This window comes from Plecotus auritus, assembly GCF_963455305.1.
Source record: "Plecotus auritus genome assembly, chromosome: 9".
Lineage (NCBI taxonomy): Eukaryota > Metazoa > Chordata > Mammalia > Chiroptera > Vespertilionidae > Plecotus > Plecotus auritus.
In genome coordinates, this window is record NC_137783.1 from 51,208,223 (window position 1) to 51,351,674 (window position 143,452).

General features: G+C 45.7%; 2 protein-coding genes across 8 annotated transcripts; one reads left to right on the forward strand and one right to left on the reverse strand.

Moving 5' to 3' along the window:
- Nucleotides 1–1,285: 1,285 nt before the first annotated feature.
- On the reverse strand, nucleotides 1,286–54,035 carry POLR3A (RNA polymerase III subunit A). Of its 2 annotated transcripts, XM_080643159.1 has the most exons (31): nucleotides 53,868–54,035; nucleotides 50,760–50,895; nucleotides 50,355–50,492; nucleotides 49,591–49,762; nucleotides 48,484–48,638; nucleotides 42,633–42,872; nucleotides 42,349–42,511; nucleotides 42,025–42,161; nucleotides 39,372–39,475; nucleotides 38,816–38,957; nucleotides 36,591–36,731; nucleotides 32,446–32,515; nucleotides 31,813–31,940; nucleotides 31,445–31,583; nucleotides 29,402–29,566; nucleotides 26,565–26,737; nucleotides 25,152–25,263; nucleotides 24,034–24,152; nucleotides 22,268–22,405; nucleotides 20,330–20,500; nucleotides 19,372–19,485; nucleotides 15,372–15,458; nucleotides 15,202–15,284; nucleotides 14,511–14,681; nucleotides 12,728–12,821; nucleotides 11,745–11,837; nucleotides 10,284–10,448; nucleotides 9,641–9,805; nucleotides 9,294–9,425; nucleotides 8,096–8,228; nucleotides 1,286–5,852 (listed from the first exon to the last, which is right to left on the reverse strand). In XM_080643159.1, exons 1-31 carry the CDS (start codon nucleotides 53,909–53,911, stop codon nucleotides 5,704–5,706), a joined length of 4,173 nt encoding a protein of 1,390 aa, XP_080499285.1. In that variant the 5' UTR covers nucleotides 53,912–54,035; the 3' UTR covers nucleotides 1,286–5,703. The 2 variants fall into 2 exon arrangements, with proteins under 2 accessions (XP_080499285.1, XP_080499286.1); XM_080643160.1 differs by lacking the exon at nucleotides 11,745–11,837 and having other exon boundaries at nucleotides 5,264–5,852.
- A 4,366-nt stretch (nucleotides 54,036–58,401) lies between these two features.
- RPS24 (ribosomal protein S24) lies at nucleotides 58,402–66,189 on the forward strand. 6 transcript variants are annotated; one of them, XM_080642777.1, is made up of 7 exons: nucleotides 58,402–58,555; nucleotides 60,030–60,095; nucleotides 60,192–60,401; nucleotides 61,930–62,040; nucleotides 62,665–62,682; nucleotides 65,707–65,728; nucleotides 66,107–66,189. In XM_080642777.1, the coding sequence occupies exons 1-5, from the start codon at nucleotides 58,553–58,555 to the stop codon at nucleotides 62,668–62,670; spliced, it is 396 nt and encodes a 131-aa protein (XP_080498903.1). In that variant the 5' UTR covers nucleotides 58,402–58,552; the 3' UTR covers nucleotides 62,671–62,682; nucleotides 65,707–65,728; nucleotides 66,107–66,189. The 6 variants fall into 6 exon arrangements, with proteins under 6 accessions (XP_080498903.1, XP_080498901.1, XP_080498905.1 ...); XM_080642775.1 differs by lacking the exon at nucleotides 62,665–62,682 and having other exon boundaries at nucleotides 64,334–65,728; XM_080642779.1 differs by lacking the exon at nucleotides 62,665–62,682 and having other exon boundaries at nucleotides 65,707–65,984.
- Nucleotides 66,190–143,452: the final 77,263 nt, after the last annotated feature.

A 143,452-nucleotide genomic window follows, 5' to 3' on the forward strand; every position in this document is an offset into this window, starting at 1 on the left:
TCAAGTCTTTCTACACCAGGCTCTCTCTGCCTTAAAAAATAATGTTTTTAAAAATCCTCGTCTGAGGATATTTTTTCCTTTGCTTTTCAGAGGGAGTAGAAGGGGGAGGAGGGGGAGAGAGAGAAACATCAATGTGAGAGAGAGACAGCAACTGGTTGCCTCAAACATGTGCCCTGACTGGGGTGTGGGGAGCAAACCTGCAACCCAGGTACATACCCTTGACCGGGAATTGAACCCTTGACCTTTCGGTGCATGGGCCAACATTCTAACCACTGAGCAACACTGGCCAGGACTCTTGTCTTTTTTGTGTGAATTATCTACTGTCAAATAGGCCTTGGGTTTTGGGCCAGGTTAACAGGCAATAGAAAATGACTGCTGGACAGTTTAAGCCCCCAGAGGTGCTCACTGGAAAGTTCCTTGGACAGTGCGCGATTTGTTCAACCTAGTATCAACCTCAGGTGGCTAGGAGTGTCCAGCTTCAGGAGGCGCAGGAGGCCATGGACACTCTGGGGCCTGGGCTCAGCTCAGACTTCAGTTCAGCTTCTCAGGAGGATGGGAATGGTCCCCTTCTGGTGGCTCTTGGCCCTTGGAGGGTCCAGGCTCCCTCCACAGGGGCTCCCTGCACACTAATCCTTCTGCCTGGAGCACACCCTTTCCCTTGTCCTTCTCAGCCTTCAGGTATCAGCTTCAATGTCACCTCCTCATAGCGGCCTTCTCGGACTTCCCAACCCAAGCAGGCCTCCGCGTCTCCTAGCGCTGAGCTCTTCCTGGGCCCAGAGCAGCCTGTAACTAGGTATTTGTTTGCTCTCTTGCATTAACCTGCTTTCCAACCTGAACACAATGCCACTGGCCACATGCAGCAACTGAGCGCTTGAAACTTGAGATGTGCAGTTAAGTGTGCAACGTACACTGGATTTTGAAAATTTAGCATGTAGATTGTAAGATAGCTCATTCATAATCTTTCTACTGATTTTTGGATATGATGAGTTAAAGAAAACATGTTAAAATCAAGTTCACCATCACCAGTTCTTTTTACATGAAGATACTAGAAAATTTAAAATTCCATCAGTGGCTTGTATTGTATTTCTGTTGGGCAGTGTAGTGACTGGATTAATTCTAAAGAAAAGGGACAAAGGAACTGTTCAGTCACTCTATACCCAGAACCTGGTATTGGGCCAGGCTACAGTAGGTGAGCAATAAATAGTGTAATTTATTGAATAGTCTGACAGGTATATTTTCCATCAGCCCAGATAGTTTGAACAGTCTGCTCAGTGAATGTGACCTAATTTAATAGTCAGTTTATTAAAAAGAACTCAGGCATAAAAGTTGCAAGAAACAGAGACAAAGGGAGAGGGAAGGGGTCAGGGTCTCAGTCTCTCTTCTGAAGAGGAAGACACCTTGGTCCCACCCACCACAGCACATTCTAGTTCTGAGGAGCTTAGGGGGATATGTCAACCTCTGTCAAAAAATAAATTAAAACCCAATACACCAAAGGCGGAGGCAATTGTTTCCTCACTTCCAGCTTCTTTTTCTTTGCTAACAGAAGCCCCTACTTTTAGGTAAGCACATAGCCACCCAGAACCCAAACATTTTCCAGCCTCCCTTGGAGCTGGGCTTCGCTACTGCTGGCTGAGGGGATGTTAACAGGGATGCCAAGTAACATTTGGGAAAGCACTAAAAAATTATGGCTTTCTTTCCCTCCTCCTCTTGGCTGGAATGCCTGGGGCTCCACCAGCTCCCTTGGGCCATGAAGAATGAGGCTGGGGTCATACCCTGGGATGTGAAAGGTGAGGCTGAGAGGGACCTGAGTCCCCCACAGCTTTGGAAAACTGTCTGCCCTGGAATGCCCCCTGTTGGCTTTCCGTCAGAAGAAAATCTTAGGTATTTAAGACTGTTAGGTTTTTTTGTCACCTGATCCTGATAACAATACCCTTCTCCCTGAATATCTGTTGTCTACCTGCTACCACTCAGCTCCTTTCAGAACAGAACACTCAGAACCAAGTCAGTTCCAAGGTGACTGGATTTCTTTAGCATCAGATATTGATTTAAAAAGAACTGGAAATACCCTCATAAGGTACAATAGAGCATAGAGTGAAAATTAAGTCACCTCCACCTGTACCCTTTAGTCATCTGTTTCTATCCCCGAGGCAACCATTATTACCAATGTCTTTACATAGACTTTGCTGACGACTTTTAAATAGCAGCTTTTCCTTTAAGAGACAGAGAAAAGTTAAGTCCCCCCTCATGGGACAGACACCCTGTTATGTAATAATCTTATATAAATATCAATATCCATCTCTCTCAATAAAAAAACCAAAAACCCTGTTATGTTGGTCTTACTATCCATAAACCTTCATTTGAGATCACTTTTGCTCTAGGGCTAAACTTAAGTGCTCAGGCCCTTGGCTACATGACTGCGGATGTCAGCCCCTTCCCCGGCTCTCCTGTGTGGTGTGAACACTGAAACCTACTGATGAGCTGAAGTGGGCAAGGGTAAGTCAGGAGGCCTCATCCCCAAGGCCATCTGGAGGAATTTAAAAGGGTTAGAAGATAGGGTTTTAGTTGTGATTTTTAGACTCTTTTTTAGTAAAAATAGTGATAGTCACATAAAAAAATGGAAGCATACTTAATGAGTATATTCTGTGCCAGGTGCTGCAATAATACCTTATATGCACAATCACATTGAAACTTCACAATGACCCTGAGTTAGGTACCATTCAAAAGCATTCAAGAGAGGTTCAAGGTCACCAGACAGAAAAGGGAAATTGGGATTTGAGTTCCAATAGTCTGATCATAGAACTCAGGCTTTTAACACGATGACTGCAGCTGGACGGGTAAGTCCCAAGTATGCAGGGACCGTCCCTAAGGGCCCAGCACACTGCGGGGTACAGAGCAGGAGCTTAACCAATACGCGTGGTCTTAAACATCCATTCACTAACACTGCAAGTATACTGGGGCTGGGGAGAGGACGGTAGCACGCTTTCCCAGGGTCTGCAGGCTGTGTCCTCTGCTCAAGACACACCCTCTGGCATCCACACCCAAGGGAAAGAGACCAAACTGGGGGCTTAAAGGGTTCTGAAGGGAAGGTTGGAACCTGGGGCGGGGGTGCTCTGGTTCAGAGGGACCCCAGTGAGGCCTGGAGTGCTGAGCCTGCCCACAGGAACCAGGCCCTAGATTATGCTAGATGCACTTCTTGCCAAGTTTGATGCAGAACCTCTTTTCTCTACCCACTTTGTGAACTATTTTAAGATGCATCTGTATCTAATGGACCTGTTTTACTGCTGTATTTCTAGTTCTTAGAACAGTGCCTTCAACATAGGAGGCCCTTATTTGTTGAATGAACAGTTGAGCTGGCACCTGGTCCTGGCCAGATGGCACTTCCAGTACTTAGGGGGCACTACTGCCTCCCTGGGTTTGAATCATCTCCATCACAGGGTGGGGCTGGTGCTTACTGCTGACCCCAGCACCTGACAGTGGGCCTGCTGCAGGGACATGGGTTATTTTGAGTCAGAGCCTGCATATATCCCAATCATCTGCTTCACAACCCACAGCAGCTATGTCCAATCTTCTCATCAGGGCACACATAAACTACTAAAATGTTGCGGCACACCGATATATATATATATATTTTGCCGATCAGAAAAAAAAAAAAAAGGTATAGTTTTAACTCATTCACACTGAATGGCTACTGTTGTGTTGACTGCTGTCTTTTTTTAATTTGTCACTCTAAGGGAAAAGATGTCAGTGCTCCTGACTAAACGGCCAGGCATTGCAAGCTTTAAAAATTCTTGCAGCACACCAGTTGAAATTCGCTGACCTACAGGATGAATCGCTACAGTTTTATGTATATCATTTTTTCCTCTTTTGAGCTTTGGTAGAAAAATAGAATTCTGCCAAGAGAGAGCAAAAATTTACGAAAAATCATTATACAGTGTCAGGTTCAATCAGACATGAATCAATGTGAATGCACACAGATAAACCCTGAAATGGAAACACACCATAATTTAACTGACACACACTGAAACTCTGGGATGTTCCTCCTACTCAAAGTGCTGAACACAGCAGGGGTTGTAACGGAGTCAATAGCTATTTTAATCCTTTGTAAAAGATAAAAAAGGGCAAACTGCTAGACAGATGACTAGGCAGGAATATGTATCTGTGAATGGCTGAGACAGAATATAAGTGTTTTTCTTATTTCTTCCAAACAGGCCCAGAGTAAACCCTAACTATGGAGCTCACTCTGGAGAACACATTGCTATCTGGTCTTCATGCTCTGTGCTCACTATAAAGTCCAGTGCCCAGGGCAGGGAGATGATTCCATTAGGGACAATTTCACCACCTCCCATGGCACACACAGCAGGAAGCACACAGTTCCCAGCCAACATTGCTGGGCCTGTGGTCCCAGCAGGCGGCAGGACCCGAGAACCAGTGCCTACAGGACCCCTCACTTCTCACTGGGTGGTGAGCTCCCTCGCAGAACCCTTCTGTTCTGAGACACATGCTGATCTACACCTAACCCATCTGCAGCCATTGCAATCCCGTCCCATGGACTTGTCAGCCCCCAGACCGATCCCAGGCGGCCGGGGCTCCTGGCAATGCGTCTTTGTTACTCACAGAAACACACTACTGCCACCATTTCTCCTCCCCCATTTCAAGCATGTGCCACACAGAGGAAAGTGGGTGCTGCTGGTGTTCCCTCCCACCATCCTATACTCCAGAGGCCATGAAACCCACCCCAGGGAGGGTGCAGTCACCAGCAGAAGATGGTCTGGCATGTGCATCCTATTGACCCTTTCACCCCTTACAGCTGGCACCTGCTGCCACTGCCCTGGGGCACTTCAGGCCACCAGTTCTGCACCTGTCCCCTGCACACACAGGCGATTACTTCAGGAGGGTAGGGAGGCCACCCAGGTAGTGCCAGCAGCTGGACCAGCTTCACTCATCACCTCCAAGAACATGGACAATCCCACCCCAGCAGGCCCCAAATGCCGGCAAGGCTTCCGTGGGCCACGAAGAATGGGCCCCCAACTCTGTCACAGGTAGAGTGACAAGGCAGTGCCACAACCTGAAGGAGCTGGAGGCAGACGAAGCAACATGGTAGCCAGGGCATGAGAGAGCGTTTCAGAGCAGCTGGGGCCTCACGGCAGCTCAGCTCACTTTCCAATCCCAGACAGTCTCCTTGGCTCAGCCAGGTTTTCCAGTGATGCTGCAGTGCTGGCTTTCTTGGTTTCTAAGCTTCTGGGTTTCAAAAGTAAAACCAAATAACAAAAACTCCAACTTTTTCAAACTGAACAAATAAATAACAGTAACAATATTTACACAAATACATCACACGGAGAGTCGGACAGGACCGAGGGGCGGAAAACCTGGGACGGTGCCCTGGCCCTGGGGCTCAGGCCCCTCGTTCCTGGGAGCCACTGGACAGACAGGTGAGGTGGGGATGAGTGAGGACTCCTAGCTGGGGCCTCCTGGTGTCAGAGAGGCAGAGTGGGCAGCAGGTGTGGAAAAACCTCAGCTGTCCTGGCCAAGCACTATGGGGTGGTCAGGGTCACTGGGTGAGCTGCTCCTGGGATGCTGGGGGCCTGCCCTGGCTGCTGGCATGGTGGGGACATCAGGGCCTCTGTCCCAAGAAGCACAAAGCCGAGGCAGCTGCTGGTCTTGAGGACAGGAGCCGGGAGCAGGAGTGGTCCCCTCTTCCCGGGACTATGTGACAAGGGGGATGTGGAATTCGTTTGTGTCGAAGATCAGGGGCCTCCTGGGAGGGCTTGGGTCCCTGTTGGCCTTGTGGAGCAGCTTGAAGAGCCCGGTTCCAATGTTCATGGGGATCCCCATGATGATGCATTCGGACACCCCTGAAACCAACCAGAAGAAGATTAGAGAGCTGCTGACACACAGTGGGTTGTCAGGACAGAAACATGGCTGACGTAGGAGCCAGAAACTGGGATTCAAGTCCCAGCTCCAAGACACATCAACTGGTAGAACCTGGGCTGGTCACTTTACTCCTCATCTATGACAGGGGAAGCTGCGAAGTGCAGGCTGGCACCGTGCTCCTAGCTGGTGGAGAGATTCTTACACTTGGGGGAAGGGCAGTGCCCACCCACAGCCGGCTCCCGGCTGGAGACTGATGGCTCAGTGGTTCTCTCCCCAGAGCCAAAGATACTCTGCAGCGCTAACGTAGACAGCAAGGCTGGTAAAGGATGCACAGGGACTCCTGAGTTTGCCATCCAGTGTTTGCTTAACTTAGGCCCAGAAGAAAAGCAAACTGGATGACATGGTCAGGTGATGATCCCTAGAAACAACAACAGCAAGCTGTTCACTGTGCTCAGCGCTCAGGCCTGGGCCAGGATTGAAGGCGGCCCCAGCCTTGGGAGAGGCACAGCTCTAGCCGGAAACACTCAGAAGGCGGGGCTCCCTGGAGAGCCACAGAGAAGGGAGGTGGTGCAGATTCTTTCTCTGAGCTCCAGTTTGGCTTTACAAAATCCAATGTTGGGCTTTGCAGCCGGCTTCTGGCTCTAAAACAAGTGTGTGCCTACTACATTCTGGGCTTGGTGCTATCGGGAAACCAGAGAGGCAAAGGCAAACAACCAAACTAAAACCAGCATGCGGTGAGGACGACATTACGTTACAACGTGTGCAGGACCAGGAGGAGAAGGAAGATTTCACAGTGGGGGTGGGGTGGCTATGCCAGGCCCCAAAGGTAACAGCAATGGAGAGAGGGGCAGTGGGCAGGGCCATAGGCAGGCAGCAGGGCTGCAGTACAGGTGGCAAGGCTGGGGTGCTGGGTCTTAGCGCCCTTGTCAAGCACACTTGTTCTTACCTTTACCTTGGCTTTGGCCTTCTCTGCCCCAATCTCTGCTTCCTTTTCTTTCCTTTCACCCTTTATTATCTTAAAGAATTATGTAATTCCTCTTTCCCTTTATCTGAAGCTGATGCTCTTTGAAAGGAGGAAGAGTTCATCTTAGGCATACACTGACTGGGGCTCCACCTGCCCATCACCTGTGTGGCAAATCCACTCAAGAGCAGGAGGTGTTGCCGAAACCGGTTTGGCTCAGTGGATAGAGCGTCGGCCTGCGGACTGAAAGGTCCCAGGTTCGGTTCCGGTCAATGGCATGTACCTTGGTTGCAGGCACAACCCCAGTAGGAGGTGTGCAGGAGGCAGCTGATCGATGTTTCTCTCTCATCGATGTTTCTAACTCTCTATCCCTCTCCTTTCCTCTCTGTAAAAAATCAATAAAATATATTAAAAAAAAAAAAAGAGCAGGAGGTGTTGGGAATGGCCACTAGGAAGCAGAGCTCTGGAGGTGCGGAGGCGGCCAGGCCTGGAATCCCTGTGGCTTGGGGAGGCTTCTGAGCCTCCTGCGCCCCAGCTCCTCATGAGTTCCCACCTCAGGCCTGCAGGATCTTGGCACGAGAAAGGCTAGAGTAAAGCGGGCACTTTGTAAAGGACCCAGGAAGAGCCATGTGGGCAGCAGGGACTTTGTGTCAGTTCCCCTTCCTTCCTCTCCCAGGCTTCCGGCGGAGATGCACTCCGTGATTAGGGGACAAGGCCAGTGCAGGGCAAGACTCTGCAGTTGGCCGGGATGGCAGGCAAGTTAGTTTCTTCCGTCTTCTTACTTGCAAACAGGTTTGATACCTACACCTCACAGAGGTGCTGAGATACGGGCACTTAAGGTGCCCAGCACAGGGGCTCCACAAATGTAAAAGGCAGGCTGGATGCCTCTGCCGGGGAGTCAAGACAACAGGGAGCCCTGGCACTGGCCCCTCCTGCCAGCCTTGGCATCACAGAGGGTGCAGGAGTGGTGCGGCGACTTCAGGGGCTGGAAAGGTTCCTGCACGCGCAGGGTCAATCTTTTCTTCTTGGACCAAAAACTGACTGTCTTGACAGAGCAGCCTCCTAACAGATGTGGGGGGACGTGGGGTGCTCCAGTCAAGCTTGGGAGATAAAAGATCTACTGGTTCCAGCACCATGATCTGTGACTTTACTGTTAAAAAATAGAAGCTCTGCCTATTCAGTGTGGTCACCTCTCAGAAAGCCCCAGCCAGGGTCTAAGTTGCAAACACCCCAGGCATCTGGTGATGCTCTTAGCAAACCTACCACACACGGAGTCCTTCTGCCCAAAGTAGGCGGCGTCGAAGAGGTGGTCAGCCGTCTTCTCGAAGGAGGCCAGCATCAGCACACTCTCCTTCATCTTGGCCAGGCCAAACCTAGTGATGCCCAGGACTTCACCCTGTGTCAAGGGAGAAACCTGTCAGAATGGCACCCACGACACTAATGAAAGCTCAAACCAAACCGCACCCACGGCACCTCCTCAACAGAACAAGCAAAAATCAGCCAAATACAGTAGTTGTTCAAGTCACAACCTCAGGTGTGCACAGGATCCTAACAGCTACTGTCCCACCCACCTCAGCAAGGCTGCCAGCCACTGACAACATGGATCCTTACACTCACAAGCAGGGGCCGTGGAACAAAGAGGTAAGTAAGAATCTAGAGAAAAGAGAGTACTTCCTGAAGATGCTCATTACGTATCGAAGAACTTAAAACTCAACTTAAAAAGCACAAAGCAGGGATAGAGTTAAGTCCATTTAGGTGTTTTCACCCAAAGGAATATTCTGCCACCATTAAAAAGTATACTTAAAAACTATGTAACAACATGGAAAATAATAATGTTAAGTTAAAGAAGGCAGCATAAAAATGGCAGGCCCAATGTTTACTGCAACCGCAGTAACGTAATATATGCCTGCAGAGTAAGACTGAAAGGGGGACCTTAAAGCACAGCCTATACTCCAGGTGGGAGAGGCCTTTCCTCCCACGGAGTATCTGGCCCTTCCGAGTGCAGCATAGGTCTGAATGGGAAGGGTCATAAAAACCTGTTGTCCTACAGTGCTGTTAGAGGGGAGACATTTCTTGGGAAAAGAAAAAATACATAGCAACCATCCAACCTCAGTCCCCCACGACCATGTTAACTTAGTCTTTTTCTGGAAATGGCTACAGAAGTGTGATAAGTGGGTTTAATTGGGAATGAACACCTCAGTTTGCCAAGACATCCCGGCCTTTGGCAATAGCTGGCTTTGCTTTAGGATACATTTCTACTAAGAACAAAACCATTCTCCCCCTCATACCAGGAGGTTGCAATGTTTGTACTGGCGTTTTACCAGAACACCCAGCCTGCCCACCAGGCCTTGGTTTTGGGGGGATGGTGACATCTTATTTTCTCGCAGTGGCCACCACAGCAAGTACTCTGCGTCTTATAAGCACGCCAACTTCATTCTCCTGAGACTGGGCCCCCACGCACCTTGTAGGTCATGAGGTCGGAGAGCAGCATCACGTGCCTCCGGTCGATGCTCATGCCATGGTTGACCATCGTGTACTGGATCTCGTTGATGATCGTTGTCCGGGCAGCTTCAATGCCCAGAGTTTTCTCCACCTATGGAGAGCCAGGGTGAGCAGAAGCAGCCACTTCCGGGTGCCACCCCCCTCTCTTTATGCCCTCCTCTGCCCTGAAGGTTCACGGCAAGCCCCGCGCCCTTTCCAGAATCAGATCTTTAGCGGCAGACCCAGAGCAAACAGCTGTCCCAGGAGCACCAGGAACCAGCTGAGGGAGACAGGACGCGCGTAAGGGGACCCAGATGTGAGCAGTACCTCATATGTGTTATTGGAGGTGGTTCGGGTGCCCTTCACACCGTGAGTGGCCATGACTGCCCGCAGGTTATCACCCTCCACCAGGAGCTTGTACTTCTCCTTCCCACTCTGCTCGTCGATGTGGATGACAGCTCTGGACACCTCTGGGATACCCTGCACCACCACCTGGACTCAGACACAGATGTTGAGGCCCTTGCAGTGCCCATGGCCCCCACCACCCAGGCAGCCTCAGAAAACACAGCAGCAGAGAAGATGTGGACGTCGGGCCCTGGTGTGTTCCCGGGAGCATCCCGTTCTCAGTGGGGAGTATCAGTGACGTCCACGCCTAAAAGTCCTGCCCACTGTTCTGAGGTCCAGGGAGAAGGCAGCAGTTCAGGGAACCGTGTCCTTTCCCAGCGTCAGTTTTATGAGAACAGAGGAGTCTAACAGACAGAGCTGGTGTGACAGTACTAAGAAGAAAACACCGACTGATTCCTTAAGAGGGTGGCACAGAAGAATAAGAAATGGGTGCCACCCTCAGTCTCAGTAGTGACAGGACTTAGGGTGCACTGGGGCCTATATACTGATGTTGGAGGTAAATGCGTCACTTTACAAACCTCCCGGCACTTGGCTGGGCAGGGCCTGAGGGTGACTGTCGCCTCACCTTGGGGAGGTCCTCCTTCAGGAACTGCAGCACATAGTACATGGAGCTCTTGCTGTTCTCGCGGGGGGTGACACACACCACGGCCTCGCCATGAACAGCCACATCGCCCGGCTTCACTCGGAGCTTGGACATGCAGATGGAGTATCGCACCGTCTCCGCGTTCACCTGCAGGGGTCAGGGGTGCCGCACGCCCAGGGCATTACTGACGGTTTGGAGCCTTTGATTCCAGTATTTCTCAGCCTTTTGTCATCGTGCCCCTCTAAGAAGTCTTTTCAGGCATTTTTTCCCTAAATCTCTCTCCCCACCATGAAATTCTAATACTAGAGATACACTGTATTTGTTTATGTACTGTATGTCTATGTGCTTATTTATAAAATAGTTTCTTTTTATAGTCCCTCCACACCCCCACTGGAAATGCATGCTCAATTCATGGCAGCATGCTCGGGCTCCAGGGGAGTCTGGAATGCAAGGTTGGTGGCCAAGACAATTTAAAAGCATCAGTGCCACTTCTCCTGTACCGACCTCACAGCTACTCGTATCTACACTCCCAGATGTGGCCCTGCTCTTGTGCTAAAAGGACAGAGGCAGCCCTAGCCGGTTTGGCTCAGTGGATAGAGCGGCGGCCTGCGGACTGAAGGGTCCCAGGTTCGATTCCGGTCAAGGGCATGTACCTTTGTTGCGGGCACATCCCCGGTAGGGGGTGTGCAGGAGGCAGCTGATCGATGTTTCTCTCTCATCGATGTTTCTAACTCTCTATCCCTCTCCCTTCCTCTCTGTAAAAAAATCAGTAAAATATATTTAAAAAAAAAAAAAAAGGACAGAGGCAGGTGGCCACAGCCAGCCTGGAGAAACCCCGACCTGGAGAACTCGCTGCTCAATTTGGGTCATCTTTCCCATGAACAAACACATGAACTTGGTACTTGAGAGAAGGGACACAAAATGTGTGAAGACTAGTATAGATTTTAACTACCTAGAGAGGGAGGAAGGTGCCAAGAAGTTACTCAGTTTGCATCCCACCTCAGTCTGTCCCTGAGAAGGGCTGATAATCTTTCAACCATAAATGCCAATATGGTAAGTAAGGGTAACCTGCCCACCCAAAAACATTCACTGAGCTAGCCAGGTGCAGTGCTGGTGCTGGGACCACAGGTGTGGAAGACACAGACAGCCCTATGGCCCTTCTAGACACTGGGAAGATGGACAAGGAGACCAATATTGCAATACTTTGTCACAGTGAATGGGTACGGTGGCCTGCACAAAATTTCAACTAATTTCCTGTGTGTTGTTCGATGGCAACATCTGTGTCAGGTCAGGTTTAGAAAGAGACTGTGAAGGTGCAACAGACTCACACAGAAGCACCAAAGGCAAGCCTCTGCAGCGTGCCCCATGCCTGGCCTTGCTCACCAGCACCAGCCTGGGACTGACAGAGGGCGACTGCCTCTACACATTTAGTTAATGACTCACTTCCAGCCTTAGAAGTCTAATCCGTTCCAGGGAGAGCTTGACAAGGATAAAGCAGTCGTCGGGAAGGAACACTTCTTCGATATACTCTGAAATCTGTAGTATCAGAAGACCAGCACGTTAATCAGTCACTTTCCCTTTTTCTAAAAACATTCACTGCTTGTTTCTTTCTTAAAAAAATATACATGTTTCTATTCATTGAGAGAGAGAAGAAAGAAGAGGGAGATAGAAAAAATGATGAGAGAGAAACATCATCCATTGACTGCCTCCTGCACTCCCCCTTCTGGGGATTGAGCCCGCAACCCAGGCATGCACCCTGACGGGGAATAGAACCTCCATCTCTTGGTTCCTGGGTTGACACTCAACCACTGATCCACACCAGCTGAGACACTGGCTCTTTCTTGTATGTGTCCTGATTGGGGATTGCTCTAATCCAGGGGTCCTCAAACTACAGCCCGCGGGCCACATGCGGCCCGTCGAGGACATTTATCCGGCCCACCGGGTGCCGCTGCCTGTCCTGTTTAGCAGCCGACTTGTCCCGGGCACGCAGTGCGCATAGGAATTTGTTCATAGTTTTTTTTTTAAACTATAGTCCGGCCCTCCAACGGTCTGAGGGACAGTGAACTGGCCCCCTGTTTAAAAAGTTTGAGGACCCCTGCTGAGTTACCTGGCCAGGGCCTGCTTACTCTTTTTTTAAAGTTGATTTTAGAGGGATAGGACAAGGGAGGGGAGAAACTTCGATTTTGTTGTTCCACTTATTTATGCATTCACTGGTTGCTTCTTGCACGTGTCCTGACCAGGGATGGAACCTGCAACCTTGGTGTATCTGGATGATGCTCTAACCAACTGAGTACCTGGCCAGGGCCTGCTCTCTCTTTTCTTTTAAGGACATAGAATAGTGTGCACACACACTGCACCTGGCTTTTATATTTCCTTCCAATATGACTGATCTAGTTTTCTCATTATTAAGAGGGATTTCTCCTTACCTCTCCCAAGAGAGTTTTCTCAATTCTCCCTTTCACGAGGCGAGCATAATCTGCATCGTCATCCTTGTCTAGCTGAGCCGTGATGATTGGAGTGCTGTGAAAAGTAAAGCAAAAACCATGTCAGCACGAGGAGTAAGCCTGCTCGAAGACAGCTGCTTTGTTAAATCCGCACACAAAAGCAACTGCAACTTACTGAGCATTTGCTGTGTCAAGCTGCTTCCTCAGACATTCTCATTTATTATTTTAAAATATATTTTTATTGATTTCAGAGAGGAAGGGAAAGAAATAGAAACAACAATGATGAGAGAAAATCATTGACTGGCTGCCTCCTGCACACCCCCTACTGGGGATCAAGCCCAAAACCTGGGCATGTGACCTTGACCAGAATCGAACCGGGACCCTTCAGTCTGCAGGCCGACACTCTATCCACGGAGCCAAACCAGCTAGGGCCAGACATTCTCATTTACATTTACTATTTTTGGAGTACATGAGGCAAACCACTCTACCAGTGAATGAAATGCCTTTCATGAAATTCTTTCTGACCAAGTGCACCTACCTCTTCCTCTATGGTCCTAATAAGTAATTAATTTAGTTCTGTTCCCTGAGTAAAATGGTTCTTTGTGTATTACAGCTTCCGCCATCCCTTTCCCCTGCCCCATAACCTGCTCTCCAGGACACCTCCAGCTCCTCCAACACCCACTGTCCTGGTAGTGTCCCCTGAACACACACTCCTGGACGAGACTGACCAGCCGGAGAAGGCAGGCAGAGCCCCTGCCACCGTGGACATCTATAGTTGCCATTCCACAGTGCAGCTTTTCTTCACTTAATGCTGTGTTTACTCAGATCACAGATGAATCGTCAAATGCACTGTAACATATTTCTCTATTTTCTAGTCTCAGATCACCTACAAACCCTATCATGAAATCACGTGGGAGTCACAGAACATGACCACAGCCCAAATGGTAGACACATCAGTCAGGTCTGGTTAGGCTGGAAATATAACATCAAAAATTTGAAACCTGCCCGGTTGTGTGGTTCAGTGGTTGAGCGGCAACCAATGCACCAGGAGATTGCCAGTTCGATTCCTGGTCAGGGCACATGCCCAGGTCGTGGGCTCAACCCCCAGCAGGGAGTGTGTCAGAAGGCAGCCAATCAACGATTCTCTCTCATCATTGATGTTTCTATCTTTCTCTTCCCCTCTCTAAAATCAGTAAAAACATATTTAAAAAGAAAAGGGAAACCTAGCCCTGGTTGGGTGTGCAATGGTTAGTGTGCTGGCTTGTGCACTGAAGGATCTCAGATTTGATTCCTGATCAAGAGCATGTACCTGGGTTGCAAGTTCAATCCCTGGCCTTAGCCAGAGCATGTACAGGAGGCAACCAATCGATGTGTCTCTCTCATATCAATGTTTCTCTCTCTCCTCATCCCCCTCCCACTTTCTAAAAAAAGGGGGAAAAAGATCCTTGGGTGAGGATTAACAAAAACAAAAAAAGTCTGAAATCTACATTGCCAAATTGCTGTCATTTTTCCAGTAGTTTTTTAGGTTTCTATCTTTCATGTGACCATTGGCCATAAAGTACCACTTTTCAATTTTGACTTTACGTATCTAGTTTCAACTACTTTTTCCCAGAGGGTTTTTTAAAAACTAAAATATGATTAACACAGGCATGCCACTGAAGTTTGAGATACTGCCCATTTAAATAGCACATATGCCAAGAGAATCACTGCTTCTGAGAAAACGAGACAGGCAGTATGGGAACAGAAGGGAAACGGAGGCGGGCACCTGATGGCCTTGGAAGCATTGATGATCTCTTTGATGCGGGGCACACCCAGGGTGATGTTCATGGAGGCCACACCTGCAAAGTGGAAAGTCTTCAGGGTCATCTGGGTGCCCGGCTCGCCGATGCTCTGGGCACAGAGTGCACCTACCGCAGAACCAGGCTCCATCTGTGCCCTAGAAGGAAGATATGGATGGAAAGTCCAGTAAAACTGCCAGGGAGAAGCTTCTGGTTATTTCTTTTCAGCAGAAAAAATGCCTTCAGGGTCAGGAAGGAATTGGCAACGAGCCAAGCTGTGCTGGTGGCAGAGGAGGAACCTGGCATAGATCACAGTAATAAATGCATACAGGAGACACAATGCCCAGAAGGGTCAGATAATGAAACTGAATACTGTGGGGCTACTTGTGGTCAACGTGCAATGACTGGGCCCCAATGTCTATTGCCTGAAGAAGATATGAGAGCCTGCTAACAAATGGAACTGAAGGTAGAGACGGGTGCACCTGCCAAATATATATTGGTAGTTTCTCTGTGGGGAGAAAACACTTGGAAATTTCTTTGCAATTCCACACCTTGGAGCATCTGTTTATACAGGCAATCATTAAGTGGTGCTGGTGCAGAATTTTGTTTCCATGGACCAATAGGAAGGATCTGAGACCCTTGTGACTACCCAGTAGTCTAAGACGGTGAGCATCCTACCTCATGTATTTGTCCCTACAGGTCTCCAGAAACTTTTCTATTTGGGTGGGGGTGATCCGGTCCAACTGGTACAGCACCCGGGGCTGGAAGAACAAAACCAAGTGTAGAGTTAGGGCTGGTACCTGAAAATACCTGAGTGTCCGCCCTTCCAGCCAGGGAAGGCCATTTACCTCTGTTGTGCCGTTATCGTTGATGCCGTATTTATCTCTGGTTTTCTTGATCTTCTCAGAAACCCCCTTAATGAATTTCTTTATTTCCTGAATGATTACATAGCAAATATCAGTAATTCAGATGTTATGAAGTGTTTTATAAACTTCAGTAATAGGCAAGCCCATCGTATCACTAAAATAGTGACAGCTAAATGTATACTTTAAGGGATACAACACGGATAAAGTTCCTACTACAAAATGTTTCCCCAAGGGATACACCCAATCATCCACACCCTGGACACAGCGCTCACTGGTTCAGATGTTTCTAGGGCCTTTTTCTACAATGATGCTTCAGCAATGGCCCACCAGCCACTTTCCTGGCCCTGCCATGTCGCCCTTACACTAGGTAAGCCTTCTTACCTTCCGCTCTCCCTTTGCTCTCCTGGCATACACACTGCCTCCATTTACACAGCTCAGAGCAGGTAGAAATGCACTGTTATACCAGCCGTGGGCAAACTACGGCCCGTGGGCCGGATCCGGCCCGTTCGGCTGTTCTATCCAGCCCGCGGAGCCGAAAGAGCGGAGGGGTTCTCTTGCTCTCCCCTCTGCTCCTTTACTTTGAATTTATATTAGTTCACACAAACACTCCATCCAGGCTTTTGTTCCGGCCCTCCGGTCCAGTTTAAGAACCCATTGTGGCCCTCGAGTCAAAAAGTTTGCCCACCCCTGCGTCTAGACTGATTAACTTTAGATTTTCTCCTGAAGTTGTTATGATCAATTTAAAAACTAACAAGCTAAAGCATAGCTTTTCAGACATTATGTACATTTCAAAGGAAACACTCCCACAATCAGCTCCCTTACTCTCACCTCAGCCTCACCCCTTCAGTCTCCCGCTCCTTTCCCACACAATTAGAAATTTGGAAGGGTTCCTGGAAACCGCTCTCAGCTAGAATTGAAACATCAGTATATTTGCTATTCCTGCTGTATTTAAGAACAGTACTCTCAAAGGACAAAAAACAAAAAAGGACGGAAGAAGAGAACTTTAAGCCGCAGGATGGCGACAAAATGGAGCAAGGAAGGTGAGAAGTGCATCATGAGGACGGCAGCATTGGAGACTACAGTCCTGCGGCAAAGTTTTCTGACAACCCTCAAAGGGGAAAAAAACCATCTGTTTTACAGCTGACAGTGTGTCTGTGAAATAAACCCAGCCTCATGGTCACTGCCAGAACCAGGAGCAGCCGTCACCCTCCTCCCACGAGTGCTTACGGAGGGGTGTGCTGCGCTATAATGAACTGCCCCCTTCAGAGTGCTGCTCCCAGGGGGTCACACTTGATAGGACTGACTCAGCACTTCTCAAATGAGCTGACAGCACACACCACATAGCAGAGCAATCTCCCCGGGCATGACTCTGCCTAACTGGGAATATTCAAAGGCAGCATGCCCTGTGCCACCTCACTTTTTCTCTATGTTATCCATGGAAAGAGCCTCTTCCACATTGCTGATTTCCTCCCCAGCTTCTTGTCTAGCCGCTGCAGTATCCTTTAGGGCAAGCTCCTGAGAGCCTTCTTGGCTCAGATGCTGCCATTTGTCGCCAGGTGTTAAAGGTGCCCCACCTGTCGGTGCAGGGAAACTGGAAAGAGAGCCTGCGGCCGGGCGGACCGGGCACTTTCATCTGGAGGAACTCTGCACACACAGTAGAAAGGACACACCTAAAACCACTCCCCAGCTCAGGCACTGGATACGAACCTTTAGCGGCCACCCACAGGGACCCGCTTCCAGCGGCTTTGCTGAAATGACTTACACAAAAGTTAGATATTCTGGAGGTTAAAAAAAAAAGGGCTCATTTTGCAGAAATGAAAACTGGAATAAGCTACTAAGAATTCAGCTGAATCAACCCATGCATACTACAGGGAACTCGCAACATGGCAAATGACAGGCGATTAATCACACGATTAACTAGCAGTTAGGTTCTCACACTCACACCACAGTAATCTGTGAGTAGGGGCACCAGCCTCTGGCAGGGCCAGGGCTCAACGCCACTCAGCAGCCGCCTCCACTCTGGCAAGGCGAGGGCCAGGACACATCTCAGAGGCGCAGACAAATCTGTCTGGCCAGCGGATTTTGAACCCTCTTGGCAAAACTGAGTTCACCAGACTGTGAGCCACTGAAGGGCAAGGACATGTTTAGTCATCTTTGTGTTCCCAGTACCTGCACAATGTATGACACAGTGCTGCTCACTGGCTAAATAAACACCGAGGTCAGAGGTCACCCATTAACCCTTGTCAAAGACAAGCAAGGGGCCCGTCCAAAGTGACGCACACGGAGGCCTGCTTGTCAGCCCTAGGATGAAGGGCTGTCATCTCCAGTGCTGGCAAGCAGCTGAGTGCTGCTCGGGTTCACCCCTTTATGCTCAGCAGTCGCAGCATGCGAAGTGCATTACCTCGTTATATTTCTCATAGCCTGTCTCAGTTAAGGTCTTCAAGGATAAACAGAGAAATATGTAAGTAAATATAATGATGTAGAAAAAACAAAATCATAACTCTAACTTGTTAGTTAAAAAATCTATGGAAAAAAATTAAAGGCACCCAGCCTAGCCATACTCTTGATTTAAACATATTACATTCTATAAGATTCTTTTTCACCTTTCACTCCTCAACACATGAAAGAAGTGAAGCTTTCTTAACTGAAAGCATCCTTGCACTTTCACTCTGTGGCTTTTTAAAATGTTTTAAATATATTTTTACTGATTTAAGAGAGAGGAAGGGAGAAGGAGAGTTAGAAACATCAATGATGAGAATCATTGATTGGCTGCCTCCTGCACGCCCCCTCCTGGGGATTGAGTGCGCAACCTGGGCATGTGCCCTGACCTGGAAATGAACCATGACCTCCTGGTTCATAGGGTGATGCTCAACTACTGAGCCACACCAGCTGGGCATGGCTTTTATTTCTGATATACGGAAAGGGATACATTCCTGCTGATTTTTTGCTGCATTTGAATAACCAATCAGTACAAACAAGAAACGATTGGTTCCTGCATCCCTGTTTTTTATCATAACCACATAAAGAGAAAGGATCTGCTTAAACGGGTCAGTGACATTAAAAAAACAAAAACAAACAAACAAAAAACCTTAAGGGTGTCCCCAGGTACTAGCTCCCCTGAAGAAAAAGGAGGGCAGACTCCATGGATTTCTGATTCATACCGCAGTAGGAGAAAGAGTGATTTAAAAGGGTACCGAGGAGAAACCAAGATGGTGGCATAGGTAAGCACCTAAACTGCTGCCTTGCACAACAATTTCAAAACTACAACTAAAAGACGGAACGGACACCATCCAGAACCACAGGAAACCTGTGGGGGGGTTCAGGAAGAGACTGGACAAAAATCATACACCCATGGATGAGGACAGTCGGGGGGAGGTAAGGGCAGAAGGTGGGGTGGGAACCGGGTGGAGGGGAGCTATGCTGGGAAAAAGGAGAAACAATTCTAATAATCTGAATAAAGATTTATTAAAAAAATAATAAAATAAAAATATTTGAAATTTATAAAATAACAGAATAAAAGATGTTAGGAAAGGGCAAAAAATAAATAAATAAATAAAATAAAATAAAATAAAATAAAATAAAATAAAATAAAATAAAATAAAATAAAAGGGTACCGAGACAGCCCCACTACCAATACAAATTACTGGAATTCAGAATGAACAAAGAAGAGCTGGTCCACAGGAGGTGATTGCAGGGTGTTGACAGGGGTAGGGTTACGCACAAATCAGTTCTCTAGCTAAAGCATTTTTCTTCTAATAGGAAAACGCTTGTGTAAAAGCCACTAACTAAAAAAGACATGAGATAAATTCTTCACATTGGCCACAGAGATTTTGCCTCAGCCATTCTTTAATTTTTTAAGCAAAGAAAGACTCTTACACCCACCCCCCCCCCCCCCCCCCCCCATTTCATGAACATCCCTTGCTGGCCCTTGGCCACCACTTTCTGGTGACAGCCAGGTGGGGCGATCAGCATCGGAGCTTACCTGCAGGAAGCTGTCCTGGCAGCAGAGGAACTCGTGCTTCTTCATGATCGACTCGGTGCTCAGGACCAGTTCGTTTTTACTGAGCGCAGGCTCGCTCTGACACGGGAAGACTGCCTCAAGTGTTCAAAGGACACAGTATGATGTGGCGGGGGCAATGGAGAAGGGGGCAATATTAAATGAAAGACGCTACAAGAGACTGGATACTTAGGGGGATCTTCTAGCAACCTGTGATGTTTTTCTCCTTCAAAACAAGTTTTAGATTCTACCTTTAATATGAAGGTGGAAATGGTAAACTGGTACTCCACTTATACAAAGACTTCTGGGTATTATCACATTGCTCCCAAACTTCGCCCCAACCCAGATTTGCATTAAAAATACAAATTGTTGTTTTAAAAAATTCCAAATATTTTAAGAGTGAAAATATTCCTCCACCCTCAAGCTCATAGCATTTCCCCAAAGATGTAAGGGCTACATATCATCCTAATGCACAGGCAGACCACTATGTATCTGAATTCTCCTCCATGATGGTCTGCCTCTACCAAACAGTGCTGGAAAACACTCTTGGCACTCTTAGATCATTTCTGCAGGTCTGGTTCCTCTAAGAGGAACTATGGGAGCAAAAGGCACCCACATTTTAATTCAGATCAGTACTGTCAAACTACCTTCCAAAAAGGCTGTTCTAAATTATGTGAAATGTAACTGCTTTTCACACCCATGACTTATAACACTGGCCTGTTACATAGAAACAAAAACCCTCTTCTATTGGCATTCGATGACTAACACTAGACTTTGAAATTGAGAAAATATTTTCCTTTAATATCGGAAAACTTATACAGAGTAACACAAAATGAAAACACTAAGCCAGTAATATGATTGAGCATTAAACTGTGTGTGATTTTCCAAAGGGCACCTCCATTCTGAAGAACACTCCAACCCCAGATATAATACTAAATCTTACTTTAATGTTGTCCAGAACCCTTTTAAACTCCAAGGGCTCATCTTTTCCCTCCATAGCTGCAGGATCTAAGCCATCTCCCCCGTAAATGAACTGTATAATATCTCCCGTAGAGCTTCGGACTGTCAAATCATACTGTGAACAAAGATCTTCAAGGGACTTCACAAGCCTTCTCTAAAGGGAAGGAAACAGAAAACAAAGAGTAGTCACATGTGCAGAGGATGAGATTTCCAACTCTAAGTTTCAAGGTTACTAGCCCTTTAATCACATAAAAACTATTAGAAATCCCTTAAAAAGATTCCCCTAACCCAAAGAACGAGGCCAAGAGTGCCTCACTAACCTGTCCAGTGGGATTTAGAATATGCCCAACCTCCAACTCTTTAGTGTGTTTTAGAATACCTGCAATTTAAACCCCATCTACCCTGAAGGAATATGCAAACACTGTTTTCCTAGCCTGCTGTGCCTCCTCTCTCTTTCTCCCTAAGGTATAAATTAATGCAACAGCTTTGCATTTCTAAACACAACTTAATCTTGGACCCCCGTGGACTTCAATATGAATTACAGAGGATCAGGTACAGACCCTCTTCTGGGACAGGGGGAAAGAGAACAGGGCCAGCATTGTGTCTGAACCAGCAGGCAGCGGCCATTTCTCAAATCTGCTTAGGCAACACCTTCCCCCAGCAGAACCCACTGCAGCAGCAATGTGATGGTGGCTCAGTGAATTAGGGAGAAAGAACTCTTCCTCCAGGCAACTTCAAAACAAAAATCCCTCCTGCCAGAACCAATTTGTTCAGGTTAACAACACTGCTCTGGGAAATCCATATTCTACTCCAAAAGGTAAAGACAAAAAATAAAGTCAAAAGACATTCTGGCAAGAGTGGTAAAAGCATTTCAGTCCTTGGGCTTTTGACAAAAGCAGCACAATCCAAAACTGCAGGGCAATTTCCCATTAAAAGATGATTAAAAGGGAAGTATCAGTAATGACACACCACACGAGGCACAGAAGAGGGTATAGAAGTAGGTGTCTACTGGCTGTAGCCGATTTCACCCTCTGTGGCCTTGTTTGTCTGGCCCACTCGTTCACATCTCTGGATTAGCAGCCCTGGTTCCCAGTTTGCAAAGGGCCACGCTTCTCAGACTGGCATCCACAGTGGGGAGACAGAGGACACAAAGCTACAGCGAGTTCATGGTCCAGCAACTTGAAGTGTTAACTTTACTTGGTGTTGTAAGTAGGTAAAACATTAAAATTAAACAAACATATATTACAGAGTACAGAGAAGAAATGAAAATTAGACTAAAAAAAAAAAAAAAAACACAAAACAAAACGAAACAAAACAAAATCCCTTGCTAAGGATTTTTTTTTTTTTCAGTCTATGGAAGAACAAAGCAGGAATGTGTTTCCACTCCTCTGCAGCAGGGGCACAGGACACCCTCTAGTTTAAATTAACCCCCTGGACCTGTTATCCTAGACTATACACACAGTGGGGAGCCTTCCCTCCCAGCTCCCCTGCGGGCACCAAAATGCCAAGACAGATTCTTGGAGTCCATTGGAATGATGCTAATAATGAGTTACACACATAGCTGCAAAGTGAAGCAGAGTCCTCTCAATAGACAGGATGTATGCATTGCCACGCCCATTTGTGTGCATTAGGAAACAGAGGCTCAGTGAGGGTCAATCTTTATGTCCCAGGATGCACATTCTCCTCCCATAGAGCCTTGCAAAGTGTGGCTCTGGCCTGGTCTTGATCGTTCAAGGTACACAGAATTTGGAACATTAACATTACCCTTTTTTGTTAATTTCTTCTGTTTCTTAATTTTTCCTTTTTATTACCAAGACTGGGTATATTTTAGCTCATATACAAATTATGTAAACACTCAGCAGTCAAAATCCACAGAACTCTGTCCTACTCTGTTGTTAATGGCCTACATTTCTTCAATTACCTGCATGTATCCCGTTTCAGCTGTCTTTACGGCTGTGTCGACTAGACCTTCCCGGCCAGCCATTGTGTGGAAGAAAAACTCAGTTGGTGTCAAACCAGAATAAAAGCTATTAGCCACAAAGCCTTTGGCAGCTGGGAGCTAAAGAGAGGTAGAAAAAAAGAAAAATCAAACAACAAAAAGTTCAGGGTCCACCATTCCAAAACCCATTCACATCAGAAAATGCCATAACTTCCAGCTAGAAACCCCTGGCCACTACACTCTCCTGAAGTGGCGGGCTTTGTATACTCTTCCCTAAATGAGAAATAATTTGGCACAACCCATTCTTACCAGAGACAAGGAGGGTGAGGTCCCCGCCAGGGCTGGTGCTGGTGCCAGAGGCAAGCAAGTGGCTCAGGAGAGAAAACCAAAGCCTGGGCTGCCATCCAAAGCGCAGGCGGGCAGCCAAGGACCTCGGAGGGCACTCACTGACTGCAGCAGCCCGCCTCTTCCCTGGGAAGTAATGACTCCCTTAAAGACAGCCTTCCTGGGCCAGGCCTGTCCACCTCCAGAACATAACCATGGGCTGCTAATGTATATGGGGTTCACTTGGGGTGCTGGAAATGTCCTAAAATTAGATGATGGGGATGATCACACCATCATGTGAATATACTTACTAAGTCACTGAACTGTACACTTTGAATGGGTGACTATGATATATACAATGTATTTCAGTGACACTGTTAACAATACACACATGTGTAAAGTACCATGTTAAATGACCAAACAGCCTTTCGTCTGGATAGGTCTATGCTCCTTAGAGGACAATTGAGATGAACAGATCAACCTCCTGCTTCCTTACTGTGTTTAAGGGGCAGCTGGTGGACTCAGAGACATTTCTAGGCAAGCAGACTTCCCGAAGTCTAATCTAGCACTGGCTCAGGGACCAAGAAGTATGGATGTCCCTGGCCTCTCCTCCAAATTAGTCAGCTGCCCTACAACTCTGAGCCTGACACGCACAGGCAGGTACCATTCCAGCGATCACTTATCTGCCTGACCTCTGGTGAATTCTGACCTGCATTGTTCCTGGTTGCTACCTGATACAAAGACTCCATACATCTCAAGACAGCAGTGCTGTCTGCCTAGGAGGGGCTGAACAGAAATACCGCAGTTCCAAGTGGCAGGAGCTGTTGGGCTCCACACCCAGAATTTACTGAGGGACCAAATCTACTTTAAGGTCTGTACTACAGGTTTAACAGTTGTCTGCCCCTGAATCCCAGAACAACCTCAGCACAGGTTTGCCTCTCTCTGCTTACATTAGCACCCAAACCACAAGGCTAATAGAATTCAGAAGACATTTAAAAGCTGAGTTTGAGAATTCCAGAGGGAGTACCTGAAATTTCTTGGTTGGTTTAAGTGTGGTTTATACTATTTAAAAATCCTTATACTTTTATGTAAATCTCCCCAAAATAAGCAAACAGGCTGGATATATATATATATATATATATATATATATATATATATGTAAATATTCATTTTGATTACTTAAGTTGGATGGGAACATAAAATCCTCCTTCTTGGAGAGGAACTTCAAAGGGGGCATTGTCCAAGTGTTACAGCTCTGAGTTTAATAAGGCTCCTTCTACGCGACCTGGTTGGGTTGAAGAGGCAATAACGACCCTGACCAGAGCCCGCCCTTGTATGTTGGTTGGCATCTGCAGAGCTTCAGTTACTCTCTTCTGCACTAGAGATGGTTGTCCTTAAGTTCTGCCTGACCCTCCACTGCTTACCTTTGAGTGTTTTTCAAAGTGAGGCAAGGACCTGTTTTCAAAGCCATCTGGCACTCGGGAGCCACTGATGGCCTGCTGTCCCACACAGGCAATCATCTGTGATATGTTAATGAAGGAACCTGGAGAAGCAGGTCAGGAATGTAACATCATTTACTGAAATAACACTAACTTAAGTGCAAGCAGATCCATGGAATAAAATAGCTCGTAGCGCAGCCCAGCCCTTTCCCCGCAGAAAGGTCACAGCCTAGGGGAGAGCTCAGTAACAGGGAAGGCAGGGCGAGGGCTAGAGGTGCTCGGGAGCAGCGGGCACGTCAGGGTTGGAGGCAAGACTTCAGGTGCCTCTTCAAGAGCAACCAGGTTAGACTTCTGGAGGACATTATGACTTAGACATAAAACGGGGTGGGGGGAGGAATTCCAAAGTGGGTGGGGGAGTGGGAAGCAAAGACACAGAAATGGGAAAGGGTGAGGCATGTACAAGGAGCAAAAAGTAGAATATTGGGGTTAAAGGCAGCAAAGTTAAAGAATTTGAGCTTTATCTGTAAAAAATTTCCAGAAATAGGGGAAGCAAGGAGGTTCTGAATTTGAGCACAGTAGCATGAAACCTAATGTTTTAAGATCCTGGGTAGGTGTGAAATTAAAAGCATTTTGCTTCATCACTAAATACTATATATTATTTTTTAAATCCCTAGCTTTTTAGAAGTTGTTTTAAAGTTGCTCAAAATACCCTCAAACTTAGAAACCCACACACATTACCAAGAAGTTCCTCTAGAATAATAAACTCCCCAAAATGTAAATAGTTCTTTTTCTATATACAGCTGACCCTTGAATAACGTTGAAGGGGAGGGTTATCAACTACCTGCAGTCAAAAATCCATATGTAACGGAAGTCAGCCCTCACATACGTGGATTCCCAACCGTGGATCGAAAACACAGTTGATTTTTTTGTTTTGTTTTAAAAACATATGAGTGAACCTGATTTAAAAAGATATGCCTTTATAAACAAAAGGTCTATTTGAAGTTATTATTCCTACATTTTCCATAACAGAACCAGCCAGTCCATATGGAGAATACGGCCAGTCCCTATGGACAATACAATGATAAGGCAGTCAGAGCACTCACCTTTGGAGCCGCACAGAGCCATGGTGAGGGGACTGTTGCTCTTGTCCAGCTCCCGGAGGCAGGCGCTGCCCGCGTGGTCTCGGATCACCGACAGCTCCTTCAGGATCAGAGCCTGGTGGGAGAAAGGGAGGTGTGGGAGTCACCCTCACTGGCTCTGCTGATCACAAATGTACAATTTAAGGAAATGTGAAAAAATTTAAGATATAAGATTTCCAAAAGATAGAGGTTTCAGAGCCTTGGAAGACCAGGATGCCCTTTATGTACAGACCAACATCTTCCACAAGGTTCCAAATCAGTGTGTGAGGTAAAGAGGATTAGTAACAAAACCCGGAGCAACCCTTTCAATGGCAGTAAGGAGAATGCGCGTGGCTGTGTTTTGCTCTCTGAGCAAAACAAAGAACCGTACGACACACGTCAGCAAGTCTATGGCTGTGCATACACATGCCTGAGTAAATGTGCACAGTGGAAGACAATGCCTGTACTATTTATAAAATGTGTCTAGTTTTTCTTGCTAAGAACACATTTGAACTCCCACAGTGAAGCATGTGATGAGGTGACTCCCCTGGAATGCTCTAGTCCTCCAGCTCATCCACACTGTCCTTCCTCAACTCCCAACTCAGGAGGCTTAGTCACTCAGGGTCACGGTTCCAGTAAAAGTGAGTGCTGCTGCGGCCTCAAGTAATTTTTTAGATGAGAACCTCCCATCCCCCACACCCCCCGACCCCCGCTCCCTCTTTAAGACTTAAGTGAGATTAAGACTGAGCTAGTAAGGGTGACAACCTCACACAACGCTGCTTTAAAAATTCACTTCATCAGAAAACTTCTTACTGCTTAAAGAGCCCTTCCTCTGGAGAACCAGGCAAACCCTGGTGTAGACAGACTGCTGACCGGGCTGCTTCAGAGAACATGCAAGGCTCTCAAAGGATGGTTGCGATTCTGACTCTGACATGTGCTGGTCCTGCTCTCAGCTAACCTAGTTTCAAAGGGGGGCAGAGGGGCAGCACTCTGGTACATGACTCTTGACATGAATTTTCCATCTTCTGTACCCAAGTCTCTTTCAAAGACCATCCATTTAAACAGTGGTAGTGCCAGCCTCTAGGCGAAGGTTGTGGGAAACAGGGCAGAAGCACTTTACCAGCTCCAGAAGGGCCAAGTGTGATGTCTGAACACAAGCAGCCCCATGTGGCCAAATGAACAGATAGGGCTGTGTCTTCACCACCTACAATGTGACAGCTGAGAGGGATGTAAGGGGCCTGACCGAAGGCCCTCCCCTCATTAAACACACACAAGCAGCACAGGGCCAAGACGAGGCTGAAGCCACTGTCCCTCTCCCCGCTGCTACCTTCTCTCTATGGCTGACAGCACCTCCCAGGAGCGCATAGCGGAACTGACCGCCGGAAGAGCCAGACTCACCTCCAGCGTCTCCTCCGCAGTGCAGCCAGGCTGCTGCTGCAGCTTGCCTGTGTTTAAGGCTTCGATGTACTCATCACATTTTTTGTAGCCAGCGTTCAGCAACTCATACTTGGCCTTTAGCAGCCCTTGACCAGGTGTGACGTCACCAATCCCAATTGAGAATCCACGGTTTGCTGTGCAATAGTTGATAGGTAAAGCAAGAAGAGAGAGTCATGGATGTCAGTCAAATTACTATGTGCAAACAAGTTTATACCTTCAGAGAATCTGTCATAATTAAATTACATTAAAAATTACTGTATCAAACAAACAAAAAACTTAGTGTATCAGTCCCTAGGGAGTGACACAATCCAGATTAAGACTCACTTCTCTCAGAGACCTTATAATTTAGTGGGAGCACGGTATGTCCCACCTACCTATGGAACATCTGACTTCTGGTTCTCGAATAGCATCATAGGGACTTAGATTCTGCCACACGCACCCAAATTCTGGTTTCTCTTTTCAGAAATCATCCCAAAACACAGATAGCAAGAAACAAATGTAAACTCCACCTTGCTGGAACTATGTGCCATCAATAATCCTAGCCCCAATATATACAGGAAGTGAGCAGATGGGAGGTCGGGAGTAAGATGCCTAGAAGTGGCTATGGAAATGAGGACCAATGGAAAGGCTCAGAAGCTGGATCACCAGGCTCTGCAGATGCTAGAGCTGGTGTATGTGTTGGAAACAGAGAAACCCAGTGTAAAGTCTGCACAAAACACAGGCCCAGGGCCTTTCCCCTGTGGGAGATGGGAGTTTACTACCCAAACAAATGGAAGTAGAGAGAGTCTAGATTGGGGGATACTGGGTGCAGACAGATAGGGATGGCTGACAATCAGGCACTGAGGGAAGGTCTTCATAGTCCATGGCGAAGGTTTCTTAGCCCCTTTCCCTGTCCAGCTCCCAGAATCCCAGCAGCCAGGTCTCCATCCTAGGGAAGGAGGTTGAGATTGAAAGACATCTCTGGAGAAACCAAGTCTCTCTGGAGAAAAGCATTACTAATAGGGATACTGGGTAGTTCCTTAATCAAAAAGCTGGTTTCCAGCTCAATTAATAAACTGAGAGATCTATCAGCCAATCAGCTCCATTTCCAATCAGTGTTTTTGTGCTTCACTCATAAAATATGACTGACAGCCAGAGAACCAGATATTTGAGGAAACTCATTACCATGGAAGACAGAAGACAGTAAACACACAGAAAAAAAGGAACTAAAAGAATATTCAGGGAGTAAATAAAATAAAACTGAGTAATATTCTCTCACAGTGATAAAGAGGATATATCTGGGGAGCAAGAATAGGAAGCTTTGCCCTAGCCTTTTTGGCTCAATGGATAGAACATCGGCCTGCGGATTGAAGGGTCCTGGGTTCGAGTCTGATCAAGGGCCCGTACCTTGGTTGCAGGCTCCTGGCCCTGGTTGGGGACATGCCAGAGGCAACCAATTGATGAGTCTCTCTCACATCAGTGTTTCTCTCTGTCTCTTCCTTTCCCTTTCCCTTTCTCTAAAAAGCATTGGAACAAATATCGAGTGAGGGTTTAAAAAAAAAGAACAGGAAGCCTTAAGAAAAAAGGAGCCCGGCCAGTGTAGCTCAGTGGTTGAGCATCAATCCAGGAATCAAGAGGCCACCGGTTCGATTCCTGGTCAGGGTACATGCCAGGATTGTGGGCTTGATTCCCATAGGAGGCAGCTGATCAATAATGTTTCTCTCTCGTTAATATTCCTATCTCTCTATCCCTCTCCCTTCTTCTCTATCTAAAAAAAACAATAAAAACATATTTAAAAAAAAGAAAAGAACTACCTGAGGATAAAAACAGTGGTTGGAAATTAAATATATGATAGTGAAAAGTATGTTTAAATCAATAGAAGTGTTAAAAGATAATATAAAATCAGAAATAAAAAAGTAAACAAGGAAAAGAAGATTAAGTCAGAGAGAGAGAGTCAATCCAGGAGCTCTAGTAGGTAATTAATAGAAGTGCCAAAAAGAAAGAACAAAAGGAAGCAAAGGAGAAGATATTATTGGAAAAATAATAGAAGAAAATTTCCAGAACTGAAGGACAAATAATTGTAGATTAAGAGAGTTTACAGAGTGCTCAGCACAATGAATGGTAAAATACCCATACCAAAGATGTACCACTGTCAACTTTCAGAATGCCAAAATCAAAGAGAGGATTCTTAACGTTTCCAGAATAAAAAGACAATTCAATACAAATATTTGGGTATAAGAATGGAAATACACTTTAATAGCAACTCTGGCAGCTAGAATAGAATAGAGCAAAATCCTCAGAATTCTGAGGTTAAATAATTTTCAATTGACAATTCTATACCCAGCCAAAGAATCAATCAAGTGTAAGAGTAGACTAAAGATGTTTGGGGGCAGTAAAGATCTCTTGACTCATGGTATGCTCAAAACATGAGCAAACATAGGAAATAGAACAGTGCCAGGGGTAGTAGGGAAATACTGAGAAATATGGTAGGGCTGAATCATGGAAGGCCCAGAGGGTACAGTGAGTGCATAGGAACCTTGGAAGCAGCCCACACAAGGGCCTTTATGTAACACAACCCTATCTGGTAGGCAACGGGGAGCCCTTATAGATTTGAGAAGAGACTGAAAAGCAATGGAAATGTGCAGCCCAATTAGTCAGTATCACATTCATTTCATCGAGGAAAGCATAATGTTTAGCTTGGAATAGATATGCTTTTCTCTGTGTATGTGTGTGGGGTGAGAAGGGAGATGAAACAATAGCGAAGAAACACCTAAAACTCAGCAAATACAGCATTAAAACAAGGATGCTGAGATACTCACAGAGGTAGACAGGAGCCAGCCTGGCAAGCCTTGACATGGCATCGGCAGCTTCATTCTGTCCCCAGTCTCGCAGCAAAATATAAAAAATATTATTCTTGGATCCTGATCCCAGTGTTCCTTTGTCCATGCTGCCACTCATCAGCTCACTGTTCTGGATAGTGACGTCTGCAAGGGTAACAGTGACTATGCATGTAACAGACAATTAATATACCTTTCTTCATTCCAAAAAGCATTGGAGGTAGTTGAGAAAACTTGTTCCCATATTTAAAGCTAAAGCAGAGCAAATAGAAATTCTCCTCAAAAAGAGAAATCGTGTCTTTTAAAAAGCATTAAAGGCCCAATTAGTTACCTTACAGTCCTAACTCTGAAATGTACTAGTTGACCCTCATTCTCTTCATCTGTGAACTGTGAAAGACAATATCAAGCACTTGCCATCTCTATGTCAAGGGGTTATTTTGGGCATCAACGACATCGTGTATAGCAAAGTGCTTTGTAACCAAAGTGGAGAGCACTGTGTTATTCGTCCAAGATATTGGGAACCAACAGGGGCACCATCATGAAGAGCTTATGCAACCAAAAGTGAAATTCTTATCTAGAAATAAACAAAACACAATCTAAAACATCAAGCTAGCCCTAGCTGGTTTTGCTCAGTGGATAGAGCGTCGGCCCGCAGACTGAAGGGTCCCAGGTTTGATTCTGGTCAAGGGTACATACCCAAAAAACAAAAGAGGCAGAATAAAAGAAATTGCATTAAATGGCAGGCTTGATCCCCAGCCCTAGTCGGGGTGGGAGGGGGCAACCAATCAATGTGACTCTCTAACATCATTGTTTCTCTCTGTGCATCTCTCCTCCTCCATTCTACTCTCTAAAAAAAAAAAAAAAAAAAAAATCAATGGAAAAATATCTTCAAGTGAGGATTAAAATAAATAAATACCACAATGCTTTAAAAAAATAATAAAAACAAAATTAAACAAGCCAAAATATCTAAAAATCTTGGGAGTATATTTCCAAAGTAAAGATTACAAATCTGAGAAAAATCAATGCTCTACAAAACATTTCACCTTCATCACAAGACAGTAGAAACCTTGACCTTCAGAGAGACTCCACAGAGCCTATAGATCCATTTCCTGTCACAAGGCCTTGCTAGCAAAGCCTATTCTTGTTAGCAGCCTAAGATAAACTAAGGAGCTCATGCCAGAAAGGAAATGCTGGCTCGATGGCACTGGTCTGTAGACCAAACTTTGAGTTGCATTCTTCTACATGACTCAGTTGGCTTGCACTTACCAGTAAATAAATCTCACTGTTACATCTGATCTTCATGTATCAGAAAATTTACTAACCAGGTGAGGCAGGGAAAAAACTTCATATTTTTTGTTATACATTTTAGTCATACTTTTAGTTAATGAACACATTTTTTGGACATAAAATAAATTATATGCCTTAAGTAATGAGACTCTGGTTGATGAAAAAAAACAACAAAAAACAACCCAGATAAACAAAAGAGGCAGAATAAAAGAAATTGCATTAAACGACAGAAACTAAACCAATGTCACCTCAATAAATTTAATTAAGACAAAAAAAAAAAAAAGACTGAAACCAGTCACTTAAGACAAAATGCATGTGGTAAAAAACATTCTAATCACTGGCCCATGTGTCCACAGGATCTCTACCTTAGAGAAAGAGAAAATCACACCTGAGCCCAGCCAGCGTGGTTCAGTGGTTGAGCATTGACCTATAAACCAGGAGGTCACGGTTCAATTCCTAGTAGGGCACATGCCCAGGTTGTGGGCTCGATTCCCAGTGAGGGGCGTACAGGAGGCAGCCAATCAATGATTCTCTCTCATCATTGACATTTCTGTCTCTCTCCGCCTTTCCCTTCCTCTCTGAAATCAATAAAAATATATTAAAACAAAACAAAACAAGAAAATCACATTTGAGAGGGAATCATCAGCTACATTTCCATGAAGAACAAATTTCCTGCCTCATGCTAAGGCCACTGAATTTGCTTTTCTGACTCCCCCTTCCCCGTTTGCTTTAACTCACAGGAATCATTGACACAGAGGTCTTCTCCTTTGCCACAGTACTGCTTGCCCTTGGTTCGAAGGTTGGCCCTCACTGGATTGTCATCACTAGGTCTGAGGATGACACTGAAGATCTGCTTTCCTGTCCACAGGGTGACAGGCTGGAGGAGGAAAGAAAGGCAGAGCATCAACCGGCCAAGCCTGGTCTTGACCACCTTTCATGTAAATAAGACAAGACTACAGCGATCACATGCAAACCCAGCACTGGCTCGTGTACATCCATATGGGCATATGGGGATGGACACACACACACACACCTGTGTACATACACACACACCTGTGTACATACACACACACCTGTGTACATACACACACAGCTCCCGCACAAACCTTTAATATTGTAGGAGGCGGGAGACGAACTTTAATTTTCTCATCCTTGCCCACCAGTATTGAAGCAATGATTTGGCATGCCTTGGCTCGGTCAAAGAAAGTGTCCTTAAGAGTAAGGAGATAGGCCCCTAAAAGTGTTAAACACACACACATAAAGGAATGAAACTGTGAGAAAATCACATTTCAATTTTAAAATTGAGGTTCCTACCAGCATCTCCTATTGATGTTTTTATCTCTCTCTCCCTCTCCCTTCCTCTCTGAAATCAATAAAAATATATTAAAAATAAATATGGACTATTACTAAAAAAGTGACAAAACATACAGCTGCTTACTGGCTCTCCCCTCCAGCTAGAATTTAGGCTCTATGAGTAAAAGGAGTTTGATTTACTCACTGCTGTATCCCCAGGGCTTAGAAACATGTTTGGTCTATGCAGGAGCTCAACAAATGCTTGTTGATTCAATGAATAATCAACCATTACAAAACATCTCCTACAGGTTCACAGTTAAACTTAGTAAACAAACAACAGAATTAAACACAGGCAATTAAATAGCCTTGCAAGTTCTCATATAAAACCATTGTGAATGAGAACTATTGTTTCACAGTCTCCTTTTAAGTGAATTTCACAAACCCACCTGTTAGAAAATCCTGAATAGCAGCAATTAGTGGTTCTCCGTTCCTTGGAGTTACAAGATTTGCTTTAGTCTGAAGGAAAAATAGATACAGTAAGTTAGCCATCCTTGGAGGCATAATGCAGTCCAAAGATCTGCATGCCAAGGCTGAGAAATTGAAGCCAGGGGCCTTAAGCCCAACTTTGTCACTAATTTCCAGTTCCTCGTCTGTTGAGCAGAGAAAAGAAATACCAGCAAGACAGACGTCAGAGGTTCCTACCAGCACTAAAGTAAAATACCAAATTAAGTTGTTTCGGATTCCTGTAAAGAACTCTACCTTCCAAGACTTTATTGTTTTTAATAAATGCACTTCTCCAAAGAAATGAGTAGTAGTGAGTGAGTAGTACTGTGTCATCTTTGAAGTGAATCAATTCCACACTTCTTCACAACGATGGCAGAACTGTTCAATTTCTCTTGAAACAAAAAGTTCTAACAACAAACAATTCAGCAACGAGATTTAACTAAAATTCAATGAGTGCCACATTGGGCAAAAAAGGAAGCCGTTGTCCAACACATGGGTAGGTTTACAGAAGGTTCTGTGTCGGAGTACACTGTGCACTTGCGGGTATTCTGGGCCTCCTCACCCACAGTGAAATGCCCTCCAAGGCAGAGACCTTGCCTGCCTACTTCTGAACCACTACCCAGAGCAGTGATCCACACCTGGGCAGGAGACAGCTGCTCACTTCTGGTTAAGAGAATTTCTCGGGGGTGGATAGCAAGTGGTCTGGGTGGGAGCAGGGTGCACAAGCCCAAGATGTGCACATTTTGGAGAAGTTTCCTGAGCAATTTGGGCCACATTTAAGTTAGAGCCTCAGGACTGCTGAATTAGTGCAGTAACTGGCGGTCCATGGACCACTGGTGGTCCATGAGGTCCAAAAGGTTGGCGACAGCTGCAGCAGGCAACTTTCTCACAGAAACTGAGGGATTTGTTCAAATAGTAACTATGGATTCTTCCACCCAATATCCTTGAAGCTTGCGTTTTAGTGTTTTCATTTTTAACCAATGAAATATGTTGTTATAACAAAATGTCTAACAAAAAGGATCTATAATAGCAAAGTCAATGGCAAAGTCTAACTGTTTGGCTGCAGGCTGATAACTATTATCACTAGTAACATTCTAAAGATTACTTTTTAATTACAAAAATAAGATATAAACATTATTAAAAAAATCTAAAAATATAGACCATAAAAAAATCAAAACTCAATGTGTCTAACTGCCAAGCAAAAACAACTACTGTTTTAAGACTTTGTATATAACCCTTCCAACTTTTTTTTTTTTTTTGTATTTTATTGATATTTCACAGAGAGGAAGGGAGAGGGATAGAGAGCTAGAAACATCGATGAGAGAGAGACATCGATCAGCTGCCTCCTGCACACCCCCAACTGGGGATGTGCCTGCAACCAAGGTACATGCCCTTGACCGGAATCGAACCCGGGACCCTTCAGTCCACAGGCCGACGCTCTATCCACTGAGCCAAACCGGTTTTGGCCCCCTCCAACTTTTTGCTATAAATATTTTTACAAATACATAGGCAACTACTTATCAAACAACTATGTATACAACTTGCCATCATTTTTAAGAGAACACAAAGGGTTTCGTTGTATGGATGTGACATAATTTAACAAAACCCATTTTTTTTCTGGGCATTGCTTGTGTTCTGTGATTGCAAATAATTTTGCAAGTCTAATTACTTCCTCTGGAGAGCTTCCTAGAAATGAGAGTGCCAGTCAGGAAGAATCATTATACTGACCTATTCACCCTTTGACTGTAGGAGCGCAGAACAAGAACTCATTCATGGCCATCCATCCTCTACCAACCACGTACCCATCAACCATCTTGTCCTCTCGTATCAACCACCAATTCCCAACACAGCACTCATCACCACTGCTACAGACACCAAGGCACAGGAGAAAACAGGCTACGTTCTTGCTTCCCCAAGTGGAATTGTACCACAGGGCCTTTGCAGCTGCTGCTCTTCTGCTTGAATTACTCTTTCTCTGACAGACCCACTGATCATTCTCCCACTTCTTTCAGAACCTAGTTCATATGTTACCGTGCTAGTGGTCCTCCCAGACTATCCTAAAACAGGACCCCCTTCATGCTCTTTCATCCTTACCCTGCCTGATCCTTTTCTTCCTAGCACTTATAACCACCTGACATTTTATATTTGTTACTAGAGGCCCGATGCACGAAGATTCTTGCAAGAATAGGCCTTCCTTCCCCTGGCTGACCGCACTGCCTTCGCTCCGGCCCGGAGCCGCCTTTGGCCTCTCGCCTTGTTGCATCAATTTGCATATTCCCTCCTTATTGGCTGCGGGCGCCACCATCTTTGTCATGGAGTTACAGTCAATTTGCATATTCCATCTTTATTAGATAGGATTCTCTCTCTCTCCCCATTCGAATAGGAAGAAAAGCAAGAACTTGACTTCCCCACTCACTGCTATGTTCCTAGAAGAGTGCTTGGCACACAGTAATGCTCAATCAGCATCAACTGAATCTTTTTAATAGGCTGAGAAGTCCAGAGAAATAATTCAAAATAAGACTCTAAATGCACAAAGATGGCCCTTGAGGGACTAATTCTCAAAACGAAACAAGAAAAGCACCTTAAATTTTCAACACCAGAGGGAAGATGAGTCATGGTGTGCTAACGTGGTGAAATGCTGTAAAGCCATTATGATCAATCACCAGGACTCTACAGCAAGTGGGTATTTATAATACGTTAAGCAGAAAAAAGGAAAACAAAGGCTATTTAAACATGACAACAATCATCTATATTCATGGATAAGGAACAAACTGATAGAGGTGGAAATAAAGAAAGCTGTGAGGTATAGAAACTGTACTTTATTTAAATAATTTCCATTACTTTGCTAGAATGTTTGAATAATAAGAATCAATGTTTCAAAAAAGTTGAAGACTTCAGCCTATTTTAGCACATAAATTTCTCAGAATTATTAAATTCTCCAAAGGATAATTTAAACATGTATAAACAATACATGATAAATTAAATATTTCATTTATCAGAAAAGATATGTCACCCAGCTAGAGTGGCTGAGTGGTTGAGCTGGATGATTCCCAGTCAGGGCACATGCCTGGGTTTGCAGGTTTGTTCCCCAGTAGGGGGCATGCAGGAGGCAGCCAATCGATGATGTTTCTCTCTCATCGATGTTCCTACCTCTCTATCTATCCCTCTCCTTTGCCCTCTCTCTAAAAATCAATAAAAACATATTTAAAAAACCAAAAAGATATGTCAACTCCTGCCATGAAGAACTCTAGCAAAGGCTACGAATGTAGCCCCTGCTTCCTATCCCACCAAATCCACACGGACTTTAACATTTAATAGATCTGCTTGCAGAACCTAATTGCCTTTACCTCAGAATCACCCTAAACCAAAATAGATTAGAAGCATCATATCAGAAATAGTATTTTTGGAGGAAGGAACACTTAAAACTACAAGATACATCCGTTCATAATACAGAAAACTAGAAAAAAGAAAGACCTAAGTTCTAAAAACCCAACAGGTGGAGCCGTTAAGTTTAGGAGGGAAGAGCCTACCCAGCAGGCACCGGGGACACTGTGCTATGGCAGGTTCAGGAGCGAACAGCACACACAGTGCAAGAGTTAGAGCCCAACTGTGACTCCTCAGGACCAGGCACCGGCCTCACTCATCACTGGACTCCCCTGGCACCGAATGGGCACGCCTACCCGCTAACAATAAAATGGTGATACGAGTCATTACAAAAACGACTGTGTAGTGTGCCCTTCAGAAGACAAAGAAGTATTGCTATATTTTGGGAAGGTTTCCATTCAGAATGTTCAATACAATATATTGGTGCTTAAAGAATCTTTAGCTACTAGAAAATCCATGTATGCAGAACCATCTTTTCCCATGATACCCAACAGCCGATTGCTACGCTCTCTCACCTTTTCATAAATAGTACTCACATATACATTTTCTCTCAGGAACCCACATTATAGGTCAGGAAACCATCAACTCCCCCCAGTAAGCCCCTATTACAGACACTAACTCACTAGAAGGTGTTTCCCAACAAAGCCCAATCCCCTTTCCTACCCTCATGGAGCTGTAAGCTGGGCTGCACCACCCTACGTACCCCCATTAGAACAAGGGCCTCTGCTTTAGCTTCTTCTGTTTGTGGAAGATGAAGATTCATCTCATCGCCATCAAAATCCGCATTGTAGGGTGTACACACACACTCGTTAAATCTGAAGGTCCGATGGGGCTTGACCCTGGCCTGTGGAACACAAAACAAGAGGAAGGCTTAGTCATGGATCCAAAAGCTTCTTAGTTATTAAAAAATGGCTTCATGGAAAACCGGAAAATGTAGATTAAGGAAATAAACCTTTAGTGTGTTCTGTTGAGTGACACATGTCACCTGTGGACTCACTCACCATGGCCAATGTAGGGAACTTGTTTGACCGCTAGAGGCAAACACCAGCACTGGAGCCACATGAAGGCCCCCTGGCCCATGACATCACAGTTTGATATCAGTAAAATTTATGGCAGTTAATTAAAACACACAGACTACATAAACGCATGAGTTTATAATGACAATGAAGGAAGGAAAATCCAAAATAAGCAAATAAAGAATCTAAAATAACCAAATGGGAAGTAACTGAGCACCAACTTTTTACTTCTCAAACTGATAATAAAGGAAAAAGAATTAGGTATTTAGGATGCTTTTCCTTTATGAATTATATTTCTAGACAAGCAGTTAGCTCTAGTTTTTTAGTACAAGGATCCTTTGTATTAAATGTGAAATAAATTATAAATTTCACCACTTTGCAGCCCTAATGAAATAAGGTAGGCAATGATCATAGATGAATGAAACTATTAGAAAAAAGATTGATGAGGAACGTTTCTAAGAAGACATCAGATGACTCCTTATACTTTTCAGCTTAAGTAAGAGTGGGACATTCAGATAACACGTGCCTCCTCAAATAAGCCCTCCTAGAAGTAGCTCGCACCACCCAGAGTCATTCTTGTCAAAAAGTTGAACCTGCATCTGATCATGTCTTAGGAGATAATTTCCAGTTTACAGAAATACAAGGAAGAACGAAGAAACACTTAACTCCATACCTATACAAACTGAGAACATGGGACACTATCTATGACAAATAACATTAGTTTTTTCAACAATGACATTACAATTTAAAAAAGGAGAGAGGACTGTTCCAGATCAACAGAGACCTTAGCTATGTATCATCCAAATGTAACATGTAGACTCTGCATCCTGATCTGAACAAACTAGCTGCAAGTTTGTTGAGGCTCTGGGGCAATCTGACTGTGAACTGGGCACTAGACACTGCCAGAGAGTGACTGTTCATTTTGTGAGGTGTGGCAATGGCACTGTGGTTACTGTGTGTGCCTTACACAGTAAACTGAACACACATGGAAAAAGACAGGGCATCTGGGTTCATCAAAGAAAAAAGGAAGACATACAAGTGAGGCCAAATCAAGAAAACTGAGTAAAGAGGCTGGGAATATGAGAGTTCACAATAGTATTCTTTGAATATTTAAAAATATTCAAACAAAAAATTTCTTTAAAAAAAAAAATGTTCCAAAGCTAAGCAGAAGCTTCTAGAAAAGGAGAGCTTTTGTTTCCCCCTAGATCCCATAATCATATCCTTATAAATCATAAACTGCTGCTTTGGTATTTCACTGTTAAGGTAAAGACTGATGCAATATATTCACAAACTACTGAAAAATGGAATCCAGAAAAACCCGACTTTTAGAGCCTGTTTAAACACTGTTTACAAATGCTCATGGTTCAATGGCTTTGAAGACAGGAGAATTGATGAATATTTAACAAATTAAAGTTGCACCTCATTTCCATTTTAAATTTCCAGAAAAAGAAACTGCTGCTGTTGCAAAACGAAATCACCAAAATAATATGGTTTAGGGTCTTTAGTTGGAGGGCTATTGCAAAGAAAAATATTTTAAGCATTTTAGTTTCTTGGTTAATATGCTAAGTTAAGTCAAAAGTCAATTTTTTTAATCCTATCTATTTTACATAAGTTTGTGCACATGTATGTATATATTTTAGTTTGCAAGTGAAATCATGCTAGTCACTTTCACACTAATTTTCAATTAGTTCCTCTCTGTTTAAGTGTATGAATATTACATTATAAATATTAAAAACATTGAAGAAAAGCTTGAAATTTAAGTTTCCCTCAAATTAAAAAGTGAGAGAAAAGGAAAAGCAGGTTATGAAAATCAGAGATTACTGGCAATTTTAATTTTAGAAGTCTGGAATTTAGCATTGTTTACAGCATATTTCCACTCCACAGAAAATCAGACCAGAAACCGCACACTCACCAGGTGCGCCATGATGCTCAGCTTGTGCAGCGAGGGCTGCCGGTTGAACAGCACCACATCCCCGTCTATGAGGTGTCTCTCCACAATGTCCCCATACTTGAGCTCCTGAGCCATCTTTTCCCTATTTCCGTATTTCAAAAACCTGAACACACAACAATAAACATGATATGTGAGAGCAAGGTCTCCTCACCACGTTTCTCCTTCTTCATAACAGAATTCAAATTCTAAAATGATCATATTTCATTGACTCTAAGGTGCCCCCAGAGGCATCAATTAAATTATGACAAGCTGATCGTAAGATACAGGTTCATTTATCCCAATGTGCTTTGTCCACCTAGATCCAGTAACACTAAATGCTAGGAAACAAATGAACACTTCATGTACATTCAATCACCAAATGGGGCAAATGGTATACCTAGACTCACTGCAATTTAAACACATATTTTCCACATGCTAAATACCCCCAAAACTGTACTCAGGACTGCATTCTGTGGCTAACCATGGCAACAGTGACCTTGGTCATGAGTTACACCCAGCTAGACTGGGAAAGTGTTACCTTTTCATCTGCGTGTGTCTCTGCTGAATAAAATTGGCTCCTGGGTGAACTTCAGGTCCATTTTGAACCAGTTTCCTCAAAAAGTTAATGTTTGCTTTGTTTACCTGCAGGACCACAACGAGATACTATTAGATTATACTTCCTATCCTTCTACTAGTTATTCAATACACTGCACTGTGCCTCAATCTTCACTTTCTTTGTGTGGTTCTAGGAGGGAAAACAGCAGCGCCCCGTGCATCCTGCTGCCTAGGGTCATGTGTGTAATGACAACGGATTGGCATACAGGAGCCCAGGTTCTAGTACGAACTTGGTCACTCACTCACTGGATGTCACAGCCAAGTCCTTCACTCGCCTTTGGTATCCCCATCAGAAAAGAGCATGGGCTGGACTGATCTGTAGGAACATTCCAGCACATACTGTGATCTTCAAAACAGGTGGCCACTTCATCTGCCATGATTTACCATGGGCTTCTAATATTTCAAAGTGGTGACACGAGCACAAAGGACCTGGTCTGCAACACTGTGTCCTACAACCTGTTGGACTACAGTCTCCTGGAACACCCATCTCAGAGCAGGAAACTTTGGATCATTAGTAACTCAACTGAAGACACTCCCTGTAAGTTTTACCAGAACCGTCTATGATCTGGCCAATTATGAATCTCAAAGGCAAAGCCAATTAATAGCCTCCTGTTATTAGGCCCTCAGTGAGTGTGCACTGAGGTAGAGTGGTGTAGCCTTTCTGGTTATGATGAATAGCCTTAAAATACTCAAAGCCTTGACTCAGTGATTCTAAGGTTTTAAAAATAAAAATCCATCTCGCCCTGGCCAGTTTTGCTCAGTAGATAGTGTTGGCCTGCGGACTAAAGGGTCCAGGTTCAATTCTGGTCAAGGGCACATACCCGGTTGCGGGCTCATTCCCCAGTGGAGGGGCATGCGGGAGGCAGCCAATCATTGATTCTCTCTCATCATCGATGTTTCTATCTCTCTCTTCCTCTCCTTTCCTCTCTGAAATCAATTATATATATATATATATATATATATATATATATATATATATATATATATATATAAAAATCCTTTCACTTAAAAAATCCTATCTAATAAAAGAGTAATATGCAAATTAACCATCACTCCGCTACACCCACAAGCCACGCCCACAAGCCAATCAGGAGTGAATATGCAAATAAACCCAATCAAGATGGCTACGGCCACAGAGAGCAGGAGGGAGGCTTGGGTTTCCCCCGCAATGGAGGAAGCCAAGCTTTCTGCCTGCCCTTGCCGGCCTAGGCCTCCACTCAAGGCTACAAAGTTTCAATGATAGAAGATACATAAAACCAAACAGAAATGGCGGCAGCCACGGAGCTGGAAAGAGCAGGAGGCTAGGGTTGCCCCCGGCGATGGAGGAAGCCAAGCTTTCCACACACCCTGGCCGGCCCAGGCCTCGCTTAAGGCTACAAAGTTTCAATTATAGAAGATACATAAATCCCAACAGAAATGGCTGCCGCCATGGAGCAAGCAGAAGGCTTGGCTCCGCTCCAGGCTACAAAGTTTCAATTGTAGAAGATAAATAAACCCCAGATACCAGGGCCTCCGCTTGGGTCGCCAGGGGGCGTGGCTGGTCTGCAAACCACCACAGGCCCCTCGCCCAGGCTGCTCCACGCCCCAAGGGAACCCCCACCCTGATCCGGGACACCCTTCAGGGCAAACCAGCTGGCCCCCACCCGTGCACCAGGCCTCTATCCTATCTAATAAAAGAGTAATATGCAGATTGACCATCACTCCAACACACAAGATGGCTGCCCCAATGTGGTCAAAGATCCTACCCCCATGTGGACACAAGATGGCCACCACAAGATGGCCAGCAGGGGAGGGCAGTTGGGAGGGACCAGGCCTGCAAGGGAGGGCAGTTGAGAGGGACCAGGCCTGCAAGGGAAAGGAAGTTGGGAGGGACCCAGGCATGCAGGGGAGAGCAGTTGGGGGGGACCAGGCCTGCAGGGGAGAGCACTTAGGGGTGAGCAGGCCTGCAGGGGAGGGAAGTTAGGGGCAAACAGGCTGGCAGGGGAGCAGTTACGCATCCATCAGGCTGGCAGGGGAGTGGTTAGGGGGTGATCAGGCTGGCAGGCAGAAGCGGTTAGGGGCAATCAGGAAGGCAGGCAGGTGAGCAGTTGGGAGCCAGCAGTCCTGGATTGTGAGAAGGATGTCCCAGATTGGAGAGGGTTCAGGCTGGCTGAGGGACACCCCCCCTCCCCTGTGCACAAATTTCGTGCACCAGGCCTCTAGTAAATAAATAAAAATCCATCCCAAGAAAATTAACTGTGTGATATTTATCATTTAGCTCCTTTAAAACATGAGGTATGAAGTAACATAGAAAGATGTTAAAGATAATAGTACTTGGGAAAAAAGTTGCAGAACAGTACATTTAATGTATCTGTGAGTACATACATAGTTCTGCTTGTACATGCTGCAGATATTACATATAGTGATGCTTGTATAAAACATGAATCAAACAGGAAAGATACCTATACTAATACATACCAAATTGTGCATTGAGGGGGACTACAGGAGATTTTCCACTGTCTGTTGTTTGGAATCTTAAACTATAATGTAAAGGACTGAATTCAAAACACAGAATCAAGCAACTGAATGGTACTTACTTTCTCAGGAAAAGTTAGAATTTTGGCCACATGAACTGGCACAGCTACCTCATCAATCCGGAGGTTGGGGTCAGGTGAGATGACAGTTCTGCCAGAAAAATCCACCCTTTTTCCTGAGAGATTGCCTCTAAATCGACCTAAATAAAAAAAAAAATGTGTTACAGGTCTCCATGGCACAAGGTGTGCCATTTGGAGTAATGTGAGCAGAAAGACAAAGGAAAGTCTGTGATCCCCAATTAGATAAGCTGGACATGCATTCAAAAACAAACAAGCAAGCAAGCAAAGGCAATAAAATGTCTCCTGTGCATGTTGTTGGCAGCATACCCTGTTTTCCCTTCAGGCGCTGGACAAAACCCCGGGTCCATTTCTTGGGCGCCATGTTAAGGGGGATGCCCGAGAGCTCGCTGTTGATGTAGAGGGCACACTGCAGCTGCAAGAAGTCCCAGTCTTCCATGATCATCTGGGTCTTGGCTCCTGATATCCGATGCTAAAAAGGAGCAGAGAAGGAACAGAAATGCGCCTCGTCATCTTGACTTTCTTGCTCACAAGTGTTTGCATAGAGATACTCTCAAATGTAGGGCTTGCCAATGCTAATGGGAAGCACTGACCTTTTTAATGACATCATTTAGGAAAATGATTTCTGTCAATTTCATTGTCAGATCATCTTCATTGGTGCCAGACTTCAAATCGCTCACGACGGAGGGTCTGATGCACAAGGGGGGCACTAAAAGTCGCGTCAGAATCAAATCAGAGGGCTTTCCAGCCTCTGGGTTCATCAGAAGAAGAGGGACATCTTCAGCTGGGATTTGCTTAAATAAATTCAGAACTACTAAGGGATTCAAGTTTTCCTATGGGCAGGAAAGAGATATGTTAATTTCCATAGCTTGGGCAAGGGCTTACTCTCCATACTCTCTAGCCTATTCACCACTTAGAGTAAGTGTAAGTGATGACAGATTTCTGCTAATATGCTATATTGTGAGAGCCCTTAAAATATGCATGCCTGCCCTAGCCGGCTTGGCTCAGTGGATAAAGCGTCAGCCTGCTGACTGAAAGGTCCCAGGTTCGATTCCGGCCAAGGGCACATGCCTGGGTTGCAGGCTTGGTCCCCAGTAGGGGGCGTGCAGGAGGCAGCCGATCAATGATTCTCTCTCATCACTGATGTTTCTATCTCTCTCTCCTTCTTCCTTCTTCTCTGGAAATCAATAAAGAAATATATTTATAAAAATATGCATGCCTTTTATTCCAATTATTTAAACCAATAATTCCACTTCTCATAATTATTCCAAAGGGGATGATTACACATTAACATAAAGATTATGTTCATTAAAGCTGTTCTTAATAGTGAAGTTGGAAACAGCCTGACTGACAGGTTACTGGCTAGATAAAATCATACATCGAAAATTACAAAGCCATTAAAAAAAAAAAAAGACACTATAGAATGTAGCTATTGCCATGAAAGATGTTCACAAAATACTGGTAAATGAAATAAGCATGTGTATTATATGATCTCATTTAGGATGTACATCTATACAGAAAAGAGGAAATGGAAGAGTTTACCAAGGTTTTAACAGTGCTGTCTTTTCAGTGAGTGGAATTATAATCATTTTGCTTCTATTTTTACATTTAAATTTTCTGTAGTGAACTTACATTGGTCTCTATTAACTTCACTTAATAGAAGTGCCATGCTGTAACAACTTATTCATAATGTAAGAACTAGGCAAATTATCAGAGTCAAAGATCAAAGGGAAGAATGATCAGCTTGTGTCTTGTTGCTGCTTATTGATTTTTCTTGGAATCAAAGATCATGTGACTGCGAATATATGCTACATGTAGAATTTGCTCTCCATAACTTAAAGGGAAGAAAGTTAAGGAAGAAATGTCTGAACAGCTACTGCCCTCAGAACAGTGCCGCAAAAGAAACTTACCGCCTTATGGTAGTAAAGTCGGGGAGAAGGAAGCTTCTCCAATCCATATCCTCACCCGAGAAAGAATTCCCTTCCTCAGTTTCCCTGTCTCCCAGCAATGGGCACATCACTACCACCTGTAGCAGTTAGGGGGGAATCTAAAACTGTTCATAGCACTCTAGGAAGGGGATGAAGGCCAGCCATCACCTGGAGTACCAGTCAATACTAGACGAGAACATCACGGGCTGAAGGCCATCCAGGAGGGCAGGACGACTGGCAAGAGTCTGGAAGCCATTTCTCTGCAAGAGCAGCTACTCCAAGAGTGCTATCACAGCTGTCTCCCTGGAGGCACCTGGAGGAGGCTGGTGACTTATTCCGCTCTCACCAGGAAGCAGAAATCAGGGACCCATGAAGACTGCAGAGGGCTGTTCTGCACAGGGCAGAGCATCCTAGCAGCTAGAGCTCTAGTGTAGGCTGCTTTCGGGTGGTGGTGAGGGAACATGCCTGGCAGGATGGCAGCCAGGGCAGCCTGTCACCCAGTCTGCCAGGGACATCATGGAATGCATTTCACCTGGTGGGGAGACAAGTTTGATGGCATCTAAGGAGGTACTTTTGTCTGCAGGTCCACCAACTCCTGCCTGGATTTGCATTACAATTGGGAGTGAACAAACAGTAGTCTTCTGGGGATAGAGTCCAGAGGTTCAGTTCAATTCCTACACGGTGTGTAACCCAGACTCAATCACGCTGTGCTGCCCATAAAGGCACAGGGTTCTACTTTCCTGAAAGGAAATGAACTAGGGCCAGTTGATGATCTCAGAGACCCTGCCAGGCTCCAAGCACCATAAATGGCATCAAACAGGACCTTAGAAACATGGATCTTGTTAGGGACCAAGCTTAAGTAGAAGAAACCACCAAAAGTACATGACAGAGCACAAGTGTCATACACGACACATGGGGGAGGCAAGGCTGAGATCTCAAAGGGGGTCCAGACAGCAGAGGAGGCTGCACGGAAGCAGCGAAGGGCTGGGAATTCTGGTGACGCCGAGGAGGGAAGGGAGGTGTCATTAAGCTGAAGGGATACTGAGTCTGAGCACAGCAGAAGTGGGAGGAAACGTCATCGTCTTTATCACACTTGCTATTATAGGAGCATTAGTGGCAGTGGAAATTACTGCTGCAATTGGGCAACATGCTCTAAGCACTGTGTCAGGCACTGTGCTAAGCACTGGATCTGGAATCATCTCTTAATCCTCATGAAAGCCCTAAAGCAGATACTCTTTTTTTTTTTTTAAGCAGATACCCTTGTAATCCCTGCTCTGTAGCTGAGGATACTGAGGTACAGGTTGGGTCATGTGTCTGAGATCATGGAAATGATAAATGGCGAAGCTGGGCTCTAATCTCAGGTCTGTTTGACCCCAAAGACAAAGCTCATAACCACTACCCTAAACCACCTCTAGGGTGTCAACCTGGGTAAAGTGGAGTGGGGGCACGGGGAGGTGATGGCAGTGGGGGAGTGTCCCAAGGGCCCAGATTAATGCACTAGGTAAGTGGCTCTTAAATGGAGGGGATCCTTCCTAGGCCAAGTCACTTAGAGTTTTCCAAACAAGATGCCTCCGGCCCTAGAGGAGGATCACTACTGTGGAAGCGTCGGAAGAGCGGTCCTTGGCAGGTGAGGACAGTGCCGCGGGTTCTGGCAGAGAGCTAGCAGGGCAAAGTGCCAGTGAGATGCCAGGGAGGCTGATCTGAGAGCAGCAGAGTGACTAGGGGGGAACACGAGTAAGGCTGCCCCCAAGAAAGCCTGGGCACCCTCATGCAAACTGACCAAGGCTGCTTGCCAGGCTTCTGACAGCTTTCTGCCTCGCACACCCATCTCCACAGTGGCAGGTCATCAATTCCTGTCCACTCTTACTGTACACACTGACTCTGGCCTCAGGCTCCACTATCACTACCCAAGTTCAGGGTTGGTTTCCCCTTTTTTCAATTCGAAGCATAATTTATACATAGTAAACTGCCCAAATCTTAGAGATTTTTAAACCTCTACATGCATACACCTGTATGCATATATATCACCATTCAGATCAAGATACAGAGTATTTCCATCTCTCCAGAAAGCACCTGGTGCTCCTCTTCCAGCGTCTCGGCCTCACCCCAGGGTAATGGCTCTCCCAACATCCGCTCCCACCGATGAGCCCCGCCTGTATTTGGACTTGATCTAAATGGGCCAGACGCTAGGTACTCTTGTAAAGTCGCAGCAGGACTCTGAGAGTCAGCCAGGTTGTGTGTCAGCAGTTATTTCTTTCATTGCACTACATTCAACTGTATGGACACGTGACATTTATCCTCCTGTTCACAGGCATCTGGGATGTTTCCAATTTTGACTTTTACTAATAAAGCTGCAAGAAACATTTTTGTACAAATATTTTTGTGTACATACATACACACTCATTTTTTTTGAGTATATACCTAAAAGTAAAATTGCTAGACCACATGTAGGTTTAACTTGATAAGAAATTGCCAAACTTGTTCAGAGTGGCGGTAACATCCACTTCCACATCAATATGTGTCAGATCCTTTCCTACATTTGGTTTTCAGTTTTTTTACATTTTAATTTTTCTGGGAAGGTGTGTGTATATTTTAATTAGTATTTCCCTGATGACCAATAACATTGAGCAAATTCTCGTTCATTTATAGGCCATTTGGATACATCCTTTTATGAAGTGCCAATTCAAGTCTTGCTCCCACCTTTTAAAATTAGGTGGATTTTGCCGAGCCAGTGTGGCTCAGTGGTTGAGCGCTGACCCATGAAGCAGGAGGTCAGGGCACATGCCCTGGTTGTGGGCTCAATCCGCAGTATGGGGCGTGCAGGAGGCAAGCGATCAATGATTCTCTCTCATCACTGATGTTTCTCTCTCTCCCTCTCCCTTCCTCTCTGAAATCAATCAGGTAGTTTTTTTCCTTAGCGATTTGTAAAAGCTGTTTCCTGTGTTCTGGCAACAAGTCCTTTGTCAGGATTTAGGAATTGTGACTGTTTTCTCCCAGCCGCAACCTGCCTTTTCCCTTTCATCCTGGTGATTTTTCAAGAGCAGCCATGTTTCGAAAACTTCACCATTTATTCATTTCCCTCCCTGCCCAAAGCCTTAGGTGGCACCACACGCCCCCGAGCAGGAGGCCCTCTGCCCAGTGCTCTCAGTTGGCCGTTGTGGGCCTGCAAGCCAACTGCCTTGGCAAGAGCTCCTGCTCCCTCCTCATTGTCATCTTGGGCAATGCTGTCCTGGAAGTTTATTGTGAGGATTAAGTACCAGTACAAGGTGGGGCAAAGCAGGCTTACAGTTGTTTGTATGGAAAATAACACAATCATCTGTAGATAATAATATCTGTACAAGAACAAACTGTTTTGCGTACTCAAAGCTGTAATCCTCCTTCTGTGTGAGCTAATCCATCTAAAGAACTTGAACAGGGTTGGTGCATGACAGTAGTCACTAAACGCGAGGTGCTTTTCCATCGCTCCCTGGTCTTTCAAAGAGAGCCTCCACCTCAGAGTGAGCCTAGACACTGTGAGCTGCACAGCCTGAGCTCACTGCCCCTGACTGTCTAAGCCAGGGGTGGGCAAACTTTTTGACTCAAGGGCCACAATGGGTTCTTAAACTGGACCGGAGGGCCGGAACAAAAGCATGGATGGAGTGTTTGTGTGAACTAATATAAATTCAAAGTAAAGGAGCGGAGGGGAGAGCAAGAGAACCGGATAGAACAGCCGGATCCGGCCCGCGGGCCGTAGTTTGCCCACGGCTGGTAAGCCCACTGGCATTTACACCAGATGGAACCACACCTTTCCTCAGTCTTCCCTAACCAAATCCAAAGTGACATTTTCCTCCTGATTTCCCACTGAACTTACCGTCCTTGCCAATCTTGTGAGTCAGCACTGCAGCCTATGATATTGGTTATCTTTTCACAGATGAATGGCTACCTACACATCTAAACAGTGGGATCCTTGAGAGTAGACCCAGTGGTGGCAGCTCCTGATGCTCTCCCACAGGTCTCATAGAGTCTGGTACTCAGTAGCCACTCAACTCATTTGTTAGTTTTATATAGTATCAATTCTAGACAGTACTATGTGAATTAAGAACTAATCAAGCTCCAAGCAGGGTAAAAATAAGATACTTCATAAGATTCTGTTGGTCAAATTTATGTCAATAAAAGTAATGAGAATTACCTATAAGTTCTTATGTCTCATTATCCCAGTGAGAAACAGGATTTCTCAGTTTGTGCTCTGTACAGCTATAATTTTACGATCTTTTACAATAGAGATATGACATGTTACCTGGACAGTGGAAAATTTGTTAGTTGCAAGAGCAGTCCACATTAGACTTAGTGCTCAACACTTGTCACATGAAGTATTCTTGGAGATCTAACTTAACTGAACTTCTCATTTTGCAAAACGTGCTTATATCAGAGGGTGGAGAGACAGAACATGTGTGAGACCTAGGGGAGCAGCGGAAGCAGAGAGAGCAGGTGGGGTGGGGAGAGGCAGGAAGAGGGCAGGCATGCACATCAGACTCACCTGTGCCCTCCCCAGCAGGGGCTCCACTTCTTTGTTGTGCTCGATGGCCGTTTCAAAAGAATGAAGGAAATTCGATACGATAGGATCTACCACTTTTTTGTTGGTCTTGTATTTCTCATGAATTATCTTCAGTAAACCACACTTCTTTACAGTACCTGTAGGAATTTATTACTAAGGTTAAATAAAAGGTTATTAGCTAGGCTGGCCTGAGGTTGCAGCCTGGTTAATGAAGTTACTGAAATTGCTACAGCAATGAAAGATGAGATGTGCACTCTGGCCAGGTAGCTAAGTTGATTGTTGACCTGTACACCAAAAGGTTGCAGGTTCAATTCCTGGTCGGGGCACATACCTAGGTTGCAGGTTCGATTCCTGGTTGGGGTGTGCACAGGAGGCAGCTGATCTATGTTTCTCTCTCTAAAAAATCATTTTAAAAAACCCCCAAAGCATATCCTCGAACAAGGATAAAAAATAAAAAGATGAGAGGTGCATTTCCTAACAGTGCACTAATTGCTAGGCTCTATAGCCTAATTTGCAAGAAAAAGTTGACTTAGAAACACTGCATAGCCCTGACCGGTTTGACTCAGTGGATAGAGCGTCAGCCTGCGGACTCAAGGGTCCCAGGTTCGATTCTGGTCAAGGGCATGTACCTTGGTTGCGGATACATCCCCAGTAGGGGGTGTGCAGGAGGCAGCTGATTGATGTTTCTCTCTCATTGGTGTTTCTAACTCTCTCTCCCTCTCCCTTCCTCTCTGTAAAAAATCAATAAAATATATTAAAAAAAAGAAAAGAAAAGAAACACTGCATAAAGCTAATAGGCTAAGGATCCTCAAACTTTTTAAACAGGGGGCCAGTTCACTGTCCCTCAGACCGTTGGAGGGCCAGACTATAGTTTAAAAAAACAAACAAAAAACTATGAACAAATTCCTATGCGCACTGCGGGCCGGGGACAAGTCGGCTGCTAAGCAGGACAGGCAGCGGCACCCGGCGGGCCGGATAAATGTCCTGGGCGGGCCACATGTGGCCCGCAGGCCGTAGTTTGAGGACGCCTGGAACAGAAGAGAATGAGTGGAAAGGGTTACTGCTGAACCTTTCCTACATTCTGCTCACCATTGAAAGCGCCACAATGATGGCAGATGTTTTTCTTTCGACATTTATCAGAGATTTTCTTCTTCAGCCCTCGCTTCTGGAGGTAGGTCAGGCCGGGCCTTTTGAGATAATCCAGAAACTGCTTCTTCTCCTCTTGGGATAGCATGATGTGGCAGCAGGTTTTGCAGATCATCTTTTAAAAATTAAACAAAACAGATAAAAGAGGATGAAAAGTCTTCTTTTTAAAATGGCACCCCACGCCTTGCCCAGGACACTGAGTGAATATGTACTGAGGGACCTACAAAAAGATCTGCACAGAGGCAGCCCGAGCTCAGGAAGCTAGCCAGTCAGAGCTGGCCAGTAGGATCTTTAACTTCTTTCTCTCTGTTGTTCTGTATGACTTGAATTATTATTTTATTATCTTTTACATTGCACTAGAGGCCCGATGCATGAAATTCGTGCAAGGGGCTCGGCCCTCGCAGACGCGGCAGCTGCCTCTGCCTCGGCCCTCGTAGCTGAGGCTTCGTCTGGAAGGTTGTCCGGCTGTCCAATCTAATTAGCATATTACACTTTTATTATTACAGATCGCTACCACTTACTCAAGGAAATTCAAGAAACAGAGAATCCTTAAGCAACTTATTTATTGAAGATAAAATATTATGCGTTTAGTATAAAAATCTTCCCTAGATGTGTCTCCCACCTTTCACAACTCCTAAGATCACTCCAATGTCCCTAACTGGTAACTCCCAAGTTTGTGCCTGGGATAGGAGCACACACGCACTTACCTGCAAGATGCCTATGACGGCTCGGAAGTACCCCACGTGAAAACAAGGCAGTTCCAGGTCAATGTACCCATAGTGGCCCAGACAGTCAGCCAAGTTTTTCCCACAGGTTTCACAAGGGCGGTCCTTCTCACTGGTACCCTTTGGATAAAAAGCACAGCCAGTAATCAATGAGGCCTGCTGGACAGCAAAGGGGGGACCAGTCCTTACAGGAGTGACTCAGAATCAGAATCACCTGGGAAGCTAAAGCATATTCCCATCCAATTGGCCGAAGGCTGGAGGCCCTGGGATGTGTGCGCAGGGGAACAGGGTGGATGGAAGGAGGCCCTGTTTCTACCAATGTGATAAAGTCACCAGTTTCACCCGCAAGTCAAAACACAAGGAACCTGGAAGGCGCGGGGGTCTTACCATCCTGTGGTCAAGCACCCCATACAGCAAGGGGGCGTGGTTGTTGTCCTGGCTGTACAGGTTCTTACTCACAACCTGGATGTGCGCCTGCTGGCGCATCTCCTCGGGTGACTTCATTCCAAAACAGATGTGGCTTCTGGAATGAAAAGAAACAGAGGAGCCCTGACCGGTTTGGCTCAGTGGATAGAGCGTCGGCCTGTGGACTCAAGGGTCCCAGGTTCGATTCCGGTCAAGGGCATATACCTTGGTTGCGGGCACATCCCCAGTGGGGGGTGTGCAGGAGGCAGCGGATTGATCTTTCTCTCGCATCGATGTTTCTAACTCTCTCTCTCTCTCCCTTCCTCTTTGTAAAAGAAAGAAAGAAAGAAAGAAAGAAAGAAAGAAAGAAAGAAAGAAAGAAACAGAGAAGCAATTACATCAAAACCACTTACCAAAAATGGTGATTACATCTGTGACCCACCATAACCAACCATATCCTCCCAACTCCCTATAGGCTCTGCGCCTCCATTATTATATTTTGAAACCGCTCCCATTTTTCCTTGGTAATCACCCTTCATCCTGCTGGAACTGTTTTCACTTTATCAAACAAAGTGGGGCTCACCGAGGTCACCTGCTGGTTGCTAAATCTAGTGAGAGCACTCTCCTTTCACCCAGCTGCAGCATCACCTAGCTGCAGTACTTCCCCCGTACCTTGAAATACTGTCTTCTCATGGCTTTGGCGACACCATATACTCGGAGCTTTCTTCCCTTCTCTGGCTGATGCTTTTGTGGTCTCTTCTTCTACTTCCATCTCTTAAATATTGGCATCTCCCCCTACCTGGGGTGATAACCCTCATCCTCTTTTTTCATTCTGCACATTCCTCCTGAGTGATCCTGGCACTTGAGTATATGTTGATGTCTGTCTAATCTCTAGCTGTAGGCCAGCTATTTCTATTCATCTGGAGACCATACAGACACCTGTTCTGGACACCCATGCTTAATGTCCTACAGGCACCTCAGACTCGACACTTCTAAAACAGAACCCAAGACTTTCCCTCTCAGATCTGTTCCTTCATTCATTTCCCCCCAAAATTGGGGATTTACAATGTGCCAGGCACCATCCTGAGGGGCTGAGAGCACAGATTAAATAAGACAGACAAAGTCCCCTGCCAACATGGAGCTCACAGTCCAGGGTAGGCAAGACAGGTAATAAACTGATCCACAAAACTGAGTAAAAGCAGAGAATGAAATGATGTGAAGGGACAGAGTTTAAGGAGCCTACTTTATGTTGTGTGGTCAGGAAGTTTCTGTGTAAAATTGACTTTTAAGCTGAATTTTGAATAAGAAGGAACCAGCAATAAGATGATCCATTGGCTGAGCATTTGAAATAGAGCATAAATACGGTAAGGGTCGCAGGACCAGCACAAGTTTGGCATTTTCTTTTTTACACAGATGTTTTATTTTATTTATAAATTTGAGAAAGAGATTAGTTGTTCCACTTACTGATGCATTCATTGGTTGATTCTTGTATGTGCCCTGACTGTGGATCAAACCTGCAACCTTGTGTGGGGACAATGCTCTCTAATCCAGTGGTCGGCAAACTCATTAGTCAACAGAGCGGCAAATTTCGGCTCGCGAGCCGCACTTTGCCAACCACTGCTCTAATCACTCAACTACCCGGCAAGCCTGGTATTTTCAAGGAACCGAATGAAAGCTGTGCACTAGAGCACAGAAAGCTAATGGTACAAGATGAAGCCAGAGAGGTCACATGGGGCTCGGGAACTATGATAGGGAATTTAAATGTTAGTGCAACAGAAGCTGCTGGAAGATTTTAAGCTGCAGTGTCAAGGATGTAATTTGCATCTTAACAGTCACTGGAGTTCCTTTGTGAGAAGAGATTACATCTGAATAGAGGCGGGGCTTGGGGTGAGTGTGAGAGGCCAGGGCGATTGGGAGAGACAGCCTGGAAGGATTCATCCAGATGAGGCACACTTTCTTATTCCAGGGAATGGCAACCATCCACACAGCTGCCCAAGCAAGAAATTCTGTGCCATCTCATTCCTCCCTTCCTCATCCTGACCCTAAACCTCTTTGGAGTCCACTTCCCTCCAATGGCTCTGCCACCCCAGTGCAGGCCATCATCCCCTGCCGGGATCCCTGCCCAGGCCTCCAGTGTCCCCCCCCCCCCCCCCTTATCCTGTCCCTCTGAATCACGAGACCTTTCAGGAGAACTCTGATCAAGCCTTTCCCCTGCTTATTGAAAACCTTCAGAAGTCCCTCACTGCGTGCAAGATGACTCCGGAACCATGCTTCCTTCTCACCACCCACTCTGTCCCTCCCTATGGTCCTGGAAGAAAGCTGCCTGGTGGTTTTCTGCTGCCTGAACCCTTCACATTCGGTGCTCTCAGAAGCCCCTAGGCCCACCCTTGCCCTTGCCCTTGCCACAGCCGGCGCCGACTTGTCTACCTTCTGCAACTACAATGGGCAGTGAGGTCTTGATTCCCGACCCTTCTGTAAGGCCCATCGCTGGGCCGAGCACACAGCGCATTCCTCATAAATGCCTGCTGCCAGAACGAGTGATTTTCATTTTTCTACTGGGCGCTCTAAGAGGGGCTGCGGCCTCATAAAGCAGCTCTGGGAGAGCAGGCCCAGTACAGCAGCCTCCCCTCCGAGACTGCCCATCCCGGGGGCACAGCCCTCTAGCAGACAAGGCTGTCCTCTTGGGCACTGCTGCCTCCCCGTCCTGCGCTCTACAGCAAGACCAGGATTAGTCCCCGCCCAGAGGCTCCCCACGCTGCAGTGGCGAAAAGTTCGCGGGGATACAGGGAGCACGGCCTGACCTCGGGAGAACTCGAGCTTCGGCCCACGGTGTGCGCATCGCCCAGGCCCACGCCCCTCCCGCCCGAGCCCAGGACCAGCCCGGCCTGCAGCCCACGCGGTGCAGACGTGCTCTCTCCGGGTCAGGATTCTTTGACCCACCGGGTTCTGATCTCTGCCCACCCCTTCGGCTGATTCCCAGCAGCCCCTTCCAATTGTCCTTCACCTCAAACCCTTACAGACCCGGACCCCTGACCTCGGGCCCCTCTGCCCCTCCTTTCTCCCACTTTGGTCAGTCTTGCTCCATCTTACATTTTCTTGGCCACATCCGTCTCCCGGAACTGCTCCTTCACCATGGTGACGGCTGCCGGGGTAGCTCTCCACACTCGGGGAGCTGGATTAGGTAAACGAGGTTCCCGACTCCTCTGGGGAGTGCTTCTAGATCCCACAGACACAACCGCGGCAGCCTCTCGGCCACCGTAAAGCGTCCCACATGGGCGCTTCCGCTTCCGCTAACTCACAAGCCATCTGTCAAGAGAGGCTTCAGGGAACACCGATGTTTTTAGTTCTACATCCACTGCCATCTTGTGACACCTCCTTGAAATTGCAGAGAGGCCAGTCCTGTATTTTTTTTTCCCTTAAAAAAAATATTTTTATTAATTTCAGAAAGGAAGAGAGATGGAAACATCAATGATGATGAGAGAATGATTGCTTGTGTCCTGTAAACCACCCCACTGGGGTTTGAGCTCCTACCCCAACAAGGATTCGAACTGTGACCTCCTGGTTCATAGATCAATGCTCAACCACTGAGCCACACAGGTCGCACCCACTCCTGTGTTTTCAAAGTCTCATTTCTGCTTCATTTCTCCAGATCTGACACAGACAGAGAAACTACAACTCATTGCCTTAGGATTTTCAGACAACCAGAGAGACAAAAATTGCATAAAATAAAAAATAGCGATTATCAACATTAATAGCATCTTAATTAAAGTCTCAAATAGTTTAAGAGCGTTGGAGGCTAAAATGAATCCTCCCAAGAAACAAAGGGCACCATCTGGACATCCAACAAAAAATAAATAAATAAGGCAGAAAACATAGCCACACATGCTCCTCCAATTCACAAAGATATTTTGCAAAAGAAGATGATTAAACTCATATTCTTGGTTGCAAAAACAGAAGCTGAAAGTGTCTGTTTAGAGTGAAAAGTGAGCCATGATGAGCTAGGGAAACAAGATGAAGAGAGAATAGGAAGGAAAGATCATTTATCCTATCTAATAAAAGAGCAATATGCAAATTAACCATCACTCTGTCACACCCACCAGTCACGCCCACCAGCCAATCAGGAGCGAGTATGCAAATTAACCCAACCAAGATGGCTGTAGCCATGGAGAGAGCAGGAGGGAGGCTTGGATTTCCCCGGCGATGGAGGAAGCCAAACTTTCCACACACCTTGGCCGGCCCAGGCCTCCACTCCAGGCTACAAAGTTTCAATTATAGAAGATAAATAAATCCCAACAAAAATGGTGGCAGCCATGAAGCTGGAGAGAGCAGGAGGCTAGGGTTGCCCCCGGCAATGGAGGAAGCCAAGCTTCTGCAGCCCTGGCCTGCCTTGGCCTCCACTTAAGGCTACAAAGTTTCAATTATAGAAGATAAATAAATCCCAACAGAAATGGCTGCCCCCATGGAGCAAGCAGAAGGCTTGGCTCCGCTCCAGGCTACAAAGTTTCAATTGTAGAAGATAAATAAATCCCAGATACCAGGGCCTCCGCTTGGGTCACCGGGAGGCGTGGCCGGCCTGCAAACCACCACAGGCCTCTTGCCCAGGCCGTCCCACGCCCCATGGGAACCCCCACCCTGATCCGGGACACCCTTCAGGGCAAACCAGCTGGCCCCCACCCATGTACCAGGCTTCTATCCTATCTAATGAAAGAGTAATATGCAGATTGACCATCACTCCAACACACAAGATGGCTGCCCCCATGTGGTCAAAGATCCTGCCCCCATGTGGACACAAGATGGCCAGCAGGGGAGGGCAGTTGGGAGGGACCAGGCCTGCAAGGGAGGGCAGTTGTGGGCGATCAGGCCAGCAGGGGAGGACAGTTGGGGGGGACCCAGGCCTGCAGGGGAGGGCAGTTAGGGGTGACCAGGCCTGCAGGGGAGGGCAGTTAGGGGCAAACAGGCTGGCAAGGGAGCAGTTAGGCATCAATCAGGCTGGCAGGGGGAGTGGTTAGGGGGTGATCAGGCTGGCAGGCAGAAGCAGTTAGGGGCAATCAGGAAGGCAGGCAGGTGAGCAGTTGGGAGCCAGCAGTCCTGGATTGTGAGAGGGCTGTCCGACTGCCCGTTTAGGCCCGATCTCAGTGGACATCCCTTGAGGGGTCCCAGATTGGAGAGGGTGCAGGCTAGACTGAGGGACACCCTTCCCCCTGTGCATGAATTTCGTGCACTGGGCCTCTAGTGTATTGAAATAAATTGCTTGCCTACAGTCAGTGGCAACCTGTGGGAGGTGATTAATATGACATCTTAGTGCACAAAACTAGCAAGGAAACCACACCACCACAGGACACAGTGCTATAGAACCGGAAATTTCTTTACTACTTTGAGAAACTCTTATAAAGTGGATCAACAATCTTTAAATGTTATGAAGGGATGCTATCTAAATTTCAGACTCCATGAATCCTCACTAGTAAAACAATAACGTGGCAGACTAAAAGCAAACCAGATGTTCCTAACCTATTTCAGCAGTTAATCGCTCATTGTATCTTTGAAGTAATGTTGACACTACTATACTAACAAGATTTGATGAGTGACTGGAGGTTAAGAGCAAAGGTTCTGGAACCACAGGGCGTCTAAGTTGTGTGACTTGGGGAAAGTTATTTAACCTTATTGTGTCTTAGTTACTTACCCATTTATAAAAAGGCTAGAATAGGTACATGTAACAGGAGCTCCAATCCCGGGAGGGTCACACTGTTCTTTGCTAGTTGAAAAAACCATGAGGGGACCGGGGGGACAGACATGGCCTTTATTATTTACACAATGAAGAAGACCCCATGGATACCAGGGGAGTGAGTTTCTGCTCTCAATCAGGGTTGGATAGGGGGTTAACTAGAAGGTAGGGGAGCACCCTGTGTGCAGGCAGGACAAAGACAGAGTCTGGTGAGGTTTTTTAGCTGTCAAGGACAAGGCAAGGCACTGGGGTCTGTGCTGATCTGCTTCTTGTGGTCACTGGCCACACAGACACTGTTCCACTGACTGGGAGGGGGATTGGGCTATATCTTCGATTGACCCCACAGTACTCTAATTTTAGGGTTGGTGGGATGGGTAAGTGGTATAATGAAGGTAAAAGTAATTAGAATGTAACAGGCAATCATTCAATGAATATGAATTCTTCTTATTATTCCAAAGCATACAGGAAAGCTACCCTCAAAGCCTGCATCCTGGTCTCCTGGTCTACACTAACCTTTGGGAAGTTCTTTCCTAATGCCTCTCTTTGAACATCCACACTTACATTCTTTATCTTTACATGTCTCTTTCACTCTGAATAACTAAATTTCTGGATCAAGCAAGTACTCATTAAAAGCTCATTTTTTGTAAGAACTAAGATTTGCAGAAAAGGAGTTATTTATTTTTAATAAGAACATCAACAGACGGCAGAAAGAGAGAGAGAGAAAGAGAGAGAGAGAGAGAAAGAGAGAGAGAGAAGTGGGGGGAACATCAACAGAGAATCTCATAAAAATGCTAATTAACAATAAATCAAAACAGTCAGTTTGAACACTTGAAATAGCAAAGGTTTTTTTTTTTAAACTTTTTTAAAAAAAATATATTTTATTGATTTTTTACAGAGAGGAAGGGAGAGGGATAGAGAGTTAGAAACATCGATTAGCTGCCTCCTGCACACCCCCTACTGGGAACGTGCCCGCAACCAAGGTACATGCCCTTGACCAGAATCAAACCTAGGACCTTTCAGTCCGCAGGCTGACGCTCTATCCACTGAGCCAAACCGGTTTCGGCTGAAATAGCAAAGGTTTTGAGTCAGGGTTTCTGCAGTTTCTTTAGCTGTAAAATGAGGAGACTGACATACGATGTCTTCTAGCTTTACCAACTTCTAACTCGGCTGGAGGTAATTTTTTTTCTTTTTATTTGTTTATTTTTCAAACTTTATTTTTCAATTACAGTTGACATTAACTATTACTTTATACTAGAGGCCCAATGCATGAAATTTGTGCAAGAGTAGGCCTTCCTTCCCCTGGCTGCCGGTACCAGCTTCCCTCTGGCACCCAGGACCTGGGCTGGCTTCCCTCCGGCCCCTGCTTTGTCCAGAAGGACGTCTGGAAGGACGTCCTATCTAATTAGCATATTACCCTTTTATTATTATAGTTTCAGGAGTGCAGTATAGTGGTTAGTTCCCACCCCCCAATATTTCCAGTACTCAACAGGCACCATACATAGTTATTTTAATAATACTGACTATATTACCTATGCTTTACATCCCCTATTTTGTAACTACCAATTTGTACTTCTTAACTCCTTCACCTCTTTTACCCAGTCCGCCAACCCCTCCCCTTTGGCAACCATCAGCTGCTCTCTGTGTTCATGAGTATGTTTCAAATTTGTTCGTTGGATTCCACATATAAGTGAAATAATATGGTGTTTATCCTTGGCTGGAGTTCATTTAAACTATAATTTGGTTTACAGAAATTTTAAGTAGGGTTAATTCAGATAGTAGAGAATTGAACTGAAATTAACACGTGCTTAGGTAAATCTAGTCAGCGCTGAACTGTTCCATCTCCCTATTGGTTAGTTCAGAATTCTGGGTGTGGCCAAAGATGGATGAGGCGGGGCCTTAGGCACTTTCAATCCGGCATTGGCGTGGTCAGCCTCGCGGTCTGGCCACGCCCCCACGCCGGCGCCGCCGGGGTCCTTCTGTACGCGTTGATATGATTGGCCAAGGAAGAGTGGCTCTCTCTTCCTCCCTGGCTGCTTGAAGATAAACCTTCATCATGGTGAGTCTCCCGTACCCATGCAGTCATCCGCAGCATATCCGAGCCATCCTTCGTCCCCCGCTCCCCTCGTCTGCGCTACGGCCACCCGAAGCCCGGTTGCTCTTCCCTGGCGTGTCGGACTGAGGCCTGTTGCCGAGGGCCCCGGAGCCTGTGCTGATCTGCCAGGTTTCCAGGCTGCGCTGCCGATCCGGACACGCCGGGCGTCAGAGTCGAGGGCCTGAGGAGGGAGGGAGGGAGGGAGCGAGGGAGCGGCTGCTGTGTTTGTTGGCTTCGTGGAGTTCAGAGGATTGGGTGGGGTGGCGCGAAACACTTAGAACCTACAGTCGCAATGTGCGATAGGCGGTTTGTAGGGGACGGCAGCCCCCCGGCGAGTTGGGGCGAATGAAACCGCTGTCATGTGTGAGCCAGAATATTGTCAGCTGCTTGGATCCTTTTGTTACGCATTGGGGATACTGCTGCCTGGGAAGAGAAGCAGCATCCTCAAGTTGTGACTAGTTAGGGCCGTCATTTGAAAGGTCCGGCACCAGTTTTTTTTTTAAGTCCACTCCACTTTGCGAGCCTTTTCCCCCTGGCCCGTTACTTTCATAATTAGATCCTGTTGAAGTGAACTTTGGTGTAGTTTTTCAAACACATTGAAATCTAGCAACCAGACGTTATGTGAAAGCATCCCCCTTCTCCATCATTTTGGTAAATTTTATTTCAGTTTGTAAACATGCTAAATGTCCACACTCCTTGGTAGTTAAGAGAGCTGTTGGGCCATTCAGAAGGGAACCCGGTTTTATGGGCTGTCGAGGTGGTCACTGAAGAAGGGTAGTTTGCATGTAGGCAGTGCAACGTGTGTCAGGTTAGTGCAGGATGCTGGTGACTGAAGCACTTGGTGAGTTTTCCTCCAGAGAATGTTCTCAACTGGGAGTGACTTGCTTCAGAGGGGACAAAGTCTGGAAACGTTTTTGGTTACAACTGGGAAGTGTTGATGCTCTGGGCATCTGGTGATTAGAGGCCAAGGTTGCCACTAAAACATCTTAGAATGCTTAGGACAGCCCCCACAACGAGGAATTCCTGGGACCACGGTGTCCGTAATGCAGAGGTTGAGATAACATGCTCCAGGTGGTTCCCAAACCACAGGAAAGGAATGCAGGTTCACACGCAGCTGCTGGCTGCCTTTTCTTGGTACTTAGCTTGTGTGTTTGGGTCCTGTGAGCTAGGCGCACCGTGGTAAGTGGGTTAGGAGGAGATGGGAATTTGGGCCTTTTTTCTTTGTATTGAAGCTTTCCTGTTACGAGTCCCTGTGGCTCTTGAACACTTGAAATGTGGCTCCTGCAGCTGAGGAATTGCATTTTAAATGTTATTTAATTAGCTGTCCACATATGGTGAGTGCCTACTAATTTGGACAGCACAGTTCTAGATCTTGGGAAATCACAACAAGGCCAAGAAAAGGTTGAGTAGTTTCATTAACTAGTGTTAATGTTTTCAGAATGACACGGTAACCATCCGGACCAGGAAGTTCATGACCAACAGACTACTTCAGCGGAAGCAAATGGTAAGGAAGGGGCACATCAAAGTTTGGTTAATTGTTCCCCATTTTTAAAAGATGTGTTACATTATAATAAATACTAAACTTGACATTTTCTTTTAGGTCATTGATGTCCTTCACCCTGGGAAGGCAACAGTACCCAAGACAGAAATTCGGGAAAAACTAGCCAAAATGTATAAGACCACACCTGATGTCATCTTTGTGTTTGGATTCAGAACCCACTTCGGTGGTGGCAAGACCACTGGCTTTGGCATGATTTATGATTCCTTGGATTACGCGAAGAAAAATGAACCCAAACACAGACTTGCAAGAGTAGGTATCTTCCTTTTGTTAACAGCTGCGGAAGACATTTTTCAATAGCATTGTATTGTGGGTACAGCGAAATAAGCAAGAACAAGCAGTTGGGGGAGGGACAACATACAGACCTAATGAACTCTTAAGGGGTTAAGAGAAGGTTTGATAAAGGAACAGGGAGAGCATGGGGGTTCAGAAGTAGAGTCTGCAGCATTTGAGGGGATAGCTTTTGAACTGGGTCTAGAAGGGCAGGTAAAGTACTATCCCTGGAGATAGGAACTGGAAGTGGGTGTGAGTTTGGAAAGATAGGTTGTTACCAAATAAAGTGAGATCTTTTGTACCAAATGTCTGAGTTTGAACTTAACTCCCATAGATAGCCAGGAGCCAGAGTAGTATTTGGGTAGTAAACTAGCAAGTGGATTGTTGCTTTTTTTAAAAAAAAATCCTCACCTGAGGATATTTTTCCATTGATTTTTAGAGTGAGGAAGAGAGAGGGAAAGAGTGAAATATCAATGTAAGAGAAACACATGGATTGGTTACCTCCTGCACGCACCCTGACCAGGGCCTGGGCCTGGGCCTGGGCAGGGGAGGAGCCTGCAGCCCAGGTACATGCTCTTGATGAATAGAACCTGGGACCCTTTGGTCCACAGGCCAACGCTCTATTCCCTGAGCCAAACCAGCTAGGGCTGGATTGTTAGTTTTTATATATTTTTTATTGATTTCAAAGAGGAAGGGAGAGAGAGAAACATCAGTGATGAGAGAAAATCATTGATTGGCTTCCTCCTGCACACCCCCTATTGGGGATCGAGGCTGTAACCTGGGCATGTGCCCTTGGCAGGAATTGAACCTGGGACCCTTTGGTCTGCAGGCCAAAGCTCTATCCACTGAGCCAAACCAGCTAGGGCTGGATTGTTATTTCTTATGTCTATCCTCTTAAGCCCTTTTTCTCCTTGCTATTAGATAAACCTTCTTAGAGAAGAGCTGTGAGGGAAATTATTGTGGTCTGGTAGGTAGATGTTGCACTCTTTACTGGGTGCTGGGAGGTGTTGAGGTGACATTGAAGCCGAGATCCTTGTAAAGATATGGAAGCAGTCTTTTAGGCAGCAGGAACAGTAAGTACAAAAGTGGGCAGAGTGAAGAGTAGATTATAGCAGTCTCCATGGAGGGTGGGTGGAACTCATGGAAAAGGCTTCTTTGTCAGATGGGAGTAATAAATCTGGAGATGAAATGAAAGAGACTCTGAAGAGATGGCAAATGTGGGGTGGGGGTAGGGGGAGGCTTGTTAGCTCTAGGTTCCAGGCTGGACAATAATACCCAAGTCCCCTGAACTTACCATGCAGGGAGTGTTGAGTGGACATTTGTTTCCTGTGTTATTTGTACTCATTGTTTCTTAATTTAAGACCCTTTCTGTTGAAGTATTAAATGCACTTGAAAAGTTTGATTTGGGAAGCTGCATTTCTTGAGCTCCAGCCTGGTCCGTTTTCCTACCAGATTAGTGGGTAATGATGTTTTGCAAATAACCTATATACATTCCTTTTTCCTTCAGCATGGCCTATATGAGAAGAAGAAGACCTCAAGGAAACAGAGAAAGGAACGGAAGAACAGAATGAAGAAAGTCAGGGGGACTGCAAAGGCCAATGTTGGTGCTGGCAAAAAGGTATGGTGCATCAAGGAAAATACAGAGGTGTCAACTGCAGGTCTTTAGTTTCTAGGTAAAAGGGTTTTTTTTCTTTAATAACTTTTCTTAATGTTGCTTCCCTTCCACTTCTTCTGGATTACAGAAGGTAATGTATTTTGAGAAGCTATATAATGTAGTATCTTAACACCACGTCAGTAGAGTAGCTTCTCCCACAGTAGCTTCGCCACAGCTCACAGATTAGCACAACACGGGGGCCACATCGGTTCAGTGATCACCCTGGTGGGCACCTTGCAAGCCCAATCTGGAGTTTTCATTTTACTAATTGGCACAGGCTCACCAGGATGCAGATCTAGTTTTCTGAGATTGAACTTATTTTAAAATGGACAACTGGGTTAAGAGGCAGTTGAATCAATGTGGCCCGTGTTTTCCTGGCATGCTGGAGAGGCAGCTGAAATCTGAATTGTTTACCTCTCCAGTTAGCCAAGACTTAAGTGATTTTAATGATGAGCAGCTTTTTACCAGCTTTGCCTAGCTAATTCTAAACAGTTGAATTAAGGTGTTGGCTTGTTAAGTTAACAAATAATCAAGTGTTCTGTGAACTTTTTTTTTTGCCTTTTCCGTCTTGGATTTCTTGTTCATCAGAAATGAAGTGTCTGGCAGGTACAGAGATTCTGAGCACGGTGTGGGATGCATCACCTTCACTGAGTTTGCTTTGATGCTTTGCATGTTAGCTTTTGAACAACAGAGTTTCACAGTATGGTTTATTATAACACCACTAGAGGCCCGATGCACGAAATTTGTGCAAGAGTAGTCCTTCCTTCCCCCGGCTGCCGGCACCGGCTTTCCTCTGGCACCCGGGACCTGGGCTTCCCTCGCAGCCCTGGCTTTGTCTGGAAGGACGTCCAGTCTAATTAGCATTTTATGCTTTTATTATAGATTGCTATGCTTTAAGATAGTGTACTGTGAACAAAGGAGGAAGGGTTTTAATCACGCTTATTTTGGAAACTCAAAAATGCATGTTAAGGTGTGAAGTGGAGGAAGGTGGATATACTACTTAGTAGGCACCCTTTAACTTCACTTGGAAAGCTGTGTCTCCGAAAGTTACAAATTCAGGAAATGGCTTCACTTAACACAAGGCTTGGGCAGGGTCCTCTTCACTTAGGAGCAGTCTTTTCCTTGGGGTCTTTGGAGACTGGTCCATTCTCAGCAGCTCTGGTAATTAACTGGCCCAGGAAACTTGGCAAAGCCTCTGTCCTGGGATCATCCACTTATAGCTGCCTTTTATCATGCCATTGTTTTTTACTCCAACTTTTCATCTGATAGAAATTCAATGTTTATTGAATTTTAGACAGAGAGGAATGGGGGGAAGAGAGAAACATTAATTTGTTGTTCCACTTATTTATGCATTCATTGGTTGATTTTTTTAAAATATATATCTTTATTGATTTTTTAAACAAAGAGGAAGGGAGAGGGATAGAGAGTTAGAAACATAGATGAGAGAGAAACAACGATCAGCTGCCTCCCACACCCCCCACTGGGGATGTCCCCGAAACAGAGGTACATGCCCTTGACCAGAATTGAACCTGGGACCCTTCAGTCCGCAGACTGACGCTCTATCCACTGAGCCAAACTGGTTAGGGCTTTTTTTTAAAAAAAAATTTCTTCATTGATTAAGGTATTACATATTTGTCCTTATTCCCCCATTTTCCCCCCACTCCCCCGTTTGTGCCCCCACCCCCCTTGGTTGATTCTTGTATGTGCCCTGACCAGGAATCAAACCCAAAACCTTGGTGTATCAGGATGACACTCTAGCCAACTGAGCTACCTGGTCAGAGCTGATATATATATATATATATATTTTTTTTTAAATATTTTTATAGATTTCAGAGAGGAAGGGAGAGGTAGAGAGAGACAGAAGCATCAATGATGAGTCATTGATCAGCTGCCTCTTGCATGCCCCACAGTGGGGATTGAGCCTGCAACCGGGGCATGTGCCCTGACCAGAAATCGAATCATGACCTCCTGGTTCATAGTCAATGCTCAACCACTGAGCCACGCCAGCTGGGCGTATATATTTTTTTAATTAAAAATTTCTCAATATAATTGTATATTCACATTAAAACCTTTGATGAATATGCTTTCCCACACATATTTTGTCAGAATGGTCCAGTACCCAATTTTAAACGCGTTTTGCATATTTGAGCAGTGTAAACCAGTTGTAATGTGGCTGAGCCTGGGCTGGGAGTAGTAGGATTCTGAAACGGGTGGTCACTGCCCCTGTGTGCTATGACTTGCTCTTCTTTCCCCCTAGGCCAGGCATTAAATGGGTTCTGCCTGCACAGAACTCCGATCACACTGACTTCCCAGTGCCATGGTTAACATTGACAAACTGCCAGAGGAGCTACTTGCCACTTAGAGCCACTCTTTTACCTGTTGACAGAATTTCTGGAGATTGCAGGAAAGAATCAGTCAATATATTTGTCTTCTGATCTAGATCTGAAGGATAATTAACACATTCTTTTTTCTTCATTTAGCCTGAGTCTCATGTGTTAGTGCTCTGTGGTGACAGGTACAGAGGGGCTACCTGTGGGGACCCGAGCCATCACTGTTCCTACTTCAAGTTGTACTGGTGCATTTCACTAGCACTGCTCTGAAAAGCCACCTGGAAAATGAATGCATAAATGAGCACGTGCATTTTATTTTTACTTACTGGTTTTAGGGAGAGAGAAGAAAACACTGATTTGTTGACCTATTTATCTTTGCATTCAATAGTTGCTTTTTGTATGTGTCTTGACCGGGGATCTGACCCCCCCAACCTTGGTGTATCCGGATGATGCTTACTCAACTGAGTTACCCCGCGAGGGCGAGCGAGCACATACATTTTTTTGACTAAAAAAAAAAGTCAGGCATGTTAGTCAACTGAGTTACCCCGTGAGGGTGAGCGAGCACATACATTTTTTGACTAAAAAAAAAAAGTCAGGTATATTAGTGTTCCTATTATTTTAGTTTTTGTTTAGGTATTGGAATTGGTATTTGCTTTTTACCTTTTGAGTGCAATGAGTTATTTTAAATTAAGGAATAAATAATCTCATGTTTGAAGAACAGTTGAAGTATTTTTACCTTAGCTAAATTCTGCCTCTTTTAATACTAATTTGCACTACTTTTGTTAGCTGTGGATGGTGGCTTTCAAAGTATTGAGCTGAGGCAAGTTTTAAAATACTTGCTTGATCATTTAGAGCTCTCCCATTATGGTTCAATTAGACTTTAGTCTGGGATGATTACCAAGTCTGTCGATTGTGCTAGTGTATGTGTGTCCAGCGCAATGTTGCTGGGCAGAGCAGAGGGCCCGAGACTTGGGTATGCCTACTTCATCTATAAGTAGGCTGTGGCAGCCTGGGTTGGGATTACTGTTATACTGATCTCTTCATTGTGAAGTCATTACGCCACCTTGTTTGCATAAGAGCCTGAGTAATCAGGCAAGGTATTCTCAAAAATTGGGAGTAATAAAATCAGTGAGTGTGTCTAAGGAGTGTTCTATATACATTCTGCAAAGAGCAGAATAGAATGATCATCTTCAAGGTATCTGATTGCATGCACTTAAATGCAGATTATTTTGGAGTTTAAAAGGGACTATTAATGAATGTCTCTTCCCCTTTCCTTCTCCCTTCCCTGCCACTGATTCAGTGAGCTGGAGATTGAACAACAGGTATATATAATTCAAGCTTTTCATTTAGAGCACTAGACTTCATTTACTGACACAGTAATTTAAAAGTAGAGCATGCAAAATAGACGTAGAAGTAGATTTATAAATGTGCTCGAGTTGTGTTTTAAATACTAATAGTGACATGGCTTTGTTTTTAAAATTTAGTAATATTTAACCCATTGTTTGTTTCCTAACTTGAATGTTTTATTTCTTGATGCTTACATTGTGTTGTGATCATACAAACCTAACGTGATTCTAGGTAACTAATAATTGTTCTGCATGAATGTCATTAATTTTGGAGTTTGTTGGTGACTTTGAACTTGAATTTTTAAAGTTCCGTTCAGCAGTTGTTAACTAAATATTTTTTTCTTTGTTTCACAGAAGGAGTAAAGATTCTTCGGTGACTTTATCTGTGATGGTTGTGCAGATTTTTCATGAGAGGATTAATAAACTATAAACTTTTATGTGTCTGGTTGTTCAGTGTTTACTGGGAGTGTAACTAGTCTTCTGTTTAGCGGGCTTAAGATTACTGACCAAGTACACATGTTCCATTAATCTAATTCACTGAAAACTTGGTATGATGGGGTGGTGTTTATCCTTCCATTTAACAGCACAAAGACATCAGGCTAGAGAATGGGCAACATGGGAGCATGCAGGGCCAGTATGTAGTGCTCATTTTACTATTTGCCATCAGTGTAGTTGGTGTGTTTCTGAGACACTTAAAATCTGATTTATTATGAGTGGGGAATTTTTGTTAATCCACCCGAGGCTATTTTTCCCATTGGTTTTTAGATTGGCGGGGGGAGGGATGGGAAACATGCACCTGGATCAGGACCCTGGGGATCAGAACTGAAACCCTTTGGTGCATGAGCACTCTAACCACTGACCCACACCAGCCAGGGCTGTAGAACTTTGTTATTGGGATGTGCTCAGGGAGAGCAGTTAGTAGCCATAGCCTCTTTGGAGAAGGGAATTGTGATTAGCTATGGCTGGGCTGGGATGTTGTGAAAATCACAAATAGGCTGTCATGATCTGTAAGCTTTTTTGAACATGCAGAGCGTTTTGACAGATTTTACATTAAGATCCAGATTCCTAGCCTCTAAATATCTGGAAGTATTAGCTGGCCCTACCTGCCTGGGGCAGTTGGTAGGGTTTGCAGGTGGGCTACAAGCCTCAGGACAGGTGTTTGCTCTTCGGTTTACATGGCCACTATTGCAGCTAGCTTGCACCCTCGTCTGCTGGGGGTCTTGTGTTCCCTCTGCATGCTCCTTCCACTTGGTCCAGCTGAGGGGGCAAGTCACTTGGTCCCCTGATTGGGTTTAAATTGGGGCTCCCAAGGGTACTTGCTCTGCTGACCTGACTCACAAGGCTTTTTTTTTTTTTTTAACCTCCATTATAACTTTTTATTTTTTATTTTTTTATTGTTTAAAGTATTACAAAGATTAGTACATATGTCTCTTTTTTTCCCCACTGACTCCCCCCCCCCCTCCGCCTCTCCTACTCCCCAGTACATGCCTTTACCTGCCCCGCCCCCCCAGTGTCTTGTATCCATTGGTTATGCTTATATGCATGCTTACAAATCCTTCGGTTGATCTCTTACAGCCCCCCCAACCTCCCCTGCCTTCCTGCTGTAGTTTGACAGTCTGCTTCTTTGCCTCTGTATTTTTTCCCCCATTTCTTTCCTTTAAAAAATCTTGCCTCTGCAGACTAGAAATAAACATAACAAAAAACGTTTGAGTCCCAATTTCAATGTCCAACAGTTCCTTATTGTACATGTCAGCAATGATATCTGGATGGTGGGCACATGGTGGCAATGCAGGTCCGACCCTCTCTGGTTTGGTCCTAGGCAACCTGCTGCGTCGCACAGCTGCTGACTGCTAGTGTGGCAAGGTGTCGTCAGCGTCTTCCATCTCTGGACTGTTTCTCCTCTTGTCTTCGTGGTTGGAGCAGACCTGTCAATTACTCTCTGTTGCAGGAATCCACATGGTCTTGGAGTTGTTTTCTGAAAATATACAAACATTCTCGACCAAAAGTTAATAAAGGAATCTTTTCTATGTAATTGATTTGGGATCCTTTTTATTTTTGCCCAAACGATTTTCCTTTGTCTGATTTAGACACCATGTGTGTTTTTCATGGGTGTCTTACTGTTAGCATTACAAATGAAAATTAATTTTGTATAGTAAAAGTTTTCTAGATGTAATTTACTTACAGGATATTTTTTCTTACATGGTATTACCCTATTATCCCCCCTTTTTTGATTAATGGAGGCTTTTGTAAATTTTATAATGCAGTCTTGATAACTTTAAATTTTAATTTTTTGCACAAAAATATGACTGCTTTAGGTTCTTTCCATGTTCAGGAATTTTACCATCAGATGAACTACCAATAGAAATTTAGTTACTACTTTAGGAACAGCTTTTTGTCCAGTACAATTAAATTTTCTTGAATATTCACTTATTTCAATTAGCCTATTTAAATTAATCTGAAAACTTGATTATTTTACTGTCAAATTTAATACTCTACCAACAATCTTAGTTTACCCTGTAAATATTAGTGGAAAGGATTATTTGCATTCTTGAGTAGGCCCTGAGCATTCCTGGTGCTAGGCTGGATTTAGATATAGGGCAGCTGCTGTTGGCCAAGTCTCTGTTACCTGGGTCCCAATCTGAGCTGGGCCAAGTCACTGTCACCTGTGTCCTGATCTGAGCTGGGCGTTGGAAAGCAAAGCAGCCATGGGGGCAGGAGACCTCCCTCAGAAGGGGTGAGGGTTCAGGCCTCTGCAAGGTTGAGGGGGTGAGGGTCTGTGCCCCACCTCTACCACAGTTTTTAAATCACTCATCTGCTGATGGGCATTTAGGCTGTTTCCAAATCTTAGCTATGGTGAATTGTGCTGCTTTGAACATAGGGGTGCATATATCCTTTCTGATTTGTGTTTCTAGTTTCTTGGGATATATTCCTAGAAGTGGGATCACTGGGTCAAATGGGAGTTCCATTTTTAGTTTTTTGAGGAAACTCCATACTGTTCTCCACAGTGGCTGCACAATTCTGCATTCCCACCAGCAGTGCAAAAGAGTTCCTTTTCCTCCGCATCCTCGCCAACACTTGTCGTTTGTTGATTTGTTGATGATAGCCCTTCTGACAAGTGTAAGATGGTACCGCATTGTTGTTTTGATTTGCATCTCTATGATGATTAGTGACTTTGAGCAGGTTTTCATATGTCTCTTGGCCTTCCTTCTGTCTTCTTTCGAAAAGTGTCTATTTAGATCAATTGCCCATTTTGATTGGGTTGTTCATCTTCTTTTTGTTAAGTTGTGTGAGTTCTCTGTAAATGTTGGAGATTAAACCCTTATCATTGATATCATTGGCAAATATGTTCTCCCATGCAGTGGGCTTTCTTGTTTTATTGATGGTTTCCTTTGCTGTGCAAAAGCTTTTTATTTTCATGTAGTCCCATTTGTTTATTTTCTCTTTAGTTTCCATTGCCCTAGGGGCAGTATCAGTGAAGAAGTTCCTTCGGCATATGTCTGAGATTTTTCTGCCTGTGGATTCCTCTAGTATTTTTATGGTTTCCCGTCTTATGTTTAAGTCCTGTATCCATTTTGAGTTTATTTTTGTGTATGGTGTAAGTTGGTGATCTAGCTTCATTTTTTTGCAGGTATCTGTCCAATTTTCCCAACACCATTTGTTGAAGAGACTGTCTTGACTCCATTGTATGTTCGTGCCTCCTTTGTCAAATATTAATTGAGCATAGTGATTTGGGTCAATTTAGTTCTTCCTCTGTTCTATTCCATTGATCTATATGTCTGTTCTTGTGCCAGTACCAGGCTGTTTTAAGAACAGTGGCTTTGTAATACAGCTTGATATCTGGTATTGAGATCCCACCTACTTTGTTCTTCTTTCTCAGGATTGCTGCAGCTATTCGGGGTCTTTTTTTATTCCAGATAAATTTTTGGAAAGTTTGTTCTAGGTCTGTGAAATATGTCGTTGGTATTTTAATGGGAAGTGCATTGAATTTATAGATTGCTTTGGGTAGTATGGACATTTTGATGATGTTGATTCTACCAGTCCATGAACATGGTATGTTCTTCCATCTGTTTATGTCTTCCTCTGTCTCTTTTTTCAGTGTCCTGTAGTTTTCCACATATAGGTCTTTTACCTCCTTAGTTAAGTTTATTCCTAGGTATCTTAATTTTTTTGGTGCGATGGTAAATGGATTGCTTTTTTAGTCTCTCTTTCTGTAAGTTCACTATTGGTGTATAGAAATGCCATAGATTTCTTGGCATTAATTTTGTATCCTGCTGCATTGCCGAATTCATTTATTAAGTCTAGTAATTTTTTGATGGAGTCTTTAGGGTTTTCTATGTACAGTATCATGTCATCTGCGAATAAGGACAGCTTTACTTTTTTTCCAATTTGGATGCCTTTTATTTCTTCTTCTTGTCTGATCACAATGGCTAGTACTTCCAGCACTATATTGAACAGGAGTAGTGAGAGTGGGCATCCCTGTCTTGTTCCTGTTCTTAGGGGAAATGGTTTTAGTTTTTGCCCATTGAGTATGATGTTGGCTGTGGGTTTGTCATATATGGCTTTTATTATGTTGAGGTATGATCCTTCTATTCCCACCTTGTTGAGAGTTTTTATCAAGAAAGGGTGTTGGATTTTGTCAAATGCTTTTTCTGCATCAATTGATATGACTATGTGGTTTTTATCTCTCAATTTGTTTATGTGATGTATCACGTTTATTGATTTGCGAATATTGTACCATCCTTGCATCCACGGGATAAATCCTACTTGGTCATGGTGTATGATCTTTCTGATGTACTGCTGGATTCGATTTGCTAGAATTTTGTTGAGGATTTTGGCATCTATATTCATGAGGGATATTGGCCTGTAATTCTCTTTCATTGTGTTATCTTTATCTGGTTTTGGTATTAGGGTGATGCTGGCTTCATAGAAGGAGTTTGAAAGTGTTCCTTCCTCTTGAATTTTCTGGAATAGTCTGAGGAGGATGGGTTTTAGTTCTTCCTTGAATGTTTGGTAAAACTCCCCTGTGAAGCCATCTGGCCCCGGGCTTTTGTTTGCTGGAAGCTTTTTGATGACTGCTTCAATTTCTTCCATAGTTATCAGCCTATTGAGATTTTTAGAATCTTCCTGAGTGAGTTTTGGAAGGTTGTATTATTCTAGGAATGTGTCCATTTCCTCCAGGTTGTGTAGTTTGTTAGAATAGAGTTGTTCATAGTATTTTTTAACAGTCCTTTGTATTTCTGTGGGGTCTGTTGTTATTTCACCTCTTTCATTTCTGATTTTGTTTATTTGGGTCCTCTCTCTTTGCTTCTTGGTCAGCCTGGCTAGAGGTTCATCGATCTTGTTTATCCTTTCGAAGAACCAGCTCTTGGTTTTGTTGATCTTTTGTATTGTTTTTTTGGTCTCTATGTCATTCATTTCTGCTATGATCTTTATTATGTCCATCCTTCTGCTCACTGTGGGCTTTTCTTGTTGCTCTCTTTCTAATTCTTTGAGTTGTTGAGTTAGATGATTTATTAGCATTTTTTCTTGTTTTTTGAGGTAGGCCTGTAGAGCTATAAACTTCCCTCTCAGGACTGCTTTCATTGTGTCCCATAGCATTTGCATTGTTGTGTTTTTATTGTCATTAGTCTCCAGGATGTTTTTTATTTCTTCTTTGATCTCGTTGATCACCCAATCATTGTTTAATAGCATGCTATTCAGCTTCCAAGTGTTTGATTACCTACAAGGGAGAACCCATACGATTGTCAGCTGATTTCTCTTTTTTTTTTAATTTAATAAATCTTTATTGTTCAGATTATTACAATTGTTTCTCCTTCCCCCCCCCCCCATAGCTCCCCTCCACCCGGTTCCCACTCCACCCTCTGCCCTTACCTCCCCCCACTGTCCTCATCCATAGGTGTACGATTTTTGTCCAGTCTCTTCCTGCACCCCCCATACCCTTTCCCCTGAGAATTATCAGTCCACTCCCTTTCTATGCCCCTAATTCTATTATATTCACCAGTTTATTCTGTTCCTCAGATTTTTAATTCACTTGATTTTTAGGTTCACTTGTTGATAGATATGTATTTGTTGTTCATAATTTTTATCTTTACTTTTTTCTTCTTCCTTTTCTTTAAGAATACCTTTCAGCATTTCATATAATACTGGTTTGGTGGTGATGAACTCCTTTAGCTTTTTCTTATCTGTGAAGCTCTTTATCTGACCTTTCATTCTGAATGATAACTTTGCTGGATAGAGTAATCTTGGTTGTAGGTTCTTGCTATTCATCACTTTGAATATTTCTTGCCACTCCTATTTGGCCTGCATAGTTTCTGTTGAGAAATCAGCTGACAATCGTATGGGTTCTCCCTTGTAGGTAATTAACCATTTTTCTCTTGCTGCTTTTAATATTCTCTCTTTGTCTTTTGCCCTTGGCATTTTAATTATGATGTGTCTTGGTGTGGTCCTCTTTGGATTCCTCTTGTTTGGGGTTCTGTGCGCTTCCTGGACTCATAAGTCTATTTCTTTCACCAGGTAGGGGAAGTTTTCAGTCATTATTTCTTCAAATAGGTTTTCAGTATCTTGCTCTCTGTCTTCTTCTGGCACCCCCATAATTCTGATGTTGGTATTCTTGAAGTTGTCCCAGAGGCTTCTTACACTATCTTCAACTTTTTGGATTCTTTTCTCTTTTTGCTTTTCTGGCTGAGTGTCTTTTGCTTCTTTGTATTTCAAATCTTTGACTTGATTCTTGCGTTCCTCTAGTCTGCTGTTGGGTCTCTGTATAATATTTTTTATTTCAGTCAGTGTATGTTTAATTTTTAGTTGGTCCTTTTTCATATCCTTGAGGTTCTGGCTAAATTTATCGCCCTTTTCTAGGATATTCTTGAAAAGCCTTATAACCGTGGTTTTGAATTCTATATCCAGTGGTTTGTTTTCCTCCATTTCTTTAATTTGTAATCTGTTTCTTTGCCTCTGCATTTTCACTGCTTCCCTGAGTTGGTAGGGTAGCTTTGTGTGGTTGGTGTCCTATATGGCCCAGTGGCTCAGCCTCCCCAGTTACCTGAGGTGGACACTCTTGGTGCACCCCTTTGTAGACTCTGTGTACAGCCTTGTTGTAGTTAAGTCTTGATTGTTGTTGGTATCACTGGGAGGAATAGACCTCCAGGCCAATTGGCTGTGAGGATCAGCTGTGTCTACGCTGGGAGAAGTTTGGTGCTGGAGACAGCCTTATAGGATTAGACTTGCAAAATTGCAAAAGCCTCTGTGCTCAGCTTGGATGGGGTGGAGTCTCAGGGCGGAGTAGACAGTCTTGGCTTTCCCTCAGCCCTGCCCTTGTGTGCGAGCCTCCAGACCTCTGCCTTCCGCGACTCCCCTGAGTTTCTGCCTGACAGTCCAGATTACCCCTGTAAGAGCGTGGGTCCCCAGCGGCTTGCCCGGAACTGGGGTTCAGTGCAGTTGGAAGTAGTGTTCAGTGCAGTCAGGAGCTTCCAACTCTCTTCCGCTAGGGAATGCCTGCGGCATCCTCCGCATTCAGCTTTCTCTGTGAGCACTCGCATGAGTGTGTGCATGCCACCAGACCCGCTGCGGCTCCCCCGGGTCTCCAAGTCTCCGTGTGCCTTTCTCTCTACCTGACAGTCCAGACGCCCCCTGTATGAGCCTGGGTCCACGGGGTTTCGCCCAGAACTGGGGTTCAGTGCAGTCAGAACTGGGGTTCAGTGCAGTCGGGGGCTGCCTTCCCCCTCCCGCCAGAGAAAGTCAGCCAGGCACTCAGTCGCCCTTCTTCTCTGCACGCATCTTTGTACCTCAGCCCTTTGCTGCTCCTCTGATTCTCCGTGAGCTTTCCTCATTCCTTCTAGTAGTAGAATTTCCACTCAGCCAGCCTTCCTGTGGTTCTGAACGATGTCTGTTCTGTCTTTTAGTTGTAGTTTTGAAATTGTTGTGTGAGGCAACAGTTTAGGTGCTTACCTATGCCGCCATCTTGTTTCTCCTAGTTTATTTCTAATATTTTGCCATTATGGTCTGAGAAAATGCCTGATATGATTTCAATCTTTTTGAATTGGGGAAAACTTTGCTTGTGACCCAATATGTGGTCTGTTTTTGAAAATGTCCCATGTGCACTTGAGAAGAACGTATATTCCGTGGCTTTGGGGTGAAATGCTCTGAAGATGTCAATTAGGTCCATTTGATCTAGTGCGTCATTTAGAATTGCTGTTTCTTTGCTGAATTTTTGTCTAGAGGATTTATCCAGTGATGTTAGTGGTGTATTAAAGTCTCCTACTATTATTGTATTGTTGTCGATCTCTCCCTTGATATCTTCCAGGACTTTTTTTATGTATTTGGGTGCTCCTGCATTGGGGGCATATATGTTTACCAGAGTTATATCTTCTTGTTGAATTGGTCCCTTTAGTATTATGTAGTGGCCTTCCTTATCTCTTGTTATGGCCTTTACTTTGAGGTCTATTTTATCAGATATAAATACCGCAACCCCAGCTTTTTTCTCATTTCCATTTGCCTGAAAAATGTTTTTCCATCCCTTCACTCTCAGTCTGTGTGAATCCTTTGCTCTGAGGTGGGTCTCTTGTAGACAGCAAATATATGGGTCATGTTTTCTTATCCATTCAGCTACCCTATATCTTTTGATTGGTGCATTTAATCCATTTACGTTTAATGTTATTATTGAGAAGTACATGTTTGTTGTCATATTTTTCCTTAGTGTTTGTGTTTCTTTTTACCTTTCTCTTTCTTCTTTTTACAGCAGTCACTTTAGCATTTCTTGCATTGCTGGCTTGGTAGTGATAAACTCTCTTAGCCCTTTTTTGTCTGTGAAGCTCCTGATTCCACCTTCAATTTTGAATGATAGCCTTGCTGGGTATAGTATTCTTGGATTCAGACCCTTGCTTTGCATCACTTTGTATATTTAATTCCATTCCCTTCTGGCCTGGTGTGTTTCTGTTGAGAAATCAGTTGATATTCTAATAGGAGATCCCTTGTAGGTAACTTTCTGTCTCTCTCTGGCAGCCTTTAAGATTCTTACTTTGTCGTTAGTGTTCGCCAATTTAATTATGATGTGTCTTGGTGTCAGTGTTTTGGGGTTCAACTTGTTTGGGACTCTATGTACTTCTTGGACTTGCATAGTTTTTTTCTTGCCAATATCAGGGAAGTTTTCTGTCATTATTTCTTCAAACAGGTTTTCTATTCCTTGCTTCTCTTCCTCTCCTTCTGGTATCCCTATTATTCTAATATTGTTTCATTTTGTGTTGTCCCAAAGCTCCCTTAGGCTCTCCTCTTGCTTTTTAAGTCTTCTTTCCAGTTGCTGCTGTGTTTGTGTGTTTTTTCCTACCTTGTCTTCTAAATCACTGATGCGGTCCTCAGCCTCTTCCAGTCTACTTTTTAAGCCTTCCAATGCAGCTAAGTTGTTCTTCATGTCCTCTTGGTTTCTTTTCATGTTGGTGACATTCTCATTCAGCTCCTTGTAGTTCTCATTGAGTTGTGTGTATTTGTCATCCATCCGTTTAAACATCCTTATAACCATTACTCTGAATTCTTTCTCTGTTAAGCTGCTAGCCTCAATTTCATTTAACTCCCTTTCTGGTGATTCCTCTTTTTCTTTCCTTTGCGGATTGCTTTTTTGTCTCCCCATGTTTTCCTGTAATGTTTTAATTGTAGATCCAATTGCTTTGCTACCCAGGTTCTTTTGGTGATGGTGCTACTGGTGTAATCTCTCAGTTCTCCTGGGCTTGGTAATCTAGTGTAGCTCCCTACTTGAGCTATTTGGGTTCTCTTGATGTAGGCCTGTGAGCTTGAGAGGCACAACTGTGGTGTCTAGAAGTCAGCAGCCATGGAGGGGAGTATCCCAATGTTTGCTGTCTTGCACCCTTAATTGAAATCACGCGTGCCCAGTGGGGACTCACAGTGGCACCAAGGAACTATCTGTCAGGGTGATGTGGCTCAGGGGGCCTACACTCTGGAAAGGCGTGACTGTGGTGCCCAGAGTTCTATAGTTATGGGGAGGGCAGACTCAGCTTTCGCTGCTGCACCTGTGGTGGATAGGCGCTTACTCCCAGTGGTGACTCACAGGAGCACCCGCGGTAAGTTTGCCAGTGAGGCACACTGAAGCACTCTGAAGGGCCCTGGCAGTGTAGCCATGTAATTGAGGTGCCTAGCTTCTAAAGATTTCTCTTTAGGGCAGATCCTATGGCCTCAGGGAGTATTCAGATTCCATGGTGTTATTCAGGGTGGGATCTGGGTGTGGCTATATTGGTTGGCTGGATACTGGAGGGAGGGGCTATCTCTCAGGAGAAAATGGTGACTGGGGCTTAGATATGACTCAGCACCAGACTCGCTACCCCCTCTCCTGGACCGTCTGCTGCCTACTTTCCCCAGATTCCACAACTCCACCCCTTCTTCTGCACCTCAGCCACAGGTAAGTGTCTGTATCTGAAAGGTCCTACGAACTAGGTTCACTGGAGAAAGGCACAGGCCCCAGCGTGAGGAGGGACTGCGTCTCTGCAAGTTCCTCTCTTGCCGGCAGCTCTTCAGGGCTGCCTTTGAGCTCAGATCCCAAATCCAGACTCCAAGGTCTAAAATCCACTACCTCCCGCAGTCCCGTGGACTCTTTTTTTTTTTTTTTTCAGTCAGACGCTTTGCCTGTCCTCAGGGATGCGGCTTGGCGCCGTGTAGTTTCTCCCTGACCTTCTGGGCACAGAGGTCCCGCAGATTCTACTGCCTAGATCAGCCGTGGGCAAACTACGGCCCGCGGGCCGGATCCGGCCCGTTCGGCTGTTCTATCCGGCCCGCGGAGCCGAAAGAGCGGAGGGTTCTCTTGCTCTCCCCTCCACTCCTTTACTTTGAATTTATATTAGTTCACACAAACACTCCATCCATGCTTTTGTTCCGGCCCTCTGGTCCAGTTTAAGAACCCATTGTGGCCCTCGAGTCAAAAAGTTTGCCCACCCCTGGCCTAGATCTTTGATTTTACCTTTATCGGGGGGATCTCTGCCCTTCCCGGCTGCAAACTGTCTCACCAGCTGTGCCTCTTTCGCCAATTCGGGCTGGATTCCACTCGTTTCAGCTGCTCCCTCTATTTGCTCTGGGACAAGGCTCAGGACACGTCCGTCTATTCTGCTGTCATTTTGTCTCCCATGAGGTTGTTTTGATGTGCAAATGATGATGCATCTTTGAGACAAAGTGCTAAGCAAGTGTGTCTGGAAGCAGGAACTTGCAGAAATTCTTTTTAAATTGTGGGCAATTGTGTTACTGAACTTCGGGGTTCTTGGAGATGCAGCACTTCCTTGGCCCTGACAATAATCAGACCACACTGCTGCTGTCAACAGGCTTTGAAAGCCTTTATAAAAATGCAAGGTTGCTTTTACTAATCGGAGTCAACAGGGAGAGCACATCTCCCCCCTCAAGCTTGCTTCTAGCTGCTGGTGGTGGTGGTGGTGGTGGGGGGGGGGGCGGGTGGCTCTGAGGCTTTGGGAGAGGTAGCAGGAATTATTGGAAAAAAATTAGAAGAGAAGCTAGGGGTGGTTCTGAAGAAGGCTGAAGAGTCCAGTGAAGAGTGGGGTGCTTTATAGCTTGCCTTAGAACTACACCCCTGAATTCCTTTTGTAGCTGCACATGCCAGATTATCAGGCAGATTTTAACGCTCAGCTCTTTCTTGAAAGCTGATTATTTTGGGCTCTCCTTAAAAGCAACATCTTCCCCCCGCCCCTTGATAGCTCTCTTTGCCTCTCCCCCTGTCTGGAATCCAACTCGCCATGAGTTACTTACAATTTGAGCTCCTAAAGTGTAAAATCCACACCATTCTGCACCAGCACACACCACCTCTCCTGAGTAACTGCAGTTCCCTGGCCACCCTCTGCACTTCTTTCCACAACTCATGTGTTTTCATGTTAAAACTTCTCTGTGATGTCCCAGTACTCTTAGAATAATGAGCAAAATCTTTTTTTTTTTAAAATATATTTTATTGATATTTCACAGAGAGGAAGGGAGAGGGATAGAGAGCTAGAAACATCGATGAGAGAGAAACATCAATCAGCTGCCTCCTGCACACCTCCCACTGAGGATGTGCCCGCAACCAAGGTACATGCCCTTGACCGGAATCGAACCCGGGACCCTTCAGTCCACAGGCCGACGCTCTATCCACTGAGCCAAACCGGTTTTGGCAAGTGAGCAAAATCTTACCGTGGTTCAGGAAGATTCTATTTTCCAAAAATCTGTTGCTTCTTCCAACCAACCCCTGCCTCCAAGCAAAGTTGTGATACAAAGGTGGGGGAGGGGTGGGGGGGGAGGGAGTTGGGCTTCAGGGGCAGCCCGGGAGGATATGTGTGTGGTGTCACCACAAGGGCAGCAGGGAACAGGATAACTGGATGACAGCAGCAGCAGCCAGTCCTGTGAGGTTTGCAGCATTGTCCCCTGGCAGGGCCCATCCTCTGAAGAGCCACACTTGAGGGCCTGGGAAAAGCAACATTTTATTTTATTTTATTTTTTTTTAAATATATTTTATTGATATTTCACAGAGAGGAAGAGAGAGGGATAGAGAGCTAGAAACATCGATGAGAGAGAAACATCGATCAGCTGCCTCCTGCACGCCTCCTACTGGAGATGTGCCCGCAACCAAGGTACATGCCCTTGACCGGAATCGAACCCGGGACCTTTCAGTCCGCAGGCCGACGCTCTATCCACTGAGCCAAACCGGTTTCGGCAAAAGCAACATTTTAAATACAACATACTCTTGGAGTCAAGGCAGAGGCTGTTAACTCTATAAACTACCTCCTTTAATCTGCACAATAACCCTAAGAGGTCTTAACCAGACCCATGTTGGAGAGGGTTTTGAGCCCCACCAATTTAGTGATCGAGCTGAGATTTGACCACAATTGTATGACCCCAGAGTCTGTTGAGCATTTATTCATTCACTCAAATATTAAGTAGCTGTTTTCTGCAGGACATACAATGGTATATAAGACTCATGATTTATATGCCTACTATGTGCTCAGCAAGGTGTCTGTTGCCAGGGGATCATTGAACAAGTTGTTAGATGGCTGACTCAATTCCCCATTTATTACTGAGCTGTGTGCTAGTACCTGTCCTGGGAGATGGATGAAGAAGGAGTCCCTTCCCTCAAAACTCACAGTGGGTTTAGCAACTTGAAACAGTCTTAAGGCCTGGCTTCTGCTCCTTACCAGGAAGCACCAGACAGTGTGTAATTGTGTTAAATTATGTCATAGGGATCTAGAGGCAAGAGGATCAGTGCAGGGGGGCTGGGTATTGGTTGGCTTCTGAGAGAACAAGTGGGGCAAGACATGTGATCTGATCTGGACACAGGAGCAGGGGTCTCACTTGGCGCCATGAAAGGTGGGAAGGATCACGGGCTGGGAAGAGCAGGCAGCTATGGTGTGAGGCAATACCAGTCGTTCTGCTGAGGGAAAAGGGGACCAGATTGGGGAGGGTGGGAGCAGAGCGCAGGTAGGCATTTTCTTATCAGTGAGCCGGAAGGCCCTGTGGTGACTGGTGGCTTCCAGCAGTTTGCACAATGCACCTCTGGTAGGAGAAATTCCATTTCAAAAATAGACTTCAGGTTGGCTGCCAGAGTACAGAGGCATCCCAATTTGACTCATTTGTGCTGACAAAGCAGAGGCTTTCCTGAGTTCTGGAGCTCTAGTGTGGGTCTAGGGAGCGAGCAGACTCCCACACTTTCATTTGACCTTGCACGTCCACTCACCCTTAAACGTCTGTAGGCCAGACGTGGCGGCAGTGAGACCCCCAGAACAACAAATTGTCCATGGTCTGGTTGGGAGTTAGGGTACAAGCAAGGTTCTGGTGGGAAATGAGACAAGAGAGCTCATCAGGGAAGTGGTCAGGGAGGACCTGTATGCCAAGGATTTCTCTCCAATAATGTGGTTGAATGAATCTGCTGGAGAATTAGATGTTCAGCAATGGATTGAGTGTCCTTGGCACATGCTGAATTCCTTGGCACGGGAGATATTTGAGCTGTTGCGCTGCTCACCGTGTATGTAGGAGAGGGGATTTGCGCAGGAGGTTAGGGGTAGCTGAGATGGCATCCATGCAGTTTAGCTTGAGAAAAGGCTAGACTGGCATCTAGAGACCTACTTTCTGATCCCCACCCCTCCTCCAGCCAGTTGGGGTCATGGAATGGCAAGGGCCTCCATTTCCCTGTCTAGGTGAGGTACAAGGGCTAGAGAAGTGGTTCCCAAGCCTGGCATGTAGAGGCTTGTTCAAAATACAAATGCCCAAGGCCCCTGGCCCCAGGAACCCAAGCATCTGAAGTTGAACAACTTCCAGATTGGTATGCTGATAGTTAGGCTAGGGAAACTGAACTGAAGAGTCTGAAGTCCCTTTTGCCTATGAGAATTGTGTGTCTTTAAGTAGGAGACCTGGTCTCTGGCCACAAGAAGCTGGCAAATAAACAGTGATAGTACTATTACTTCTGCTAATAAAATAGTGATGACAGCAGAATAGTTTTCTAGGTGCCATGTACATAGCCTATTGTGCAAACTATCTTATTTACCTTTTATAAGTACTCTGTGAGGGAGGTACTATTATCCTTATTTATTTACTAGAGGCCTGATGCATGAAATTTGTGCATGGGTAGGGTCCCTAGGCCTGGCTGGTGATCAGGGCTGATCTGTGGGGTGACTGGCAGGGCGGTTGAGGGGCCCCCCACTGGCACCTGCCTTAGCCAGCCTGGGGCCTGTGTGTTGGGGGCAGCTCCTGTGTTGAGCATCTGCCCCCTGGTGGTCAGTGTGCATCATAGCAACCGGTTGTTCTACCAGTTGTTCTGCCGTTTGGTCAATTTGCATATTAGGCTTTTATTATATAGGATTTAAAAAATCTGTATTTATTTTTTAAATATATTTTTTATTGATTTCAGAGAGGAAGGGAGAGGGAGACAGAGATAGAAACATCCATGATGAGAGAGAATCATTCATGGTTATCTCCTGCACACCCCCCTACTGGGGATCAAACCTGCAACACAGGCATGAATCCTTGACTGGAATCAAACTGGGCCTCTTCAGTCTGCAGGCATATACTCTATCCACTGAACAAAACCAGCTAGGGCTCTTATCCCCATTTTATAGACAGAGATTGAGGCTCAAAGAGGTTAAGGCACTTGGTCAAAATGACAGAGCTTTGACATTCTGTGACACATCTCTGGACACTCGTGGAACTTCTAAGGAGCTTGTACTGAGTCTTGATGGTTGCAGAGAGATTAGTAGGGCAGTGCTTCTCCCAAAGGGGTCCTGAACAGGCAGGCAGCACCAGCAACTGGGAACGTTTAGAAATGCAGGTTCTCAGGCCCACCCCAGAGCTAATCAGAAACTGAGGGTGGGGCCCAGCAGCCTGCATTTTAACGAGTTCTCCAGGCGATTCTGATGTGGGCTGAAGTTTGAGAAACACTGAGCTAGGGGGATCGAGGGGAAACATTCCAGGAGGGGCAGTTGTGGGGACTAGAAGGGTAGTGCTATACCTTCCCTTTGGTGGAATAAAGAGGTCTGATAAGCCACACGGACTCCCACGAGGGGGCGCTGTGGGCACAGGCTTGGATGCTGCCTGCTTTGTTGTCAGGGCTGTACCCTTGCGGAAGCATGAAAAAAGCCTGGTGCCACATCAACTGGAGAGGTCACTTTCTTCTTAGAGAAGGTCTAATGAGGGTGGTAATCTTGTTTATAGGATTCAGCCTTCACAGGGAAGCTGAATCTGCAGGGCTTTCTGCTGTTCACATGTGCGTGGCGATGCCCACCCATCCGTGCTGCAGTGTCTCTGCAGAGCCTGCGCACACGGCATTCTCTTGTAGCTAGCTGCCCAGCCACGGGCTTGCAGTTTCTTGGGGAGGAAGAAGGCTGGAACCCCAGAGGCCAGCCCTGGTTCAGCGTTCTCCCTGCAGGGCAATGCCTCTGTCCTGTTCTTGAACAGTTTGGGTGGGGACTAGAGTGCTGGGTACAAGCCTGTCTTCAAGCCTCACCAGTGCCCAGCCATACTTCGCGGTCTCATGCATACCCCATCTCTGGGCCTCAGTTTCCTACTCTAAGATAAGGTTCTGGCTCTGAGAAGGTGGCTTTCTGCATTTCCTCTACGCCAGAGGTGGAGAACCTCTTTTCTGCCAAGGGCCATTTGGGTATTTATAACACGAGCCCTACAAAATTATCAACTTAAAAATTAGCCTGCTATATTTAGTCAAGCATTTAATGAACTCATCCCTAATGCCTTGGCAGGGCCAGACCAAATGATTTCGTGGGCCTTACATGGTCCCGTGGGCTGGATGTTCCCCACCCCTGCTCTACACAGAGAAAATGCTTCCCTGAGGAGTTGAAGAGGAGATAGACTGGTCCTACTTGAGGAACTTGGATTGCAAGGCCAGCTGCAAGCATCTGTCTCCTGTATCCCTTTAAGTAAGCCTCGGCAGGGACTGGTGCAAGGCAGTAAGGTGGAACCTGGCAAATTGGATTTTTAAAAAGTCCACATCTTTGGACATCAAGGATTTGCCTCTATAGATTTCTGTTCTGCGTTGCTTGGCGGGAGGAAAGATTTACACCCTGTTCTCTCAGCTGCAGTGTATATTTCTTCTGAAAATACAGTGCGCAGAGGGAGGGGCTGCGACAGTGAGGGGCTTCAGCATTCCTCATTAATCCAGGGATTGGCGTCCTGCACCTCACCCTGACCGCTCTGCCTGGGCCGTTAGTCTCTGGAACTATGATTTCAGAAAGCTGCAGACATGTGCATCACAGAGCCAGGGGATTAGAGAGAGGGTCTGCTCCAGCCCGCTGCTGGCTCCTACTGTCTATGATGATTCAGGGAGTTTGGTTAGAAATGGCCCAACCGGTAGGCAAACACCCTCGAGTGGCAGCTCTGCTTGGGGAGGAAACGTGAAACAGGACGCCCCTTGCCTCCAGGCCTCCTCGCAGAAGGGGAGGGAGCTCCTCAGTTGATGTGGCACCTCCATTGTGCATGCAGGTAGCACTGCGTTTTCTCTGCTTATGGATGAGACCACCAGGCAGAGGGGTCAGGTGACTTTCCCCCAGTCCCTCAGCCCTTTTGCCATTGAGTTGTGTGAGTTCTTTGTACATTTTAGGAGTTAGCCCTTTACCCAGGATATTGTTTGCAAATATTTTCTCCAGTTCAATAGGCTGCCTTTTCATTTTGTTGATGGCTTTTCACCTTAAGCTGGTGCCCCTCCTGACTCCTGGTGGCAGGTGAGCCGTTGGCTACTCAGCTGCCATTTCCTTTCTTATTTTATTTGAATGTTCTACCCTTAGGTTTTTTAAAAAATTTCATTGGTTAATAGTATAATGATTTGATATATGTATATATTGTGACATGATTACCACAGTAAGTCTAGTTAACATTTATTATCTCATAGTTACACATTTGTTCTTGTGATAAGAACTTTTAAGATCTATTCTCTTAGTAACTTTCAAATGTACAATACAATATTGCTAACTGATCTATTCCCTTAGTAACTTCTAAGTGCACAATACAACATTGCTGACTGTACTCGCCATTCAGTACATTATATCCCCAGAACTTATACTGTGAAGTTGTCCCTTCTGACCACTTTCACCCACCTCCACCCTTCCTATGTCCCCCACCCCTGCCTCTGGCAACCACCAATCTGTTCTCTGTTTCTATGAGTTGTTTTTTTTAGTGTTTTTTAGATTATGCAATATTTGTTAGTGAGATCAGGCAATATTTGTTTTTCTCTCTCTGACTTACTTTACTTAACATAATGCCTTCAAGGTCCATCCATGTCAGAAGTGGCAGGATTTTCTTTTTTTATGGCTGAATAATATTTCTGTGTGTGTGTGTGTGTGTGTGTGTGTGTGTGTGTACACATATGTTTTCTTTCCCCATTTCTCCTTTCGTGGGCACTTAGGTGGAGTGCAGATATCTTTTTGAGATTCTGATTTCATTTCCCTTGCATATCTACTCAGGAGTGGAATTGCTGGGACGCATGGTAGTTCCATTTTTAATTTTTGTAAGAACCTCCATACTGTATTCCATAGAGCACCAGTTTACCCACAGTTCTCTTTTCTCCACATCCTCGCCAACACTTGCTATCTCTTGTGTTTTTTAAAAAATGTATTTTTATTGATTTCAGAGGGGAGGGGAGAGGGAGAGAGAGTTAGAAACATCAGTGCTGAGAGAGAATCATCGATCAGCTGGCTCCTGCACACCCCACACTGGGGATTGAGCCCGCAACCTGGGCATGTGCCCTTGACCGAAACTGAACCTGGGACCCTTCAGTCCGCATGCCAACGCTCTATCCACTGAGCCAAACCAGCTAGGGCTCTCTTGTATTTTTGATGATAAACATTCTAACAGGTGTAAGGTGATATATATATCTCATTGTAGTTTTAATTTGCGTTTCCATGATGAGTAGTGATGTTGAGCACCTTTTCATGTACCTGTTGGCCATCTGTATGTCTTCTTTTGGAAAAATGCTTATTCAGTTCCTCTGCCTGTTTTTAATTATTTTTTTAACTTTTAAAATTTTAAATTTCTCAATTACAGTTTACATTCAGTATTATTTTGTATTAGTTTCAGGTGTATAGCATCGCAGTTAATCATAAACTTTACAAAGTATTCTCCAATATTTCTGGTATTCACTTGGTCCCATGCGTAGTTATTACAATATTATTGACTGTATTTTCTATGCTGTACTGTACATCTCTGTGACTATTTTATAACTACCAACTTGTACTTTTCAATCCCTTCATCTTTGTCATTTAGTCCCCTAACTTTTCTCCCCTTTTAAAATATCAGATTGTTTGTTTCTCTGCAATTAGCTTGTGTAAATTCTTTGTACATTTTAGGCACTAACCCCTTATCCATGATATTGTTTGCAAATATTTTCTCCCATTCAGTAGATTGCCTTTTCATGTTGTTGATGGCTTCCATTGCTGTGCAGAAGCTTTTTAGTGTGATGTGGACCCACTTGTTTATTTTTGCTTTTGTTGCCTTTGCTTTTGGCGTCAAATCCAAAAACATCGCCACCAAGCCTGATGTCAGGGAGCTTACTGCCTATGTCTTCTTCTAGGAGCGTTCTGGTTTCAGGTCTTACGTTCACAGCTTTAATTCATGCAGTTGATTTTTGAGGATGGTGTGAGATAGAGGTCCAGCTTCATTCTTTTGCATGTGGCTGTCTAGTTTTCCCAGCACCATTTTCCTTCTGTTTGTAAGGTTACAAAGCACTCAGTGCTGTCCGGGGAACGTCTCCATGCTGTTCAGCTCATTGCCCTGTGCTGCCTCAGTGCCATGGTACCGAGTTATTTCCTGGAGGCCGAGTGCTGAAACGCCTACAGTTGGTGCTCTCTGGGATGCTTTGTCTTTGGTTTAGATCAGTGGGCACCAACCTTTCGGACCTCACGGACCACCAGTGGTCCACGGGCCACTGGTTGGGGACCACTGGTTTAGATGGTGTGTTAGGTAGGAGGCCCTCAGCTGCAAGTAACTGAGAACTCACCGGCCTTGACCAATGAGGACATTTATTTGCTTACATAGAAGCCATCTATATGCATAGGGACTTCAGCTGGATTGATGTGGCAGTTCCACAATGTCCCCAGGACCTAGACAGTTTCTCTCTGCTTTTCACTCACAGTGTTGGCTTTGTTTTGTAAGATGGTTGCCAATTACAGAGGGAGCCCGCAGGGATAGGACTAGGGCGAGGCAATGAAATGCCTGGGACGCGAAAGCTAAGGAGGCGTGCACTCAGGGTGGTACAAGTGAAGGGCTAGCACTTTCGTGACCCCAAGAGTACCTCCCACTACATAGGCCTGGCCCTGGGGCTCCTGGGCCCTTCCTGTTGGTGGGAGAGAGACTGCCTGCCTGCCTGCCTTGCTTCACTTAGAGCAGGCTGCACTGTAATGAAGAGGTCCCCAAAGGCGAAGGGCATAAACACAGCACACATTTAGTGTTAACTCTCCTAATAGTCCCAGGCAGGGTAGTCAGGGTCAGCAGGAAGCTTTCCTTCCAGGTCTCCACGGAGGCCTGACCAGAAGTTTCTGTTCCTGTTCCAGTGGCTGCGCCTTAGCCTCTGCGCTCCTGACTGCAAGGGAGGCTGGGAAACATAGGCTAGCTCCAGCCCAGGCACAGGTGAGGAGAAGGGTTTTGGGGACATCGGCCAGTCTTTGCCGTGGCAGGAAGAAGTAACTGTGTACTTCACAGGGACCCTTCGAACAGAAGTCTCTCAAGCAAAAGGGGGAATTTATTGGAAATTTGGGAGATGTCAACCAACCAAAAATATAGGCAATGCTGGCAGTCTTCCTAAGATTGGGACTGGAGAGTATTTCAGTATAAACCAGCTTCTCCTCCTTCCTCCTCCCCACTCTTTGATGCTCCTCCACTCTATTTGCAGGCTGACTATTTTTGCCCTTCTTTCCATGGCCACCACACCAGGCTTCCCATTAGTTCCCACTGAATGCATCCAACAACATTAATTAGACTCTGCATCAGACTTGTCGCTTCCCGGGAATGAGATGCTGTCTGGCCCTGTCCAGGAGAGGGGTCTCATCCCGGCCCTGCCAGCTCATGGGTACCATTTCCACTTACCTACCTGTGGCTGAGAGAGCACTTGCTGAGAAGGGGGAAGGCAGGGAGCTGCTAATGTGGCCACAGCAGCTGCCCTCATGTTGCTAAGACATCTGCCTTCTCGCCTCATCACTTAAAAAAACAAACAACTATTTTTAAAAACTTTATTTAAAAAGTAGCTTTATTGATATATAATTCATATACCAAAATAATCATCCTTTTAAAGTATACAATTCAGTGGGATTTAGATATTCTTACAGTTTTGTAACCATCACCACCACCTAATTTTTGAACATTTTTGTCATGCCAGAAGAAACCCCGTGTCATTTAGCAGCCACTCCACATTTCCTGCAACCTCTACCCCCTGACCCTGGGCAGCCATCCATCTCCTTTCTGTCCCTATGCATTTGCCTATTCTGGACACATCTATTGTGTATAAATGGAATTATAGAATATGTAGACTTTTGTGACTAGATTCACTTATCACAATGTTTTTAAACTTCATTCACATTGTAGCATGTATTAGTACTTTATTTTTAAAAACAGCTTTTTGAGATATAAGTCACATGCCATAGTATTTACCCTATAAAGTGTACAACTCAATTGTTTTCAGGATATTCACCAGGTTGTGCAACACTCACCAATAGCTAGTTTACAAACATTTTCATCACTACATAAAAGAAAACGTCTTACCGGTGAGCAGTTTCTCCCCATTCTCCATCCTTCCAGCCCCTGACAGCCATAAAGTCTATATGGATTAGTCTATTCTGGACATTTTATATAAATAGTATCATACCATGTGTATGATTTTATGCCTGGCTTTTTACACTTAGCATAATATTTTCTAGGTTCATCTATGTTATGGTATACTACAGTATTTCATTTCTTTTCATTGGCAAATAATATTCCATTACATGGATATACATATTTATCCATTTATCAGTCAATGGACATGTGAATATTTCATTATATGAATATACCATATTTATTCATTCATCAATTGATGAACTTTTTGGCTGTTAAAGATAATTCTGGGGCCCTAGCTGGTTTGGCTCAGTGGATAGAGCATTGGCCTGCGGACTGAAGGGTCCCAGGTTCGATTCCGGTCAAGGGCACATGCCCAGGTTGTGGGCTCAATCCTCAGTAGGGGTCATGCAGGAGGCAGCCGATCAATGATTCTCATCATTGATGTTTCTCCCTCCCTCCCTCCTTCTCTCCCTCCCTCTCTCTCGCTCTCTCTCGCTCTCTCTCTCCCCTTTCCTCTCTGAAATCAATAAAAATATATATATATATTTTTTAAAAAAACAAACTCTATTTGTTTAAAAAAAAAGATAATTCTGGGGAGTATTTGAGATTTTGCTCCTCAGCATATGTTATCAGTTTGGTTCAAATAAACTCTTATAAAAATTCTATTTAGCCCAGCTGCCGTGGCTCAGTGGTTGAGCGTTGACCTATAGAGGTGATGGTTCCATTCCTTGTCAGAGCACATGCTCAGAGTTTTGGGCTCGGTCCCAGTAGGGGGCATGCAGGAGGCAGCCGATCAATGATTTTCTCTCATCATTGAACTTTCTATCTTTCTCTTCTCTGTCTCTGTCTCTGTCTCTGTCTCTCTCTTTCTCTCTGAAAGCAATAAAAAGTATTTTTAAAAGTTCTATTTAAAAACATTCTGCTTTTATGTGTTATTTACAAGAGCCAAGGTATGGAAGCAACCCAAGTGCCAACAATAGATGAGTGGATAAAAAAGCTGTGGCGCGCACACACACACACACACACACACACACACACACACCAAACAAAACCAAAGTGTGGCCAGTGTGGTTCAGTCAGTTGGAATGTCCAGTATACTGAAAGGTTGTGGGTTCGATCCCTGGTTGGGGCTCACACAGGAGGCAACCGATTGGTGTTTCTCTCTCACATCTATGTTTTTTTCTCTCTCCCCCTCTTTCTTTCTCTCTCAAAATCAATAAAAACATATCCTCAGGTGAGGTTTAAAAAAAATGTATCGGCAAGATTGTGTGGACATATGCTTTTCTTTTCTCTTGGGTATATACCTAGAGTGGAATTGGTGTGTCATAGTGGTTACTCTATGTTTAACATTTTGAGGTGCTGCCAAACTATTTTCCATAGAGGTAGCACCATTTTATCTTTCCACCAGCAATGACTGAGGGTTCTAATTTCTCCACATCCTTGACAACACTTACTATTATCTGCACTTTGGTTTTAGCCATCTACATTGTGTGAAGTGGTATCTCATTATGGTTTTGATTGGCATTTTATAAAAACTAATGTTTTTGAGCATCTTTTCATGTGCTTATTTACTGTTTATGTCTTCTTTATAAATGTCTATTTAAGCCTTTGCTCTTTTAAAATTAGGTCATTTGTCTTTTTATTATTGAGTTGTAAATGTTCTTCATATATTTTAGATAGTTTCTTGTCACATTTATGCTTTGCAAATATTTTCTCCCATTTTCTGGGTTGACTTCTCACTTAAAAAATATTTTTATTGATTTTGAAGAGGAAGGAAGAGGAAGAAACATCAATGATGAGAGGGAATCATTGATTGGCTGCCTGCTGTACATTGGACCGAGCCCGCAACTCAGGCATGTGTCCTTGACTGGAATCGAACCTGGGACCCTTCGGTCCTCAGGCCGACGCTCTATCCACTGAGACAAACCGGCTAGGGCTATGGTGTTCTTTAAAAGGCAAAAGTTTAAAATTTTGATGAATTCCAAATTATCTTTCATCACTCATGTTTTTGATCTTTTATCTAAGAAACCATTGCCTAACCCTAACTCAAAGTCACAAAGATAGTTATGTTTTGCTTTATGAGTTGTATAGTCTCTTTCATTTAGGTCTGTAATTCATTTTGAGTTAATTTTTATATGGAGTGACAGAGGCGTCTGACTTCATTCTTTTGCATGTAGCTACTCACCTGTCCCACCCTCTTGCTGAAGAGACTGTTCTTTCCTCACTGACTTGTATTGGCACCTTGTGGAAAATCGGTGGGCTGTGTTGCCAATTCTTGGGTTTTCTGTCCTTGGAACTGCTGTCAGGGCTCTCATGAGACTTTGAATGTAACAATAATGCATTTCTTTTATTAATCACCTACTATTCTTATGCTAGGCACATTATAGATATTCTCTTTTGTCCTCACAACAGTTTTGCAAGGTTTAATGTCGACAAGTGTTATTGTCCTCAGCTCAGAGATAAGCAAATTGAAACTCAGGATTTCAGCCACTTGTTAAGGGTTGTTCAGTCAGTGGCACAGCCGGGCCTTGAACTCAGTCAGTGTGGCTCCAAGGCCTCGGCTCATCCGTTTACTGTGGTTTTCTGCTCCTGGGAGGTTCCACCAGCTTGGACACCCTTTCTGGGGTTCTTGGGGTGATGCCTAGCCAGATACATGTGTGGCAGGGGTTATGGTCTGAAACCTAAATGTAGATTATGATTTCACAGTTGATCTGGATGTTACAGAAAGCCTTCATAGGAAGGAGCATCAGGGTGGTGGACTGCTTTCAGGTGACAGCCCACCTTCAGGTGACGGCCCGCCTTCAGGTGACGGCCTGCCCTCAGGTGATGGCCTGCCTTCAGGTGATGGCCTACCTTCAGGTGACAGCCCGCCCTCAGGTGATGGCCTGCCCTCAGGTGATGGCCTGCCCTCAGGTGATGGCCTGCCTTCAGGTGATGGCCTGCCCTCAGGTGATGGCCTGCCCTCAGGTGACGGCCTGCCTTCAGGTGGTGGCCTGCCTTCAGGTGGTGGCCTGCTTTCAGGTGATAGCCCGCCTTCAGGTGATGGCTTGTGAGGCCTGTTTGAAAGGCCTGGAAATGAGCGGAGAGAGGTGCTCTTGGTTAAGGGCTATCATGTGGGAAGAGGGTAAAGCTTGTTCCCGTCTGTGGAAAGGATGGCAAAGTGGCTTGGTTGGAAAGGAGTAAGTTTTCTAAAAATTAGAGCTAATGGAAAAAGGCAGGGGCTGCTTTGGGGAGCATTGTGCTTCCTGTCACTGATGACGTACAAGCAAAGCAGAGTCCAGCCGCTGGCTTTGTGGGATTGCTGGGGAAGATCGTTGGCCTTCTGTGAGGTGTAGGCCTGGGGATTTTTTATGGTCTCCTTTGACCCCCAAAGCCTGAATGTGGTGCTTCTGGTTTTGCCAGGACATCCTGTTCATGCAGCTGGGATTACTCCCAGCTCGGATCTGTCAGGCCTCACTGATCCTGAGGGCTAAATTTGGAATTTAATAACAACACTTCGGATTTATGTAGCCTGTTTCCTTGGAGGCACTGCATCTGTTATCCCACTAATTCTCATAACACATCCCTGGGCGGAAGGTGAAGGAGGGTGAGAGAGGAAAAGGGATCTCTCTCTGGGTTCCTCACATCCTGAAGGTGAGAGCAGGTGGCTGGATTAGGAGCAAGCCCGGGGAGTGGCCTGGATCACAGCCCCTTGGGCTTGCCCCCCCGAAAGTACAGGATGGTCATTTGGTAAGGCGTGCATCTCCCAGCTGGAGGCTCATGTCTTGGGCACAATACTGTATATGGTGACCTGGTTCCATAAAAAGTTTAAGGCACATCCTCTGTGTAAAAGGCTCCAGGTCGACTCTGTCAGGAGTGGGAGTGGATGGGCATGGAGGTGAGGAAATGAAGTCTGAGCCCCACGGTGAAGGGAAGACCCATGTGTCCACCCTCACTGGCTGCAGAGGGAGGACTTGCAGAAGTGAAGGTCCCGAGGCAGCAGGAGGGCTTCCTCAGGGAAGGATCTGAGCTGAGTTTGGAAAGAGCCCTGGAGAGAGCCCTGGACTTGGGCTTGCAGTCTGCAGCTCAGGTTTTGAGCCTGGTTTTCCCACCTCCTAGGCATGTAATGTGGGCAAGGTCCTTGTCCCTCTGTCTCACTTTCCCCACGGGAGGACTCTTGTAGGGGCTCTTTAAGGTTCTAAGCCTGTGAGCTGAATGTTGTTGCACGGATGACCTGAGAGCCAGGACATGCAGAGGCGGGGCTGTGGACTAGCTCAGGGAAGAGTTGCTGGAATTGCTGAAGGATGAGCCCAGGTGGAAGGAAGGTACTGCGGAGGGAGGACTCTGCTTGGGCAAGGCACGCTGGCTTGGGTTCTTGTCTACTTCAGCCATCCGGTTCGTCACGCCTACCTCTGCTCAGACTCATGGGCACCTGGCTTTTTATCCCTCCCAAGCCCTTTCCCTCCCAGCCTTGGCACTTGTTTTTCAGGCTGGCACTTGGCGAATGCCCTAGCCTGTAGTGGGGCCACTCTGGCCTGGACTCTGACTGTTGCTAGTCTTCCAGGCACCAGGCAAGTGGGTGGGGCTCAGAAACCCGGGGCCACAGAGGACAGCTGGGAGGTCCCTGGAAATCATCTGGGGCTATACACTTCGTCCCTCTTTGCATTTGAGGGAACTGGGGCTCAGAGTAGCAAGCCGAGGGAGACATTTTTCCGGGAAGAGAGAAGGGCAGGTGACAAGACCTGGAAGCAAGAGAAAGTGAGTCGGTTTGTGGAAGGTAGAGAGCCAGGACCTGGGAGTGCATGGACATGTGGCTGCAGGGCCGGGTGGACCAGAGGGATGGTGACAGGCTTTTCCAGGTCAGACTGTAGCTGGAGGGCAGGGGCAGCCACTGGAGGATTTCAAGCAGAGGAATGGTGCACTCAGGCTCCCCTTTTTACAAAGGACACTGGCCAGAAACCAAGGGTTCCCTGCCTTCCCCTTCCCTGATGGCTGTCCCCACCATGTATGGCAACTTCATACTCTGCTTGCCGGGACTGAAAACCCTGCAAATGGCTTCAACTCTTTCTCTTACCCCACGTCGAATCTGTCCTCAGATCTTTTGGCTCTTACTTCAAAATCTGTCAAGGATCTGACCACTTCTCGCCACCCCCATGGCTTCTTTGGTCCAGGTCCCCATATTTCACCTTTTTATGCCGAGGTCCCCTCATGTGCTCCAATTGCACCTCTGCTCCTCAGTATCTCCACGCAGCAGTTGGCACGGATATGCTCACTCCTGTGTTCAGAACCCTTTGCGGGCTGCACACCCCCCTCAGTGAGACACCACAAGGCCCTCTGTGATCCACGTGGCCCAAGACCTGGTTTCCCAGCACCCTTCCAGCCACTGGCTCTGCCCCCAGCATCTCAGTCCTGTTCCTGCCCCAGGACCTTTGCACCTGTCATTCTCTCTGCCTGACCCCCTCTTCCCCCAGCTAACCCTGTGGGTCATGGTCTCCCTTCCTGTGGTCTTTGCCCAAGTTTTACATTCTCAGGGACATCTTCTCTGAGTCTCTTATCAAAGGTTGTAGCTATCCTCAGATTTCCTTCCCAGCTTCATTTTTTTTTTTCTCCCAGTCACTTTTAAAATTTTCTTGTGTCTTGGTTGTTTCCCCACTAGAAAGCTTCATGAAGGCAGGATTTTTAAAAATTTTTGTACGCCTTTCTAATTTGTTCTTTGCTGTATCCTGAGCACCTAGAGCCATGCCTGGTTCTCACCAGGATAGATAAATGCTGCTGCTGAATGACTGGCCAACCAAATGGTGGCCGGGGGCAGTGCACGGGCTGGGGGCAGGGCCGGAGTGGATCAGGGAGACAGCTGGGAGGCTGTGGCAGGATGAGACGGGAGGCGACAGGTTCTTGTCTACAAGACGCCAGGGCTTGGAAGCTCTGCCCTGGCTGCGATGCGTGAGCTGTCAATTGATAAGGGTGTTTAGGGTTAGTTTGTCCAGTTCTCTCTTTGACCATGTGGGGAAACCAAGGCCCACAGAAGGAATTCCCCACTTAGTTAGGGACAGAACCCAGCTTTTCTGACTGAGCGGGGCTGCTAGTGCGCTCAGGGCAGGCTGAGGCCTGTCGGGTGACTGAGGACATGTATGAAGTGCTTTTCTCACTTGGGGTGTCCAACCTTGGGGTGTAAGATGGCCCCTGCCCCAGGTGCTGCCAGTTAGGTTGGAAGCTGAGGTGCCTGCTTAACAGTTTGTATAAAGAGATCTTGGAGGATCTCCCAGTAGCCTCACCAAACATCCATTCTATCCCTTACCACTCCCCCGACTTGTCAGTGCAAGGACTTGCCCCTGGCTAAATTGACTGAGGGAGGTTGGGCCAATCAGAGTTGCCAGAAAGGCTCCTTTCAGTGGCTGGACCTGTTCCAGGTCGTGGGAAGAGCAGAAATGAGGCATGGAGCTACCACAGACACTTTGCTACCAGGAGGGAAGCCCGTTTGAAGGCAAAATTTAGATTTGGAGCCGGGCAGAGCAGAGAGGACGGCAGGGAAACAGCCAGAGCCCCACAAATCTGCCCGAAGCACTCGTTGTCCCGGCCTCCAGTTATGAGCCCATTACATGCTGTCTACTGGTTAAGTTTGAGTCGGCTTTTCTGTCCTGCTCATCGAAGAGGACTAATTGGTATTTGGGTGGGTCACTGGTGATGGGGGCATGACTGGACGGTGAGGACCTTTGTGGCTTTGATGAAGTGTGCACCACAGTCCTGCCCAGTCCCTGCTCCTCTGAGAAGCCTTTGTCCTTCAGGCCCAGAGGGCTAGTGCTGGGAGATGCTCTCAGCCATTTCTCCCTGAAAGGGGGCTGGCTTGGGCAGTCCTCATGATTTCTAGCTCCCCTGGGACCACAGGAGTAACCTGTCCTCGAGAGTCACTGGCTTGTTAACCTTTGCCCCCTATGGACACGTGCCCCCTATGGACTCATGCCTCTGCTGGAGGTCTCTGCACAGGTCCATGTGGGAGCTGCCTGCCATCCCCATGAGGACCTTTACCTTTTCTTTGCCCCTGAGTGGGATGCTGACCAATGGGCTCTTTCCTAGAATTTTATAAAATGCATAAAAAACATGAACTTAGAGAGAATTTTATAAAATGCATAAAAAACATGAACTTAAAGAGAATGTACCATTCAGGTACATTTAGCAAAATATTTAAATTTTTCTGACAAAGTACCATATGTTTTTAAAAAATTTCTTTACTTATGTGATAGTAATAGTACCTTGTGGCAGATCTAATAACTATGATTCAAGATAGTGCTAGAGAGTGGAATGGGCATTTGGAGGCATCTGTAATAGCCATGATGATATATGAAAATATCCGTGATTTCTGTTGGTGACAACATTACTGGAACTGATCAAATTGCTGGGGTTTGTTGTCTACATTCATAATGGAAAAAAGTTAGAGGTTAGTGAAGTAAAGATGTGATCCCCACCCCATCTAAGTTCATGGCTTCCCTGCATTCTATCCATGAACCCCATGGGCTCCAAGTTAAGAACCTCTGAGTGACAGGTAGTTGTAAAAAAAAGCAAAATCCCTTACACACACACACACACACACACACACACACACACACACACACACGCACGTACACATGCACACATGCACGCACAATGTGGATGCTATGCATCTGTACACTTCCCAGGATCCTCATACTGCATACAGAGCTACAAAGGATCCCTCCTACCTCCCCAGGTGAACCTGCTATGCATGCACACACAGGTACAGCTGCAGGCATATCCAGACACTGATAGATGTGCATACGCATATCCATGAGTGCACAGCTCCCCACAGAAGTGCATACTCATGCTCACACTTACACAAGGCTCACAACAAAAGCATGTGGACATGCATCTTGCTCTGAACACAGAGCCTCTGTATAAACACATGCACAATCCTAAGTCCCAGGGTCGGTGATCAGAGTCCCGGGCCTGGCATGGCCATGGCATGGCAGTTGTGCATGGGCAGCAGAGGTCAAGCTCGTGCCATCTGGACATTGTCAGCCAGTCCCCCAGGCATTATGGAGGCTCAGTCCATGAGGATGAAGATTCTGTCCTGTGTAAACCCAGGAGCCAGGAGGCCTCTGGAGTCTCCCCTCTTTCTTCAGCGAAGTCCTAATTCCCCAGATGGGTGATGGGGATTTGGTTGATGTCCTGGTGTCACCATAACTGGGTCACCAGGGAGCCCTCGGCTTGTGCTCTCTGAGCTGGTGGGAGCAGCAGGCAGTGGGCCCAATACCGGGCAGGGGTGTCTTCAAAGGAAAGCATTCTTCATTGGTAATGAACATTTTGTCTGGAGAAACTAATGGCCCAACCTCCTATTCAGTTTATGTAAAATAAGACAGGCCATATGTTGGTGCTTTCAGAGTTTGGGTGTTTAAATTAAATGTTGTTTAATGAATATTCAAATGCATTTGCTTCAAAGTTGTGCTCAATGTGGTGGCAGCTTTCTCCCCCTTCTTCCTCGCAGCCCCCACCCTGCTCCTGTACCCAGGGTATTAAGCCATTAGAACGGGGTGTGAACATCCAGGCATCTGTCTTTCAATGGAAAGTTGGATATTAAAATGCTGCAGCAGATGACAGTATAAATAAAGCCATACAGTGAGAGGCTCGTCTGGTTAGTTTTTTGTTTGGTAATTAAGACTGAGGAGGTTTTGACTTGAGTTCTGTCTTACTGAGACAGAGGTGGGGCCGAAAGCTCTGCACCTGTCCCCTTGTCCCTTTGCCTGGGAGCCCAGGGAGGGCACACATTGGCTGCCGTGGAACTGGTTTATTGACTAGTGTCTGCTTGGTGGCACAGGGACGTGGGATAGTTTTATTTTCCCTCCAGTTGCTCTGAACTCTGTCAAATTCCCTTTACCATCAGCTCCAGAAGAGGTCATAGCTTTATGGTCACTGGAAGTCCAGGCTGGTTCAAAACTGCTTGCTTACGCCTTGGCGATGGTAGGCCAGATCTGTGCTGGGATGATGCGAGTGGGGCGGGGTGGTGCTTGCTCTCCACTCCTCCTCCTACTTCAGAGCCTTGAACCTCCTTCAGGTTTGGGGGCAGGGATGGTGGGCTGTGGAGGCAGGCTTTCCATCTCTACCTTGGCTTCCACCATGGCTGAGCCGGTGGTCTCTGTGCAGATGGCGTCTGTGTCCTTGGGCAGAGCCCAGCACCAGTGTCACCAAGGATGTCCCTAGACAGAGGCAGCATTCTCCCTCAGCCCCATGAATGGGCAGCCCCGGTCTCCTTTTAGGGTGGGGTGCTGTTTCCTGGGCTGTCCCCGGCTCCAGCCCCTCCTCTCTCCTCTGCACCTCCACATGGCAGCACAGGAGGATCTGTGATCCTTTGTGCTTCTGGGGCCATGGGGTCAGGGGTGCAGATACCCCCAATTTTCCTTGGCACTGTATTGCCTGGCCTTCCTCATGCTGCTGGTTCTGCGGGCTCCAATACACACTCATGGATATGCCTGCAGAGAGCTCTAGGGAAGTTCTGTGCTCAGGTCTGTCCTCAAGCTCCAGGGGCCTGAGGCAGCCTCAGCCACACTCCCTCCCGAGGCTCTGTTCCTCTCCCCTGGCAGTGTCAGGGTGGGGCTGCAGATCCGGAGCTCAGCAAGCGCCAAGCTGGGGAGGGAAATGCCAGCTTCCCCATCTCAAGGGCACCCACCAGTTCTATGAGTGATTCTCTTGAGCCTCTTGTATCAAAAACACGTGTTCTCTACATGATCAGTTCTCCCAGTGGCCCTCTTATTTCTCTCCCATCCCCAGTCTTTATATTTAGGGTGTGTGTGTGAGAGAGGGGGTGGCATTGGGGTGGGGTCTGGTATTACAGGGCCTGGGTTATTTCATCTTTATGAACCCTTTGGGGGTGTCTGCTGCTGGAGGCTCTTTAGATGTGTGATAGTGAGCCTCTCATTGCTCTTAGCTCCAGTGGCTAGTTCAGGGGCTCTGGTAAATATCCTACTGAAATCCTGTGCCACATTTAGAGTGAGGGCTTGTTTATGGCTGGGACAATTTTAGGAACATCATGTTGTTTTCCATCCTCTTTTCCTACCCTCCCAAGCCACCTTCCACATCCTCATCTCTTTCCCCTCTCTTCTGCACAGTCCAAACCAATGTTTTCTCTGCAGTGAGAATTTACGCAACAAGTACTTAATTGAGCAGCTACTATACACCTACCCCTATATTGGAGATCCAAGGATGACCAAAAATGGTGCCTATCCTCAGGGAGTTCTTGGTCCATTGGGGGCCATAGATCTAAGGAGAGACTCTTAGTATGCAATGGTAAGAGCTAAGTCAAACATGGGGATAGAGACCTCTTAGACGCTACTTAGTAGCCTTCGAGTACGTGAGCATTCAGGAGATGACCTTTGAGCTCAGTCTTGAATTGTAATGACCATCAGGATAGGAAATGCAGGAAGGGCATCCTAGGGAAAGGGAATAGCAAGAATGAAGACAGGGGGGCATCGAATAGCATAGGGTGTGCTGAGAACTTGGAGCAGTTCTGGGTCTAATGTGCCGGGCAGGGAGTGGTAAGAGTTGTGCTGGTTTCCTGTCTTTGTTCCTGGAACCCCCTCCTAGTCCTCCAAGTGCAGAGTTGTGGCTGAATCCTCTTCAGCAAACCTTCACCCCTGCCACCCATCCCATCGTATGGTGAATGATGGAGTAGGGTGGCTGGTTGCATGGTACCTTCATACTTTGATATCATGTCACCAGTAGGTGTTTATGGTGATGTCTCTCCTAGGGGAGGTGGCCTGAAGGAACCATTGGAAGATGGGAGGCTGTTTGGGGTAAGGCAGCTAACCTAAGGCTACACCCTGTGCCCTGACTCTGACCTTTATCTGGGCTTAGCGCTTGGTCTAAATTTTAAATCTCCTTGATGTGTGACTTCTCTTTTTTTTTGGTCCTTGAGTTTGTTCCAGAATATGGCTTCCAGATTCCATCTGGTCCCTTGAATAGGACCCATCTCAGTTGGCACTGGCCCTGGCTCCTAATCACCTATATGTGCATTAGCCATAGCACATGGCGTGTGTGTGTGTGTGTGTGTGTGTGTGTGTGTGTGTGTGTGTGTGTGTGTCCATCTTGTGTGGAAAGAAGTCCTAGTCCCAAATCCATGACCTGTCCTTGGACTCTCCTCGGCGACAGGTGTGGACTCACAGAATGAATTTTCATGATAACCATGGCCAAACAATTCCAGTGCTGAATGTGCTATAAGGAACCCATCCGTTTGCTTCTTCAGCCTTCAAATCTGTGCCAGAGCTTGCGCTGGGAATTGGGGGTAGCAGGAAGAATAAGGCACAGCTCCTGTTTTAGAGGGCTTCACGGTCTAGTGCAGACTGGAAGCAGGTTTTGTGATGTGCATGTTTAATGGCACTGGGCATCATAGCCAGCCACCTCCATAGGATGAGGAGGGCCAATGTTTGTCAGGTGTTTGCCATGTACCTGCTTGGGGGGCTGCTCCTGAATTATTCATCCTCCCAACTTCCTGATAAGATCAATACTATTCCAAAGGAGGAAACATGCTCAGGAAGGGTAAGCAAAGCATCCAAGGTCACACAGCATAGAGCAACAGGGATAGGCTTTGGATGTGGACAGCAGCATTCTAGAGATTCCATTCTTAATTCCTGGCAGCTTCCAATATACTTGTGGAGGAAGGCTGACCTACAGAATAACTAGAGTGCATCAGACTAAGGGCCCTTGTTGTGTGACACAGACAGAGTTGGAGGGATCCCCCAGGAGAGGGAGATCCTGAACTTCACTTGACAGTGGTTCTGGAGTTGATAGAAGTGATCTGCCATGCCATGGGGCAGAGGCTCCTGGCCTGGCTTTCTGAGACCCACAAAGATAGGTACCCCTAACCCTGGACCTGTTCCATGGGCTCTTCCATACCCAGAGGTAAAAGGAAGAAGCTCCAACTCTTGAGACCTCCTGTAGTCCTGCATGTGGAGGAGACAGTGCTAGGTAGAGGATAGGGCAACTGGTCTACCTGTTTTATTCGGGGTTCCTTCCTAGTGCCTCCTGTAAGAATTGAGTCATCGTGATGGGGAAGGGAAAGGCAATGGGGAGTCAGTTGAGGATAGTAATTCTGCCTCCCCTTGCATCCTGGAGTGGTTGTGATGAGCATGTGAAACAATATTTGTGAAATATTGTTGAGAAACGTCAACTTCTACAAAAGTATAAAACACTCACACTTCTACCTGAAGTTTTCCCATTTCAGTAGGTTTTCCCCTGTCATTAATGGGTTTCTTAAAACCAACCAACCAAGCAGCTCCCTCACTCATCACAATACATTTATTTTGTGCCTAGTTGTTGGCAGTCACTTGTAATAAAAGACAACTTATAATGGACAGACAACCTCTTATATTATTTTACACTATTTTAAATTAGATGCATTATTTTGCTGAGTCCTTTCCAGACTACATAGTCAGAAACTAACTCCATAAGAGATGAAAAACTTGCCCCAGGTCAGAGCTGGTGAGTGGCAGAACCAACATTTGAACCCACATTTTTTTTATGCCAAATGGCTTGCTTGGCTAAGGATGCAGTGGCTTTGAAGGTGTATATTTTTAGTTGGTGGAGGAGACTCTTTCAGTTCCAGGAGACGAAAACAATCTATCATGTTGTGGTTACACCGAAGCCTCCTTGGTAAAGGGCAGTAACTCCAGGACTGTTTTATAGATCTCTCATCTTATCTGTAGAGACAGCTCAAGCACAACACCTGGAGTCCTGTGGCAGGCCAATCTGCATATTGCCGGGGAGCTCGGGGAAGTCCTTGTAGGTACATGGGGTTTGGACCCCTGGAAAAGAAGGAGAGGTGGAGAGGAGGATATTCAGACAGATATGGAGTCAGATCCCTAAGAAAGATGAACCCCTGCTCCTTGGTGGATGACCCTTGACATCATAATTGTAGGTGAGGATCATTGGGTTGCATGGAACACAATCCATGTGCGCCAGCTCAGGAACCAGGGTTTGGGCACAGGGCATGGTTATTGGAGCAGTACAGGGGTTTTAGAAGGAAAGCGAGGCCAGCCAGCTCATGGGAAGTGTATCTGGGAGGCCAAAGGGAGAGGGGCTTCTCTCTATTTCTGTTCCCAGTCTCCCATCTCTCTTGGGCTGTATGGCCTTTGCTATTTGCCTCTCTCTCTGCCTGTTCTGTTTTCCTTTCTGTAGCTAGGATTCCTCTGCTTATGCATGTCTTCTCTGCTCTGCATACCCCCTCCTCAAGCTTGTTTGCTACAGGGCCAACCTTGGCCATGACTCTACACAACCCCAAATGCCCATCACTATCTAACTTGATCCAAATTCTTGAGACAAAAAACCTGATTGGTCACTGGTTAGCCAATGAACTTGATGTCCTTAGGTCAGGTATCCATCTGTGGCCCAAACAGAGGAGAGTATGTGATACAAAAATGGGCACTTAGGGCTGGCTGCCCCTTCATCTGAGGCTGTGTGCAGGCCAGTGAGCCTACACACACCTGCCATAGACCAAGGGCAAGCTGAAGCCATTTGTCTCATTCTAGACCAGTGGTCACCAACTGGTGGTCTGCGGACCACTGGTGGTCCATGAGGTCCAAAAGGTTGGCGTTTGCTGCTCTAGACCATGGCAGGAGGACAGAACCAGGCTTAGTCTCTTGTGGTCTTATTTTCTTTGAGTAGGCAGCTGCCTTCTGAAGGCTCTGAGCAGAGACTGTGCCCTTGGGGAGGTCTGCAAGACCACAGTTCACTGCTGGGTTTCCACCTGACTTCAAGTCTTTGGAGCCCATAAGGAAGAGAGCACGCTGTGGGAGACACGTACCCACATTAGTCAAGAGTCTAACAACATTCTGTCCCGAGCATCTCCCATGTTCCAAGTACTGTGCTCAGCATTTTACCCACGGACTCTCATTTAATCCTCACAACCCTGCCCGGAAAAATGGGCCCAGTTATAACCACTCAATGATGATGTACTCATTTGTTCATCAAGTATTTATTGAGTGCTTACTGGTTGCCAAGACTGTACTGGGTGCTGGGGATATAATGGTGCACATTGGCTACCATTACTGCAAGTTAACTGTAACCAGAGACCATGTGAAGGAGTTGGTAATAAGTCATCCCTTTCAATCCTCAGAACAACCCTATAAAAGAGTTTCTGTTTTCAACTCTTTTTGCAGATAAGGAAATTAAAGTTCAGAGAGGTCAAGTTCCTTGTAGAAGGTCACACAGTTAGTAAGTGACACAATCTGAATTTGAACCCAGGCCTAATGGACTCTTATGTGATTCAGGAATTCCAGGAAAAGACAGATTTTGTTCTGCAAGGGTCACCTGGCCTGGAAAATAATGTTCTCATGGTCTTTGCCTCAGTTCGTTACTTCAATTTCCGAAGGAGTGGTGGTGGTGGTGGTGGTGCGGGGGGGAGGTTCCTGGATGTGTGCTTCCCACCTTCCTGCTTTATTTCCAGGGCTTTATTTCTGCTTCTGGCCTCATTCCTGCTTCTCCCTGCATGGCGTTTCCTATTCTAGGGTCACAGAGACTTGTGGGCTTTCACAGGCCACATTGTCGTAGCATGTACTGGTTGTGTCAGATCATAATTCATATGTTGAAATCATAGTCCCCAAGGGGTGGTATTTTGGAGGTGGGGCCTTTGAGAGGGGTTTAGTCAGGAGTATGGAACCCTCATGAATGGAAGCAGTGTCCTTATGAAAGGGTCCCAAGAGGGCCCCCTAACCCTTCACCTTGTGAGGACACAGCGAAGTCTGTGACCTGGAAGAAGGGTTTCACCTGACCATGCTGATCCCATGATGTTGGACTTCCAGCCTGCAGAATTCTGAGAAATAAATTTCTGTTTATAAGCCACATCGTCTGTGGTGCTTTGATATACTAGCTTGAATGGCCAGGACACTGTGTTTGGTCTGGGAATCTGCTGGCCCTCAGGGCTGAGCAGGGCCATGTTATCTTGGCTGCCCCTGCCAATAGTTTCCCTTGTGCTATGGACCTCCCCTATGTTGGGTGGACCTCCCCTATGTCTTTACAGAAGAAACAAGCTGTGTGTGTGAGAGAGGGAGAGGGTTAGACATGGAAGGAGACGTATCACCAGGGCTTTTATTTTTTTTAATATAATAAATCTTTATTGTTCAGATTATTACAATTGTTCCTCTCCCCCCCCCCCATAGCTCCCCTCCACCCGGTTCCCACCCCACCCTCTGCCCTTACCTCCCCGCCACTGTACTCATCCATAGACGTACACTTTTTGTCCAGTCTCTTCCCGTACCCCCCACACCCCTTTCCCCCCAAGAATTGTTAGTCATCTCCCTTTCTATGCCCCTGATTCTATTATATTCACCAGTTTATTCTGTTCATCAGATTTTTTATTCACTTGATTTTTATATTCACTTCTTGATAGACATGTATTTGTTGTTCATAATTTTTATCTTTACCTTTTTCTTCTTCTTCCTCTTCTTAAAGAATACATTTCAGCATTTCATGTAATACTGGTTTGGTGGTGATGAACTCCTTTAGCTTTTTCTTATCTGTGAAGCTCTTTATCTGACCTTCCATTCTGAATGATAGCTTTGCTGGGTAGAGTAATCTTGGTTGTAGGTTCTTGCTATTCATCACTTTGAAAATTTCTTGCCACTCCCATCTGGCCTGCATAGTTTCTGTTGAGAAATCAGCTGACAATCATATGGGTGCTCCCTTGTAGGTAATTATCTGTTTTTCTCTTGCTGCTTTTAATATCCTCTCTTTGTCTTTTGCTCTTGGCATTTTAATTATGATGTGTCTTGGTGTGGTCCTCTTTGGATTCCTTTTATTTGGGGTTCTGTGTGCTTCCTGGAGTTGTAAGTCTATTTCTTTCACCAGGTGGGGGAAGTTTTCTGTCATTATTTCTTCAAATAGGTTTTCAGTATCTTGCTCTCTCTCTTCTTCTGGCACCCCCATAATTCTGATGTTGGTACGCTTGAGGTTGTCCCAGAGGCTCCTTACACTATCTTCAAATTTTTGGATTATTTTTTCTTTTTGCTTTTCTGGCTGAGTGTTTTTTGCTTCTTTGTATTTTAAATCTTTGACTTGATTCTTGTGATCCTCTAGTCTGCTGTTAGGTCTCTGTATAATATTTTTTATTTCAGTCAGTGTATGTTTAATTTCTAGTTGGTCCTTTTTCATATCCTCGAGGGTCTTGCTAAATTTATTGGCCTTTCCTAGTAAATTCTTGAAAAACCTTATAACCGTGGTTTTGAACTCTATATCCAGTCGTTTGCTTTCCTCCATTTCTTTCATTTGTGATCTGTTTCTTTGTCTCCTCATTTTTGCTGCTTCCCTGAGTTGGTAGAGTAGTTTTGTGTGGTAGGTGTCCTATAGGGGACAGTGGCTCAGCCTCCCCAGCTAACTGAGGTGGACACTCTTGGTGCACCCCTTTGTGGACTGTGTGCTCAGCCTTGTTGTAGTTAAGTCTTGATTGTTGTTGGTATTACTGGGAGGAATTGACCTCCAGGCCAATTGGCTGTGAGGATCAGCTGTGTCTACACTGGGAGAACTTCTGTGCTGGAGACACTCTTATGAGACAAGACTTGAAAAATTGCAAAAGCCTCTGTGCTCAGCTTGGATAGGGCAGAGTTTCAGGGTGGAGCAGACAGCCTTGGTTTCCCGTAGGCTTGCCCTATGAGGCCCCTGGGTCTCAGTGTCCCTTGGTAATCACTGCAAGCACCTCTGAGAGAAAGCCGCCCTCGAGTTTCGCCCGCTGCCAGATAGTCCAGTTTCTCCCCGAATGAGTTGGGGTTCCTAGAAACTCGCCCGGAACTGGAGTTCAGCTCAGTCGGGAACTTCCGTCTCCCTCCCGCTTTAGAAGGCCAGCAGCGCACTCAGCTGCCCGTGCATTCAGCAGTCAGTCCTCTCTGCGCGTGCATGCCTCTGGACCTCTGCCTTCTGCAGCTCCCGAGTCTCAGTGTGCTTTCTCTTTTCCTGACAGTCCAGATTCCCCCCGAATGAGTCTGGTTTCCCAGTGTCTCGCCTGGGACTAGAGTTCAGTGCAGTCGGGAGCTTCCGTCTCCCTCCTGCTTTAGAAAGCCAGCTGCGCATTCAGCCGCCCATGCACACAACTACCCGTCCTCTCAGTGTGCGAGTCTCCGTACCTCAGCCTTTTGCAGCTCCTCTGAGTCTCAATATGCTTTCCTCTTTTCTTCTAGTTGTAGAATTTCCACTCAGCCAGCTTTCCTGTGGTTCTGGATGGTGTCCATTTTGTCTTTTAGTTGTAGTTTTGATATTGTTGTGTGAGGCAGCAGTTTAGGTGCTTACCTATGCTGCCATCTTGGTTTCTCCTCTCACCAGGGCTATTTTTTTAAAATTTAATAAATCTTTATTGTTCAGATTATTACAATTGTTTCTCCTTTTTCTCCCCATAGCTCCCCTCCACCCGGTTTCCACCCCACCCTCTGCCCTTACCTCCCCCCCGCACTGTCCTTATCCATAGGTGTACGATTTTTGTCCAGTCTCTTCCTGCACCCCCTATACCCCTTCCCCTCTGAGAATTATCAGTCCACTCCCTTTCTATGCCCCTGCTTCTATTATATTCACCAGTTTATTCTGTTCATCAGATTTTTAATTCACTTGATTTTTATTTTCACTTCTTGATAGTTATGTATTTGTTTTTTTAAAATAAATCTTTATTCAGATTATTACAATTGTTTCTCCTTTTTCCCCCCATAGCTCCCCTCCACCCGGTTCCCACCCCACCTTCTGCCCTTACCTCCCCCTATCTGTCCTCATCCATAGGTGTATGATTTTTGTCCAGTCTCTTCCTGAACACCCCCATACCCAGAGAATTATCAGTCCACTCCCTTTCTATGCCCCTGATTCTATTATATTCACCAGATTATTCTGTTCCTCAGGTTTTTAATTCACTTGATTTTTAGGTTCACTTGTTGATAGATATGTATTTGTTGTTCATAATTTTTATCTTTACTTTTTTCTTCTTCCTCTTCTTTGAGAATACCTTTCAGCATTTCATATAATACTGGTTTGATGGTGATGAACTCCTTTAGCTTTTTCTTATCTGTGAAGCTCTTTATCTGCCCTTCAATTCTGAATGATAGCTTTGCTGGGTAGAGTAATCTTGGTTGTAGGTTCTTGCTATTCATCACTTTGAAAATTTCTTGCCACTCCTGTCTGGCCTGCATAGTTTCTGTTGAGAAATCAGCTGACAATCATATGGGTGCTCCCTTGTAGGTAATTAACTGTTTTTCTCTTGCTGCTTTTAATATTCTCTCTTTGTCTTTTGCTCTTGGCATTTTAATTATGATGTGTCTTGGTGTGGTCCTCTTTGGATTCCTTTTGTTTGGGGTTTTGTGCACTTCCTGGAGTTGTAAGTCTATTTCTTTCACCAGGTTGGGGAAGTTTTTGGTCATTATTTCTTCAAATAGGTTTTCAGTATCTTTTTTTTTAAAAAAAATATATTCTATTGATTTGTTACAGAGAGGAAGGAAGAGGGATAGAGAGCTAGAAACATCGATGGGAGAGAAGCATCAATCAGCTGCCTCCTGCACACCTCCCACTGGGGATGTGCCCGCAACCAAGGTACATGCCCTTGACTGGAATCGAACCTGGGACCCTTCAGTCTGTAGGCCAATGCTCTGTCCACTGAGCCAAACCGGTTAGGGCATAGGTTTTCAGTATCTTGCTCTCTCTCTTCTTCTAGCACCCCCATAATTCTGATGTTGGTGTGCTTGAAGTTGTCCCAGAGGCTTCTTACACTATCTTCAACTTTTTGGATTTTTTTTTTGCTTTTTGCTTTTTCGGTTGAGTGTTTTTTGCTTCTTTGTATTTCAATTCTTTGACTTGATTCTTGTGTTCCTCTAGTCTGCTGTTGGGTCTCTGTATAGTATTTTTTATTTCAGTCAGTGTATGTTTAATTTCTAGTTGGTCCTTTTTCATATCTTCGAGGGTCTCGTTATATTTATTGGCCTTTTCTAGGATATTCTTGAAAAGCCTTATAACCGTGGTTTTGAATTCTATATCCAGTCGTTTGTTTTCCTCCATTTCTTTCGTTTGTGATCTGTTTCTTTTTCACGGCATTTTCACTGCTTCCCTGAGTTGGTAGGGTAGCTTTGTGTGCTAGGTTTCTTTTATGGTCCAGTGGGTCAGCCTCCCTAGTTAACCTGAGGTGGATACTCTTGGTGCACCCCTTTGTGGACTGTGTGCACAGCCTTGTTGTAGTTAAGTCTTGATTGTTGTTGGTATCACTGGGAGGAATTGACCTGCAGGCCAGTTGCTGTGAGGATCAGCTGTGTCTACGCTGGGAGAAGTTTGGTGCTGGAGACAGCCTTATAGGATTAGACTTGCCAAATTTCAAAAGCCTCTGTGCTCAGCTTGGATGGGGTGGTGTCTCAGGGCGGAGCAGACAGTCTTGGCTTCCCTTCAGCCTTGCCCTTGCGCGTGCGTGCCTCCAGACCTCTGCCTTCCGTGGCTCCCCTGAGTTTCCGCCTGACAGTCCAGATTCCACCCGTAAGAGCGTGGGTCCCCAGGGGCTCGCCTGGAACTGGGTTTCAGTGCAGTCAGAACTGGGGTTCAGTGCAGACAGGAGCTTCCAACTCCCTTCCTCTAGGGAAAGCCTGCGGCAACCTCTGCATTCAGTCTTCTCTGCGAGCACTCGCCTGTGCGTGCCTCCAGACCCCTACCCGCCATGGCTCCCCGAGTCTCCGAGTCTGTGTGCCTTTCTCTCTACCTGACAGTCCAGACTCCCCCTGTATGAGCCTGGGTCCACGGGGTTTCGCCCAGAACTGGGGTTCAGTGCAGTCGGAACTGGGGTTCAGTGCAGTCGGGGGCTTCCTTCCCCCTCCTGCCAGAGAAAGTCAGCCAGGCACTCAGGCGCTCTTCCTCTCTGCACGCGTGTCTCCGTACCTCAGCCCTTTGCAGCTCCTCTGATTCTCCATGAGCTTTTCTCTTTCCTTCTAGTTGTAGAATTTCCACTCAGCCAGCTTTCCTGTGGTTCTGGATGATGTCCGTTCTGTTTTTTAGTTGTAGTTTTGAAATTGTTGTGCGAGGCAGCAGTTTAGGTGCTTACCTATGCCGCCATCTTGGTTTCTCCTCTCACCAGGGCTTTTAATGGGCAAAGTGACAAGATGACGGTCCTTAATTGGCTATCACAATAGCCACTGGGTCAGGCCTCCTGCCTCCTTGCAGACCAGCTTTGTTAGGTTAGGGTTCATGTGACAGCCAACTGTCAGAGCTCAGCTGGAATTGGTTGGGGCTGGGGAGCAAGGGACAGTCTTCCTCTGGCTGGGAATCCAGGAGACAACCAGCAGGGACCACCGGGTTGGGCCAGCTTTCTGGAATGGGCAGGCCTTCTCCCTCTGCTGCTTGCATTCATCACTGCACAGAGGATCTTCTGGCTGGGGGTTTGTTACGCCTAGGCTGTCATAACACACTCCTTATGTTATAGTGAACCCAGAAGTCGGCAGTGAGAGCATTGGGAAGGAACAGTCCTATTCAGGATGAGCTGGGAGAATGAACAAGGACTTTGGCCCAGAACTAAGACTCCCATTTTAGCGGAGGAGAGAAGACAGGGCAGTGTCAGAGCACTGACCTGGCAGGAAGCTGTCTGGCTCTGACATCATGGAAAGAGCAGAAATATAGGAGTTGGTGGGCTTGGAGCCAAGTTCTAAAGAGATAGTAGCTAATAATAGCGTGGCACTTATTACGGGCTGCATACTCTTCTAAGCACCTTTCACGTTTTAATTCATGTTCACAACAACATCATTGGCTCTATTTTACAGTTGATGAAATTGAGGCACAGAGAGGGTACGCGGCTTTCCCAGGGTCCTGTTTGTGGCTGAGCAGACAGTCATGACCTGTGCCAGCCTGCTGCATGACTGGGGCAGGCCCTGGGCCTCTTTGCTGGAGTGGCTGGTCTGGTGTCACCTGCTGTGTTTGACACCACAGTCTGGCCCATGTGAGATGGCGAGGGGTGGAGCTTCCCTTCCCAGGGGACAAAGGAACTGCCCTGATGATGTCATCACAAAGCTGCAGAGCCAGCCTTTCCTGGTCGATCACACTCCTCATTAATCCCCATGAAAAACAGCGTGGGACCAGGCTCCTGACCCGTAGTCGCTGCCATGTTTTCATGGGCCTGATAAACGACTCTGCTGGAAGGAGCTTGAAGAGCATCTGCGGAAAGTGGTTGTGAGCAAGATTCTTTCAGACCTTTTACACATTTCCATCCATTCTGAGGCTGCCCTGGGACCAAGAAGTGAGAATGCTCACAGCAGCGGGAAGCCGTGCTCCCAAGGTCTTTAGAGTCAAAGGAAACCAGAAGGTCTTCTCCCAGGAAATTAGGGGTGGGCGGGGAGGGGTGGGTGGGGTGGGGTGAGGGCTTTAGATAGTGGCTAGTCCATCCTTTTCGCTGCATTGGGAGATTCTGGTCCAGACACGAGAAGGGAGTGGCTCAAGGTTGACCAGCATTAGTCCCAGTGCTAGGACTCAGGGCCACACGGGTCTTCCTCCCCTCCTAGCTAACACATGTGGAAACTTACAGCTCTCTGCATGCATTTTCTCCACTTAATCTCCACACCAACCCATGGAGATGGGTGCTATGAAACCCATTTTACACATGAGGAAATTGAGGCCAAAGTGACAGAATTGGGATTTGGCCCCAAAAGCTTCCTTATTATTCCTTGTGCTTCTTTTTTAATGTAAGATCTCTTTAATACATATTTTCCAGTGCACTTTTTCTTTCATGCACAGGCTGTCTTATGGCCATTATTCCTGAACCCACCATCAGGATGACCAATCCAACTTCATACAGTCCGGGTTCAAATCCCAGCTCTATCATTTACCAACTGTGGTCTTCAGCAAGTCATGCAGTTGTTGAAGCCTCGGTTTCTATTTTGTAAATTGGGGATAATAATGTCCAAATCACAGGGCATTTTTAGGATAAAATGAGATGATCCTTGGGAGACACTTTATCATGATACCAAGTTAATAAATAATAATAATAATTTTTAAGGAGTGCCAATATATTTTTTTAAATATATTTTATTGATATTTTACAGAGAGGAAGGAAGAGGGATAGAGAGCTAGAAACATCGATGAGAGAGAAACATCGATCAGCTGCCTCCTGCACACCCCCTACTGGGGATGTGCCCGCAACCAAGGTACGTGCCCTTGACCGGAATCGAACCCGGGACCCTTCAGTCCGCAGGCCGATGCTCTATCCACTGAGCCAAACCGGTTTCGGCAGGAGTGCCAATATTTGATACTGAGTCTTGTTCTAAAGATCTGAAATTGAGTTTGTTGTAACCATATGCTAAAACTTCTGACTATTTCTGAAGAAGGAAAGGCTATTAGGGTTTCATCTATTAAGGTCTGTGGAATCTGAATGAAAAATATGAATAATGGGACCCTAATGTCCATGCCCTAATTCTGGACTCTGTAACTATGTTACCTTATACAGCAAAAGAGATCTTACAGAAATGGTTAAATCAAGGATCTTGAGATGGGAGATTGTCCTGGATTATCTGTGTGGGCCCAATGTCATCATAGGGTCCTTAAAAGAAGGAAGCAGGAGGGACAGAGGTAGAGAAGCAGATATGATGGCGGAAGCAAAGTTAGAAGAGAAAGAGATTTGAAGGTGGTTTGCTGCTAGCTCTGAAGATGGAGAAAGGGACCACAAGTCAGGGAATGTGGGTGCCTCTGGAAATGGGAAAAGGCAGGAAATAGTCTTGAGGGCCAGAAAGTATGTGGTCCTGCCAACCCTTCCATGACTTCTGGCCCATAGAACTGGGGGCTAGTAAATGTGTGTGATTCGAAGCCATCAAGTTGTGGTAATTTGTTACTGTAGCAGTAGGAAATCAATACAAGATTCTTATTTAATACTAGAGGCCCAGTGCATGAAATTCGTGCATGGGGGGGTCCCCTCAGCCCAGCCTGCACCCTCTCCAATCCGGGATCCCTCGGGGGATGTCTGACTGCCGGTTTAGGCCCGATCCCAGGGATTGGGCCTAAACCAGCAGTCGGACATCCCTCTCACAATCTGGGACCGCTGGCTCCTAACTGCTCACCTGCCTGCCTGCTTGATTGCCCCTAACTGCCCCCCCTGCCAGCCTGAGCACCCCTAACCTCCTCTGCCTGCTGGCCTGATTGCCCCTAACTGCCCCCACCCCCCACTGGCCTGGTCACCCCCAACTGCCCCCTGCCGGCTTGGTTGTCCCCAACTGCCCTCCCTGCTGGCCTGATTGCCCCCAACTGTCCCCCCTCCCCCCACCAGCCTGATTGCCCCCAACTGCCCCCCCCCCCCCCCCCGTCAGCCTGGTCACCCCACGCAGCCTGCTGTTCAGTTGTCACTGTTACTGTGACCACGTCCTGGAAAATTTGCATATTCCTCTATTATTAGTATAGATTTTCCATTCAGATTCCACAGGCATTTCTAAGCTCCTCCTCCAGGCCAGGCACTGTGTTGGCACTTCTACTAAACGTGTTTCTGTGAACAGCGTGATGAGTGTGTGGAGAATGTAGGCTTTGATATAGATTTGAGCAGGAATCCCAGTTTTCCTGCTCATTGGTGGTATGATATTGGGCAGTCACCTGACCTCTCTGAGCCTCAGTTTGCATATCTGTAGAGAGTTTAGCACATGAAAAATATTTGACGCGGGCTTGGCACTCAGTAGATTCTAACCCAATTAATGCTGCTACTTACTTCTAGACTTGGATGCACCATAACTCTTTCCCAAGAGAGCTCTCTTGTCTGGCAAACGCAGCCTGCTGTCTTCCAGGCTCTCCCAGCAGCCTGTCCAGCAGCCTGAGGACAGAGTGAGAGCCAGACTGTGGGGGAGAACTCACTTTCAGCCTGGCTTTCCAGAGGTGGAGCAGCTCCTTGCTACCCTCCTTGTTTGTGGGGGGACCCAGGTGTTATGACTGCCCGCCCCAGGGCCTGTTCTGTGTGTGCCACAGGGGCCTGGGAGGGACATTGGCGTGGGCCTCACATTGTGAAGGGCTTCAGATGTGGACTTGTGATGCTGTCACCCCTGAGGTCACATGCAGTCACAGAACCCATGGTGGGACTGCAGAAGAAATGTGCACCTTGCAGCCTTGTCCCTGTGGCTCGGTCCTGCCTCACTCCCTGGTTCTCTGTGGTTCTCAGGAGGGCAGCCTTCATTTCATGTCTTGCATGACCACATTGCAACCCAGTTGGGGTTGGCGGGTAAAACATTTTGGTAAAGGCACACATTGCAAGTTTCCCACTTTTTTCTCTTTCCTTTTTGCGTTCTAGCATTGGTGACTTTTCATTTTTCACTCTACTGTAGCTTAAAGAAATGGCAGTAGCCGAGTTGATTTTTTTTTTTAATCCTTACCCAAAGACATGTTTTTATTGATCTTAGAGAGAGAGGAAAGGAGAAGGAGAGAGAGAGAAACATGGATTGGTTGCCTCCCATACGCATCCAGACTGGGGATCAAACCCACAACCTGGGCATGTGCCCTGACCGGGAATCCGAACTATGATCTTTTGGTGCATTGGATGATGCTCAACCAATTGAGCCACAGCAGCCAGGGCCCCAGTTGATTTTAAACCCATGAAGGCTTTGCCTGCAGCCACATCTGAAAAAGAAATAAAAAATATAAAAATATCCGATCTCCCAGATGTGAACACAAACATACCCCTTTGTGGCCCCATCCCATTGATTCACTATCTCTGGCAATGCTCTCCCCAGCGCTCTGAGGGAGGTGTTCTTAGTCTTCTGATCTGACAGTTAACTGGGATCAACAGGCTAGGGTACAGGCTGTGCAGACATACTATGCGCCCATGGTTCTGGTTGTTTCCCACCAGCATCCATTCTGATTGGCCAGCGCATGTGCTGCACTGATGGTTACTTGTTGGAATAGGACCCCTGTTTATCCCCATTTTACAGATGGGAAAACTCAGATAGGTGAAGGGTGGGTGCAAGCCATGCCGCTGAACCCAGGACCCGGGCTCTGAGGAGCCGTGAGCTTTCCCACTGCCCAAGCTGCCCCTCTGTGTGGCAGGTTAAATCGTGCTGGCTTTAAAGACCCACTACAATACCTGGCTTTATTTTCTTTTTACTACCTCGGAAGTGGCTGTAAAAATATTAAAACCAATTGCTGTCATCTTCCAGACGGCTGCGTTTATGAGATGTAGCTTTCAAATGAATGGAAATAACAGGAAACCCTTTCCGCTTCATTCTGTGGGACAGTTCAGAGTTATACAATATCCCCGAGAGTTCTTATAATAGGGCATATGCACTTAGGGCATTAATGAAGTCGGCTTAGTGCTGGCTGTTCTCATTTCATGGAGCTAATTGTTAAGTGTTTTGCATACTTACAATTGACTAAATTATTCCAAGCTAGCTGGTTTCAGGAAGTGTTAATTATATTTCAGTAAAGGAAAATCAAGGCTAAAAAAGCATCCACTTAGAGCTTATCTATTTATGAACATCTCATTCTAGAGATCTCAAACATATATTTTAATGCCGCGTGAATATTGAGATTAATATTTCTTCACCAAAGGAGCCTTTATTCCCTCTTCCCTTCTTTGAAGAGGACACCCCCGTCCCATCCTTCCAGCTTTATTCAGCAGCCTCGTCTGGAGGTTGAAAAGCCTTCCTTTGTATTTCTGGCGCCTTGAATCTTTAAGTTGGATGCCAATAACAGCATTAGCTCCATTCATCTTGAGACCAACTGGCCTTCTGTAAATGATATTAAGTAATTAATTTATGGGTCCTGCACAGGCCATTTAGGACCAAGCGCTCCCTTGCTTCTGGGGTTCTTTCTTTGAGGAAGCTGTTTAGACTGGAGTTTTCACCTGGGACATGGGTTGGAGAGGCTGAATGACGGGGCATTGCCACTCAGTTCTCAGGACAGGGAGAGGAGGGGGAGAGGATAAGGTCTGAGGGGGGTCCACACCGCCAGCACTGTGCATTCACACGTCTCTTCCTGCTCATGGGATCGGGTGTGGATGAATGCCGAACAAGAAGTTCTAGTTTCTTTTGCATCTGTTGCTCAATTTCTTTTCTATTTATTTTTAACTTCCTTTTCATTCACTCATGCATGCATTCATTCGCTTATTCAGTGCACACATACCGAGCTGTAGACAGCCCATCACACAAGAACACTGGACCAGGGGCTGGGCATGGAGAGCTGAGAATGCAGAGCCCCATCCTCGAGAGCCCTCCTAAGACACAAATAGACCAGGGTGTTAGGGCTCCACCGGAGTTTCTGATTCAGAAGGTCTAGGGAAAGATGATAATTTGTATACTCAGCAGGTTCCCAGGTGATACTGATGCTGTGGCCCAGGGATCACCCTCTGAGAACCACTGTGGGAGCCTCATGGGGTTTAATATCCCAAGACCACCTTGATTTGCATCTAAAAGTACATCTATCACTATCACAGAGCTTTTTTTTGGCTGGCAGATAAGAAGGGCATTTTTTTTTCACAAGTAAAGTTTTTTCCATTAAAAATCCCTTATCTCATAAATAATGAATAGAGAATAACAAATATGTACTGAGCAATGGATGTCGAGTGGTTAGTTGGGCTTATGAAACAGCTGCACAGTTCCCTCTGTACACCAGCCTTCCAGAATGAGATTCAAAGCCACACTCGTGCAAATTACTCCTTTGCAGAAGCCTCCAGGAATGCTCCCATGTGTATGGGACCTTGGGTGGAATTAATATTTAAATAGCAGTGATCTTAGTGTTAAATCTATAAATGTCATCGTAGTGTTAAATCTACACATGTCCAGGTGTACCCAAAGCTTATGTAGGCCTGGGCCTGGTATGTGGGCCTTGAATGAGAATGGTCAGCATGGAGAGAGAAGAGGATCAGGGAAGGTCACAGGGAGGTGGGAAGGTGACAGTCCACCCGGGGTTTGAAGGATGAATAGGAGTTTGCTAGCATTGCAGTGAGGGTGGAGTAGAGCACACTTTGGGCAGAGGGAGCAGTGTTTGCAAGGCACACAGTGAGAGAAGGGAAGGCTTGGACAAAGAGCAGAGAGAAGGGTGCAGACATTGCTGTTTGCCTGTGTTCAGGGCAAGAGGAGGGAGGAAAGGTAGGAGATGAAGCAGGAGGACAAAAACCTTGACTGGTAGGTAGAAAAGTAACTTGACTCTGAAATGCAGGTGGTAGAGGATCTATAATGCAGGGGGTATAAGACTATATTTTATAGTTTGGGGGAGTGACTCAAGGCTGCTGATGGGTGGGGGGTGGAATTAGAAAGGAAGTCTGGCAGGCTGGGAGACTAGTGGGAGGTAAATTAATTTAAATTAATTAAGATAAAATAAAAGCTTCAGTTCTCCAGCAGTAGCAGCCATGTTTCCAGGACTCCTTTGCTGCAGGTAGCTAGTGGCTACCACTGGATGGTGCGTATAGAACTTCATCACCGCAGAATGTGCTAGTCTAGGAGGACCCATGGTATTTGGGTGGGCCTGCCCTCTTGGATCCATGGACACCTTACTGCACGGAGAGAGGGGTGCAGCAAAGGAGGACCAGAGTGAAGTCCTCTAAAAGGGGGACATGCTAGTCGCCCAAGTTCAAGGACAGTATGTGGGTGGAGTCGAAGCCATGATCAGAGGCGGCTAACAGACTATTGAACAGAGGGAGTAGCCAGCGGAGCCACAGTCAGGGGTCACAGGAAGGATGGCTCAACTCAAGTTGAGTCCTGGAAGCCAAGAAGGACAGTGTGAGGAGTGGAAGCCACTGGTGAGCCTAGCACGAGCAGGGGGGTCAGGAGGCTCCACCTGGGCCCGCTGTTTCCTTCCTCCTGGAAACATGAACTGGGACATAGAGACGGAGTCCATTAACTGTGAGTGCTGAGTTGGAAGGCCATCGCACAGGGGACAGAGCCTGAGGCTGCCGTGTTTGGGAGGCTACGCAGGCTGTGTGCAGGAAGACGAGGACCCTGTCTATGGAGAGAGAGGAAGAGGCCCACGCCCCTGAAAGCGACAGAGGCAGAGAGAGTGTGGCTCTGATCACGTTCTAGTTCCCGGGAGGCCCTCTCCTCTCCCTGTGACACCCGGGCGTTTTCACAACAGTGCTGCCCCCACTTGTAACCAAGGGAGTTTCAGTGGGTTCTCCTTTATTACGACCCGAGGATCTATAAACAATTGTCTCTCCACTGTCCAGCCTAGGATGTGGCACATACCAGGCTCATCAAAGCGGGCTAAGTTGTTGAATGTGGGAGATTTGACCAATGGACAAGACTGAGACAAGCAGAGGGAAGGAGAAGGCCAAGGACCGCCTCTTCATTCTGATAGACGTTCCCCCCTTTGGCACCTGGAATATGGTGCTCCTCCTTCCTCCTCCCAGAGGCCACATGTGTGGCTGGCACTGTTTTTGATGTCTCTCCATGCATCACCACACTCTCACATCAATTCAGGTGGTGGTTTAGAGCCAATTAAAATTTATAAGCCACAGGTAGTGAGCAAAGTCCCAAGGATTAATTTGCTCAGTGGAGTATTAATCTGTGTAATGTCATAGGCACTCCTTCAGCAAACAGGGCAAGATGGAGAGGGAGATACATCCCTTCCCGTGTTGTACTGTAAATGCTCTAATTGGTCCCACTGGGCTGGAGGTGGCGTGTGGCTCCGCCTCCTCTGAGCACTATGAAAGGGCAGAGTCAGCTTCTCGGGGGGGCCCCCAAAAGAGCTGCTCAGAACCCAGCCCCCTCCTCTCCTACCCCTTCCCTCAACTGGCAGACATGCCCTCTCCTGCTAGCACTCCCTGTGCTCTGTGGGCTGATCCCAACAGCACCCAGGACTTGCCATTTTCTAGGACTTTGTCATCAGAATCCTTCTCAACGAGGAGGTGAAGTGAATCAGCATCCAACCTAATGGTATGGCCCTGCCCACCTGTCTAGCCAGCCACCTTGCCTCCAAGGCAGTCAAAGCGCAGAAGAGAGGATTAATTCATGTTGAGACTACAAGACCAGGGCTCTGTGGTTGGCTGGATGTGATCCTGTCCAGCGGGCTTTGGTGCTGGGGTTTGGGGCACCTGGCTTCTAATAAACTCCTCCCCTGACCAGAGCTTGGGTCAGGAGAGCTTTGTCTCAAGGCTGCCCGGTTCCCTCTGGAGAACCTAAACTTTAATTGGTGACCTTGGGGTCCAGAGGGGCTTCATTGGCTTGTCCAGAGAGCTAGGTAGCAGCAGAACAGTGGGAATCCATTTAGTGTAATGGCAAAAAGTTTTAGAACTGGAGCCAGATGGACCTGGATTCGAGTCCAAATTCGGTACTTCGCAGCTGGATGCCCTTAGGCAAGTTACCTAACCTCTCTGAGCTTGTTTCCTTATCACTAGAATGTGTATCAACATATCTACCTTGTCTGGCTGGTGTGGCTCTGTGGTTGAGCATGGATCTATGAACGGGGAGGTCACAATTTAATTCCTGGTCAGGGCACATGCCCGGATTGCAGGCTCAATTCCCAGTAGGGAGCGAGCAGGAGGCAGCTGATCAATGATTCTCTCTCATCATTGATGATTCTCTCTCTCCCTCTCCCTTCCTCTCTGAAATCAATAAAAATGTATTTTTAAAAATCTACCTTGTAGGGTTTCATGATGAAGATGAAGTATTTAGTATAGTGCTTGCAAATAGCCAACTCTTAACAAATGGTAGCTTTTATTATTATTTTAATAATAGTGTTAAACATAAAAAATACACCCTCAGATGTCCTGAGTCCCAGTCTCTATCCTGTCCTTTCTCTTGGCTTCTCTCAACCTTACCTGGTAATAGCAAGACCTGCTTTGTCTACCTCCCTTGTGCCTCATTACAGGAGGGGACAGCTTTGAAAAGGTCATTGGTGCTTATGCATAAGGCATTATTACTAATAAGCTAAGTTGAAGGCTACAGAATCATCTAGGGATTTTAAATTAAAAAATTTTAGTATTACTATTTATCGGTGGCAAACATTAAATTTTATGTACATTTCATAGGGAGAAAAAAATTCCAGCATAAACGATAAATTGAAGCAGTACTTAACTCACAAGGCTACATACTTTTCATCCAGGCCACATGCAGACCTTCCTCCAGGATGGCGGGCTTACTCTGATGACAAGAGGGAGAAGTTCGAACAAAAGTTCCTTTGGCTTCAGAGGATTCTGATGGGGTCTGCATTAGTCCAAGTTCACAGCTGCCAGCAACCGAAATGGCCTCTGGCTGGTTTAATGGGAAAGAAATTTGTTGAAAGAAAATATCAGAGCATCCACGGGAAAGCTGGGAAATCAGGGCCAGGTTGGCGGGGAACCAGGACCACAGTCTGAACTGTCCTGCAGGAAGGCTGGGCGTGGAGTGGTGCTGTCGCTGTCCTCACTGTGATGCCTGGGGACACCAGAGCTGCCTCGCCTTCTGGGAGGATCCTCTCCTGACCCCACCTCTGTGCCACATGCGGGGCATCTAATCTGCTCTTCCTGGTGATACACTGGACTTCAGCTGCAAAGAGGAGCAGGCAAGTATCAACCAGCTGTCAGACCTGCACTGCTCTGAGTTAGGAGGCGGGCTCTGCCTCCTGAAGACTCGCACAGTAGATTATTACACAGTGAGAAGACGTAGTTGTGGGAAGGCCATCAAATGATATATGTCAATGACAAATGCTAGAGGTCTTCAAAATCCTCGGCCATGATGCTGCTGAAACCTTATGTGTCATGTTTTTGGTGTATTTCTATGTTGCCTGGTACTTCTGTGCCTCCTGCTGTGTTGAGAAAGGGACTTGGGCTCCTGGAGGTTGAGGCTCAGATCTTGAGAAGAGCCACGGCCGGCTCCTGGGGAGCTCTGGAGTAGGGGAGGGGAAGGGAGGGAATTGGAGATGGTGGACTATCCCTGCCTTTAAGGCAGCTGGTCAACAAGTTCAGGCCAAGGGCAGAGTCCAGCTGTCTGGGGCACCAGTGGGTCAGAGCCAAGCTTGTAGGACAGAGGGAGAGCTGGCAGGGCAGCCACGGCAGGGAGCCGCCATCCTGCCTTTCTGGGAACACACTTGGCCTATGACACCCTCCTCGCTTTGTGATGTGGGGTGTCCAGTGGGGAGGAGACAGGAAAAGGCCTTTTCCTGCTCTGACAGTCTACCTCATCACCCAGGGACTCCCCCCTCACCTTCCCCAGCCCCACAGTGGGTGACACCCTGCTCCAGGGAAATGAAGTGTAGCTTCTCATGGCCAAATGACAGGGACTCACCATAACATCTTCCGGTCCTTTTCTAACCACAGTGTGTAAGCGGTCAAACACCAATAAAAAAACAAAAGCTAATCTTACACAACAGAAAAAAGTAGCGCTGCTCTGTTCAAATCACGGGTGGGCGGGTGGCTGGGTGGGGCCCAGAACCCACACAGGCTCCCTGCATCACCTGAAACAGCACCATGAACCCTGAGGACAGTGGTCTCTGTATCAACAGCTTCAACATGGCCTGGGAACATGTTAAAAATGCAAATTCCAGGACTCACTGAATCAGAAACCCTGGGCCTGGGGCCAGCACTGGTTTCTACAACACCCCCCGCCCCGCCCCCGCCCCGGGCCTTAGGATTTTGAGATGTGTTTTGTCTTAAAGGGCCTCACTCTCCCCAGCCATTAAAGTGGAGCGTTTGAATTATTATTTTTTTAAACTACAAATTCAGATAATTCCATGGAGTGGAAAAACCTGGGCTCCTCACTCTACTCTGCTGTCAATTAGCTGAGTGCCATGGGGTGAGTCACAAAACCTCTCTGGTCTGTTTCCTTGTTCATCCAAGGAAAGGTATTCAGATGGCTTCATGAGGGAGGTGGTACCCGAGGCATGGACTGGATTAGATGACTTCTGGGGGCCACCTCTGGACCTGGTGTGTAGGACCAGGTATGCTTGCAAGGTGGCTTTTCGCAGCCCTGACTTTCAAAGCACCAGACTGGAAACAGCTGTCTCCACAAGTAGGATGCTGGTTAAGGAAATGATGGTGCGCCTGTGCAATAAAATACTCTGCACTGTCAAAAAGAATGAGGAGAATGTATATGTACTGATTTAGGCCGATCTCTCAGACACATTAAGTGAAAAAACCAAGGTAGAGAACATCATGTATAATATGCTAAAATCTGTGTAAAAAGGTAGGTATGTAAGAGCGCTGGCCACCGGAGATGCCTCCTGGACAGGGCAGGCTACAGATGGGTTGGAGGGGGATGGGAGCAAGAATTACCTGTCACTACATCCCTTGTGGTTTGAGTTTTTAAAGCACATACTCATACTACTCAAAAAATGAAAATATGCCCTAGCTGGTCTTGCTCAGTGGATAGAGCATCGGCCTGCGGAATGAAGGGTCCCAGGTTCAATTCCAGGCAAGGGCACATGCCTGGGTTGCGGGCTTGATCCCCAGTGTGGGTTGTGCAGGAGGCAGCCAATCAATGATTCTCTCTCATCATTGATGTTTCTATCTCTCCCTCTTCCTTCCTCTCTGATACCAATAAAATACATTAAAAAAAATGAAAACGCAACATAAAGCAGCAACAGCAGAGAACCACAGTTCTGTTGGGCCCTCGTATACTTTGATCCTTGGCGTACTGGCAGCCCAGGCTGAAAGTCAAAGATGAAGGAGGCTGGTGTGGTACCTGCGAGAGGAGGAGAGGGCAGTGTGGCCGTAGGTGTTGGCAGCGTTCACCTTTACACACGCAGGGAGGCCTAGTTTCTGGGCCTCTGTCTGCATCTTGCACAGGGAAGGGGTCGTGGAGGTGCAGTGGGCCCCTGCTTGCAGGCTGTGCACTGAGCTGGGCAGGGAAGCACTTAGGGCAGAGCTGTGCTTGCCAGGCAGCCAGGGCACCAGCCTCATGGTGGACTGCAGCTGGGCACTTCTGTGACAAAGTCCAGGACCCCAGGGCTGCCAGGGGGTGGTGAGTCTATGCTGGAGGACAGTGCTCCTCGCTGGGGCTTTGCATCCACGCTGCCCTCTCCCTGCGCAACCTGCATCTCAGGCGGGCCTGCGAGGTGATTGTTGTCAACCCCTTTCTGCACAGGAAGAAACGGGGGCTCATTTCTCTCAAACCTGCCCAAGATCACATCACTGATCAATGGCTGACTGAGCTGGGATCAGAACTCAGCTTACTGGCTCCAAACTCCGTGCAATGAATGGTGGAAAGAGGTGGTTGGTTGTTGATTGCCTGGCAGGGAATGGTCACCCCATGTTTATGTTCCAGGCTGGAAGAGCTCAGAGGTCCCAGGTTCGAGAGGTAGATTTGGGGGAGCTGGCCACTCTAGCAGCTGCTGACCTCCAGGACCTTCCTTAGGCAGCGCCGCTGCTGCTTCCTCAAAGGAGGAGGAACACGCCCCTGTGGCCCTGCGGGAGGCTCTGCATGCTGGTCCCGCTCCCTCTTCTCATTGCCAAGCACTATTCAGACCGATCAATGAAGAAAATAACATTCTCTGCCTTTTGAAATCCTGTTACTACTTCAAGGTCCCACTCACATGTCCGTCTTCAGGAAGGTTCTCTGAGCAGCCCCAAGGGCTGGGTCTCTTCTTGCTCAGCTGGGACCAGGCAGAGTGAGACCGTCAATTTCCTCCTCAGCCAGGAGCCAGGAGCCAGGACTGGATTCCTTGTCATCACCCACCTGATGGCAAACGGAAGGTGTACAGCCATGTTCTGTGAGGCTGAAAGGTCTTGGCTCATTTCTCTCTCTGACCTTTACGGTGCCTAGTCTCATGGCTGGAGCCAAGGGTGCATGGCCGGGAGTGGCCAGACTAGACAGCGCTCAGCACTGGGGCTGGTTGTGAAGGCCCTTTGTCCTGAGGGAGACTTGATCCTGGAGGCCCTGGGAGGAGCCATGGGAGCTGCCAAATTAACCAGTGTGGTCTCTGCCAGTGGTAAGAGCTGCAGGGAGAGACCCTGGGTGTGAATGACCAGGGGCTCTGCAGGCTGGGGGGCTGGCTAGGTCTGAGTTAGGCAGTTGGGGCGGCCTTGTGGGGGAGCAGCCAGGTTTGGAATCAGCCATCAGGATGAGGAAGGAAGAAAGGGCGGGAGGGGCCTACATTGCCCTGTGGCCTCTGATGGGCCCTAGCGATGGCAATACAGAATTTTAAGTGAAAGGAGGGTCAGAGGAAGTATCAAAAACCAAGGGGCACACCCTTTTAAAAAGGAGGAGTGATGGCCCAGTTGGGAGGACTGGCAGAGTGGCTGGAGCTGGCAGTGAGGCAGAGGCATTCATCTGGGCTGGGATTGGGTGCCCAACACACATAGGCTCACTGCTTGAGAGACTCTGCTGCTTGAACAGCACAGAGAGCCGGAAATGAAAGCATCGTCAGATCCTGCATGGAGCCCCTGGCATTGCTAATTACCCCGAGGTCACTCCTTGCCAGGGAGCAACTACATTGCCCCCCAGTTCCAGCTGAGCTACCTGAGCAGGGCAGGCTGGTGTGGCTACCCACTGACCCCTTGCCCCCCATGCTCCCAGTTCTCCATGAGAAATGCCAAAAACAATCACCCAGCCCTGCCTCCTCGTCCTCCCTTCCCAAGGCACCACTGTTGAGGTATTACTAGTTAAGAGGGGGACTAATTTGTGTAATAGAAAAGTCACGGAGAGAGAATGTGGTGTAAATGTTAATCGTTTTTTTTTTTAACTTCACATTATGTCATCTGTTAACATTAATATTTAATTTAATGCAGTCAAAAGATTAATGCTTGTGTTGATTTCTAAAAAAGGCAAGGATGCTCCAGGCTGCTTTTCAGCTTGGTTGAGCTTTGGGAGAAAAAAATAAAAATCCACCCAGAAAGAAGAAATGTATTCATGCTGTAGTAATACAAATACCCTCTCCCCAACCCGCTCTCCCTCCTCAGTTCCTAAAAATAAGCCACAGGGTTCTAATGGGGACACTGATTAAATATTCGGCTCTGTAATTTATGCCCAAGTGAATCCCAACAGGAACCAGGGGCTCTGGAAATCTGTTGTGAAATAATTATCCTGAATGACATTGTCGAGATGGTCTGCAAGGGTGCTGTCAATAATGCATTAGCCCAAATCTGTTTGAAATACAGCAAGGAAATTACACGATATTCATGGGAACTTGAAAGAATTATCAGTAAACAAATTTAATCAACTTGATGTTATGCATACCACTCAACCTCTTATTATCTGATCATCTAGGTTTAGAACACGCAGGGGAATTGAATGAGGCGGGATGCAGGGCTGAGTGTGTGTGTGTGTGTGTGTGTGTGTGTGTGTGTGTGTGTGTGTGTGTGTTTGTGTTTGGTGGAACCAGCCTCAGGTCTCAGCATTTCTCCTTAGCTGCATTTCATTTGCATTTTTTTTCTAGGCCTAATTGTTGGCTCCCAGATCTCACCTCAGCCTGGCCTTTTTTTTTTTTTTTTAAATCCTCACTCAAGGATATTTTTTTCATTGATTTTTTTTTTAAATAGATCTTTATTGTTCAGATTATTACAGGTGTTCCTCTTTTTTTTCCCCCATAGCTCCCCTCCACCTGATTCACCACCCCACCCCAAGCCCTTACCCCCCACCACTGTCTTCATCCATAGGTGTAAGATTTTTGTCCAATCTCTCCCGCACTCCTCACACCTCTTTCCCCCTGAGAATTGTCAGTCCACTCCCTTTCTATGTCCCTGATTCTATTATATTCCCCAGTCCATTCTGTTCTTCAGATTTTTTATTCACTTGATTTTTAGATTCACTTGTTGGTAGGTATGTATTTGATGTCATTTTGTTGTTCATAATTTTTATCTTTACCTTTTTCTTCTTCTTCCTCTTTTTAAAGAATACCCTTCAGCATTTCATGTAATCCTGGTTTGGTGGTGATGAACTCCTTTAGCTTTTTCTTATCTGTGAAGCTCTTTATCTGACCTTCAACTCTGAATGATAGCTTTGCTGGGTAGAGTAATCTTGGTTGTAGGTTCTTGCTATTCATCACTTTGAAAATTTCTTGCCACTCCCTTCTGGCCTGCATAGTTTCTGCCGAGAAATCAGCTGATAATCGTATGGGTACTCCCTTGTAGGTAACTAACTGTTTTTCTCTTGCTGCTTTCAAGATTCTCTCTTTGTCTTTTGCCCTTGGCATTTTAATTATGATGTGTCTTGGTGTGGTCCTCTTTGGATTCCTCTTGTATGGGGTTCTGTGCACTTCCTGAACTTGTAAGTCTATTTCTTTCACCAGGTAGGGAAAGTTTTCAGTCATTATTTCTTCTAATAGGTTTCAATATTTTGCTCTCTCTCTTCTTCTGGCACCCCAAAAATTCGGATGTTGGTACTCTTAAAGTTGTCCCAGAGGCTCCTTACACTATCTTCATATTTTTGGATTCTTTTTTCTTTTTGTTTTTTTGGTTGGGTGTTTTTTGTTTCCTCATATTTCAGATCTTTAGTTTGATTCTTGGGGTACATTGATCTACAGTTGAGTTTTGGTATATTCTTTATTTTAGACAGTGTATGCTTAATTGCTGACTGGTCCTTTTCCATTTTTTTTGGCATTCTCATTAAGATCCTTAAAGGTCTCACTAAGTTCCTCAGCGGTTTTTAGAAGATTCTTGAGTAACCTTATAAATGTGGTTCTGAACTCTATGTCGTCCATTAGTTTGCTTTCCTCCATTTCTTTCATTCGTGACATGTTTCTTTGTCTCCACATTTTGCTGCTTCCCTGTGTTGATGGAGTGGCATTGTGTAGTAGGTGACCTATAGGGGCCAGTAGCTTAGCCTCCCCAATCACCTGAGGTGGACGCTCTTGGTACACCCCTTTGTGGGCTGAGTGCAAAGTCTTGGTGTAGTTAAGCCTTGATTGCTGTTGGTACACTGGGAGGAATTGACCTCCAGGCCAATTGGCTGTGAGGACCCGCTGTGTCTATAATGGAAGAACTGCTGCGCTGGAGACACGCTTATGGTGCAGGACTTGTTTCAGTGGGACTTTGGTGCTCACTGAGTCTGCCTCTTGAATGTGTCACTTATGGATGAGAGGAGTTGAAATCTGGTGTCTCACACTGACCACTAGGTACACTGGCTTCTGGATCTCCAATGGGGTGCAGGCCAGCTACTGTCTGAGGCCACCCAGCAGGAGCTACAGTGAGAACTACAGTTTTCTCCCCTTTGCTTGGGGTTTGGAGGTTTTGGAGCTGTCTGACCTGGGCTGCAAGTTTGCTAGGTTAAGCTGCGATAGGGCAGTCCATTCATATGCTAAAGCCATTGCATGGAGCTTGGGTGGGTTTGTAGGTTGTGCAGGGCAGGGTCTCAGGGCATCACTAGGCTAAGGCGTGGCAAATAGCAATGGCTGCCAGTAAGTTGGCTCTGCGTCTCTGACCCCGTCCCCGCGTCCCGCACCCCAGCGCAGTAAACAATTATTCCTGCGCTCAGCCCTGCAAGCAAACCACCCTCACTTTCCGACCCAATGGCAGACAGTCCATCTTCTCCCCATAGGAGTTTGGGTCCCCGGCGTCTCCCCAGAAACTGGAGTTCAGAGTAATTGGAAGCTTGTCTTCCTTCGGGTTGAAAAAAGCAGTGCTCCCAGTTGCCCGCCGCCAGCCCGATTCCCGCACTTCCGTACCTCAGCTTTTCAGTGCTTGTGCACGTCTCAATGCTCTTTTCTCTTTCCTTCTAGTTATAGAACTTCCACTCAGCCAGCTTTCCCGTGGTTCTGGGTGATAGACGTTTTGTCTTTTAGTTGTAGTTTTGAAATTGTTGTGCGAGGCAGCAGTTTAGGTGTTTACCTACGCCGCCATCTTGGATCCTCTCCATTGATTTTTAGAGAGAGTGGAAGGAAGAGGGAAAGACAGAGAGAAACACTGATGTGAGAGAGACACATCAATTGGTTGCCTCCTGCACATGCCCCGACCAGGGCTGGGAGCCTGCAAACGAGGTACGTGCCCTTGACCAGAATCAAACTCAGGACCTTTCAGTCCATAGGCTGACGCTCTATCCACTGAGCCAAACTGGCTAGGACTCAGCCTGGCCTTTGAATTCTTATTCTTTGACCCCCAGTGTCAGAGCCCTGCTTAGAACAGTCAGCTGACTGCCACCCATTCCCCATGTGCCTTTTTCTCCCCTCCACTTTCCAAAGAAGTGGTGGTTATCCTGCTATTTAGCTCAGAAATGAAGAGGTTGGATGGAAAGGAGGTGAGTGCTGTTATCTGGGGAGATGCCTCCTGGTCTAGAATAATGAGCCCTACGTGAAGACCTGCCACTAATTTGCTGGGTGATCTTACGTAAGTCCCGCCCCTGAAAAATGAGCCTTGGTATGGGCAGTCTGTATGACTTTGTGAAATCTTGGTAGACGCTCAGGAGCATCTCATTTACTTGGCTTCTGCTCCTTGTCCTCTAGAGCCTGATGGGGACCCACGAGGAAGGGGCTTCCTCAAGGCCACATGGAAAGTTGGAAGCAGAGTCAAGAGAGTTTTCACTTCTCATGACCCCTTTATACCCCCAAGTCAGAACATTGCTTTCATCTTCAAAAGTCACGGAAAGCATCCTGAATCTTTATTTCAGAGCTGAGCCCTAGGTTCTGTGTCATGGAACCCGGCCGCCTTCTTGGGTGTACAGTCACTCTTCATGCCCAGGCCTCAGCTTCCACACCTGTGCAGCAAAGGGGTTTGGTGAAGTGACTTCACATATGCCTCTTATTTTAGCTTTGATACTCCAAGTTGTCACCTACTTTCTAAGTTCCTCACTGGCTTTGGCTTCATACCCTGAGGAGGAATCTAGCTTCCATTTCCAGACTGTAACCCTCCCTTTTAACTTATTTGTGGAGTGAGAGTACATTCTTGTTGAGTATCTGCTTGGTCGGTGCCCAGAGTGCCCAGAGCCAGGCCTTGCGGTGGGGAGAATATACTTATTGAGTTCTTCTTTGTGCATAGCTCTGGTCCTTGTATTGACATAAGTTGATGGAACTCAGGAAGTTCTCCTTGGGGACTAAGTAAAAGCCAGTTCATTTAACAACTACTGTGTGTCTGTCCCTATACTGGGCATTGTGTAGGACAGTAGTAACATCTGTGAATACGGACTATGTACCACGCACTGAGTTCAGCACTTCACATGTTTAAGACCATGGTGAATGAGACTCCCATTGCCTGGGAATGGGCCATCATGAAGTAAAGGCAGGGATGAGAGGCAGAAAACAACTGTATTATAAAAAACACCCCTCCAGAAGCTACTGAATGTGTTCTTCTACCTCCACCCATCTCTGCAGCCCAGTCCCTGGCCCCACACTGGCCCCACACTGGCCCAGCCTGTTCAAATGAAAGTCTAGACTTGGCGCTATTCAATATGGCAACTGCAGCCCCAGGTGACTACTGAGCATTTGAAGTGTGGCTAGTCCTGATTGAAATGTGCTGAAAGTGTAAAATTCACACTGAATTGCAAATATCTATACAATAAATGGATGTAAAGTATCTCAATAATTTTTGTATGATTACATGTTGAGATAATATTTTGGATATATTGAATTAAATGAAATATATTATTGCAATTAATTTTACCCATTTATTTTTGCTTATTTTTAATGTGACTAGTAGGAAATTTAAAAATATATGTCTTATTCTTTTAGAAATACAAATACTTAAATGTTTTTAAAGAATACTGGAGCTCATGAGGACAGGGAATATTAGAAGGGTAGTGGCTTTCCCTTTCCATTTCTCATGGGGGAGGCTAGAGGACCGTTTGTCCTCACTCCCTACAAGAAGTTCTAAGACAATTGATCATGGAAATGGAGGAGTGCAGACGAGGGAAGATTGGCATCTGATTTCTTGGTTTGACTTTTCTCTACAGAGGAATTGCTGATCTGCTCCCTGTGCTTATTTGAGTAGGGGGAAAAGATGATTGGAGAATGTGGCAGGCAGAAATATGCCCCGTCAAAGATGTCTGCATCTTAATCCCATCAACCTGTGAATGTTACCTTCCTGGTAAGAGGGACTTTGCAGATTTGACAGAAGTTAAGGACCTTGAGATGGGGAGATTACCCTGAGTTATCTAGCAGGGTATAATCTAGTCACACAATTTCTTGAAAGTGGAGAACTTTTCCTGGCTGCTGTCAGAGGGAGAATGGATGACTGGGATGATGGAAGAAGAGGCAGGAAACATTAGAAGAATGGATGGGGCTTGACTTGTCATGGCTGGCTTTGAAGTTGGAGGAAGGGGACCATGATGCAAGCAGTGCAGATGGTCTGTAGAAGCTGGGAACAGCAAGGACACAGATTTTCCCCGGAGCCTTTAAAAAGGAACACAGCCCTGCCAACACCTTGATTTCAGTTCAGTGAGACCTGTGTTGGGTAATAAATCTTTTTTGTTCTAAGCCACTGTTCAGGTAATTTGTTAAGACAGCAATAGGAAATAAATACAGACAGAGACAGTGGGTTGAAGAGAGCGTCCAGCATTTTGGCATAATAAAACTGTATGAGTCGCTCATGAGTTGGATGGACATCTTGGAATACAGCCAGACTTGAGGCAGTCTACCAAAGCCCATCCAAGAGCCTGGATGCAGGGGAAGGAAGCTTAGCAGCAAGAGACTTTGGGGTAGAACATCAACGGTGGTAGTTGAGGGGGTTCAGAGGATGTCAGGTTGGAGTAGCTCTTGGGGAAGTGTAGTGGCAAGCCCTCCCTTCAGTAGGGTCTCCTGAAGAGCTCATGCATGCATTCTAAGATCAGTTTGGGACCTACCTCATAGAGATTATTACTAGAGACAGTGAAGATTGGGCCATGAAAGAGCTATTAGCCACCTGTATCAGTTAGAGGTTAGGTTATGCTAAGTAACAAATGGCACCAAAATCTTAGAGCTTTATGACAATGAAGATATATTCCTAGTTCATTATTCATGTTCATCTCTACTAATTCTACTGGGATCTGTGTTCACATGTAATTTGCTACAGCAGGCCACAGGGTTCACATAATTTAAAGGGGACAGGAAATTGTAATTTTTCCGTGTGCCTGGGGTTAGGACTGGGTATTTTTATTTTAAAGGAGCACTATGCTCCTTTCTATCCTTTTTTCTAGGCCCAAACGCTCCAGGGAGAAATGGCCCCAGGAGAGGAAGAGCAGAGCATGCGCCCTCCCTCATGGCAAGACTCAGGTTGATGCTTCGCTAGTATGGGGGGAAGGGAGAGATATAAGTGCTAAATTAGATATGCAATTGAGATTTTAACCAAACTGGACTTTGCATTTAGCTACTGAAAATGAAAGGAGACAGGGGGCTCTTCCTGCAATGTTGTTACAAAATGGGAAATTGAGCTTTATCAGGGCATGGGTGAAGGCAGTACTTAGAAAGAAACAAAGCTGTATTTTGTGTGGCCCACTAATTTCAGACACTACCTAACCAACTACTCATGCATTTAATCCTCAACAATCCTTTAAAGTAGTCACTATTATTACTTTCCTTTTACATGTCGCAAAGCTGAGGCTCAGGAAGGTGAAATAATGACTAGTAGCACAAGCTCGAGAAGCTGGCCAAAACTCAAACTCAGATTAGTTTGACTCCCAGTATACTTTTGGAAGCCGCTCTTGCTTTACTGTGCCATGCTACTCTAAGTGACCTCCTTGAGCAGAAAAGGAAGGATGCGTACATTGTGAGTTAGCCCTTTGTGGGTAAAAGGGTCAAATTAGAAAAATTCCCCAGGATGTAGTAAAAGGGAACTGACATTTCTGGGATCCCTCCCATGTTCCAGGCCCTTCCACATACTTGGCATGCATTACTTAATTTTTAAGGCAACTCTGTAAGCTAAGCAATTCCATTTCAATTGTGCAGATGAGCTAAACTGAGGCATCAAGAGGTATGTGACTTGCCCAAAGTTAAGCAACAAGTTCTGTCTGTTTTTCCAAACTCTCTCCACCCGGCAACAATTTCCCAAAGAATGAGTTTGGAGGAGTTAGAGGCGGGGGGCACTGTTGGGTGGAACAGTCTTCAGGAGGGTCTCCGGGATGAGAGGATGTGATGGACACAAGGTGGGTGGCAAGGGAAGGTGCAGTGATGAGAGTTTGGGGATCAAGGGTAGACAGGTCTGATTGTCACTGAGGCAGTGGGAGCAAGAGGAAAGGCAGGTTGGGGTTTGGTGGGGAGTTGTTTGGAATGTTGGGCTGAGGCAGTTGGCTTTTTTCCCTTAGGCCAGTGGTCGGCAAACTGCAGCTCACGAGCAGCGGTTTGCTGCTTTGCCGCTCTGTTGACTAATGAGTTTGCCGACCACTGCCTTAGGCTATAAGAGACCATGTGGAGTGAGGTCTGGTGCACAGCTTGGAGGGGGAATAGGAAGCTTAGAGTGTGGGGTTTCTGGGCTGCCCCGAGCCTCAGTGCTGAGCTTTCTGCCCATAGAGTCATCATCCCCCAGCAAGTAGAAAGCAAGAAGAGGCTAGATTAGGCAGAAGTGTTCCTCAAGACAAAGGCAGGGTTGGCGGAGTCAATGGGGAAGGTTTCAGACACAGCAGGACAGATAACTGAAGTCACCGAGGCAGGGAGGGGGCAGAAGACAGCAGAAGGAATGTGTCTTTGGCACATGACAGATCTCTTTCAGGTCCAGCCTTGTCATTTACTATCTATGCGACCCTGGGCAGTACTTTTGCTTTCATGACACTGAAATTAAGTGAGACCTGGAATTAATGAGAACCTGCAACTTTCCTCACTTTAGTTAAACATGCTCTGAAATGTAGCCCCGTTGGCTTATCTGACCTTGAGCCCCTTTCCTGCAGGGGGACAGGGAAGCCTAACCTGCCATTGCTAGTCTAGTCAGTCTCCTCTCGGTGAAAATGTTGCCCCTCTTCATTTCCATCTTTCTATCAGGGCTGGTTTAAATAGTCCCTTGGGATTGCTGAAGAACTCGAAGTGAATGTTCGGTCTTTCAGAACTCCACTTCCTCCCCTTCTTCTCTCCAAGGTGGCACCTGAGTGTCTGAGGGGTTTATTGCATTCTCAAGGCAGTAGGGAGAGGGACCTTCGATCTGTAGGGAGTGGGGCCTTCGAGCTGTAGGGAGAGGGGCTTTCAGGCTGTAGGGAGAGGGACCTTCAAGCTGTAGGGAGAGGGGCCTTTGATCTGTAGGGAACAGAGCCTTTGATCCATAGGGAGCAGGGCCTTCGAGCTGTGTGGTGTCCTTCAGACCCAAGAGCTAGTTTGGTCTGCTCTCTGGAGTGGTGGCCACTAAGGAATGACTGGTCTCTTCCAGTCTTCTGTGGTTTTGGCCATGTGTCCTCAGGTCACATGGTGGCTTCCTTCTCTGGATCCTAGGCCTTTGCCCTGTCAGGACCTTTGTATCTCCTCTGGGTCTCTCTCCTTGGGTTGCCTCCTTGATAGAGTCAGGGGTGCTGCCTCAGGCTCCTTCCTCTGGTCATTCCTGTGGTTGCTGCTGTGCCCTCACTCCCTGCCAGATGGGAAGCTTTTACAAGTGGCGTGTCCTAGAAGCATACAGACTCCCGCTAGTAGACATAGGAAGTGGGCCTTTCCATGGTCTTGGCTTTATCCTCCACCTATCTAATTTATCTCTTCAAGGTGAGGTTACAGTTAGAGGCAGAAGGTAGAACTCAATGGCCTAAACTCCAGCTTCTCCTTCCTCCTTTCCTCCTTCTTTCCATCTTTTCTTTCTCACAACTTCTTGAATGTGAAGGCATAAACGCCTTATTTTTACTTTGGGGAAATACGAGGTAATATGGTTCTGGGTGTTGACTACATGCCTAAACTTCAGGGACAGACAGATAACTCAGGCCTGGACAATCAGATTATTCCCTCCCTGGCCAGTGATTGGTTCAGGGATGGACATGTGACCACATTTGCAAACTTAGTATAATTTACAACAGAGAAGCTCTCTTTTTATTTTTTTTTTATCCCTGAGACATAATTTATATAGAATGAAATGTGCAGATCTTTAGTGTTCGGGTTGAAGAGTTTTGACAAATGTATACACATTTGTGTAACTAACATCCAAAGAAGGTAGTGATCACTTCCATCACCCCAAGTTCCCTCAGGCTCTTTCCCAGTCACCCCAGAAAGTTCCCTCTGTCCTTTCCAGTCAATACCACTCTCTCCCCATTGTGCACACCAGAGACAATTATTTTCTGACTGTTATCACCACAGATTACTTTTCCTTCTAGAACTTTTCATTTTGGACTTTGCATTCTATTTCACTTATCTATTTGTCTATTCTTCATCCAATACACACTGCCTGATATACTGCCTTGAAGTTAGGCAGTATACATTTTCTAACTTTTTCCTTTACAAAATTGTTTTTGCCATTTAGGTCCTTTGAATTTTCATGTAAATTTATATACTATTTCAATTTACATAAAAAAACATGCTGGGATTTTGACTGGGACCTCATTGAATCTCTAGGTCAGTTTGGAGGAAGTTGACCTCTTATTCATACTGACTCTCCCAATCCAGGCCGATAGTATCTCTCTCCGTTGTTATAGTTCTTTCATTCTTTAAGCAATGCTTTGTTGTTGCTTATATTTCATGATGCTGCTGTAAAAAGTATTTAAAAAAATTCATTTTTCAGCTGTTGGTTGCTAGCATAATGTTCTCTTTTTGGTGCTTGAGAGGTAAGCCAGGCAAGGCCTACCATGAGGAGATGATCTCCTGAGAGTGATTTCAGAACCGAGGGGAACAGAGCCAAGAGAGAGGGAAAGAGGGAGGGAGGGAGAGAGAGAGATTTGATCTGAAGAAAGGATTTGATCTCCTATATTCAGTTTTGTCTGAAGCCAGGCCTACTCTGGCCTTGACTGGCACAATACATTAATTTATTTAGAGCTGGGTTTCTCTTACTTGCAGCTGAAAAAGTTATGATTAATTCAATTTTTGACTTGGCTCAGCCTACAGATTAGCCTGTGTGTGAGGGTGTGAGTTCCATGCCAATGAAGAAAAGAAAGAACACGAGTCACCAATTTCTATTCCATCCTCCCATGAGTGAGAGCTGTGTGCCTGCTGGTTTCCTCACCAGATGACCTATTATGTGACCCCATTGCTTACTTCTATCTTTTTCTCCCCTTCCTCCCTCCCTCCCTCTTTCCTTCCCTCCCTCCCTTCCCCCTTCTTTTCTTCTTTCCAAAACACAGTCTAAACCTGTGCGGAAGAATTAAAAAACCAACATTGTTTCTGTTAGCTGGCCTGTGGTCCTGCCATTTTACTGAGGAGCATAGGGTTTATTTTTTCATCTCTTGGGGCCTGTGGCATCGCAAAAAACACACTAGGTTTTGATGGCTGCTTTATTTGCAACTCAGGAATGCCACTGCTTCTTGTTCAATTCTAGGGGTAGGAGTGGGGAATGTGTGCATGGGAATCACTTGCTGTTTTCTCTGGTAGTTTAACCCATTCATCCGTGCAACCATTCATCTCATTAGTACTGCACTTTTATTGGAAAGGAAGGTAAAACATGTATTGGGTGCATTTCATACACATTATTTCACATGATCCCATTGTAAGCCTTTGAGATGGACATTATCACCCCCATTTTTCAGATGAGGAAGCTGAAACTTAGGGTGTTTAAGCCATTCATGAGTCAGGACAACACGAAAGTGACAGAGCTGACATTCAACCCTCCAGTGCCCATACTCTTTATTGTGAGAAGCTGTCTTGGTTTTCTGTGTGTGAGGTCAGTGACTGGGTGTGAATCTTGTTATCAAACCCAACAGTGGCCCTAGCTGGTTTGGCTCAGGGGATAGAGCGTCGGCCTGTGGACTGAAGGGTCCCAGGTTCCATTCCAGTCAAGGGTACATGCTGGGTTGTGGGCTTGATCCCCAGCAGGGGGCATGCAGGAGGCAGCCAATCAATGATTCTCTCTCATCATTGATGTTTCTATCTCTCTTTCCCTCTGAAATAAATAAAAATATATTAAAAAACAAAACAAAACAAAACCCAACAGTGATTAGAGGCACTGAGACAAGGAGTAAACAACTGTCATACAAAGAAGAAAGCAGAGTATCTTAATGTAATGGTACCAATATTCAGAATATAGGAACAAAAAGTGAGAATTCCAGGGAATTCTCTAAATTATGTTTTTCTTAAGACTTCCAATGTTCTTCATTCTGTTTATGCATTATTATGTGTAGCTAATTTTTTTGTTATAAAAAATAGTAAGTTAGTGGAATAGAAATATGGCCTATAGTGGCTTTGAAACACCGGAAAATGCCAGAGAACATAATTGGGTAGTGTTTGAATAATGTAACATGGAGATCTCCTAGCAAGGTTAACAGCACTAAGCAATTAGGAGTTTTCTAAAACTTGTTATTTCTTGGAGCAGCACTCATAGGATTTCTGTAAAGTATACTATGCATACAAACCTACAGTATTAATATTTTATTTGCAAGAATAACTCACCATTAGCAGTAAAAGGGGCATCAAACACACTGCTAACATACAACAGCTATGAGTTAGATGGACTCATGTCAACCCTCACCTTCAACTCTGCTGGTTGGTATTTCTTACTCTTGTTTTTTTTTAATCCTCACCTGAGGATATGTTTTTATTTATTTTTAGAGAGAGAAAGAGATGGAGAGAGAGAAACATCCATGTGAGAGAGACACATTAATTGGTTGCCTCCTGCACATGCCCTGACCCAGGCCGAGATCGAACCTGCAACCCAGGTACATGCCCTTGATTAGGAATTGAACCTGCGACCCTTCGATGCATGGGCTGATGCTCTAACCACTTAGCACACTGCCCAACATTTTTCTTGATGACTTTTTCTTTAGAGTTGGGATTTGGAAAAGCATTTAAATTCCCTGAGAAATAACAGGAAGGGATTTCTGAATAGATACACTGGTCATGAGGTGGGCACAGATATGAGCTAGGGCAGTGGTCGGCAAACTCATTAGTCAACAGAGCGGCAAACCGCGGCTCGTGAGCCGCATGTGGCTCACGAGCCGCAGTTTGCCGACCACTGAGCTAGGGGGTTTGGGGAAGGGAAATGTAATGGGTGTCTGTAAAACTCATGGTGATCTTCCTACAGGAGTTTCCATTTGAACTGGGCTGTGCAGGATGCCCAGTATGGAAGAGATTGGAGGTGGGGGAAGGGTATGGAGGAAGGCATTCCAGGCGGAAGGCACAGCTTGTGCAGAGAGCCTGAGAAGCTGAAATCTAGGGATATAACAGGAAGTTAGATCCCCCTGGAGCAGAAAGTTTGTGAAAAGGGGTGGTGTGAATAAGATTGGGAGGATAGAGTGGGACTGATCCTTTTGGACCAGAGTGGGGCTCATATGTCATTTGCCTCTCCCTGGCCTGTAAGGTAGGTACTCCCATGGTAGAGAGTTCGTTAGGATGAGGAAACAGGCTCAGGAGTAAAATGACTTGCTTAAGGTCACACAGGTAATAAATAAATAGAAGGTGGGGAACGTGATCCCCACAGGGCACATAGTCTAATGTCTTGCCCATCACAAGAACACATTGAAAGTTCATGGAATGAAGGAGTCACGGTGGCTTTCTTAAGTGTCTGTTGAGTTGAACCGATGTGTAGAAATTAGAGGGAAATTGGATTTTGGTTCAGTATGAGCAAACACTAACAGGAAAAACAGCTTTCATAACAAGGTGTTTTAACAACTACTTTTTGAGATATCTATTTGTATGTTTATCTGTCTGTCATCTCTCTATCTATCTCTCACGGATGCTGTGAATTTGTAACTGATCCTGTCTTCCTCTTCCTTTTAGTCACACATGGAAGCATAATGTCAAATTTGTGGCTCTATGGAATGGATGATCTGCCTTTCTGCGTGCTAATCTTACCCCTTGTTTTAGTTTTTTCCTGCTCCTTTGTCCCTATGTATTGGACATATTTGTTCAAGCCACTTCAAATGTGGATATAATTAACTAATTAAGTGGGCACAGACTGAGAAATTCTAACAGATGTGCAAAGCAGTGCAGCGTGTTGCCTTGTCATGAGCTCACTGCCATCAGAGGTGTGTAAAGAGGCTGGAGGACCATTTGGCTGAAAGATCCCTTCAGTTCTGAGATTTTTTTTGATGACAAGAGTTGGAAATAGGTCATTCTTTCACTGTGCCCACAACCATCCCTCCAACAAGCTGCAGCCGGTGCCCATGATACAATCCTTGTCCTCTCACAGGCCTGAGGTCCTCTGGCTACGCAGCTAATGAGGCTCTGGGGCTGGGGTGCAGGCTGCCTGGCACTGGGGCGACCGCGCAGTTGACGTTAATAGCATGTGACTAGCAGTGGATTGATTGAGTAAGCAGATGTTAAGGTTTTTGCTGATAATGATTCATTACTATTTGGGAGAAACCTGATAGGAATGCTCTTACTCTAAGAATTAATTAGTTTATGCTTCATCAGTCGTATTGAGCAGAGTGTAAATGGCCCTTCTCAGTACAGAGCTCTTCAGTTAGGGGAATTAGCATTCCTTCCACCCAGCCAGACATGAGAACAGGGAGCAGCTTCCTTCCATGGATGAGCAGGCGGAGGGGGCAGGGAGGAACAGGGAGACAGCGGCATCCATTCACCTGATGTCTGCCTTCCGGGTGGCGTCCATCCCCCATCCTCCTCCGCAACTATTTGGAGATGCCCCCCTTTGCGGCTCTCAATCCATGGGTGGGGCTAGGGTGGGGCTCCTGTCCAGCTCAGGGGAGGGAGAGCATGTAATCAAAGCTGTGCCAATCCGTGTACTGAATTGCCTGGGCCCCAGGGATTGGTTCAGGGATGTACATGTGTGACCCACTCAGGTTCCATGAGATTCGATTAGACATTTGCTGGGAATTGAGGAAAAGCCATTCTCTCACTTTTCCAAAAAAGGATGTGAGGTAGGAGCTGCATCAGCCATTTTGTGATTCCAGCCTCCAAACCTTTGAGTCACTCCCAGCCTTTGAGCCTCCCAGCTGGTGTCAAATGGAGCAGAGACCAGTGTCCCCACTAAGTCTTCTCAAAATTACAGATTTGCCAGCAAATATGGCTGTTGTTGTTTCAGTCACTAACGTTGGGGCTTTTCGCTGCACAGCAATTGATACCTAGAACAGTCCCTCTCCCACAGCTCAGACTCTGGACTAGTCTTTGCTCATTGCAAACCTGATCATCTTGCTCCTCTGCTTAAAACAGCCTTAAAAGCCTGTAGGTTAAAGACCAAGCATCTTGGTTTGGTATTCAAGGTCGTTCTGGTTCCACCTCTGAGACCTTATCTTCCAGCCCTTACTCTCAGGAATCCTGTCCAGCCTCACAGAGCTACTTGCAGTTCCCTAAATAGCTCACGCTCCCTCAGGCCTCTGTGTCTTGTGTGTGCTCTTCCCTGCCCCTGGACTGCCTATCTGTCCTTATCTGCGGAGAAGTCTTTCTCCTTTCTGTGAACTCCTATTAGTCAAATGTCAAACCGCTTAGATTAATCACTGTATTCTCTCCCACCATTTCTGTACATATTCTTTGTTTGACTAGATGGAAAATTTCTTTGACTATTTTCAACCTTTCTTGTGGAAAATCTTATTTTCGTACTCTCATTTTAAATTTCCAGCAACTATTTCTTGTCCCATTTTTCACTTCATCTTGTTACTTGTTCCATGCTTTATGTTCCTTGTTTCATGTATGAAGTAGCTACTTGGATCTCTCTGCTCTTCTGCGTGCTGAATTATCACAGCTTCCCTGTGGGTCTGTCTTTGTATATTTCTTGGTTTCTTGTTTTCATGTTGGTAGCTTGCCTTACATGTCTGGTGATCTGAGTTGTCCATTCATGGTTAAGAAAGATGTCTTGGGAGCTCTGAGGACATAGAGCTTATGGGTGAACAGGAAGCTGCTGCTACTCGGGAGAGCCTGAATACTGAAATACCGCCATGAGCTGTCTTTGCTCTTCCCAGATAGTTCACATCCACTCCCGAGAGTGCAACTCTTCACTGGGTGATGCAGGGCCCACTGCGTGGGGTGGGCTGGGAGGGGTGATGAACATAAAGATTTCAGATTAACCCCTTCTATTCATTCCCTGACCTGCATACTTTTAAAAAATATTTTATTGATTTCAGAGAGGAAGGGAGAGGGAGAGAGAGATAGAAACATCAACGATGAGAGAGAATCATTGATCAGCTGCCTCCTGCATGCCCCCTACTGGGGATCAAGGCTGCAACTCGGGCATGTGTCCTGACTGGGAACCAAACCGTGACCTCCTGGTTCATAGGTTGACGCTCAAACACTGAGCCACATCGGCCAGGCAGGTTTATGACTTTTAAATTCCCTCACTGTCATTTTACAGGGATCTCATCAGGAGGGGAGAGAGATGCCTGGCCCACAATAAGAACTGCAAGTTCAAACTGTGCCTTCCTGCCCTGGAAACCAAAGTTAGAATGGGTGTAGTGACTGGCCAAGGATGGATGGCCCAGTAGGGAAGTACAGAGTGTATTAGTTTAGAGCCTAGACTCTAAGACCAGATGGTTTGGGTTTGAACTCTTGCTCCATCACTTACTAAGGATCTTGAGAAAGATATTTAACTTCACTATCTCTGTTTTCTCAGCTACAAAATCAGGCTGAAATGATAATTTTATAGGGTTATGAGAATTAAGTGAGTTAATACATATGAAGTGCTTAGAATAGGGCCCATCACAAAGAGTTGTCTATTAGTGGAGAAACTTAGACTGGAACTCAGATCTCAGCCAACCTCAGGTTCTTCATCAATCTTTCTTATGAACTTCTTCCAGGTGAAGTTTCTAAACAAATGGAAATGCAGTCATTGCTCAGTTAAATACAAAGTCTTCATCCTGGTAGCTCAAACCCTCCCCAGTGTGAGTCCCCCGACCCTCACCTAGCCTTTCCTCCTAGTGCCTCAGACTCTTCTCTCTCTTGCCCTATCTCAGCTGTGCCCTTCTAGGCTGGTCCCCTTGGTCCCCCTGTCATGCTTCTCCATGGATGATGGGAATAGCTCCTGGACAAAGTCCCTGGAGCCCACCATTGATATAAGTGAGTCATAGCAAATGGCACCCTCAAGCACCTGGAAAATTCCTTTCATCTCCTTTGCTGCTGCCTTTGCCAAGATTTAAATCTGTTTAACAAAATAGACTGCTCTCCTATTTGTGTCTTGGTTCCTATCAGAATTGTGAATCCCAAGAATTGTGGCTTAGTCATCATCCTCTGGAAGGCTGAAGTACTTTACCATCCACACCTGCTGAGAAGGATGGAGCCACCTGGAGATGGGTAGACTTGGTTGAGGTCTCAGCTCTATCAGTTCACAGTTGTGTGTGCTTGGGGAACTAAATTAACTTCTCTGGGCCACCGTTTCCTTGTGAGCATTTTGAGACTTGAATAAGATGCCAAACTGAGAAGATGGTTTCATTGAGGATATGCTGATGATGAGACGAGCTGAGCATCAGTGTGAGGGCAAGCATTCCCAGCAGGAAGGATGGTTATGGGAGTGGAAACGACAGGGCTCTATTACAGAGGAATTGGCAGAGGCAGGTAGTGGGGGGCAGGGGAATTGACAGGATTATATGCCTGTAGGCACACATGGGAGGTGGTAGGCAGGTGACTGAGGTGACAGGGATTTGCTAATTAAGAAATTATGTGAATATTTTCAGATGTGATAATGGTATTGTGTTTATGTTTTTTAAAATATATTTTTATTGATTTCAGAGAGGAAGGCAGAGGAAGAGAGAGAGAAACATCAATGATGAGAGAGAATCATTGATCGGCTGCCTCCTGCATGCCCCCTACTGGAGATCGAGCCCGTAACCCAGGCATGTGCCCTCTCCTGAATGGAACCCAGGACCCTTCAGTCCACAGGCTGATGCTCTATCCACTGAGCCAAACTGCCTAGAGCGATGTTTATGTTTTTTTAAAAGTCCTAACCTTTCAGAAATACATATCAAAGGATTTGAAGATGAAATGATATTACGTGTGTTTTAAAATAAACTGGCGGGCTGCCTAAAAAAGGCACACTTTAGGATTTGAAGATACAAATAGGTTGAAAGTAAAGCATGGAAAAAATATACCATGTAAACAGTAACCAAAAGAGAGCTGCAGTGCCTGCACTATTATCAGACAAAATAGAATTTAAGACAGAACTTGTTATTAGAAACAAAAAGGGACTTTTATAATGATAAAAGGGTCAATCCATCAGGAAGACATAACAAATATGTACATCTGACAACAGAACCTTGAATATATGAAGCAAAAAAATTGACAGAATTGAAGGGAGAAATAGCCAATTCAATAATAATATTTGGGAACTTCAGTATTTCACTTTCAATAATGGATAGAATGAGGTAGATCAACAAAGAAATAGAAGGCTTGAGCAACACTCTAAACCAACTAGACCTAACAGATATCTACAGAACTCTTCATCCAACAAAAGCAAGATGCATGTTTTTCCAAGTGCACATGGAACATTCTCTAGTTCAGACTATGCTAGACCAAAAAGAAGTCTTAACACAGAGAATGGAAAACAGTGGAGAAAGTCAGTGAACTAAAACTGGTTCTTTGAAAAGATCAACAAAATAGACAAACCTTTAACTAGACTGACCAAGAAAGAAAGAGAGGAGCCAAGTGACTAAAATCAGGAAGGCAAAAGGGAACAGAAATAAACTGGGAATAAGGGAATACTATGGACAACTGTATGCCAACAAGTTAGGTAACCTGTATGAAATGGTCAAATTCCTAGAAAGATGCAAACTACTGGAACTGACTCAAGAGAAATAGAAAATCTGAATAGACCTCTAACAAGAGTAGATTGAATTGGTTATTAAATATCCCACAAAATAAAATACCAGAATCGATGGTATCACTGGTGAATTCTACCAACTATGTAAAGCAAAGTTAATACCAATCACAAATTCTTCCAAATATCAGAAGGGAGGGAACACTTCCCAACATGTCCTATGAAGCCAGTTACCATGTTACCCAAATATCAAAATCAGACAAAGACAACACAAGAAAATAAAACTGTAGATCAATATCTTTTATGAATATAGATGTAAACATCTTCAACAAGGTATTAGTAAATCTAATCCAGCAACATATAAAAAGAATTATATACCATAATTAAGTGGGATTTATTCCAGGATTGCAAAATCGGTTTAACATTTGAAAATCAATCAGTGTAATATATCAATCATATCAATAGAACGAAAGACAAAAAAAACACACACATGTGATTATCTCAATAGACACAGAAAAATAAATTGACCAAATCCAACACTTTCATATTAAAATCACTCAACAAACCAGGAATAGAAGATGTAGTGGGTTGAATGGTAACCCCCTCAACACCCCCCCCCCCCCAATTTGCTCATATCCCAGAACTAGTGAATGTAACCTTATTTGGAAAAAGTGTCTTTGCAGATGTAATTCAGTTAAGGATCTAGAGATGTGATCATCCTGGATTACCTAAGTGGGCTCTAAATTCAATACTGTATGCCCTTCTAAGAGACAGAAAAGACACAGAAATAAGGGAAGAAGATGTGTGAAGGTGGAGGCAGAAATGGGAGTGATGCAGCCACAAGGCAAGGCATTCTTGGGTTCATCAAAAGCTGAAAGAGGCAATAAAGGATTCTCCTCTAGAGACTGGATGCAGTGTGGTCCTGTGACACTCTCATTTCAGACTTCTGGTCCCCAGAGCTGTTAGAGTATACATTTCTGTTGTTTTTAGCTACCAATTTTGTGGCAACCTGTCATGGCAGCTATAAGTCCAGGAAACTCTTTCAACCTAATCCAGTGCATCCATAAAAACTCCATCGCTAACATCATTTCTGATGGTGAAAGACAATGATTTCCTCTTAGGTCATGAAAAGAAAAGGATGTCTGCTCTCATCATCTGTATTTTAGCCAGGACAGTTAGGCAAGGAAAAGTAATAAATGAAAATGCAGTTTGTAAAGGAAGAAGTGAAACTATCTCTATCTACAGCTCACATGATTTCATATAAAATATAAAAAACTATTGAAACTAATAAACCAGTTTAGTAAGATTACAGGATACAAAATCCAAATATAAAAATCAATTGCATTTTTTATAAGCTTGCAAGGATCAATCTGAAAATAAAATTAAGAAAATTCTATTTATATTAGCATCAAAATGAACAAGATATTTAGGAATAAATTTAACCAAAGAAGTGTAAGACTTGTACACTGAAACTATAAAACATGGTTGAGAGAATTTAAGAAGAGCCAAATAAAATGACAGACATCTGTAGAGATGGCAATATTTCCAAAACTGACCTATAAAATTCAACACAATCTTTATAAAAATTCCAGTTGGCTTTTTTTGGGTAGAAATTGACAAGCTGATCTTAAAATGTATATAGAAATGCAAGGAACCTACAATAGCAAAAAAAAAAAAATAAAAAATAAAAAAATTGCAAAAGAAGAACCAAGTTGGAGGGCTCACATTCCCTGACTTTTAAACTGTACTACACACTTACAGTAATTAAGACTTTGGTTCTAGCATAAGAATAGACATATATAGCCCTAGCCGGCTTGGCTCAGTGGATAGAGCTTGGCCTGCATACTGAGGGGTCCCAGGTTCGATTCCGGCCAAGGGCACATGCCTGGGTTGTGGGCTCGATCCCCAGTGGGGGACGTGCAGGAGGCAGCCGACCGATGATTCTCTCTCATCACTGATGTTTCTATCTCTCCTTCTCCCTTCTGCTCTGAAATCAATAAAGAAATACACATATAAAAAATAAAGAATAGACATATAGATCAATGAAATAGACTTTGGAGTTCAGAAATAAATGCACACATTTGCAGTTAATTGATTTTTTTGGATGTTTGCATTTTCTTTTTTAAAATAATTTTTTATTTTTTAATTACAGTTGACATGCAATATTATATTGGTATCAGATGTACAACATAGCCATTAGACATTTATATAACTTACAAAGTGATCCCCTAGATAAATATAATAGCCATCTGATATCATACATAGTTATTACAATATTATTGACTATATTCCCTTTGCTATACTTTACATCACCGTGACTATTTTGTAACTCCTAATTTGTACTTCTTAATCCCTTCCCCTTTTTCACCCATTCCTCCAACCCCCTTCCCATCTGACAACCATCAAAATGAGTTTGTTTCTGTTTTATTGCTCATTTATTTTGTTTCTGTTTTTTTGTTTTGTTTGTTTAGATTCCACTTATAAGTGAAATTATATGGTATTTGTCTTTCTCTGTCTGACTTATTTAACTTAGCATAATATCCTCTAGGTCCATCCATGTTGTTGCAGATGGCAAGATTTCTTTCTTTTTTAATGGCTGAGTAATATTTTATTGTATATATGTACATATTTTAATCTATTCATCTGTTGATGGACACTTAGGTGGCTCCCATATTTTGGCTATTATAAATAATGCTGCAATGAACATAGGGGTGCATATGTCTTTTCAAATTAGTATTTTGGGTTTCTTTGAATAAATACCCAGAAGTGGAATTGCAGGGTCCTTCTTTGCTTCTTGATATTACCTTTGTTTTAAATTCTGTTTTGTCTTGTATAAGAATTACTACCCCAGCTTTTTTTTCCATTTCCATTTTCATGAAATATCTTTTTTTCATCCCTTTACTCTCTGTGTGTGTCTTCTGATCTGAAGTGAGTCTTTTGTAGGCAGTGTATGTAAGGGTCTTGTTTTCTTATTCATTCAGTCACCCTATATCTTTTGATTGGAGCATTTAATCCATTTACAATAAAGTAATTGTTAGATATGTGTTTATTGCCATTTTATTATTCATATTTATTTTGTGTTTGATCCCCCCCTTCTTTTTCTTAAACAAATCCCTTTAACATTTCTGTTAATACTGGTTTGGTGGTGATGAACTCCTTTAGCTTTTTTTTTTGTCTGGGAAGCTCCTTATCTGTCCCTTCAATTCTAAATGATAGCTTTGCTGGGTAGAGTAATCTTGATTATAAGGTCCTTGCTTTTCATCACTTTGAATATTTATTGCTAATTCCTTTTGGCCTGACAAAGTTGTGTTGAGTAATCAGCTGACAGTCTTATGGGAGCTTCCTGGTAGGTAACTGCTTTTCTCTTGCTGCTTTTAAGATTCTCTTTCTGGAGGGAGAAACCAAGATGGCGGCATAGGTAAACACCTGAACTGTTGCCTCGCACAACAATTTCAAAACTACAACTAAAAGACAAAATGTCTATCACCCAGAACAACGGGAAATCTGGCTGAGTGGGAGTTCTACAACTAGAAGGAAAGAGAAAAGAGCATTGAGACGTGCACAAGCGCTGAAAATCTGAGGTACGGAGGTGCGCGAATTGGGCTGGCAGCGGGCGACTGGGAACACTGCTTTTTTCAACCTGAAGGGAGACAAGCTCCCAATTACTCTGAACTCCAGTTTCTGGGGAGATGCTGGGGACCCAAACTCCTATGGGGAGAAGCTGGACTGTCTGCCATCAGGTCGGAAAGTGAGAGTAACTTTCTTGCAGAGGTGTGCCCAGCAATCATTGTTTACTGCGCTGGAGCACGGGACGCGGGGACGGGGAAACTTGGAGACACAGAGACAGCTGACTGGCAGCCATCGCTGTTTGCCATGCCCTAGCCTAGTGACTCCCTGAGATCCCGCCCCGCACAATCTACAAACCCACTCAAGCTCCATGCAGCAGCTTTTGCATATAAATGGCCTGCCCTATTGCAGCTTAACCTAACAAACTGCAGCTCTGGTCAGAC

Coding starts and splice junctions, on each gene's coding strand:
- POLR3A (XM_080643159.1), bottom strand. CDS start 53,911: ATGGTGAAGGAGCAGTTCCGGGAGACGGATGTGGCCAAGAAAAT. Junction 36,732..38,815: donor TGAGCATCATGGCGCACCTG/GTGAGTGTGCGG, acceptor TGTGTTCCACAG/GCCAGGGTCAAGCCCCATCG. Junction 24,153..25,151: donor GGCTCTGTGCGGCTCCAAAG/GTGAGTGCTCTG, acceptor CTGCTTCTCCAG/GTTCCTTCATTAACATATCA.
- RPS24 (XM_080642774.1), top strand. Junction 60,096..60,191: donor TACTTCAGCGGAAGCAAATG/GTAAGGAAGGGG, acceptor ATTTTCTTTTAG/GTCATTGATGTCCTTCACCC. Junction 62,041..62,164: donor ATGTTGGTGCTGGCAAAAAG/GTATGGTGCATC, acceptor TCTGGATTACAG/AAGGTAATGTATTTTGAGAA.